We start from the raw sequence: 144179 nt of genomic DNA on the forward strand, positions 1-144179 counted from the left end.
AGGTCCATCATGTTAACTTGAGTGACACCCGAAGCTGGCGAGCCGAATGGAAGTTCATCCTATTTGATGGCGCACTGGGGAGAATTTTCGCAACGAAAGTAGTGTGACACACCGGGCGATGGTGGCGCGTCTGTCGTGCCCGGTGTGAACACAGCATAAGTATCGCCCCTCGTATTTAACAATAAAGTCAATTAAACTTTATATGTGTGTCCGTCATCCATCACTGCTGCACAAAACTCAGGGTAAGGCTACGTGAACATGTCCCATTGACTGCCATTCATTTTGTCTATAGGACAAATGAATGGGGAATCTTGAAAGTTGAATTCTGAGAAATGCCCAAGTTGCCCAAATGTCAAATAAACAACTTTTACTTTGATAACCCTATAGAACATGTTACTGTATAAAGGTTCACTGTACTCAACATTTCTGAGTCAACCTTTTGGCAGTTAGACTAAAAATTGCACATTTTTTGAAATTTCACAAAAGTTCATTTGTTAGGTGGCACCCATAAATCTCAATGGAATTCCTCAAAACTTTGCAAAAGTAATTTTTATGTTAATTAGAACAAAATGCAATGCCAGTCACATTGATATTTTGAAATATTCAAATTTGATGCATGCCTTTTTAAGCATTTTTCTTTATTTGCCTCTCACATGCCTGGAAGCTCCTTACAATCAAACCATGTAATTACAGTAAAATAGTTCTGGGAGCATGAGCATGGCTAAAACCTTTCAGCTCCTGGGCTAAAACCTTTCAGCTAGTTGACAGTAGGGCTGTACAATAAGGCCAAATTATCGTATCTCAGTATTGTCATATCAACATGATATATGACTATGATTTCACACAAAGTGCAGTAACAGTTAAAATTAATCATTCTTAAACAAAACATAACTAATACCACACTCATTTTACACTTATCGTTAAGGTTAGGATACTGTGCCCTCCAAAAGTATTGGACCACTTGGTATTTCACACATTTTAATTTGTTTATGCCATTTCAAATATAAGAAATACAAAAATATAAACAATAAAAATTTCTATAATTATCTTTTTCAAACTCAAACTGAAAGCAAATATTTAAAACTTGATAATACCTGTAAATAATAATCAGTTTTATTGCCAGTTTTCTTCAGACAAGTCAGGGGATGGAAACATGAACATTTCCAAGTCACTGAATAAGTCTTGGACTTTATTTACATCAATTATGAAGAAATACAAAAGTTTCTTTCACCAAAACATCAAATCTAGACTTGCATCTTTTAGATGTACTTTCTCTCAAATTTTAGCTGAAATATCAGGTCTTCTTTTTAAGAAAATACTCCTGTACACCACTCCACCAGAAAGCTGGATTTTATATTTTTATGAATTTATATCAAGTTGTAGAGATTTGCTCTCAGATTGAGTTAAGGAAGATAATTTTAGATTTGTTTACAACCCCAATTCCAATGAAGTTGAGACGTTGTGTGAAATGTAAATAAAAACAGAATACAATGATTTCTAAATCCTCTTCAACCTATATTCAGTTGAATACACCACAAAGGCAAAAAATTTAATGTTCAAACTGATAGACTTTTTTGTTTTTGTGCAAATACAGTATTCGCTCATTTTGAAATGGACGCCTGTAACATGTTTCAAAAAAGTTGGGACAAAAGACTGGGAAAGCTGATGAATGCTCAGTGAACACCTGTTTGGAACATTCCACAGGTGAACAAGTTAATTGGAAACCAGTGAGTGCCATGTTTGGGTATAAAACGAGCATCCCCATAAGGCTCAGCCATTTACGAGCAAAGATGGGGTGAGGATCACCAGTTTGTGAACAACTGCATGAACAAATAGTCCACCAGTTTAAGAACAATGTTTCTCAATGTTCAATTGCAAGGAATTTAGGGATTCCATCATTTACAGTCCATAATATAATCAGAAGATTCAGAGAATCTGGAGAACTTTCTACACGTAAGCAGCAAGGATGAAAACCAACAGTGAATGCTTATGACCTTCGATCGCTCAGGTGGCACTGCATTAAAAACCGACTTCCTTGTGCAATGGTTCTTACCTCGTGGGCTCAGGAACACTTCAGAAAACCATTGTCAGTTAACACAGTTCATCACTACATCTACAAGTGCAAGTTAAAACTCTACCATGTAAAGCAAAAGCCATACATCAGGAACATCCAGAAACGCCACCGTCTTCTCTGAGTCCATATTTAAAATTGTTTTGGAAATCATGGACGTTGTGTCCTCCGGACAAAAGAGGAAAAAGTCCATCCAGATTGTTACCAGCGTAAAGTTCAAAAGTCAGCATCTGTGTTGGTATGGGGGTGTGTTAGTGCCCATGGTATGGGCAACGTACACATCTGTGATGGCACCATCAGTGCTGAAAGGTACATCCAGGGTTTGGAGCAACACATGCTGCCATCCAAGCAATGTCTTTCAGGGACGTCCCTGCTTATTTCAGCAAGACAATGCCACGCCACATTCTACACTTGTTACAACAGCATGGGTTTGTAGTAAACGAGTGCGGGTACTAGACTGGCCTGTCTGCAGTCCAGAACTGCCGCCCATTGAAAATGTGTGGTGCATTATGAAGTGCAAAATCCGACAACGGAGACCCCGGACTGTTGAGCAGCTGAAGTTGTACATCAAGCAAGAATGGGAAAGAATTCCATCTAGAAAGCTTCAACAATTAGTGTCCTCAGTTCTCAAATGCTTATTGAGCATTGTTAGAATGAAAGGTGATGTAACACAGTGGTAAACATACCACTGTCCCAGCTTTTTTGAAACGTGTTACAGGCATCCAAAAATCCATAAATTTTATCAGTTTGAACATTAAATATCTTGTCTTTGTGGTATATTCAGTTGAATATACCCTGTTTTTATTTACATTTTACACAATGTCCCAACTTTATTGGAATTGGGGTTGTATCTAATGTTGTGTCACTGGTGTGACAGACAGCAAAATTAAGAGGTTATTTAAAAATAAGTCCATCAGAGAGCAAAATTAAGAGGTTACACAGGTTTTATACAGAACAGAGGAGGAGTAAATTACCTGTATTTCATTCAGCCTGAGCGTCTTCACGTTATATCTCATGAATCAAAAGCTGCCTGCTCATTTAAAAATCACTGGAGAAACATGTACATATAAGGCAACCCCCCCCCCCCCCAAAAAAAAAAAAGGAGAAATGGCGCTTTTAACAACCTGGACCTCATTTCTGGCATAAAATACAATGACACCAATATAACTTTGGTGTCATTTGGAGTCCATGGTTCCAATGACATGTTCAATTTGAAATCTGAGTCAAACATTCTTCTTCTTCCACTAAGGTGGATTAAAACTTTTGTAGTACACAGCACCAGCTACTGTACAGGAGGGACCCCGCAGTCCGTATGTGTCACTGATTTCAAAATGCAGCTTTTTTCAACAAGATGTGCAGTGCCGTGTCAATCATCTGTGTCAAATCAGATTTCAGGGGAGTCCAGTGCCAGGAAGTGTTCAACATACGACATTTACTGTTTCACTGTGGACTCAAAATTTGGCACATCCTGTTTCAGTCTCAATTTGCCACCGAATTCCCGCAAGATTCCGCGAGATCTTGGCTTGTGCGATCCAGGAAGTGTCTGACATTTGACATTTCCTGTTTCACTATGGACTCAAAATTTGGCACTTCCTGTTTGGGACTCCCTGTACTATGACCGAGCTTTGCTTGTAATATTGCTAGTTTCTCCAAAAATATTAGTCCTATCACCTTTTGTGTCAGATGTCAGCTCTCCTCAGTTTCTCCGTGATCCAAGCCATACACATGCATGCATGCATGCACACACACACTCAGAGGCCACTTGTCTATTACAACATAGATTCCACAATGAAACACATTTTGTGTGTGTGTGTGTGTGTGTGTGTGTGTGTGTGTGTGTGTGTGTGTGTGTGTGTGTGTGTGTGTGTGTGTGTGTGTGTGTGTGTGTGTGTGTATGTGGAACATTGATTTTTATGAAACACTTCATGGGTGCAATTGTATCATTAAAAAAAAAGTGTTACAGGGAGAGAGGCTCGTTCCAGCTTCCTCAGAAAGTGCAGTCTCTGCTGTGCTCGCTTCCTGATCTCTAGAGTGTTCTTGTTCCAGGTCAGGTCCTGAGCGATCTACACTCCAAGAAACTCGATGTTCTCCACTCTCTCTACTATGTGGCCGCTGATGGTGAGGGGAGGGTGCTCACCTCAGGAAGCCGATGATCATCTCCTGACCACCAGGTTGTTCTCTCTGCAGCAGCCCTCCAGGTCTTTGACTTCTTTCCTGGACATTGACTCCTCATTTTCACAGATGAGTCCCACCACCGTAGTTTCATCTGCAAACTTAATTCACTGAATCCCAGATGAGAGTTTCCTCTTAATTTGGGGCCCAAGTGCAAATGTCAAATAAAAAGGCCTCTGAAATGGTCTTGAGACTGGCTTCTTAATTTTTCAAACATAAGTAGAACCTTCAGCACTTTTTAATTTGTGCTTATGTTTGGCCTTTAGCACAGCTCATTGTTTGCCCATCCAGCAGGTTCTTTATAAGTTCCTCTGAAGCTACAATGAGTTTGCATCAGAAATTGATCCTGCTTTGTGCAAACAATAATCTGCCTCAAAGGTTTAACAGTTTGAGCAAACAGAATTAAACAAAAAAATTGACCTTCAAGGCAAGACAGGGTCATTACAATAAATAAAGAGAATGTTGTTATTAAAGTAGTAGAACTGTGCAAGTGTTGATGACATCATATTATAATAATAAAATGATGGGAGCAGCAGTCAGCAGTAGTCATTGACAAAACTGATGAGATGTCATTGATGAGCGTGAATCAGACACTCATGCATCGATTTCATGGGCACATCTAAATTGAGCCACCAGAAATGACAAAAAAAAAAAAAAAAACCTAAATAAACAACACAAAAAACTACACATACGCATCTGGAAAGTATTCACAGTGCTTCACTTTTTCCACATGTTGTGATAGTAGAGAAGCTTGAATCTTCGACTGGACTGGGTTGCTTGACGCGAGGACATTTCCCTTCAAATCGCAGAAGCTTCCTCAGCTAAAATTCTTGCTCTGGTAGTCTGACTTCTGTCTTGACTCTTGTAGAGAAGAAAAGAATAAATTTAAATTTAATAAATTTATTCTTCTAAGACAGAATTATTCTTCTAAGACAGAAGTCAGACTACCAGAGCAAGAATTTTTGCTGAGGAAGCTTCTGCGATTTGAAGCGAAATGTCCTCGCGTTAAGCAACCCAGTCCAGTCGAAGATTCAAGCTTCTCTACTATGGAAACCACCTGGACAACTGAGAGCCTACACAGAAACACGTTGTGATGTTATAGTCTAATTCCAAAATGGATTAAATTTTTTCCTCAAAATTCTACACACAATACCCCATAATGACAAGTATCCATAAAATTATGGTTATTATGGATTTAGACAGCTGTTTGACCAACCAAGCATCCTGTTTACATTTCTACACCTTTCGACATTTGAACCAGCCAGGTCGCACGTGTGCATTCCCAGAGTGTGAAAAATCTTATTGACAAACACTTTAAGCATTTGCAAAGATGGAAAAGCTTGATATTTTTGTGTCAAACAAATATGTGAAGGAAAACTTTGAAAATTGAGATAAGCTGTTGTGAGACGTCCTTTTATGCAAATAGGACTATGTTGAGCTGGTTAATGATTCATTAATCTTTTATTCATTTTTTAATTTATAGACACATTTATTAGGGATCACAGGCCCAATTTGTTGTGTCTGGCAAGTTCCTCTTTTTAATTATCTGCCTGTCCACCCCTGCACCAGAAAAACAAAAAAATAAAAATAAAAACAAACAAAAAAAAAATGGCCTTCCTGACGCAACTCAATACATGGGGAAATGTGGCAGGGGTGGGGTTGAACTGGGAACCTCCTGCACTAACAACTTGGCCTCCACCCCTGACCCTGGTTTCAGACTGGTGATGCATGAATCTGTACCCTTTTATGGGTTTTTGTAGGTTTATGTTCAGGGTTGATGTAAGGGGCATGTGTGGATGCCTAAAAGCCCACCCATATCTGTAAGATTTCAGCCACATATCTCTGCAGTTTCTTTGGTGATGGACTTACATTAAGCATTGGCTACAATCTGCTGCACTCTAGTGGTGATAAAATGCAATGATGATGATTTTTTTTCAGACATTTTTTTGTTTACTTGATTTTTGTTTGTTTTGTTACTTTTATTTTTATTATTTAGTCTGTGTTGGCAGTCTCAATACAACACTGCTATCTATTGGTATTCACTTAGGCTGCATTCTTAATGAAAGTGCAGCTCACTAGAACACACACACAGCCAGCAAATGTCTGTGCCATTGTTATGAAGATTACACATTTGTCATCTATATGTGTAACAGCGTCTATTTTACACTTATATTATATCTATGTTTATTTCATTACTTCATTGTGTAATTAATGTTGGAATAATTACACAAATGTTTGTGAGTAGTTTATTGCCTGACAGTTAAATCATCTTTGTCGTCATATGGAATTTTTATATTTTGTCCTTACGTGCAATTTTGGGAGTGACAACTTCCGCTGTGTATATAGTAAGCCAATTTCTGAGGCCTCTTCCCTTTTTCCATTGTCACGCCAGGGAAGAGGTATGTAATATTGCCTCAGAAATATGTTGAACTAAAGCGTTTGCTATGAAATTGTTAGTAACACCATGTCATAAAGTGTTTATGTAGGACACACTGCGGGCATTGACGATCGGTAACAGAGGGATTTTTTTGTACCGTTATTTCCTTGTCAAGTATGTTTATTTATGATATTTGCTGTACAATATTTTGGGGCCCTTTGGCCATTGTCATGCCAGAGAAGAGGGCACACCGCAGGCATTGATGTATGGTAACCATGTTATTTTATTACTACTTCTATTTTGTCATTTGATTTTTAAATGGACCACAATGGAAACAGGTGTTTTCACTTTTTGTGCCATCCATGTGTTTTTAATATATTTACAATTATATTATGTACTTACATTGAACTTACTAAATGACATCACGCATGCACAGTTTTAATATAAGGATGATTTACGGCCCTCTGCTGTAATGGTGTGTGAGTCCAGAATGTAAGTAGCAATGTCCACTGTCAGTGTTGTTAGGTAATATCTGCAGTTTCCCCAAAAATATTAGTCCTATCAACAGTCTGTTTTAGAGGTATTCATTCTTGAACCAAATACATAAACATACTAAACGGCAAATGTCAGCTCTCCACTGTTTGTCTGTGATCAAAGTTATACGCACACACACGCACAGCTTTTTGCCTTTTCTGCATTCTGCTGCAAGCAGGTGCTTTGAATTTTATACACCCACAAACAGAGGGAAGACATCAAAAGCCATACAGTTATCATTCATGGTAACGGCAACATGATACTTAACTCACTCATGGTAACTGCAACATGACACTTAACTAAAATGACTAAACCAACTGAACTACAGAAACACAATACATCAATAACGCTAACTGTTAAACCACAGCAACAACATTTAAAACCCAAAACTCCCATGGTACATTGCAGCACAATGTTCATTGTTCACTGTTTTTAGGTAATGTCACTAATTTCTCAAGAAATTTTAGTCCTATCAATGTTCCATTTTTGCAGCCTTCATCCTTGACCCAAAATACATAAGCATACCAAACAGCAAATGTCAGCTCTCCCCAGTTTCTTTGTGATCTAAGCCATACATACGCATGCACAGAGAGGCCACTTGGCTATTATAATATAGACAGCAATAACGCGCTACCATAGAAACACATACTTGCTTAGTGCCGATACTATCCACAGTACACTACCACTGCGATGAGCATAGTCCGATAACTTGTGAGGATGTTGGTAATCGCAATGAAATTCTTATCCCACTGGTCCTCAGTGACCATATCGCTCTCCTGTGAGTATAGCCACCTTGACACTTGCACGCATTTAACCCCTGCACTGCCTCACAATTCATCATGCCAATGTGACCTTATCGCTGAGTGCTTCCTTTAGCGTTCGCCTCAAGATCTCTCTCTGAATAGCAGTTATTTTAACTCATATTTTCCGCCTCATATCTGTGGTAGTTCTGCAGCTGTGTCTCACAAACTTCACCACTGGAGATTGGCCTTCCCATAGACCTCCGGCCAATGGAAAGTGCACATCTTCCCACATGACTAATGTCAGCCAGTCTGACCAGAGTGACTTTGATTGACACCTTACTTAATCAATGGGACAAAGTCAGAGCAACTAAGTTAGACAGACAAGTTAAAATGATAACAGACATCAAACAACTTAAATACAACTGAGGAAATAAAATTAATACTACAGAAATAAGTTAATATTTAGGAAACCAGTTTTTTAGTGGGTTATGACTGTAAACTGGTTACGACATAACCTTTGACCTTGTATGACCTTAAAAGAGTCAATCTTGTGAGGCTCATAATGGATATTTGAAGGAGCTGATTAAATGTACACTTTTAATGAGTATGAAACATTAATACAAGTCATATGTGACCTTTGCACTGGTCACGACCTGTGATCTTGGATTACTATGAAAGGTTGACCATATTTGGCTCAAACAATTTGTATTCAATATGGATTAAATATGGTGAAAGAGTTGTGTGTTAGCTGAGGATAAAACTGTTCAATTTTGCACAGAATTGCTCAAATGTCAAGGCCACACAGGTCAATATAATATGGTATAAATGAATCACAAAGGGTGGGTGGCAGTGAAAGTCGAGGTCCTCGACGGACCACACCCAGGCAGCAGAGGCTAGTTCTGGGGGTGTGGAATATCACCTCACTGTGGGGGAAGGAACTGGAGCTTGTGCGGGAGCTGGAGCGCTGCCCGTTAAATCTAGTGGGCCTCGCCTTCAGGCACAGCCTTGCCTCTTGAACCACTCTCCTTAAAAGAGGTTGCACCTTATTCTTCTCTGGGGTTGCCCAGAGTGTGAGGTGCCAGGCGCGTGTGGCGATACTCATGAGTCCACAGCTGAGTGCCACTACTTTGAACCTGGTAGATGGTGGGGGGGTGGGGGGTGACTCTGACTGTTGTTTGTGCATATGCACCCAACGTTAGTTTGGATAATTCAGCCTTCTTGGAGTCCCTGGCTGAAGTCCCGTATGGGGCTCCAGTGGGGGACTTCATTGTTCTACTGGGGAACTTCAATGCACAAGTGGGCAATGACAGAGACACCTGGAGAGGTGGGATTGAAAGGAACGGCCTCCACGATCTAAATACGAGTAGTCATTTGTTATTAGACTTGTGCGGTAGTCATGGGTTGTCCATAACAAACACCATGTTCAAACATAAGGATGCTCATAAGCATACATGGTACCAGAGCACCCTAGGCCGAAGGTCAATGATCGATTTTGTGATAGTATCACCTGATATGAGGCCACATATCCTGGACACTCAGGTGAAAAGAGGGGCAGAGATGTTAACTGATCACCATCTGATGGTGAGTTGGATCAGAGGGAGGAGGAGGACTTTGGGCAGACCTGGTAAGGCCAAAGGAATAGTGCGGGTGAACTGGGAATGTCTAGAGGAGCCCACTGTCCGACACATCTTCAACTCACAGCTCTCATGGAGCTTTTCTGACATCCCTGTGGAGGTTGGGGTCATTGAACCAAAATAGGCAATGTTCAAAGGTTCCATTGCTAAAGCCACAGCGGGGAGCTATGGCCTGAAGGTCTTACATGCCTCAAGGGGCAGAAACCCTCAAACACTGTGGTGGAAGGAGTCCTTCTGGGATATGTTATCTCAGAGGGTGGCAGCCTCTGCTGTGAGGGAGGCAAAGCAGTGGCTGTGGCAGGAGTTTGGAGTAAACCTAGAGAAGGACTTCCAATTGGCAACAAGGTGCTTCTGGTGGACCCTGAGGCACCTCAGGAGGGGAAACAGGGAACTATCCAAGCTGTTTACAGTAAGGATGGGACTCAGTTGACCTCAACTGAGGAGCTAATTGGGTGCTGGAAAGAACACTTTGGGGAACTCCTGCATCAGACTGGAGCACCCTCTTTAGTAGGGGCAGACCTGGAAGCTGATGTTGGATCATCATCAATTCCCCTGGTGAAAGTCACACAATTACTCAAACAACTTTGCAGTGGCAAAGCCCCAGGGGTTTATGAGATCCATCCAGAAATGCTGAAGGCTCTGGGTGTGGAGGTACTGTCTTGGATGAGACGTCTCTTCAACACTGCATTGAGGTCTGGGACAGTGCCAAAGGAGTGGCAAACTGTGGTGGTGGTGGTCCCCATATTTAAAAAGGGGGACCAGAGATTGTGTGGGCATCACACTACAAGGGCATCACACTGCTCAGCCTCCCTGGTAAAGTCTACTCCAGGGTGCTGGAAAGGAGGGTTCAGCTGATAGTCGAACCTCTGATTGAAGAGGAACAATACGAGTTCTGTCCTGGCTGTGGAACAACCGACCAGCTCTTCACTCTCACAAGGATCCTGGAGGGTGCCTGAGAGTATGCCCATAAAGTCTACATGTGTTTTGTGGACTTGGAGAGGGTGTATGATCGGGTATCCTGGGAGAAACTGTGGAATGTGCTGTGGGAGTATGAAGTGAGGACGTCCCTTCTCAGGGCCATCCAGTCTCTGTACTCACAAAGCATGAGCTGTGTTTGAGTGCTCAGCAGTACGTCGGACTCATTTCCAGTGGGTGTTGGCCTCCGCCAGGGCTACACCTTGTCACCAATCCTGTTTGTGATATTCATGGACAGGATACTGAGGTGTAGTTGGAGGGGAGGATGGTCTTCAGTTTGGTGGGCTCAGGGTCTCATCACTGTTTTAGCAGATGATGTGGTCCTGATGGCTTCATCGGCCTGTGACCTCCAACACTCACGTGATTGGTTTGCAGCCGAGTGTGAAGCGGCTGGGATGAGGATCAGCACCCCTAAATATGAGTCCATGATTCTCAGCAGGAAACCGATGGATTGCCTACTGTGAAAGAGTGAAGGAGTTCAAGTACCTTGGGGTCTTGTTCACGAGTGAGGGGATAATGGAGCGTAAGATTGGCCGGAGAATTGGCGCAGCAGGGATGGTAGAACGAATGCAATACCGTCCTGAATGCAATACTGTCTGGTATTGCATTCGCTCTACCGTACTGTTGTGACGAAAAGGGAGCTGAGCCAAAAGTTGAAGCTCTCGATCTACTGGTCAATCTTTGTGTTGGGCTTAAGACCAGAGGATCCTCGGTTCAAATCCCAGCCTGACCGGAAAATCACTAAAGGCCTTGGGCAAGGTCCTTAATCCCCTAGTTGCTCCTGGTGTGTAGTGGGCATCTTGCATGGCAGCAGCCTCACATCGGGGTGAATGTGAGGCATTGATGTGTAAATCGGTTTGAGTGTCTGATTCAGATGGAAAAGCGTTATATAAATGCAGTCCATTTACCATTTGTGGTTATGAGGGTTGGGGTTGGGTCATGACTGAAAGAACTCGATCACGGGTACAAGCATCTGAAATGGGTTTCCTCAGGTGGGTGTCTGGTGTCTCTTTTAGACATGAGGTGAGAAGCACGGCCATCTGTGAGGAGCTCAGTGTTGGTGGATGATCTGCTCCTTCGCGTTGAAAGAAGCCAGCTGAGGTGTTTTGGGCATTTTGTAAGGATGCCCCCTGGGTGCCTCCCTAGGCAGGTGTTCCATGCACAGCCATCTGGGAGGAGACCTCGGTAAAGACCCAAGACTAGATGGAGAGATTACAACCTCAATTCCAATGAATTTGAAACGTGTAAAATGTAAATAAAAACAGAAGGCAATGATTTGCAAATCCTCTTCAACCTATATTCAATTGAATACACCACAAAGACAAAATATTTAATGTTCAAACTGAAAAACTTTGTTTTTGTGCAAATATTTGCTCATTTTGAAATGGATGCCTGCAACACATTTCAAAACAGCTGGGACAGTGGTATGTTTACCACTGTGTTACATCACCTTTCCTTCTAACAACACTCAACAAGCATTTGGGAACTGAGGACACTAAATGTTGAAGCTTTGTAGGTGGAATTCTTTCCCATTCTTGATGTACGACTTCAGTTGTTCAACAGTCCGGGGTCTCCGTTGTCGTATTTTGGACTTCATAATGTACCACACATTTTCAATGGGTGACAGGTCTGGACTGCAGGCAGTCCAGTCTAGTACCCGCACTCTTCCACTACAAAGCCACGCTGTTGTAACACATGCAGAATGTGGCTTGGCATTGTCTTGCTGAAATAAGCAGGGATATCCCTGAAAAAGACGTTGCGTGGATGGCAGCATGTGTTGCTCCAAAACCTGGAAGTACCTTTCAGCTTTGATGGTGCCATCACAGATGTGTAAGTTGCCCATGCCATGGGCACTAACACACCCCCATACCATCACAGATGCTGGCTTTTGAACTTTGCGCTGGTAACAATCTGGATGGTCTTTTTCCTCTTTTGTCCAGAGGACACGACGTCCATGATTTCAAAAAACAATTTGAAACGTGGACTCATCAGACCACAGCACACTTTTCCAGTTTGCGTCTGTCCTTTTCAAATGAACTCAGGCCCAGAGAAGGCGGCGGCGTTTCTGGATGTTGTTGATGTATGGCTTTCGCTTTGCATGGTTGAGTTTTAACTTGCACTTGTAGATGTAGCGACGAACTGTGTTAAATGACAATGGTTTTCTGAAGTATTCCTGAGCCCATGCGGTAAGATCCTTTAGACAATGATGTCGGTTTTTAATACAGTGCTGCCTGAGGGATCGAAGGTCACACGCATTCAATGTTGGTTTTCGGCCTTGCCGCTTATGTGTGGAAAGCTCTCCAGATTCTCTGAATCTTCTGATTATATTATGGACTGTAGATGATGGAATCCCTAAATTCCTTGCAATTGGACATTGAGAACCATTGTTCTTAAATTGTTGGACTGTTTTTTCACGCAGTTGTTTACAAAGTGGTGATCCTCACCCCATCTTTGTTTGTGAACGGCTGAGCCTTTTGGGGATGCTCCTTTTTTACCCAAACATATCACTCACCTGTTTCCAAAAAGGTGTTCTTTGAGCATTCATCAACTTTCCAAGTCTTTTGTTGTCCCAACTTTTTTGAAATATGGTGCAGGCATCCATTTCAAAATAAGCAAATATTTGCTCAAAAACAATAAAGTTTATCAGTTTGAACATTAAATATCTTGTCTTTGTGGTGTATTCAATTGAATATTGGTTGAAGAGGATTTGCAAATCATTGTATTCTGTTTTTATTTACATTTCACACAGTGTCCCAACTTCATTGGAATTGGGGTTGTATATCTCCACACTGGCCTGGGAAGGCCTCAGTATCCCCCAGTCAGAGGTGGTTAATGTGGCCCGAGAAAGGGAAGTCTGGGTTTCTCTGCTGGAGGTGCTGCCCCTGTGACCATGGTGAGTGAATCACAAAGCATTAATTTGCATAAATCTGTCAAATGTAATAAGTGGGTGGTCCTTCTTGTTTCTGTTTATGTATTACTTCTAAATGACTGACAGTGAGAGGACATGATCTTTGGTACTTGATAAACCATTTACTGAAATATAAATCATCTGAATGTACACAAAGCAATATGCAACATAAGCATGAACTCATCGTGTTGGATGTGATTCCTCACACGCAGGCTGCTATAAACATCTAAAGCATCTAAAGTATAATCTTCTTAGCTCAACATGGCTGACTATTCTGCAACATCCAAAACAAAATGGAAAATAGAAAAAAAAAGTGCAACAATTGTAACACGATTGCAGATTACATCACAGTCTAGAGAAAGAGGCAGTGGCACAGCTGGTACAGTAGGTGGATGATCTAGCTGGTGTTTCAGTGGAGCTGGAGCCTAAAGGATTCTCAGACAATTAGATCAAACTGAAACACATAACCATTAGATACTATGAACAGAAACGTTGCTAGGGCTTCTCACCATACTATCATGGTTACAGCATTGTCTTTGATATGTATACAGTGATCATTAAAGAAACGTTGCCGTGTGTTCATGATGAACTCAGGCTCTCTTACTTTTGAGTGGGTAATTTGGGAATGTCCAATCAGGTGTTATACAAGCACAAAACCTTCATAAAATCAATGGCATTCATGTGATATGTAAATTCAATGTCAATATCTACATTGTGTCTCATATGATATTTGGTATTTCCATATTATACCTATTAAGGTCATTCCTCTATATGTTTAGCTTTACTGGCATGATTCCATATTGTGCTTACCATGTATAAAATACTTGAAATTCATCCCAATAGCTGTCTCTTATGAAATGACTCTAGATTTATTTACATTACAGTCACATTTCTTGAAACAAAATAATGGAGGCGTCATCCAAGGTGAGCACGGAGAACATTATGTAATCTTTGACTTAAAGTGAGACACTGCAACAAGGTATATTCTCATAACTGACGTCTCTACATGATATTCACAAATAATACATGTTTACATTGTGATGAAGTACAAAAATATATTTGAACTACTGCACTTATTTAGGCTTTTTTTTAATATGGTCTCATACAAAAAAAAAACAAAAAAAAAAAAAAACTGCACATTCCAAATGTTGTGCTTTTAAAGTATTGCTTCTGATTGTGCCAGCATCAGGGTGTCTCTTGTAGCAGGTGAAGGTGAAATTAGATTATTGGTCACCTGCTGTTGTTGCTATTTGTTTTGGACTTGTGGTTTAAATAGTGCATCTCTAGTGGTTAATATGGCTGAACAACATCCTTTTTTGTCAATTTATAGTTGCTGATGAACATGTTTGATATGTTGCATCTAGGGATTGGGATTGATGTTTTATTTATATCAATACCCTTATCGATTCTGCTTATCGATTCCTGATCTATTTTCTTGCGAGAAAAACCGTCTACAGAGGTTCTCAATGACAGTTTTCCTGGTTGTGAAACATACAGAAGAGTTTGATGTAATTACATTCGATCTTAAATTGTGACAGATGAGCTTGAAAGGTGTGAAAAACACACCAGTATTCAGAACAGGAACAGATATGATGCATGTGATTTGTAGGACTTGAAAAATTTTGAACCAATTCTCAATTGGAACTGGTTCTCAATTCCCATCCCTAGTTGCATCTTGCTTATAATGCTGCTAAAACAATGCCCAATGCAATAAACCTCTGTAAATTCAAGAACACAATCCTTTTGGTGCATTTTTAGTCCCATCTGACACCACATAGGTCCATCTCACAGGCACTAAACCCGGCCATATTTGAGTCTTTGCTCGCTCATTAATCCATCCCACCTCGAGGGCAGTGTCCAAGGACACGTAAGGGGAGTACCATAATATCACCACAGACTTGTCCAGTAAAGTGGAGTGGTTTCGTACTATCTTCTGCCCTAAGGCTGTTGATGAGGCGGAACAAAGGGGCTGAAGGGTAAACAGCGGCGTCTTTGGTTCATTTACAGCTTAGGTTCCCAATATACATGATTTTCTTGTGTTACTTTGTGCCACTCTTGGGGAAACTGTCACAGGAAACTGTCCTCTGCCAGATCACTACAGTCTAGACACATCTCATCCAACAGTGTGATGTCCTCCAGCGTCTCGCCTTCACGCTTGGCCAGGGTGGAGCTGCTGGAGCCTGTCTCAATGGCGCTCTCCTCGGATGTCTGAGAGCTGAAGGGAAGAAGGACAGAGCAGATTAAAGCCACCTGTTGCACAGCGTCAATACCATACCAGAGGTAAATGGTCCAAGTAGGTTACCTGTGTCGGTTCCTCTTTCCGTAGTCATCATCAGACGTGGGGTCGAGGTCAGGAAGGGGGATGATATAGCCGCTATCGGAGCTCAGCCGCTGCTCATCGAAGCCGCTTTCCCTGTCCTTAAGTTTGCCCTGGTTCTTGTAGGTGATGCCGATGTAGGCGTCGTCATTTTCCAAGCGCACCCGAGTTACCACAGGGTGGTCGCTCTTCAGGAACTCATGGTTGACCCTCTCGTAATGCTGCATACAGTAAAGTGGAACATCATTAGACAGTGGGAAGAACAACCTGCACGAAAGCAGTGATGATGCAAGACGGCGCACACGTTTGAGCATAGAGTGAATGTGCAGGGCCCTGCGGAGCTGTTGAACCATGTGAGTGTGTGTTTGCTCACAAGCTGCGTTGCCAGCTGGATGGTGTGTTTCAAACTGAAAACCACACTTTCCATCTAAGCCCAAGGTGCTAAAGGAAGTGTTGGTTTCTCCTCTGCACACAGCCATTAAAACTCTGTGAGCATGGCAGAGGTGAAGCTGCTTTGATGTGCCATGTGCCGTGCAGAGTTAGTGGTAATTAGGGTTGGGTGGTGGAGGCGAGAACTTGGACTGCATCATTATCCAGACTGAGACTGGCCACTCTGACATCCAGCTTGTGCGTTTGCACTCTAATCATTTATAGGTTTGTGCTTTCAACCAAAGTGCTCCAAATGTACAGGAAGTGGCAAAGGTTTTAAATGAACTGCTATTTCAACAGCACGTGTAAGTACTTTTTGCCCTGTACTTTGCAAGGCTGCCTAATTGCTGAGCAAAATTAAACAATAAGGGTATTTCTACAAAGCTCTCGATTTACCGATCGATCTACATTCTGACCCTCACCTATGGTCATGAGATTTGGCTCATGACCGAAAGAACGAGATCGAGAGTAGAAGCGCCCGAGATGAGTTTCCTCCGCAGGGTGGCTGGGCACTCCCTTAGAGATAGGGTGAGGAGCTTGGTCACTCAGGAGGAGCTCGGAGTCAAGCCGCTGCTCCTCCACGTCGAAAGGAGCTAGCTGAGGTGGCTTGGGCATCTTTTCCGGATGCCCCCTGGATGCCTCTCTGGAGAGGTGTTTCGGGCACGTCCCATTGAGAGGAGGCCCCGGGGAAGACCCAGGACACTCTGGAGGGACTATATCTCGCAGCTAGCTTGGGAACGCCTGGGGGTTACCCCGGAGGAGCTGGGGGAGGTGTGTGTGGATCGGGAGGTCTGGGCGGCTTTGCTTGAGCTGCTGGCCCCGTGACCTGACTCCGGATAAAGCAGAAGAAAATGGATGGATGGATGGGTATTTCTAAGAGTGTATTCATCCCCCCAATGTTAAATGTTATCTTCAAGTCAGACACTTTTTTTTCTGACCTTGTATAACTGCCCCAAAAAGAATTTTGTGGGCTGGTTGTATAGTCTTAATTTTAGTATCAAATGATTTTCAGCATCTTAAAATAGTTTTCCTTCTGCATGAATTCACCATTAGCTGAATGATAGTTGTTAAACCATTTTAAAAAAGGTGGTATTGTTTCAATGGAACAGACCATAACCAAAATTTGGAAGGACTGTCATTTATAAATCTGTCTGCATGCAAAAAAGGTAAATGTATGTAGGTAGGTAAACATTGTTCTCCTTTATGAATCTCACTGGTCATGAAATTGTACATGTGCGCTACAGTTGTGCACTCCCATCTGTAGCCATAAATGGATGTAGAAACACCCTATATAGCTGTATGGCTTGTGGGTTTTTACCCGAGGCCAAAATATGGCCATCGGGTACTGCAAAGGCTATTCGTCCGTCCCTCTGTCCGTCTGTCTGTGCTCAGCATAAGTCCAGTCAGCATAAGTCCTTGATCTATTTTAAGAGGTATTTTAAGAGGTTTAAAAAGTTGCATTCTGTTATAATCTGATCTCACCCTGCTCAGACTGCCATTCTCATTGGACTGACATCTCTGCTATTTTGACATTGTGGGATAGCTTGTGCCCACAGATTGAGCTCGCCAGACTACTTTCACCACCCTGCTCAACGTGCCGCTCTCGTTGGGACAACAACATGTAGAATGTGTCTCTTCCCAGATAGATCTTTCAGTGCAGCTTCTTGTTCTGACTTTAACACAAAGTTAACACCCAAGTCTTTCATCTCCAACTGTAAATGGTCATCAAAATATTCCAAACGCATCTTTCTGAACTCTTCCGTATCAAACTCCATCGTGTCAATGTTTACAATGCTCTTAAACTTTAAGTTTCTTAAATATTTGTTACAGCCACTCTTAAAACTTAAGTTATCTTTATAATTTTATTACTGGTAAATTCTAGAATTAATTTAGATGAGATATAATCATTATCTCATGGGAACTACTTTTTGCGCAGGAATTCATCAAGCACGTCGGCTGCGTACTAACGCAGAATACCCAGAAACTGGACAGTGGTTTGGCCATAATGAGAGTGTCCACTTTTAGCTTGTCATAAGCTAAGCTAGTGGCACTCGTGAGAGTGTGATCTGATCAGTTTTGTGTTTGAGTGAAGCAGGTGACAGCCAATCAGAGTCAAGCTGTAGCGTGACGTCAGTCACTTTTCTATTCAAAACTGCTTCCTTTTGTGTGTTTATATACATGTTTCTCATATATTATGTAAAAGGTAGTGAGAAATAAACACTTCTAAAACTGAAAATGCTGTTCTTGTAACCTGATAACACCTCTGGTGTCATTTACAAGGCATTTCATGGATGTTAGCTTGCATGCTAACTTTCGCGAACTCAAAGCTAACTTGCTATGGTGTTACATTTGTCTCATTATTAATACATGCAAATGCACAAATATTCAAATATTTAAATACAAATATTCCTTGATTTGCACAAGATGAACGAATGATGATTTGATTTGAACATGTACAAACTGTATGTAACACAATAGGATCTTAATAATTAATTAAACAACTGCAAATTATAAAGAACACAATGCTCATACAGCTGAGGGTATTTTAGCATTGTGTTATATTTTAAAATTGAAGTAAAAAAAAGTTCTTTGGCAACACTATAATTTTATTTGTTAGCATTTCAATAAAGGGTGCATTATATGATATTGTCAATATGATCAAAATGTGCACTGTCTGTAAACAATTTAGAAATGCTTCCCCTGAAGGGGATAATTTCAAGTGATCAGGCAGCCATGACCTATATTTGGTAGCCAAGGTTAGGTAGGATTACTTTGAAATGTAATCCAAAAGTAATCAGATTACAAGTAATCCAAATGTATGTACATACATACATGTAATCCACATGTATTCTTTCAAAGTAATCCTACCCAACCTTATTGGTAGCGATGTCAGAGTATGTTGGAGCCCCCGGATCTGTGCAAGTGATGCTGGGAAGGGCACTGCAACAGCCAGTTGGAGTAAAGAAATTTGAAGGTAAGACACCAGCTGTAGAATTACAAAAAGGAAATACTGTATGTTTTAGAGACTTTGATGGTTCTGGAGCCATATAGTGACTATAGAGAAAAAGTGCAATAGGTTGAAATTGTAATCTGTACCCCAAAATAGCAATACTAGGACACATTTGTGTGTGTGTGTGTTTATATTTATTTATTTATTTATTTATTTACACATACACACATCTTCAACCACTTATCCAAGATTGGGTAACGGGGCTGAGCCTATCCCAGTAGTTTTATACATACAATAGTGATCAGAATAATAGTAGTGCTATGTGACTAAAAAGATTAATCCAGGTTTTGAGTATATTTCTTATTGTTACATGGGAAACAAGGTACCAGTAGATTCAGTAGATTCTCATAAATCCAACAAGACCAAGCATTCATGATATGCACACTCTTAAGGCTATGTAATTGGGCTATTAGTAAAAAAAAGTAGAAAAGGGGGTGTTCACAATAATAGTAGTGTGGCATACAGTCAGTGAGTTTGTCAATTTTGTGGAACAAACAGGTGTGAATCAGGTGTCCCCTATTTAAGGATGAAGCCAGAACCTGCTGAACATGCTTTTCTCTTTGAAAGCCTGAGGAAAAAGGGATGTTCAAGACATTGTTCAGAAGAACAGCGTAGTTTGATTAAAAAGTTGATTGGAGAGGGGAAAACTTATACGCAGGTGCAAAAAATTATAGGCTGTTCATCTACAATGATCTCCAATGCTTTAAAATGGACAAAAAAAAAAAAAAAAACAGACGCGTGGAAGAAAATGGAAAACAACCATCAAAATGGATAGAAGAATAACCAGAATGCCAAAGGCTCACCCACTGATCAGCTCCAGGATGATCAAAGACAGTCTGGAGTTACCTGTAAGTGATGTGACAGTTAGAAGATGCCTGTGTGAAGCTAATTTATTTGCAAGAATCCCCCACAACATCCCTCTGTTAAATAAAAGATGTGCAGAAGAGGTTACAATTTGCCAAAGAACACATCAACTGGCCTAAAGAGAAATGAAGGAATATTTTGTGGACTGATGAGAGTAAAATTGTTCTTTTTGGGTCCAAGGGCCGCAGACAGTTTGTGAGACGACCCCCAAACTCTGAATTCAAGCCACAGTTCACAGTGAAGACAGTGAAGCATGGTGGTGCAAGCATCATGATATGGGCATGTTTCTCCTACTATGGTGTTGGGCCTATATATCGTATACCAGGTATCATGGATCAGTTTGGATATGTCAAAATACCTGAAGAGGTCATGTTGCCTTATGCTGAAGAGGACACGCCCTTGAAATGGGTGTTTCAACAAGAGAATGACCCCAAGCACACTAGTACACAAGCAAAATCTTGGTTCCAAACCAACAAAATTAATGCCTCGCAGATGTGAAGAAATCATGAAAAACTGTGGTTATACAACTAAATACTAGTTTAGTGATTCACAGGATTGCTAAAAAAGCAGTTTGAACATAATAATAATAATAATACATTTTATTTGTTAGGCGCCTTTCTGGGCACTCAAGGTCGCCTTACAACAAATACAACACAGCAATAAGAATATAAAATAACATTAATACAAAGTTTAGAACAATTAAAGTTCAAATTAAACAGAACAAAGCAGTTATGACTGGAGTGAGTAAGCTTGTCTGAACAGATGAGTTTTGAGTTTAGATTTGAAATCAGTGAGTGAGGTAGTATTACGGAGGTCTGGAGGGAGAGTATTCCAGAGCTGGGGAGCAGAGCAACTGAATGCCCTGCTCCCCACAGTGACAAGACGGGCAGGGGGGACGGAAAGCTGGAGGGAAGAAGCGGAGCGGAGGGAACGGGCAAGTGAGTGGATGTGGATGAGATCAGTCAAGTACAGGGGGGCAAGATTGTAAATGGCTTTGAATGTAAAGAGCAGGAGTTTGTAGTGAATATGGTACGAGATGGGGAGCCAATGGAGCTGCTGGAGAACCGGAGTGATGTGATTTGTGAGATGTGTGTGTGTGATGATACGGGCGGCAGAATTCTGAACCAGTTGAAGTTTATGAATAGTTTTGTGGGGGAGACCAAACAGGAGGGAGTTGCAATAATCCAGACGGGAGGTGACAAGGCTGTGGATGAGGACAGCGGTGGAATGAAAACTGAGGGAGGGACGAAGACGGTGAATGTTTCGGAGGTGGAAGTAAGCGGAGCTGACAATGTTGTTTATATGTGCAGTGAAGGAGAGGGAGCTGTCGAGGATGACACCCAGAATCTTTACCTGAGGGGAGGGGGAAATGGGGACGCCATTAATAAAAATGGAGAATGGTTGGGTTTTGTTAAGGGTGGATTTGGTACCGATGAGTAGGAATTCAGTTTTTTATTGCTGTATAATTTAAGGAGGTTTGAGGTGAACCAGGAGTTAATTTCAGAAAGGCAGTTGGTTAAGGAAGATGGTGGAAGAGTGGTGTTGGGTTTACTGGAAATATAGAGCTGGGTGTCATCCGCGTCGCAATGGAAATTTATTTGATGCTTTCTGAAGATATGGCCAAGGGGGAGTAAGTAGATAATGAACAAGAGAGGGCCTAGGACAGAACCCTGAAGAACACCAAATGCAAGGGGAAAGATTTGTGAGGTAAAAGATTTTAACTGGATGAACTGAGTGTGATCTGAGAGATAAGAATGGAACCAGGTAAGGGGTGTGCCAGTAATGCCAATGGAGGCAAGACGGTCTAGAAGGATGGGATGTGAAATGGTGTCAAAGGCTGAGCTGAGATCTAGCAGAAGGATGGATAGTGAACCAGAATCTGCAGAAAGGAGCAGGTCATTAGTAATTTTAAGAAGAACAGTTTCAGTACTATGGAGGGAACGGAAGCCAGACTGAAATTTTTCATACAGGTTATTGGAGGAGAGGTGGGTTTGTAATTGAGCGGCAACAGATTTTTCAAGAAGTTTTGAAATGAAAGGAAGATTTGAAATGGGACGAAAATTATTGAGGTCAGACAGATCAGAACCAGGTTTTTTGAGAACAGGAATGACAGCGGCAGTCTTAAGTGAAGGTGGTACAGTTCCAGAGGTGAGGGAGGCATGAATTATGGCAATGACGAGAGGGGACAACACAGGAAGAGAAGCTTTAACAAGAACAGTGGGGAGTGGATCAAGTTGACAAGAAGAAGATTTAGATTTTTGAATAAGTGTGGAAATTTGGTTGACTGTGGGGAGGGTAAATGTAGAAAATAAATGGAACAGGGCAGGAGGACATGGTAAGGATGAGTTTGGAGCAGAAAGGGGGGAAAGTTGCTGGTGAATGTGTTGGATTTTCGTGATGAAAAATGAAGCCAGGGTATTGCAAAAGTCAGTACAATAGAGATGAAATGGTAGTAAGTCTGGGGGTTTTGTGATGTGTGAGAGGAGTAAAAAAAGTGCTCTAGGATTTCCTTTATTTGCGCAGATTAAACCGGAGTAATATTTAGATTTCGCTATGGATATAGAATCCTTGTAGTGGATGATATGAGTTGAGTACATTTCCTTATGAATGGTGCATCCAGTTTTGCGATAAAGTCTTTCCAGCTGACGGCCTTTAGTTTTTAACAATCTGAGAGTGGGGGTGAACCAGGGTGCAGTATGAGTGAAAGAGACCGAACAGGTTTTGAGTGGAGCCAAAGTGTTGAGAATGTTATGGAGATGAGTGTTGTAGTGTGTAAGAAACTCATCTGTTGCAGAGAGACTATCAGCACTGGGGATGTTATTAATGTGAGAAATTAAATTGTCCAGGTTAATATCCTTAATGTTACAAAAGTGAATAGTACGTGGAGGTTGGATTTTAAGAAAGACAATGTGATACTAAATGATAAGAGCAGATGGTCAGTAAAAGGGAGTTGAGCAGCTTTACAGTCAATGGGCCTCATGTATCAATGTTGCGCACTTGTGGTGTAAATTTACGGCGTAAACGTGAAATACACCAAAGTCTTCGTGTCATGTATCAAGCAGTGCGTACCTGCCCATTTCTGGCGTATGCCTGACGTGATCTTGATAAATGCGGCGGGTGGAAACGATCGTAATTATAATAAACACGCCCATGAACATTCAGACTCCGCTTCAGACACACCCTCATTTTACGACATGGAAGCCAGGAAGACGGCAATGAAAAAGAACCAATCACGACGCGTGCCAATAGAGCGTCAAAAGCGGCCGTCAATTGTTTTGTAGTATATAATCAATAAAGTGTTACAGTGGTCCCTCATTAATCACTGGAGTTACGTTCTAAAAAAATAGCCTGTAATACGCGAAACCGCGATGTAGTCAGTTATTTTTTACAATTATTATAGACGTTTCAAAGCTGTAAAACCCCTCACTACACAGTTTATACACTTTCTCAATCAGGCATGAACATTTTCTCACTTTTCGCTCATGTGTAAACACTCTCAAAGTTCAAACCTTAGTAGGAAAATAAGACCAAACTGTTTTCAGGCCAAAACATTTGTTTGAGAAATAAAAATAGAACGTTTTCCTATAAATAATTATGATGGCATTTAGAACTAACAAATTCATTTTAACGATCAACGAACGAGGTCGGACACATAAGAAATTATTAATAGTGACTCACCAGTATTTCACAGATCGGGCCTCTGCTTCCTGACGCCGCGCCTTTTCCACTCACACCTCGCTGCAGCAGGTGTTTGTTTCCATGTGACAAACACAGTTATGAGTAGGTGTTGGCGCTCTTTTCTCTTCTGGGCAACAAGATTCTTATAAACAGATACGCAGAACACAGAACACTGTAAAAAAAAAAAAAAGGCATGCAAAATTGGACTAAATACTCCACGAGACTCCGAGGCCACGACAGGTGAACGGCATTATAGCGAGGGACCACTGTATTCTCTTTTCACATGTCAATAATTCTTGACGTGGATATTTGCTCACTCATTTAATAAGACACGCCTAAGCTGTCAGATTTCTTTATTTTTTAAATGTATTTCTGTATTTATTTTATTGTGACAACCGAATGGAGACGACAAAACCTGGTTGCAGCACGGGCAAATTAAGAGAATGACGAAACTACAGTGTTATTATCAATTTCATTGTCTAAAACGATCACACCACATGAAGTTAAGCTCAGCGCTGCTCTGGCTCCAGGCTCGAAGTCTGGAGAAAAAGGGCGTGCAGCGCTGTCTTTGCAGTCAGCGCTGTGGCCACGGATCGTGCTCCATAACAATCCCGCAAAGGCGTGATTTGTATTGATTATTATGTAGTATAATCAGGAAAGTGTTATTTATGTAACATATGCATTGATTTGTATAATGGCACTGTTTATCATATTGATCATCTTCATTTTTATGTGGATTCCAGCGCTGGTTCATTTTGGTGTATAATTTACGCCACCTCTCGACCTGGTGTATATTTTCAGCGCAGCGTACGCCAACGACCACATTGATAAATGCCAAGTAGCGCAGCTGTTTTGGCATACACCCCATATACGCTCAAATATTGCCGTACGCAACGTTGATACATGAGGCCCAATAGGAGCAAGTCCTGAGCAGCAAATTAAATCAAGAATATGACCTTTGTTGTGTGTGGGAAAGTTGACAAACTGTTGAAGTCCAAAACTGTCCAAACAGGATGTAAAGTCTTTTGTGAGAGAGTTATTAACATTATCCATATGAATATTAAAATCACCCAGTAGTATGATATTAGGTGAGAGTGTGGATAAGTGAGTTAGAAAGGCAGAGATGTCAGTGATAAAATCCTTGTTTGGCTTTGGCGGTCGGTACAGAGTTGCGATGATGGTGGGAACAGGTCCAGAGAGCTGGCAGACGGTGGCCTCGAATGAGTGACAGGCAGGCACACTCACAGGCGCCACCCTCCAGGTCTCCCGGTAGATCATCGCAAGACCGCCCCCTCTACTGGTCCCACGAGGTTCAGTGAGGTAAACAAACCCCGCTGGAGTAGCATCATTGAGAGCAGAAAAGTCATCCGGCTGTTGCCAGGTCTCAGTCAGGCACAAGATGTCAAACTTACGGTCCGTTAGAAGATCTTGGACGAGATGGCCCTTACTCATAAGAGAGCGGATGTTTAAGAGGCCAATGTTGACCGTAGTGGCGCTGAGACTGGCTGCCGCATTAGCCGACCGCAGGACGCAGGTCAGCACAGCTGGATTAGTGCGGCGTCCAGTGTTCCTCGGCAGTCGGCGTGCGGTGGACCAAAATGACTTTATTGAACTGGAGTTGTCATATTGGAAGTGTCGCCGTGAGCCCCGGTGTGTGCTTCTCCGCCGGGGCAGGTAAAGGATGTCCGGGTGTTGAAGTAAAGCAGGTGCCGGTGAATCATGTGGATTAAAATGAACTTTAAACTCAGTGGCTGAATATTGGAAGAGTGCTGATGTCTGATGGATAACAGACAGTAAGAACCAGCAAAGTACGAGCCACACACAGCAGAATCACATAACTAGGCTGGGTTGCAGCAGGAGATGGCGTCTTGTAGCAGGTAAGCTAATCACTCAGTTGCACGTTAACTCTAGTGACAGTTTTACAAGCGTGATGAATAAATGAGTTAATAGCCCACGCATAAATCATACATTCAATGTCCAAAAAATGTACACTTAAACATTAAACCCACCGAGCACCGAGCAGCGGCAGCCAAAACGCAACAGCATTCACTCTAGATAACTCTTACTCTCCTGTTTGATATTTTTGAGTTTGTAGTGTGAACAGCAGATGCTACTATTATTGTAAACACCCCCTTTTCTACTTTTTTTTACTAATAGACCAATTTCATAGCCTTAAGAGTGTGCATATCATGAATGCTTGGTCTTGTTGGATTTGTGAGAATCTACTGAATCTACTGGTACCTTGTTTCCCATGTAACAATAAGAAATATACTCAAAACCTGAGCATCCTTTCGGGCTAAAGTTCATTGAGCCTGTATCTGCTCCAGGGGTGCATAGTTGTAAATATGACTTGGTAAATCATCTGTAAGCTAAAGTAAAGCATACTGTACATGATTAAACACTAGGTTGAATGAATGCAGCACGATGACACAGGAGCTATTAGGCATATGTGCAACAGTACTGTGTGCAGTGAGTCTATGCTTTTTTCTTTGTAGGTTCTATTAAAATTTAAATGATTTCTAATCGAATAGCAACCGTTGGGACAGGTTTCAGCCCCCCTGTGACCCTTAAGTGAAATAAACAGGTTCACAAAATGGATGGATAGTGTAGAAGGTTAAATGAATAGCAGACCAATTTTGATCAAATTTTGTAAAAAAAAAAAAGTATTCTGGTAAGACAACAGCTGTTTAATTTTTGATGATTTCCTTCACATTTTTTTCTTCTGTCTGTATTTCCTCATGGTCTACTCTCACAAGCACAAGAGGGAGGAAATATGCAGTGTATTCAGAAAGTATTCACAGAGCTTCACTTTTTCCACAATTTATGTTACAACCTTATTCCAGAATGAAGTAAATTCATTACATTTCCCTCAAAATTCTACTCATGACACCCCACGACAAAATGAAGTCTTTTTTAAATTTATTTTATTTTTGCAAATTCATTAAAAATAAGAAACTAAGAAATTCCATGTACCTAAGTATTCACACCCTTTGCTCAACACTTTGTTGATCCACCTTTGACAGCAATCACAGCCTCTGGTCTTCTTAAATGTGATGCCACAAGCTTGGTGCACCTAACTTTGGGCAGTTTTGTCTATTCCTCTTTCCTGCACCTCTCAAGCGCCATCAGGTTGGAACACAGCCATTTTCAGATCTCTCCAGAGATGTTCAATAGGATTCAGGTCTGGGCTCTGGCTGGACCACTCAAGGACATTCACAGAGTTGTCCTGAAGCCACTCCTTTGATATCTTGACTGTGTGCTTAGGGTCATTATCCTGCTGAAAGATGAACTGTCGCCCCAGTCTGAGGTCAAGAGCACCATGGAGCAGGTTTTCATCCAGGCTGTCTCTGTACATTGCTGCATTCATCTTTCCCTCAATCCTGACTAGTCTCCCAGTTCGTGCTACTGAAAAACATCCCCACCGCATGATGCTGCCACCACCACGCTTCACTGTACGGATGGTGCCTGGATTCCTTCAAACATGACTCCTGGCATCACACGAAAGAGTTCCATCTTTGTTAAAGGCCCAACCAGGGACAAGAGTTGTGAATTAGCTGTGGCTATAAACTCTTTGTGCATCACATCAGTTGCAAACAGTGCTTACTCTATGTCTGATTGCATTGTCCCTGTCAAATCAAAAAATAAATGAAATGTCTCATTACACCAGATAATTTTGTTTCTTATGGTCTCAGAGTCCTTCAGCTGTCTTTTGGCAAACTCCAGGTGGGCTGCCATGGACCTTTTACTAAGGAGTGGCTTCCGTCTGGCCACTCTACCATACAGGCCTGATTGATGGATTGATACAGAGATGTTTGTCCTTCTGGAACGTTCTCCTCTCTGCACAGCTGGAGCTCTGACAGAGTGACCATCAGGTTCTTGATCACCTCCCTGACTAAGGCCCTTCTCCATCGATAGCTCAGTTTAATCTGGTGACCAGCTTTAGGAAGAGTCCTCATGGATCTGAATGTCTTCCATTTACGGATGATGGAGGCCACTGTGCTCATTGAGATCTTCAAAGAAATGTTCCTCGAGACAATTCCTTTGACTTCATGTTTGGTTTGTGCTCTGACATGCATTGTCAACTGTGGGACCTTAGATATAGACAGGTGTGTGTCTTTCCAAATCATGTCAAATCAAATGAATTTACGCCAGTTGGACTCCAATTAAGCTGTAGAAACATCTCAAGGATGATCAGTGAAAACAGGATGTACTTGCACTCAATTCTGAGCTTCAAGGCAAAGGCTGTGAATACTTACGTACACGTGGTTTCTTAGTTTTCTATCTTGAATAAATTTGCTAAAATCTTGAAATCTTTTTTTTCACATTGTCATTATGGGGTACTGTGTGTAGAAGTTTGAAGGAAAAAATGAATTTCATCCATTTTGGAATAAGGCTGTAACAACAAAATGTGGAGAAAGTGAAGCACTTTCTGGATGCACTGTATAGCTAATATCTAAAAAAAAGTCATAAAGCTATTAATCACCTAAACAACTAAAATAGAAAGAATGCCTGTAATGATAAAGCCAGCATTCGGGAAGCACATAGGTTGTGTCAGATGTGAACCCACCCTCTTGTAGCTGGAGGGCAGCAGAGAAGCTACACTTTCACTCAGACCCATGAAGGATGGCCTCTTCTCTGGTTCACTGTTCCAGCACTTCATCATCACCTCATACCTGAAAAACACAAACAAGTAGAGTTAGCACGCCACAGAAGACGTTTCCCATGCTGTGTAATTCTTACATCAGTCACTGTTACAGTTTACAGCCCAAAGGAAGCTTTGTCACACACCGCAGCTCATTCATAATCAGTACGGCCATTATGAAAGACAAACACTACTGGAATGATCACATACACATTATGAGGCGCATGTTCCGGTTTGGCCATCCGGTATCCACTTTTGATCTTGTTGTAAAAGCTGGAGTCAACGACCATGCCTGGATACGGGGTGCCACCTTCAGAAGAAAAACATCATTTCATAAGTGCTCCAAAATTCATGCTCAAGTTCTACTTTTTTGAAACATTAGTGACTCACCTAAGGAGAAGATCTCCCACAGGAGGACGCCGTACGACCAAACGTCACTCAGAGTCGTGTACAGGTTATCAAAAATACTCTCCGGTGCCATCCACTTTACTGGCAGGAAGGTCTGTGTGTTGATTGAACATGGAGAGTTCTTTCAAAGACCGTGCAGAAAGGTGCAAAAATAAAATGATTTGCTTACTTCACATATATGAGCAGACTTACGCTTCCTTTGGACACGTAGTTGTTGTCATGCATGATGTCTCTGGCCAGACCAAAGTCGCAGATCTTGACTATCTTGCCTTGTGAGAGGAGGACATTCCTGGCAGCAAGGTCCCGGTGCACACACTGTAAACAAACCGGGATGGGAAGACGCAAACAGACGTGGGTTCATTCACTGTTTCAATTCATATTTCATGCCTTTTTTAATGTTTCTTTCTAAAGAGCACTGTGTTTGAACAGCACAGCTCAGCCTGCTGGATATTTAGGGATAATAACTATGAAGCGGACTGAATGGCTTCTGGCTGCAGTGTGTCCCAGCCTGGTAATTCCAGCCTGGCTGCTGCTGCTGCTATATTCAGACCCTGGCCTCTCCTCCTTAGCGGGATTGGCCTTTACTGCATTATCACAAAGCCTCCATTTCCGTATTCCGCTTGACCGGCAGAGCTGTCAACACACAGGATGCGGTGTAGCGTCAAAACCCGCCAGCACTCCTGTGGGAACCAGCGGAACACAAGGAAGCAGGACCTCTGAGCTGTCAGAGGTTAGAAAACCCAACAGTGCATGCTGGGCTGCACACACTGAATAGTGTAGCAGATAAGTGAATATTCACTGAGGGATCATTCACATAGTGATGTAAGCACCAAATTTGGCACACATACTCCTTAGACATTACTCTTTGAAAAATGCCAAGTGGCCACATTAACTTTCAATAGGCGGCCAAGAAGGGGTCAATTGAAGAATTATACAGGGGTCAAAATTTAAAAATGGTCCAATCATATTGAAAGGTACAGTAGTCCATATTATTTGTCTGATCATAAAGATTCCCAAAAGGTATAGTTTGGACTATCTGTGAATGAATGTTATGGAGTCAGTTTGTACAGAGGTCAAAAATTAAAGTTGCTCCAATTTTGGTAAAAAGTGGTGCAAATTACTGGTTGAGCTAATAGGATTAATAAATGGAATAGTTTTGACTGTGTTGTGTGCTTGCTTTGCAAAGTAAAGGTTAAACAATGTCGGCATCCATTGGATTCTGTGACATGTGACATGCTACCCTGTAACATGACAACTAAGCATGATACATGATGCAAACTATTCCTTTTTAAAACCATATTCACTCAACTAATTATTTGCATCACTTTTTACCAAAATTGGAGCAACTTTAACTTTTCACCTCTGTACAAATTGAAATTGACCTTTGTCACCATTCCTGCTGTTTGTACGCCATAACTCCAGAACATTCATTCACAGATAGTCCAAACTATACCTTTTAGGAATCTTCAGGTAAAAAAGAGACCACATTATATTCTCCATTTATCTGACCTACTTTAAATTAATATATACATAATGAAAAAACATAATCTTAATTTGATGTGAGTTTCAGATTTCATTCTTAAATTTGGGAACAACTTCTGTTAGCTTCCTGTGAACGTGTTGATTTAAAGGTTCTGTTGTTGTTGTGAATGGTTATGGGGCATCTTATGGAACTTGTCTAGCCTTATATACCATCTCATACCCTGAGGTCTTGGATTGAAGGTTTATTCTATTCTGTTTAACTGCTTAAAGCCAAAGGAAAATGTATTTGTTTTCTCCCTTTTACAATTAGCATATGGTTTGAAATGTAACTACATTTTGCTGATTTGTATTAATTGTATGCAGTTGGCATGTTTATTCTTTGTAATTTTTTTTTTTTTTTGAGCCATTTTAATTTTTGACCTTTCTCTTCTGATGTTTTTCTTACTTTAAGCACTTTGGAATTTTGCAACCTGAAAGTGCTATATAAATGCATTTCTTAATGATTCTTTTGTTTTACTACTGGGTTCCTGACTGCCAAAATTTGGCGATGTCACTGGTGATGTCTTGATCAGCACCTCACTTTGCATAGTTTAATAAACTAGTAACTACTATGTCTGCTTTAATGTCTCCAACACTGAGATAAGCCATTTATCAAGAGTCCACCTTATGACATCACAAAGAGAACTCTCTATAAAAAATAAACTTGTGCACACACACTCACACACATGCACACATTCTATAAAACTGTTTTGCAGAAGTATTCATGCAATTTCACATTACTAATATGTGTAGTATGTTTTGTTCTGAACTTATTTTTCAAAGTTGATTAAACAATAAAAAATATTTGAAATGCTTGTGTACTGTACTGTGTTAATTTTGATTCTGTGTCAGTTTGTCATTGTGAAACACAATTGTTCTACAGCAGTGGTAACCGAAGACATTTCAGAGAGGAGAAAGAGGGTGCAGGATTTCTTTACAGTCACTGACTCCAGCAGGTGATTTCACTGATTAACATCAATTTGAGCAGATGGGATGAGTTCATCAATGAAATCACCTACTGGAGTCAATGGCTGTAAAGAAAACCTGCACCCTCTTGGTCCTTTCTGGAATGTCTTCAGACACTACTGTTCTAAAGAGTTTGACACCAGTTGCCCTTACTGACACAACTTCACATGCACATGTACAATGGAGCACAAGTAGCCTTGAACTAAGAACCTTTGGTTTGGGAAGCAAACTCACTATCTGCTTATAATACTTTGTTGCTCTGTTTCATATCTTTAATGCCTAGTAATACGGATGTTGGAATTCCTATGCAGGGACTGAAGGACATTAATGCCAGTGTTCATCCCCAGATATCGTAGCATGACATGAACAAGAGTCTGTCACAGCTTACTTCCTCAGTTAGGGCTCATACCCATTTAAATATGAGCAGACAGAGACAATGCAGATGAAGTGTCTTGTCCAAGGATACAAACATGACTGGGAAAAGTCACAGAACAATATTTCTCCATGATGAAGCACAAATTCACTATAAATAGCAGTCTAATGGTGATCTACTCTCAGAACTGACCAAACTGTAGCATTTTGAGTAATTTTCTCCCATTCTCTCTACTCCTATTGCATCACTGTAACACTAAAGCAAACTTGACACCAGCATGAATTTGATCCCCACACTGGCACACAATTTGTTGTGCCAATGCCTGCCATTAGATGGTATGCTTGAAAAGCCACCTTGACACTTTCTGCGAAGGTTTCCAGGTGTCCAAGTGGTTTCCATAGTAGAGAAGCTTGAATCTTCGACTGGACTGGGTTGCTTGACGTGAGGATGTTTTGCTTCAAATCGCAGAAGCTTCCTCAGCTAAAATTCTTGCTCTGGTAGTCTGACTTCTGTCTTGACTCTTGTAGAGAAGAATAACATAAGCTACAAGAGCTGGAGTAGGAAACCCAGCGTGTCTCAAACCCAGCCTTAATCGGGGAGGGGGTCTGAGACACGCTTTGTCTCAATACAGTGGGGTACTCAGGTCCAAGTCAGATTTGTTCTTGGTAATGAGTCATTCACGTCATCAGGAGCGTTGTCAGGAGACGCATCAGGAGAGGAGTCAGTCCCATCGTTAGGAGAGGCAGCTGCCCTGTCATTAGGAGGATGCTAACTAGAGCACAATAGGTGCTAATTACAGCAATTGTGTAGTCACTAGCCAATAGCAGTCTGCCTCTCGGTAGGAGGGGTCTGGTTAGGTTTAATACTCCAGCTTTTGTAACTTCTGTTATTCTTCTCTACAAGAGTCAAGACAGAAGTCAGACTACCAAAGCAAGAATTTTAGCTGAGGAAGCCTCTGTGATTTGAAGCAAAACGTCCTCGCGTCAAGCAACCCACTCCAGTTGAAGATTCAAGCTTCTCTACCTTGACACTTGTGTGAATTTGATCCCTGCACTGGCACGTAATCTTGCATGCCAATGAGTAAACTCATTGTAAACTCTGCATAAACCATGCAAGGCCCTGCGCGCACTGACACGCAGCGAGACGTCATGTTTGTGAATAGGTTGCGCAATGTTCACAAGTTCATGCAAGTGGCATAAATTTTTATAAAATTTATCTGTGCGCACTGGTACACAGCCTTGCACAGTTTACACACAGTTTATGATGGGTTTACTCATTGGCACAATGAATTGCGTGCCAGTGTGGGGTTCAAATTTGTGCAAGTGTCAAGGTGGCTTAACACCACTACAGTGTTGGCGTCTCGACAGGCCCGTGACGTATTAGTTTTATTTCTGTCTGCTCTTTCACTTTTTAGCAGCACTGAACAGAGTTGTGATCTCTTTCTTATGTTTGGTGGTAGCATTACTAAGGGCACCATTACTTTGTTGTGCGCTTTCCAAATGCCCCCCGTCGAATCCTAGACTGTCACACTGGGGTGAAAAGAAGAAGCAGTATTGAGGAACTCTGTGGAACTCACATTTTTGGAAGCCAGAAACTCCATGCCTTTGGCCACCTGGTAGGTGAAGCTGAGCAAGTCAATGGTGGTGAGGCCTTCATTCATGTCACCTGACAGCAGCATGTCCATCTCATTTCCTGATTTACACAAACAGAATACATCATGTGCATGGATGTGTGACTGTCACATGTTGGAAATGTAATCCTTCCTGCTCAAACCTGTTTTTATTTTTTCTAATGGCAGGGAGAAACTAGGCAACAGTATATTTGTGCTACAATTATCCTCTCCATGTAATTACAGGGCTGCACCAACCCTAAATACTGACAAGGGTGTACCCCTAACCAACACTGACTCAAACACAACACTAAAACCAAGCAGGCGCTGACCAATAACTCTTAGCAGAGAGTGAATTAGGACAGAAGGACAACAGGACATGAACGGCTGTGTGTGCTCACCACTCGAGTCTTTCTGTGAGGGCGGGTGGTCGTAGATCGACCTCTGAATATCTGAATACTTGGAGGAAGTGCTCATCTCCAGCATTGGCACGTACTGAGTGTTGTCAGCCTGCTTCATATCCATGTAGTCTCCTTTGTTCTCAAAGGATAGGATCACATAGCTGTGCCAAGACAAGAGAGGAACAGTGGTGATAAAGCAAGCACAGCTGGTGCTGTTCCACCCTGTGGGAGCATCTATGCTGATGATGCTTTATTTTATTTTTGTTCTCCCACAGTATTCATGCAGCCTTAAATCATATTTGGCCGGAGACAATTATAGCCAGGATTAAATCATCTTATGATCAGTTTGAGGTGTGGCCACTGTGAGTCATCCACTGGCTCAGGATAATCCTTTCACTGTGCGTGTCTGGGTGAACAGAATTAACAGATACCTCCTTAAGAATGAAATTACTCTGAAAGCTGAGACCACTTGAGATTGTGATTTGATTTGGTAAAGATGCTAGACAATCTGCACCACCAATATCCACACAAGAGATAAAAGTTACCGATTATGGTTTCAGAGTGAGGGTGAATGTGCATGTGTGTCAGTGACTGTATTATTTTGGGACAGCTAAGGGAAATGATTTCAAATGAGCCTTTTTGCATAAATATGTCTTTTGTTTTTGTCATAAATTTCCCCAACCTAAGATTGATCTGATCTGTGAAGAAACACATTTCAACTTCATTTATTTAAAACAGTCATACTGTTCAAACTTGGAGTGAAGCATCTTTTACAGTGTACCTGTCTTTATTCCTAAACTTTTCCAAAGTCTAAAACCTGTAAAATGCAACAACAGAATGAATATCTATCTGTCTATCTATCTATGTAGATACATTTCTGAGTTAATGCAATAACTCAAAAACTACACATGCGATTGCTTGAAAGTCTCCAAATTATGAGGAAAACGGATTAACTGGTTTTAATCATTGCTACCTTTGAGGTACCAGAACAATAAAAAAGCAGGTTTTGCTTAAGTAATATACAGGGCAAGATATGCCATTTGCTGGATGGGTGTGGGCTTGTTGCAAGGAATAATCTTGTCATCATGTGCATGATGGATCAGAAGTAGGTGTGGTTGTAGTTGCATATCACTTGAAATGAGCGTGTTTGCCAGTTTCTTTACAAAGCTTTTGTTGTTGGCCACTAAGGCACTGCTGTTTGCAATAAAATATGGTTGAAATTTCTTTTTGAACATCTTCAAATTCCTACAATTGTCTGGTTGTGCATGTAGAAACTGTGCAATGAACCAACTTTGGCTGCTTTAACCCTGCTTTGATGTATCCCATTGATCCTATCTAATTCCCCCTCCCCAGAGGTAGGAGATGCAGGGCAAACAGGGGCTACTTTCTGTTTAAAACCCCTTTCACACTGGGCCTGCTTCAGGTTGCATATGCTGCATATATAATAATGCAGGAATGTCTGTGTCAGTTGCGCACAGTGTGGTGGAGGGGAGCTTGAAGAGGTGAGAGCGCCTAGGAGCTCAGCTGCGGCCAGACTGTAAAATGAGCAGGTGTGTGCTCTGATTTCTCTTATAATTTCGATTTCCTCATGTGATGCGCTGCAGGTCTGCACTCTGATTTCTCTTAAAAGTTAATCATCCTTCCTGTGACCGCGGAGCTGCAGCCAGACTGCAATGAGCATTTTTTTTCTTTTAATTGTTCACATGTGCTCTTGGAGCGGTGCAGTTTTACTGCATTCTGTACACGGTATAAAAAGTTCGACAACAGTCTTGCGTGATTTATAGCTCGGCAGCAATGGAGCACAGCAGTATAAACTGGCGTTTGGGTAACGTTATATGAGTATTGTATGGGTGTGGCATCTACTGTAGTCATGTTAAGTACCGCTAAGTTGCCTCAACTTGCGAGAAAACTACTTCCTGTCTGCGTTCTGTGCTCGACACAGAAAAAATTAAACATGTTTAATTTTTGGCATCTGTTTCGCGTCGCCATTTGCATCTCTCACGGTATTGTGGCATTGGGCTGCATCAAGTTGGCATCGTCATGACGCCGCATGACACAACTCGAAGCAGGCCCGGTGTGAAATGAGCTTAAAAACCTGAAAATGGGCAGTTTTTGAGATGCATCATTCCAAATAAAATGTGACTGCATGCTCAGAAACATAGAGAGTGTATTGCACCTCCTGCTGCTTTCATCTGCAGGGTTAATTCCAAAGATGTCAATGTCCTTATTTTTTTCTGGCTGCAGGCTGAGGAAGTTCTCCCTGTTCTTGTGCAGGTAGTTGACGAGGTCTCCGTAGAAGCAGTACTCGGTGATAATGTAGATCGGGCCTGGGAACAACACAGCCGATTGGCGTCAGTCTGCAGGCTAAGCTTATCATAGGCTCATAAAATCTAAAAGCATGGTCAAGAGGCCGAGCTGCTACTTTCCATTAAAAAGCCCATTAAAATACCACACCCACCACCAGCTAAGATAGGGATGTCGGTCTTTTTGTTTGTTTGTTTTTGGTTGGTGTGGCTGTATTTCTTTCAAACTTCCAAATGCATCTTCTTTTTTTTTTAGACGTGTCATGATACTGAAAATAATGCAAATGGAGAGGCAACAGCTGCAAAAAAGCAATTAAATAATCATTATGCAGCATGTGTTTGTCCAGGAGGGAGCATGCATACTTGCATATTAATCACCTGATTTCGTGCATGCCCCCAGGAGGTTAACAATGTTGAGATGTGGCCCAAGATGAGTCATGATCTTCAGTTCAGACATCAGGGCTTGTTTCTCGCTGGAGCGTGCTGTGGCTGAAAGCATCGCAAAAATGAGCATCTGTCAATCTATCATCAATAAATCCATAAAACATCTGAGCATCAGCACTATCAATTATATCGACTGTAGTTTCCAGTCACATATTGTATTTTATAAGAATTAAAGAAAAACATTCTGTAACAACTGGAAATGAGTATTCACTAGCCTATACCTCCCAAATCTCCCAAACTAGTAGAAAAATGATGGCGTATAGTCCAGAAAATAAGGTAGTCACTATAAATGTAAAATTCTTTTTTTAAATCTTCTTTTCTGAGTATTAAAAAGTGATGACAGAAGGACTCGTGTTTTACTTAGCAAAAATTTTAAAAAGTGCTGCACTGAAATCTTTATATAAATAAAAGTACAAAAATATTAGCATCAAAAGGTACTTGAAGTAACAAAGTAAAAATCTTCAATGTGCAGAATGGCACATTTCTAACTAGTATATATTACTGCATTATAATAAATGATGCATTAATGTGTTTATCCCTTTAATGTTGCTGTGAATGCAGATCTAATTATTACTTTAATTATTTACTTATTTATTCTTTTTTAATTTAACCTTTATTTAACCAGGTTAGTCCCATTGAAATCAAGATCTCTTTTGCAAGGTAGAGGTGGACGGATCGATCCTAATATCGATAATATCGATACCAGCGCTGGTATTGATACTGAACGATCCCCGTGTAAAAAAATCGATACTCAAGCTTTTTTCTCTCCCACATGCACTGACTGCTGTGCACGCAGATTCATCAGAGTCTACTCTCTGTCTGTAAGAGCAGTGCAGCTCTGTGTCACACAACACAGAGCAGCGCACCCTTGTATTGTGGTTTGTCAGCCCTCTACCTCAGGAAATTTTGTTTTAAGTTGTGTTGAGTGATATTTTTTAAACAAAAATGTTGATTGTGATAATAAAGTATTTTGTTGTCACGTACAATGTTTGGCAAAATTTTATCCTAGGTCTTTTGTATCCTTTGGATCTATGAAGCTTAAATATGAAAAAGTATTGGTATCGGTATCAATATCGGTGATACTGGGCCTGTATTTACTTGGTATCGGATCAATACCAAAATTCCCGGTATCGCCCACCTGTATTGCAAGGGAGACCTGGACAATTCTAAAGTTTCCAATTCACCTAACCTTTAATTTAATTACTTTTTAAATTGCTGTTTAATTACTTTAATTGCCGTTGCTGCTTGTGAATGTCTCCCGGTGGACCTATAAAGCCTTGTTGATTTGATAAAATAATTGAGTATATTTTGCATTAGACTAAAAGTGCAGGTTTTCCCTCTAAGATGAAATGGAGTAGAAGTAAAGTAGCAGAAAAAAGAAAATACTCAAGTAAAGTACAAGGTCGTCAGATTTGTGCTAAAGTAGAGTCCTTCGGTAGATGTACTTAGTCTCCATCACTGGTATGTAAACACATTTCCAGTGACTGGAAACAGTTGATTACACAAATTGTAGTCTGTTAAACTTACGTTTCAGCATTTTCAACTGCGCCTTCATAACCGGCTGAGAGCGACTCAGTCCATAGGTGGTGCCCTCTACTACCTTCCCAAAGGCCCCAGAGCCGAGGATACGACCTGACAGGAAAAACATGAGATCAATCATCACAGAGGCTCTTTGGTTTGGCATCTGTGACTCCCTCAGTGGCTGAACATTCTCTTGATGAGTGAGCTGAACCAAACTGCAGCCAACAAACCCTACAGCTGGAATAAGATTATCTTATCACAGCCTCACTTCAAAGACAGATGGAGACATCAGTGATGGATAAAGCAGAACATCTCAGCAGGAAGCTGCAGAGCCCCCGACACATAACATAACGACTTCAGCTTACCAAGCACAGTCTGTCACGGGGGAACTCCCATCTGGAATCATAGGGCAGCTGCATGGGATCCACATAGATGTACTCATGGCCGTCTGGACTCACAGACTCTATCACCCTCCATCGAATCTCATATCGAGGTTTCTGCAACACAGAGGGCATGACAGCTGATTAAAGCCAACTCTGCAAAATCTTTGGATGCTGTAGATTGTCATATAAGGCTTCTGAGCATGTTCTGTTTTTATACTGAAACAGATAGATCCTTCTGCTGTGCTCTGGCTAGAAACAGAAAGTGATGTATTGTTAGACCGATAAAATCTTAAAGAAATGTATCTTTGCAGTGACCAAAGAGATCCAACTGGTTTGTGTCAAAGATTCATTCATCAGACTCAGGTATTCATGCCGTGTTTCCACCGGTCCACCAAATCAGACAAACCATTCAGACCATATCAAACTGCCAACACACTACATGTGCACTACATTACTCATAATGACCCCTGGACTGAAGTCAGCCAAACTAACCAAAACAAGAGTCATCCTTCAGGCTGTTCTCGTGATGCGGTTGTAGGTTAATGTATGAAAGGTAATGCTCAATCATTGGAATATAACCCACATAATCATCAGGTTGTGATCACATGCACGTCCCCTTCCTGCACCCAACAAAGGTGCTCTTGTAACACCCCCCCCCCCAACACACACACTCTCCCACAACACCACCCCCCCAAATTAGGAATTTTCCTCTTATTCTTAAGGTGCCTTGACACTTGCACACATTTTGTTTCCGCAATCCCACACAATTCGTCGCGACAGTGTTCCCAGCTGGATGCCGCACTTTGTGCCGCTGGATGCTGTTATATATATAACATAATTGTTTTGTAGCGTTTGGCTGATGAAAACCTCTAATTGCTTCTGGAATCACAGAGGACCATTCCAGCTACAGCTTTTCTCTCTCTCTCTCTCTCTCTTTCTCTCTCTCGTGCGCTTCATGAGGTGGAGAACGCATTTGGTCTAAAAGGTAATTATATTTGTAATATTTATATTCTAATGACTTGGGAAAACAGCTGCATGTTCATTCCTTCTTATGAGCATCTGTAAAATTATGTTTATGATTGATTTAACATCTCATCATAATCGTTCAGATGAGCTGCGCTGTGATGCGGTGCGCTGACGCAATGACTTGCACTGGCACTCAGTGTTTTTTAATTGTTTGCACAATGTTCACATGAAGTTCACATAATTAATGCATGACAGAGATTTTGAATATTTTAAAATTTTCTTCGCGCACTTGCATAAAGCCGCGCACAATTTACAATGGTTTACGGGTTTACTCTGTGGCATGGCAGATTGCGTACCAGTGCGTGGATCAAATTCTTGCAAATGTCAAGGCACCTTTACTCAACAAACTTCAGCTTGCCTGTGTGTGAGTACTTTGCTCTACATTTAATGTTAAACACCATTTCATTTCTGCAAATGAGGATGAATGAGTGATTGAATGGAAGATTGTGAAACAGGATAAAGATGGCAGGTGGACTGATTGCAGCAGTACCTGTTTCCAGATGACAACCAACACAATGAGTGAGATGATGACAATAACCAGGAGCACCAGCACTGCAGCAGCTACAGTCAGCTCTGGATGAGGGCCTATTCAGGAGAACACCCATTAGACAGTGAGCACCACCACATGGACTGACAATTAGCGTTAAATGGTACATACGATGCCTGCAAAGTATATGACCCCTTGGTATTTTGCACATTTTAATTTGTTTATGCCATTCCAATACAAAAGGTAAATCAGGCTTTTCAATATAAAATTTCTAAAATTATCTTCCTTGAACTCAATGCAAATGTCTACAACTTGATAGAAATTAATTAAAAATATAAAAGCCAAGATAATGGGTTGCATATGTAATGGGCCCCTTTGGTATAATACCTGTAAATAATCAATTTCATTGTCAGTATTCTTCAGACAAGTCAGGGGATGGATACATGAACATTTCCAAGTCACTGACTATGTCTTATTAGACTTTATTTCCATCTGCATTTGATACAGATGGAAAAGCGCTATATAAATGCAGTCCATTTAAGAGTGAGGAAAGACACCAAGAAACCCAGACAACCCACAAGATGTTATAGGCTTCTGTGGCTGTGATGGAGAAATTGTGCATAGTGCATGTTTTACATTTTGTATCACCAGTTATACAGCTTCATGGGGGAAGTGTTATAGAGGAAGATTTTTTGTAAAAAAGAAGACCTGAAAGTTTAGCTACAATTTGCTGGAAGGTACATCTGAGATCCAAGCCTAGATTTGATGTTTTGGTGAAAGAAAATCCTCCTCTATACTACTTCATCATGAAGCGGTATACACTGTATACACTGTGTTTGTGTTTGAAATGCCATAAACAAATTAAAATGTGTGAAATTCCAGTGGGCTGAATACTTTTGCAAGACACTCTATGAAATGTACTGCACTGTGCAAAGTTTTAGGCTTGTTTGAATTTTATTTGGAAATATAAAACCTGCAATTTTTTTTTCTTCCAATACTATATACAAAATCCCTTTTCTTAAAAATGTATTCAAAGCAACTAACCAGTTACAAACCTCATTCTAAAAAATAAAAAATATAACTCTTTGCTAGATGTACACACACAAAGATGGCTGCCGATGATAATTCACCCTAATTATATTATAAATTTCAGGACACTGCCAAAAACAATTATGTGTTTTTAAAGCTGAAAATAAGTCACACATTCTACTTGTTTATGTTAATATGTATGCCTATTAAAACATTTAACAACTTTTCTTTTTAAAGAAATAATGATTCCATTCTTGTATTGATTGTCAGACTTTTGCACAGTACATTTAGGAGCAATGGTATGTGCTGAAACTTTCAGATGATCAGTGTTTTGTAGGTAATTAATCTCAACATTAGCAGTTTCAGAGTAGTTTGCATTCTAAATAACTAATGCACCAATTAAATTACTTGTCCCAAGTGAAAAGATGACCCTTAAAATGTGAAAACAGAGCCTTAGATGTAGTTTTCAAGAATTCTCTTTTAAGGACATATAAATGGTTTAAGCCCAGTTGACCTACTCCCATTTCACCTACTCAGAAATTGCCATTTTGTAGCACAATTCCCAGTTGGCCTACTCTCCAATTGGTCTATTCCCATTTCGTTTCTACTTGCTATATTTTACTTATTCCCATTGTACTCCCTTATCTGGTTCGCTATGGTTTTATGTAATTTATGTCAGCTTCCTGTGTTTGTGAGAAATTTCTAATACTTGTAATATTATAAATGATTTCTTTTGTTAGATTCCCCTAACCATATTTTGGCAATTATTCCTGACTTGTCTTTTATATTTATATAACATGGGATATTTCTTGAGTTGTATTTTATATTTATATAATATGGGAATGGACATAATACTGTATACGTAGCAGACAAATGGGAATAGTATTCCAGTGTGAAAGTAGATGAAATGGGGGTAGGCCAAATGGGATGTTACCACATAAACAGAGGTTTGTTACAACTTGGAGGTTTGTATCTCTGATTCCCCCTAGTTTTTGTCTGTATTTTTCTTCTTCTTCCTTATCTTCTTCCTCTTCTCTTCTTCTTCTTCTTCTTCTCTTCGTATTATTATTATTATTTATTATTATTATTATTATTATTATAGAATTATTTCATTCCATTAAAAATGTCAAGTTTTACAATCCAACAAACATATGATTTAAAACGGAGGTAGTTATTGAAACTGTCAGAATGGCCAGATTATCCTCTACAAAAAGATAATGTGGAAGAGATATGAGGGTGGACTCCCAAACCAGAGAATGTTCAGAACTAATCTGGAAGGACCAAATGGTCTGAGCCTGTGCTTTCTATACAGTAAATGTTAGAACAAGGCTGGACAATACAGCACACCAACTGACAGCTGCCACGACACCAGCCAACACAGGCTATTTAAAGGACTGTCGTACTGAGAGGGTCATCAAAAAGTAGGCTGACAGGAAATAAAGGGAAAGGAAACCATAAATGTGTGAGATCTTACCACTGGACACCAGTTTGACCTCTCTACTGACAGCAGCCATGTCATTCCTGGCCAAGCACCGCACGGCCAGTGTGCTCTCCAGATGGCCAAACATAACCTGGCTCTCCAGGTTGCCGTCCTCATTGTTATATGACTCCACTGTGATCTCCGTGGAGTTGGCAGGGAGGTGCACCCACTGAGACGAGTCATTTGTACAGCTGCGTGGAAACAACAGTGGAGATGCATTATCACGTGCTGTTTAATTGTGACATGAAACATGAGATTTGTGATTATAGAGTTTGTTTATTTTGGCTGAGGAGAAGAAGACAGCTGAGAACTTACTGTTTGATGTTTTTGCAGATGAACCATTCTACCTCGGGGGTAGGCTGCCCTGAAGCAATGCATACCACAGATTGTCCTGTTGCTGAGCCGTGGTGAAGGTCCATCAGGTCCACAATGACTGCAGGCACTGTGGTGGAGTCAGAGAGACTGGGTAAGCAGGGTCACATTACAACCGTGTACCACAGTGTCGTTGTGTTGCACAGAGTGGCTCAGTGAGCATCTGGCTCAGCAAGCAGAAGTCCAGATATGAACTTCCATGACATATATTACAGCTGTCTAAATGACCCATCTTTTGTTTAGAGCAGGGGAACTTCCACACACACATAGAACTTTAGGAATTTGAAGATGTTTGACATGAAAGACAGATGAGATGTAATTGTAAATGCTTGTTAAAACAGATTTTGAACAATATAAGACCTGTAAACACCGACTTTAATTTCGACATCCATGAATGTCGACATTGTTTCAACTGACATTTGGAACTTTCTTTCTAAAATTTCATATATCTCAGTTTGCATGTGATTGGATTCCTGACACAATTCCAGTAACTGATATGTGAGATCCATGTGGCATTTCTGTTACTGGTTGGTGTAGTTATCTTTAGGACAATCAGCATTAACCCTCTGGGGTCTGGGGGCATTTTTGGGACAGTTCACTCGCCTGGCATAAATGTTTTATTATTGCTGTTAAAAGCTCGCCCTGCATCCCACAATCAAGTGGTATGTCTCTTTTTTTCAGGGAAACCTGTACTTTCAGAATATATATGCTATAGTGGTGTTTTATAAGTGTAATAAAGGTTTACAATCAGAAATAAGAAAGGAAAAAATAAAGCAGTAAATAATTTTCACATACATTTATTCAAAACACACAGAAAACTATAATAAACAACTATTTTGACACTTTATAAAGGTAGTTTGGGCTCTTGTACAAAAGAATGTAGAAAATAAAGGTTCTAACAATAAACACAAATGCACATTTTGAACAATATATACAAAATGGTCTAAGCGTTTTGTCTTTCTTTATGCCACATCTCAAAGCAATTTCTGTCTGCTATTACACAAAGGGCCACATCACAAAATTTTTACTTCCATGGAGTTGACTCCCTCTTGGAATGTTTTCCTGCACTGTAAACAAACTATGTTCAAAGTTTGAGGTCCTGTTAACACCCCTCCCCCCCTTCATTCATATGCGCAACGCTGCGCTTTTATGCATGGAGCCAGCAGCCAGAGTGCTATTCAAACAGCATTCACATGCCAAAGAGTAACACATCGCTGCTCCTAACAATCTTTGGCCTACCGTGTGAGACTGCTCTGCCCTATGATTAGATATTGGAAAACCATGTGATGGTGAACCAATTCCGATTGGACACTCACATTGCGCACATCATCACACAGTTTCTATTAGGACTACAAGCATGAAGGACGCTGAACCGAAAGTCTGAGGAGTGTACTTTTCAGCAAAAAAGTACGTTTCTATCTAATGTCATTAAAATGGTGTCTCATTTAATAAAACTTGCACGGCCCAGCGGGTTAAAGTGAATGAACTGCATAAGTCAGAACTTTTTCATATGAAGCAGACGGTCAAAGCCCTTTTTCATTCATGCCTCACATAAACCCCATTCACACACACACATGCATACAAGTTGGGGTATGGCTGTGCAAGGTGCTCAACTGCACACCAGGAATAACATTGGTATTAAGGACCTCACCAAAGGAACTACACTCTCCCTTTCACAGATATGCATCCAGTCAGCTCATCATCTATAACTATGAAAAACCTGTGTATGACCATCACAGTTGCCCACAAATGTCATCAATCACATCAGCCAAATGCAATGGAAACATGCAGCAGCAAAGAAGTAAAACAACAACGAAGAGGGGGAAAAAAAATGGCAGTTTGCAGCATGCACACATCATATGTAGTAAAGCTTAATAAAAGGTTTGGAGCATTTGTGTCTCTGACCTTTGACCTGCAGGCTAAAGGTGTCACTCTGACTCTGGTTTCCATTTACCACTTGGATGGTATAGTTCCCATTGTCGTCCTCCTTGGCTCGGATCAGGGTAAGAACACTCTGATAACTACACAAAACAACACAAGTGATATTCTCACAGTCAGTCACAGTGACACAGAATTCTTTAATGGGATTGTTACCGTCGGCTTCTCAGTACCTCTGCTGCCATTAATGTAATACAGAGGTGTGATCCAGGTCTCACCTGGTCTCGCTGATCTGCCGGAGGCTGGTGGTGATCTCTGCTGTCACATCACTGAGCGGGAGGCCGTCTTTCAGCCACATCACATGAGCGCTGGGGAAGGAGTCAATGTCAGCTTGAAATTCCCTGACTTCATCCAGCTCCGCTGTTTCATGGGAACGGAATTGTGGCCGGAGGGACACAAATTCCTTCTCTGTTAGAAACAAATCCCATAATCAGTAATCAGGTGATATATGAGATCCTATGACATGTTGTCTATACAGTGAAAGCCTTTGTGTTTTAACATGTTTTATACCGTAAACTGTAATGAAGAGCTCTTTTGTCTGGCTTTCATTGCTCATGATATCGGTAATGGAGCAAGTGTAGACACCACTGTCTTTGGCTGAGGCCTGGGGGATCGTCAAGGTGTACAGAAGCTCCTGATCACGTTTGTTTTCATGCACCGTCTTGACAGCACGATTACTCTGTCAAGCAAAACAAGACATACAGGTTCAACCATGCTGCTAGAAACCCGACTGGAAAGTTCTGTCATGAGTACTTCACCCTCACCAGTTTTCCGGGGTATTTCCAGTGGTCCTCCAGGATCTCAGATCCCCGAGCGACACACCTGACTGTGATGGTATCTCCCACAAGCAGAGCAGTCCGCTGAGCCGTCAGTTCAACCTGCAGCTCAGAGCCACCTGAAAGGGATAATAAAAAAGCTCTGTCAGCAAAAAGACAAGACGGAGTTGGCAGGAAAGATCTGAAGAAAGAAACTCTGAAACTCAATCTGAAACTGAATCTGAAACTCATGCATAGTGACAAGGCTGCTGTGCGCTCACCTGTCCAGCCATGGACAATGTATTCCTCGCTGTAGTGTTCCTCGCCATTAACGAGGGCTTTGCAAATATATGTCCCAGCAGTGAAAACCCCCAAGGCACCCCTCTTGCTGTCGTAGACGCTCGGCACAGGCTGCTGGGTGTCAGCATTAACCAGGGTCACATTGGCACTGGGATCTGACACACGACACTGAATCTCCATCTCCTCGTGATTGGACAGAACATGGTTACCAAATGGCACCAGGGATGGTACAAAGGGAACATCTGGATCTATTTGGAATGAATAAATTTCACACTTCAGATTTTTTTGTCCAAAACATTTAAATATGTGAAGAATTTGTTTGGTAGCATTCGGATTGTGTCCTTTAAGCTGAAGCGTTTGAAGTGGTTGAAAAAGGGAGTGGGAATAGATGGGTTTTTAACCCCCCCCCACACACACACACACACACACACACACACACAAACACTCCTTTTGGACTAGATGATTTTAATTTTGGTTAAAGGAGTAGGCGTTAATACATTTTGCTTCTGCCTATACCCTTTCAGGCACACAGATGCATTGTAATCCATTTTCTTTCTTCGTTTTTGTTCTTGTTTTGGACTGTGTACGCTGAATAAATTCATTCATTCATTCATTCATTCATTCATTTATTAAAATCCTATATATATGAGCATCAATTCTGGAGTCCCAAACAGATCTGCATTTAGAACTATAAAATTTATTATATACATAAAGGTGGCAATTTTGGGTTCTTTTGTATATTTTTGGGTTATCATTTGTTTGTTTACCCATGATGTCTGTCCTGTAGTTTAGATGTTATATTATCCTTTTGTCTTTGCCACCTGTATGTGTGTGGGTGTGTCTCCCTGATGTGTTGTGTGCACCTGTCTCCCACCTGTCTCAAATCCCATGTACATCAAATCAAATCAAATCAATTTTATTTATAAAGCGCCAAATCACAACAAACAGTTGCCCCAAGGCGTTTTATATTGTAAGGCAAAGCCATACAATAATTTCGGAAAAACCCCAACGGTCAAAACGACCCCCTGTGAGCAAGCACTTTGCGACAGTGGGAAGGAAAAACTCCCTTTTAACAGGAAGAAACCTCCAGCAGAACCAGGCTCAGGGAGGGGCAGTCTTCTGCTGGGACTGGTTGGGACTGAGGGAGAGAACCAGGAAAAAGACATGCAGTGGAGGGGAGCAGAGATCAATCACTAATGATTATATATTTATAAGTGGGTTTGGATTGTGTCAGTCCGCAGTACCGGCTTTGTGTGTGCACAGTTTTATTCTTTGTTTCATGTTTTTATTCTATTGCTATTCAGGTTTTGGTTTTCATCATAGTTGTGTTCTGATTGTGATTCATGTTTTATCTCTGTGATGTTTCTTTCTTAGTTTTTTGTATGGGTTTGTGTTTCCGCACTGCCAAGGTTGTCATTTATGTCCATAATTTTTCTTCTCCTATTCTGTGGGTTTGGTCAGTTATTGTTATTGATTTTTTTTACTCACTCCTTGTTTGTATTATTTTTCTGTCACCAGTCTGTTTAGTTATTCTTCTCCTTCCATTCATTCACATGCCTCCTTTAGTTCTTTTGTTTGTTTTTTATGTCTGCCAAGGACGTAATAAAATCATCAACATTTATTTATTTGTCTGTCTGTTAGCAGGATTACATCAAAAATACTGCACAGATTTTGACAAAATTTTTACCACAGATAGATATTAGGCCATGGAAAGCTCCATTAAATTTTGGAGGTGATTTGGATTCTGGATCAAGTTTCACTTTATATAGGCTTTGAAAAGATTATTGTTAGCAGGATTAAGTCAAAACTACTGCACGGATTTTGACTTAATTTTTACCACAGATACATATTAGGGCATGGAAGAATCCATTAAATTTGCGAGGTGATCCGGATCCAGATTCTGGATCAAGGTTTCAGTTTGTATAGGCTTTGAAAGATTACATCAAAACAACTTCACAGCTTCTCACCAAATTTGTACCACAGATAGATATTGGGGCATGGAAGACTCCACTCAGTTTTGGTAGTGATCTGTTTCTGGATCCGGATTCTGGCTCAGGATTTCACTTTATATAGGCTTTGAAGGATTACGTCAAAACTACTTCATGGATTCTCACCAAATTTGCACGACTGATCGATATTAGGGCATGGAAGACTCCACTGAATTTGGGAGGTGATCCAGATCCGGATTGGCAGGCGTCAGAAATCTCTGATTGCTCTTGTTTTTGTTGTTGTTGTTTTTTGTTGATCTGAAAAATGATCCGATCTGTGTCTTAAAATCCATATCCCCTCCCATTATTTGTATTGTTCTAATCTTCATTTACAAATGTTATTCTAATGTTATATATATATATATATATATATATATATATATATATATATATATATATATATATATATATATATATATATATATATATATATATATATATATAATTTTCCTCCCTGTGGTATTGAAAATGGAATTGAAAATTGAAATGCATTGAGTATTTTTCTGGATTTTGGTATTGGGTTTGAAATTCTAGCATTTTTTAGCTAAAGTAAATATAAATAAAACAATGCAATGTCCAACAATAACCAAAGTTAGAAAGGTTCGCAGTCTGTACCTGGCACATAGACATAGATGCTGCTTTCCTCCGTGTCCTCTGTGGAGTTGCTGCTGTAGAAGCATGTGTAGAAGCCAGTGTGCATCACTGTGGCGGTGTCCACGGTGATGGTGGTGACAAACAGCCCGCTGTTGTCCTGCTGGCTCTGCTCAGGGATGTAGTGTGGCGTCTCCCACATTAGCTCCACCTCTCCTCGGCAGGTCAGGGTGAAAGGAGTGTGGAGGTTCACCACCATCTCCTCTCTGTCGGGCAGCAGCACTGGGGCTGATGACGGTGGGAAAAACGGGGTGCTGGGACCTAAACCGAATGCAGAAGTTACAACAGAGGACTCAGTCACATAAGAGAGATGTGTGTTTGATATATTATTAATTATCTTACTTGTAACTTTGAGGATGAAGGAGAAGTGGGCGGAGTGAGAGCCGCTGAGGACTGTGATGGTATAATTTCCATTATCTTTCTCCATGGGCTGCCGTAATGTCAGAATACTTTGATACCTGTAATCAAAAGTTTTAAAGTTTCAGAGCACAATCATCTTGTAGTGTTGGTCACTAACAAATCACAGTCTCACCTGTTCCCTGTGATGTGACTGCTTTTGGTGTGGATGTAGTAACTGTTTGATATGTCTTTGCCATTTTTCTGCCACGTTATTTTCGGGGCTGGGTAGGCGTCTATGAGGATGGTGAACTCTGTCGCCTCCAAAAGGCTGACGAGCTCCAGAGGCAGAATCCCACTGTGGTCCAGAGTCACAAAGGAATTCTCATCTGAAGTGGGATGAAAAAATAAGAATGTGATCACAGGTGAGAAGAGATTCAGGTATTGGGCAGATTAAAAAAAATAGCAAGCGGTTAAGCGTCTCCCGTCGGCTTTGTGAAACACCTGCGAGGATTTTTATAAATTGTCCATCATCCTAAAACCAATTTTGACCTAGACAAAAATGTGTGCTGGCCATCCCAGGGTGGCAGCTGTAGATTAGGATTACATAGGGGTCAACATTTAAAAATGCTCCAATTATATTGAGAAGTATACCACTTTATTTGTCTGATCATAACGATTCCAAAAAGATGTCGTTTGAACTGTCTCTGACTGAATGTTATGGAGTTATGGGGTAAAAACAGTAAAAGTGGTGACAGGTCAATTTCACTTTCTCCCAGAGGAGAATTCTCTAAGACTCCAAAGGTGTTAGTATTTAGTATTTAGTTAACCTCTCATACATTCCCGTATCGTCAATGCCATTGAAGTCAATACGAGGTCTGTCCAAAAAGTATCGGACCTTTTTATTTTTTTCAAAAACTATATGGATTTGAATCACGTGTGATTGCATCAGCCAAGCTTGAACTTTCGTGCGCATGCGTGAGTTTTTTCACGCCTGTCGGTTGCGTCATTCGCCTGTGAGCAGGCTTTGTGTGAGCAGTGGTCCACCCCTCTCGTCGGATTTTTATTGTGAAGAAATGTCTGAACAATTTGGAGCTTTGTTGCATCAATTTTTTTCCAGAAACTGTGAGAGACCTCCAGGTGGACACCTTTTCGGAAAATTCTGTTGGCTTTCAGAGACGATTTTATGGGGATTACACAGATTAAGGAGTGCTCCAGCCGATTTAAAGACCGCCCACAGCTGCTGAGAGCGTGTCATGCTCCAAGCGCCGATCGACAGGCTGAATCAACCAGGTCATTTCCAACGTGAAGGCTTTGTTGATCCGGGACGTCGTCTGACTTCCACAAAAAAAGGAAAAAGGCCAGGACATGTTCTGGCATGTCCAGGCTCATCCACAATTTCTCGGTTAGTCACACGACTGAAAACCCACCGACAGCCGTCTGAAAGCCACCAGAACATGTCCTGTGAGGCTTCATCACGGCATTGCTTTGCGCCATGCGGCTCCACCGCGACGAGCGGAATTCCTCTGCACGTCTGTCTCAACGTGCCGAAAAAGTGCTGATGTCCACGTTTTCCATAATTCCTGTGCTAGTCAGAGGACGTCCCAGATAAAACACAGCGTCCAGTTTGGAAATGAACGGCACTGTTCCACTGTTTTCATGGAAAGAGGAGTGGAGGAATTCCGCGTGTCGCGGCGGTGCTGCATGGCGCAAAGCAACGCCGCAATGAAGCCTCACAGGACATGTTCTGGCATGTCCAGGCTCATCCACAATTTCTCGGTTAGTCACATGACTGAAAACCCACCGACAGCCATCTGAAAGCCATCTCAAAGCCGTCCTGTGAGACCAACACGGAGGTGGTTTTGTCCCGTGCCATGAACGGCATGGTGGCGCATCTGTCCGCTTTTCTTTCCATGAAAAAAAACTCCTTTAACAGTGGAATGTGCCGAAAAAGTGCTGATGTCCACGCCTTTTTCCTTTTTTTGTGGAAGTCAGATGACGTCCCGGATCAACAAAGCCTTCACGTTGGAAATGATCTGGTTGATTCAGCCTGTCGATCGGCGCTTGGAGCGCTGCGTGCTCTCAGCAGCTGTGGGCAGTCTTTAAACTGGCTGGAGCACTCCTTAATCTGTGTAATCCCCATAAAATCGTCCCTGAAAGCCAACAGAATTTTCCGAAAAGGTGTCCACCTGGAGGTCTCTCACAGTTTCTGGAAAAAATTGATGCAGCAAAGCTCCAAATCGTTCAGACAATTATTCGCAATAAAAATCCGATGAGAGAGATGGACCACTGCTCAAACAAAGCCTGCTCACAGGCAAATGATGCAACTGACAGGCGTGAAAAAACTCACGCATGCGCACGAAGGTTCAAGGTTGGCTGATGCAATCACACGTGATTCAAACCCATATGGTTTTTGCAAAAAAGGTCCAATACTTTTTGGACAGACCTCGTAAATCATTTTGCCCTTAGAAGCTGAGCATCCGTTCACTTCAATGGGAGTGCAAGGATTTGCCTTGAAACTTTACGATCATTGGATAAATGCCACGATTTTGTCCTGCCCCTGGACACTCAGCATTTCTGCGGGTGAATGGACTTGTGGGCGGGCTTGGACACTGAGCTTTGGATGATGATTGGCGGATCAGTCAAAAGGCTGAATCCCATTGATTGTCAGCTAATGTGAGATATATACCATCACTTAATCATTGGGAGCTAAGTCCCATCGCGGATTTTGCAAGTGGAAGTCGAAAAACAAACTACAAACCCATTTCTTGGTATTTTGCTTGGTGAAATTACTTGACCCATATGTTGTTCATTTCTTACACAGTAAATAAAACACAGTTATAGTATTTCCTTGTTTCAGTTTATCATAATTGTAGTGTGTTGGAGTAGCGGAAGTTAGCATGTTTGCTGATAAACCTACCAGCTAATGTCGTTCTTTCTCGCATGTTATGTGGTTACATTCATTACTGTTACTGTTCTTTCCTGTCTTTATACAATCTTCTGAGTTACCGTTGTAACCTGACTTATTCGTCTTGCCACACCATGAGTGTGAGTGTTAGCACAGCTAATGACCGTCCATCAGCATGCGTACAATGTAAGTCTGTTTAGCAATAAAGGGTGTTGTCTTAGGGTTGTGTGATGTGTGGGGGCATGGACACAACCATTAAATTGAGATCATCTTCCAGTGGTGGATTACTGCCATAACAACCCACTCACCTGCTACAATAATTTCAACGATTCTTTGTTGGATGTTAATGTTGTTTTGCCCAACATTCAGAAGAGTTGAAGGGCAACACCTTAAATACACCTGTGTATTTAATTAGAGGTGAAAGTCATGCAGACAAAGAAGAAGAGCACACTTACCAACCACTGTGACGGCTACGCTGCTGGCTCGGACGTCTCCGCTGATCATGTGGATGATGGAGCATTCATATGTGCCGCTGTCTAGAGAGGTGGCTTGTGGGATGCTGAGGGTGTAAATAACCCGGTCGGGAAATATCTGCTTCTTCTGAACTGCACCCACAGCCTGTAGGAACACAAGAACAGTCCGGCTTTAACAAACACCACTCAGTTTACTCGCCGGCACACGAGAAAATTTTCTATTTTACAGATACAGGCTAACGAAACTTGCTAAAAGACACTATAAACACTTGCGTTTCCTCTGGAGAATAAAACCAACTACAGATGAATCCTGTTAAGTCGCGTTTCGGCTTAACTCGCAATTGATTTGTGGACCCTGAAAATTTAGGCTATTGTATAAAAATCAACATTTTCCATCAATTTGACAGTTTTTGGGAGGGGCGGACGTGGGACGTGTATAAATTCTCCAATCTGAACTGAATCAGATCATTCTTTCCTTGTCATAGCGTCCACGTTGTCTTCAGCAAGTTCCAGTGGCAGTTTTTGATACGGGCCATGTGGGCCGTCACCCTGGGCGGAATTTATGGAGGGGTGGCACATGGGGATAAGTACTTAAAAAAATAAATAAATAAATATATATATATATATATATATATATATATTGTTTCAAGCTGAAAACATCCTAATTTAAGGCTTAATTCACCCAGGACGTCGTGAGAGAACAGAGAAGCTTCAGAAGAGGCCGGCATGAGGACTTTATGCAGACATTCCACTGTTTAAGGACATTTTGTAATGAAAGACGTGCGCGCAAATTCGCCGAGTCATTTCCGTGACGATTCGGCGAATCTGTGTGCGCTGCGACAGGAAAAACACCTCCGTGTTGAAAACCATTTGTAAAATTCAGGTGGCTTTTTATGGCTTTCAACAAGTGAGTAACTGAGAAATTGTTTAACAGCTCGCGACCCCCCGCGGGTCCGGCCCGACATGCGACTCTGCCCGCACGTTCTTTCATTACAAAAGGTCCGTTAACAATGGACTGTCCGAATAAATTCCTCATGCCGTCTTCTTCTTAAAGTTTTCTGTTCTCTGACGACTTCCTGGGTCAACAGAGCCTGAAATGTGGAAGTTTCAACTTGAAAGACGCTGCCGCCTCAAAGTGCAGATCGCCGTCAGGCGCCGTGGGCCATCCTTAAAGCGACACTTACACACCAAAATCTCTCATCAGCCGTTAAAATTGTTACCGAAAACCAGCTGAATTTATCGAATGGTGTCCACTCAGTTGTGCCTTACAGCTTTTGAAAAAATTTTTATCAAACAAAGCAGCAGTCTCTGAGCCATTCCTAAACAATGAAAAAACGACCAGAGGGTGGGCCACTCCTCACTCAAAGACTGCCCACAGGCGAATGACGTAACCGACAGGCATGAAAAAACTCTTGCATGCCCACGAGGGTTCAAGCATGTCTGATGTAATCACACGTGATTCAAATCCATATGGTTTTTGAGAAAAATAATAAGGTCGGATACTTTTCTAATAGACCGCGTATATATATATATATATATATTCAGCTTTGTCTGAACTCTGGAACAAATACAAACAACATGGGAAGGTTCTTAAAGGCAAACATACTGGTAGACCAAGGAAGACATCAAAGCATCAAGACAGAAAACTTAAAGCAATATGTCTCAAAAATCGAAAATGCACAACAAAACAAATGAGGAACGAATGGGAGGAAACTGGAGTCAATGTCTGTAACCGAACTGTAAGAAACCGTATAAAGGAAATGGGATTTACATACAGAAAAGCTAAACGAAAGTCATCATTAACACCTAAACAGAAAAAAACAAGGTTACAATGGGCTAAGGAAAAGCAGTCGTGGACTGTGGATAACTGGATGAAAGTCATATTCAGTGATGAATCTCGAATCTGCATTGGGCAAGGTGATGATGCTGGAACTTTTGTTTGGTGCTGTTCCAATGAGATTTATAAAAATGACTGCCTGAAGAGAACATGTAAATTTCCACAGTCATTGATGATATGGGGCTGCATGTCAGGTAAAGGCACTGGGGAGATGGCTGTCATTACATCATCAATAAATGCACAAGTTTACATTGATATTTTGGACACTTTTCTTATCCCATCAATTGAAAGGATGTTTGGGGATGATGAAATCATTTTTCAAGATGATAATGCATCTTGCCATAGAGCAAAAACTGTGAAAACATTCCTTGCAAAAAGCAACATAGGTTCAATGTCATGGCCTGCAAATAGTCCTGATCTTAATCCAACTGAAAATCTTTGGTGGAAGTTGAAGAAAATGGTCCATGACAAGGCTCCAACCTGCAAAACTGATCTGGCAACAGCAATCAGAGAAACTTTGAGCCAGATTGATGAAGAGTACTGTTTGTCACTCATTAAGTCCATGCCTCAGAGACTGCAAGCTGTTATAAAAGCCAGAGGTGGTGCAACAAAATACTAGTGATGTGTTGGAGCGTTCTTTTGTTTTTCATGATTCCATCATTTTTTTCTCAGAATTGAGTGATTCCATATTTTTTCCCTCTGCTTGGTCTAAAAAAGTAACCGTTACTGACTGCCACAATTATTTTTCTTGATTTCTTATAGTGTTTCTTAAAGCCAGAAAGTTGCCATTTGAAATAACTTTAGTTTTGTGTCATGTCTGTGATCTGCTTTTTTTCTACAAAATTAAACAACTGAATGAACATCCTCCGAGGCCGGTGATTCCATAATTTTTGCCAGGGGTTGTAGTATAGTTGCCAGGCCTATACAATTAATTCTTTGACAATTGTCCAAGTGCCTAGATTTTTAAAGTGCTTAATAAATTTGAATTTGGTGGCTTCCCTCACTAATCTCCTTCTTCTATCATGTACCAGGGCTGCTTGCAGTTTTTCATGTATATAAATGAAGTCCAAGACATATTCAGTGACTTCCAAAAGTTCATGTATTCATTCACTGACTTGTCTAAAGAAAACATGGCTGCAAAAGCAATGATCTGTATTGAAAGCAGTTCTTGTATTTGGTTTATCCATGTACTTATGAGCTCTGAAAATAGAGGGACTGCGTATAAAAATGTCTGTAATTCCTTAATGGTTAATAGAATATTATTTTAACACCCAGACTTAGACATGAACATCACTGCTTAGATAAGAAAAATGTCTCTACAGCTTCAACACTTTTACTGCATACAGACACTTCTGATAGCTGAGTCCATGAAGTCATTTAAAGTCTGAATCTTAATCTTGGACAATCGCAAACTCAGACACTCCTAATCTTCACTCAGCTTCTCAAATGCTGCAGTCATGTTCTCCATTGATTCTGCAAAGATCAGAGCATCATCTGTGAAGTCAAGGTCAGTGAACATTCCCTCACTGGCTTCCACAACCCAACTCAACACTCTCTACATGCAAGCACTGAACACTGTAGGAGCCGGAACACATCCCTGATGAACACCAGTAGTCTGCCCCCATTCTGCACTACAGTACCCGTGTGTTCCCAGAATGTCTCAAATGCTTCTTTATTTAAACTTTTTGTCTAACTGTATGTTTGTAAGACTTAGATACTAACCAGTGACCGACTCCACTGGGTCTTTGGCGCTAGGTTCTCTGTGTTGTATCCTTGGATACCGCTGAATGGACTTTGTGTCCAACAGAAAGTTTCTTATGAAGATTCAGAGAAGAACAATCTCTTGTATTCTGAGGGAAGGTCAGCTATGGCATTTTGGCGATGTGGTGCATTTCTGTGTGTATGATCCATGTGGGTTTCTCAGTGTCAAGGACCTCAGTGGCTGGAAAATGCCAAGAGGCAAGTTGCTTTTGAGAGGTGGGGATGGACTAGTTATCTGAAGTGGTTGCATGCTCCCAGACCTGACCTGATACCAGGTCTAGGAGCATACATGGTCCAACATGAAAGAAGCACATTCTCACGACACATTCTTACATTCTAAGTTCCAGTACCTGCATGGGAACAGCTATAAGCATGGTTTGTGTGCATGCACACTGTTTAGAAAAGAGGCCCCTGGTGTTAGAAGAAGCTATATATTATTTGACATGCTTCACTGCAGTAAGACGTGGTTGGTTTCTATCCTCAGAATAAAGTAATAACCTTCACTTAGTGCTTTCCACACACATACTTTGTAACCACCACAGGCCGTCTTCAGAGTTATATTCCATTTGCCACCACTAGGTTCGAGTCCAAAACCATTATTGGCTAATTTAAGGCTCAGTGCCTCTGCAAAGGAAATGACATGAAAATCTGACAGGCGGATGGAGAAAATAGTGGAAGAATGAAAACAGCCAAACCTGAAATGATTACAGAGGAGAGGAAATTAAAATTTAGAACACACAAAGTTGTTCATCTTGCCTGTTTTCTCGGATGGAGCCACTGCTGCTGAAACGTGGGGCTGGTCGGAGAGACGCAGGTGATGTTGAAAGGCTGCCCGGCTCTCACTGTCTCATCGCTGGCTCTCACATCCACGTCGAAGTGCTCAAAGTCAGCCGACACTACGGAGATCATCACAGATGAACACAAATCAACGCAATCCCCTCAGAGGTGCCATACAGCGATGGCAAGATTGGCGTGAGCTCATGTACCGTGGGACAGTGGTCGTCATGGCGCTCTGGAGTGAAAATTACATCACGTTCTCCTGCAGTGAGGTCAACAGACACGAGCGGAGTTGCCCGCCATGCAGTACTTCAGATTGTTGCGTTACACCAGCTTGTTATAAAGATAACAAAGTGTAATTTTTTTTTTTTTTTTTTTGACAGATCGTACGCTTCAGTCCATGTTGATGAAAATGTGTCATTTTAACTTTGGATCACAAGGTGAGAGTCAAAAACAAATAGTAAATCTGAGCTCACATTAATTCATTAAATCTTTAGTTTGTGCATAATTACATCCAAATTAAGAGAAAAGTATAAAAAAAAATACATGGTATTTTTATGTTTGGACAATTGACTCCTGAGGTGTTTTACAGATGTGTGTTATTACGTCCACCAAGAATCATCAGCATTTATTTATTTATTTGTCTGTCTAACTGTTAGCAGGATTACATCAAAACTACTTCACGGATTCTCACCAAATTTACTGCACAGATAGATATTAGGACATGGAAGACTCCTGAATTTTGGAGGTGATCCGGATCCAGATTCTGGATCAGGATTTCAATTTTTACGCTGCACTTTGTCAGATTTTGAGGATTATGTCAAATCTACTTAATGAATTTTCACCAAATTTTCACCACTCACTGGTGTTAAGCCTTGGAAGGTTCCACTCAATTTTGGAGGTGATCTGGATCCAGATTCTGGATCAGGATTTCCTCTGTAGATTTTTAAGGATTACGTCAAAACTACTTCACGGATACGACAAAAGTCCGGGTCACGATGTAAATCAGATATGTTTTATTTTGAGTCCTCGTCAACCCTTGGCGGATGTCAGAAATCTCTGATTGCTCTTTTCCTTTTTTTTTAAGTCAGTAGATTAAAAGTTTAAAGTGAATCAATCATCAGTCAGTCATTAACAAATGGAAAGTGAATGACAGAAGAGTTAGTCTGTCTAAAGCAGGTCATCCTCAAAAACTGAGTGAATGTGCACAAAAAAAGACAAGTGAGGGAAGCTGCCAAGACACCGACGAAAACTTTGAAGTAGTTACAAGCATCACTGACTATGACTGGATGGACTGTGCAAAGGTGCGTACAACTGTTCACATTAACTTCCCAGTCAGAGCTTTAAAGTAGAGTGAGACAGACATTATTGTTAGTTAAAAAAAAGAGAGAGAAAACCTAGGCTACCATCTTCCATGTGTTATTTAGTCAAAATTGCACCTTTTTTTAAAATTATGCCTTTCAGTGTTCCACTCTACCATAAAGACTCAGTGGGAGGAGGAGTAACAGGATGACAGGGGACGGGAAGGAAAGGAACTGTAGTAGCCAGTAAACCAGTCGCGAGCAGTATTCCTTTTATTTATATTTGTATTTCCATTTTCCATGTGCTTCATACCCTGTATGCTGCTATCCAATGCTGCTGGAACCTCATTTTCCCTGAGGGAGTCTTCCCAAGGGATTAATAAAGTTCTATCTAATCTAATCTAACCTAATCTAAAGATCTGACTGTTCAAGCAGTGAGCATCCGTTCTTGTGTACACATTCTCTCTAATCACACCAGCCAAAGGCTGTAACTTCTTCAGCTCCACCTTTTCATTTTGGTGGCTTCCCTCGCCTTTCTCCTTCATGCATGGCCACTCGGTTTTAGAAAGTGACCCATGTTGTCTTACTCTTTCCATTTCATTATCATCGATTTAACTGAAGTGTAACGAATATGCAACCATTGTAATGAAATCTTTAAATATTTTATCTGCAGATGTGCTAATACAGTAATGAGGGAACATCACAAACCTGGAGGTCAAACAGCAATCATTTATCTTATTATTTTTTGGAATCTTAACATGCAAAAAGCCTCTGACAGTCTACACACTATGATTCATTCATTCATTATTTTTGATATCCACTTATTCCTGCTCAGGGTCACAAGGGGCTAGAGCCTATCCCTGCAGTCATTGAGTAAGAGGCAGGGTACAACCAGGACTGTCCACCACACATATAGACAGGCAAACATATTCACACTCTCACTCACACCGACAATCAATTTAGAGTCACCAATTCACCAAATTGCATGTTTTTGGTGGTGGGACAAAGACGGAGTACCTGGAGGAACACATGGAGAACATACAAACTCCACACAGAAAGGACCAGGTGGGAAGTCAACCTGAGACCTTCTTTTGACAGTCTCTGGGTATATATGAGCCTAACTGTGGAGGACGTCTTTGTACGTGATGGTTATGACTTACCATCATCCTGCACCGTGTAAATGGCGCTTCTGAAGGTGCGACCGTTCACAGTGGTTTCACACTGGTACTGCCCAGAGGGGAGGCTGCTGAAGAAACCATTCTTGTTATCGTAGAGGGCAAAGATCTCCTCTCCGCTCGGGACCTTCTTCAGAACCACGTGAGAGCGAGGATCTGACACACGGCACGAGATGACAACACCTCCTGTGGTCGTGGTGATGACCAAGTTATCAGCGTCTTCCGGGACGAATGGAACCTCTGGATCTGCGTGTGCAGGCAGAGGAACAAGGTCTCGCTTAGAAAAGGACTCAAACCCATAACTGCGAAGCATTATTAGAACATGTACTCACTCTCACATCTGTGTTCAAAAATACTCATCATAATCACCTGGAACAAAGACGTATATTTCACTCTCCTCCTCGTCTGGTTCACCCTTTTGGTCCTCATATTGGCACATGTAATACCCCGTGTTAGTGACTGTGGCGTTGTAGATGAAGAGAGCCGCTGTGTAGTAGCCGGTATAAACAAAAGAGTTTTCTGGCAGGGGTTCAGCCCAAACTACATTTCTTTTGCCAGTGCAGCTTATGTTGAAGACAGAATCAGGCTGTAGCACAAACTCATTATCGTTGGACACAATGGTTGGTGGTGAGAGACCTGTGGCAACTGCAAGGCAGCATTTATCAATTTAGTAAAACATCTTTGAAAACAATGAGAGAGAGAGAGAGAGAGAGAGAGCCAGGGAGAGGAATACTGACCGGAAAGTAGCTCCAAGAAAATGACAAAGACGATAAACGTCTTCACCCCATCCATGACGATGGATGATCTGACCTATTACAAAAGCAAAAGAAAATAATAATTAGTGAGGCAACATGTTCAGCAACACATTGGTCTGATTTCTCTCAACATGTTTTTAGTATTTCATCAATAAATCCATGACTTATTGACCTTTTACATAAAGCTGGGAACAGACTGTTGTCCCACAAATCACCAGTAATTAGACCGTTCCAACCCTATTAGGGTGTTACAGTCATTATTTATATATAACAGGCAGGTTGGTTTGGCTGCAGCTTTGAAGACACACTGAGTCCTACAGGAAGTTGGACAATGTCTCGCTGCTCCAAGTAGACCATAGGTTTTGCCAACAGAGGGCGCCACAGTCCGTAGTTTAACATTTGAGTTCTTCAAAAGTTTTATCTTTAATTGGCAGCACAAAAAGGGCGCTCAGCTCTTCGATGCGCCAAAAAGAAAGAAAAGATAAATGCTTACGAAAGAACTAAGTCTTTGCAGACAGCCGCCTTTTTAGCAGCGGGGGGTCTAATTAAAACATTGACACGTTTGTAGACTTCAAGAGTCTGGCGTTTTTTTTTCACTCTCTTCTTGGTGTTACATTTAAGCTCTTTTGATTTCCAAAAAGACTCGCAAATACTTCGAAGTTTGAAGCGCAGCTCCATGGAAACGCAGCATCCACGGAGCAGCGCGGGAATCATTTTTATTGCTATTTTCAAGTTCTCACTTCAAGTTTGTGTGTGGCTTTTTTTTTTTTTTTTTATCTTTATTGAACCGCCTGGAGCCAGTGTGGATGCTTTTCATCTTTACTATCACCAAACAGCTTTTCGGCGCTCGGTGTCTCGTGACTGTGCGCCCTGAATTTGGTCAAACCTTGTCATGAACAGACACCTATCCATAAAGCATGGGAATCCTGTGTGACAAAATCATTTTTGGCATGTTTGAGCTCACTCTTCGCCTCCAGTATTTCATTTCAGCTTGCCTCTGCGGTACAAATTCCAGTCGCGGTGCGTAAATTTACGCGCGGATAAATTGGTTGCTCGTCTTGTTCTTCTGTCTCCCGTTGCTCCGTTCGCAAGATAAACAACTTTCTGTCCTTCATAAATGACTAAACACTTTATGTGAATCACACGTCCAAAAACATTCACAGAAAAATTAGTCCTTTTGCACGTCGACGTGTGATTTCAGCGGAAAGTGTTTGGAGAGAAATGCGCAAAGAACATTTGCGCATTGTGGATAAGTTTAAATGTTTTTTTTTTAAAACCACACAGATAAAGGTTAATCAAGCCTGATCAATTGTACTGACAATGTAGCTAATAAAAAGTCATTTGTTGACAGAAGAATGCGCCGTGTCTCCAAAATGATCTCTTCTTTTTTCCAAGTCCATTCATAATGGAGCTCCGAATCGAGCCCCAGCGCTCTTTTTCCGTTTATAATTCCTCACATTCCACGAAGAGGGGAGAAAACAGTGTGGTTTACAGTTTTCCAACGTGTTTCCCATTAAATGCCACGCAGCATCCCCACCATGGTGCTTCAGTGTGCGAGGTGACACCTCCAGCTGTGAGGCCAAAACAGAGCGCTTTTATCCAGCCAGAGGCATCGAAGTCTGCACGGCGTCCGGGCGCAAAACAAATGCTGCTCCCAATTCTTTTTCAGGGGGAGAAAAAAAAAAACGCCTCATGCATAGGCTGCAGAGCAACAAGATATTCCCCTATAACTTGAAAAATCTTTGGCTCCAGGTATCATGTCAAATAAAAGTAAGAAAAACAACACACACAAAATAATCATCAGATCGTGTGATAATTGGATAATCTGCAATTAAACTCCAATTAAGCATCATGAAAATGATTCTTTCTTAGCTCCTCCAAGCTCAAATCAATCAAAAAAAAAAAAAGAAAAAGAAAAAAAAGAAAAAAAAAACCCTCGAAAACTTAAAAAAAATAAATAAATAGCAATTTGTTCAGTCATCACTGAGACTCCAATTACCTTTAATAATCCTCTCTTTTGTATTCGTTTAGTTTAAATATATCCACAGTGATTTGTTTGGCTGTTCCAAAAAGCGCAGAAAGAGTCCTGAACAGCGGGAATAATCCTCCCAGATCCTGCGCTGTTGCGCATGTGTGCGCCCCCTCTGTCTGCGTCCGAGACCGCCCGCACAACTGCGCCAGAGCCAGAGCGACCTGTAACTGATTCAATGTTACAGTCCATCCCCACCCCCACCCCCCGAAAAAAAATATCAGGCTCAAAGTAAACAACTGGATTTCAAAGTAAGAGTTCACATCTTGAAAAGCAAAATCAACTGAAACGGACGGAGCTGAAACATTTCTCCTATTCAATAATCATTATTAACACTCACAATTCTGCATGAGATTTTGGAATAAACGAGGTCTGTTTATTGTTTTAAGGAACACATTCTGCCTGTGGATGTGTTCATTTAAATACAAACTCACAAATCATGTTGTTTGGTGATTAAATTGATCTGATATCTGTGAAATTAAAGTAAAAGTTAGTTCTCTTATTCCTTTTGTATGATGTGTTGCATCTAAGTATAAAATAATAGTTTTGAGCGCAACAGACGCAAACTTGGGACCAGCAGAGAGAGGGCGCTCTAACACTTCTTATCACCACTTGTTTGCATGGTCAGACTGGTGTGTGTATGTGTTGCAGGGCCCCGGGGCCGATGCTTTACCCCCTGCCAGCTCCAGCCGTTTGGTGCAATCACTTCCACATGTTGCAGAAAAGAACAGTGTCCTTGTTCTCCAAACAAAGGAACTTAACTTCAGAGAGCCAAGCTTACCTCTCACTGTTTGAGATTTGGCTGTTTTAATGCATTTCTGTTTTTTTTTTGTTGTTTTTTTTTTACATGAAAAAGTGGTGTCCAGGTAAATTCAGAAGTGATTGTACATATGATCAGAACTGTAACATGCACCGATTTGCACGGTTCTGAATGGAAGCAACATGATGCAACTGATAACACCAGAGTTTAAACTCATACATGATCACTGAAAAGTTTGCTGCAGGCCAAAAAAGTACACACATGTACGCACACACAGAGACACCGATGTTTTAAAATGCTTGAATTTTACAGTTGAATCAATATTTTTGCACGATGCTCCATAAAGACACTGTAACAGCTGAAAAGTTAATTAAACCTTATTTTTTTACATCCACTAAGCACGTTTACTTATTTGTCTGTCTGTCTGTTAGCAGAATTACGTCAAAACTACTGCATGGATTTTGACAAAATTTTCACAACAGATAGATATTAGGCAATGGAAGACTCCATTGAATTTTGGAGGTGATCTGGATCTGGATTCTGGATCAACATTTCATTTTATATAGACTTTGAAGGATTACGTCAAACCTACTTCACAAATTCTCACCAAATTTGCAGCACAGATAGATATTAGGCATTGGAAGACTCCATTGAATTTTGGAGGTGATCTGGATCTGGATTCTGGATCAAGATTTCATTTTACATAGGCTTTGAAGGATTACTTCAAATCTACTTCACAAATTCTCACCAAATTTGTACCACATAGATATTAGGCCATGGAAGACTCCACTGAATTTTGGAGGTGATCTGGATCTGGATTCTGGATCAAGATTTCATTTTACATAGGCTTTGAAGGATTACGTCAAACCTACTTCACAAATTCTCACCAAATTTGCAGCACAGATAGATATTAGGCCATGGAAGACTCCATTGAATTTTGGAGGTGATCTGGATCTGGATTCTTGATCAAGATTTCACTTTATATAGGCTTTGAAGGATTATGTCAAACCTACTTCGCAAATTCTCACCAAAGTTGCACCGCAGATAGATATTAAGCCATGGAAAACTCCACTGAATTTTGAAGGAGAACCGGATCTGGATTCTGAATCAGGATTTCAATTTGTACACAGTAAATTTTGCTGAGTAAAATATACTCTGCCGGTAACATTTGGTCCCAGTCTAAATATAGTAAAATACACTCTGTTATAGAGTGACATCAGCTCTACCATCTTGTCAAATAAAGTGTTTCTACTCCAATAAGAGTTGATTTTACACCATGATAGAGTTGATTTAGCACTGTGATAGAGTGTATTTAACTCTATCTGGACTGGGACCAAATGTCATCCTAGCAGAGTAAATTTTACTCTGCAAAATTGACTGTGTACGCTTCACTTTGTCAGATTTTGAGGATTACATCAAAACTCCTTAAAGGATTTTTACCAGATTTTCACCACACATTGGTGTTTGGCCTTGGAAGACACCATTAAATTTTGGAAGTGATCTGGATCTGGATCCGGATTCTGGATTTCACTTTGTAAACTTTTAAGGAGTACATCAAAACTACTTCACAGATACAACATCATGATGTAAAACCAAGATCAGGAAGACACTATTTTGTTTTAGCTTGTGAATTAAATATCAGATTGCAATATCCTGATCAGTTGGACCATTCTGGATCAGTATGCAATTATTGCATTGTGTTGTGGAATCCGGATCCAGGTAAAGTCCGGGTCACAATGTGAATCACATGTCTTGTATTTTCAGTCCTCGTCAGCCCTTGGCGGATGTCAGAAATCTGGGATTGCTCTTGCTTATTTATTTAATCTTACCTCAAACCAATAAGTCAGGGCTGGATACAAATTCAGGTGGGTGGGGGCCGGGTTTGGGGAGGGATAGATTTGGTTAGTTGTGTTTAGTGTACAACACCCCCCTCCCCAGAAAGTTGATAAATTATTTTGAGTCTTACCTACAATCCAGGGGGATAAATATTGACTCTCTAGTCCTCGTTTTTAATACACAATTTTTATCATCAACACTGAGAATCAACTAATTTGCAGCTGCAGCATTCATCAGTCAGTGTTTATTAATGTAAGCCCTTTCCCAAATGTTATCACACCTTTGGTCAGTGACTTGGTGAGTGGGGAGGTTGCAGCCCATTCAATCCCACCTCTAGATCCACCACTGTAATTCATTCAGCAATGACAAGTTATTTTAAGTAAACACAGATTATTAGATCCTGATAATAATAATAATAATAATAATAATAATAATAATAATAATAATAATAATAATAATAATAATAAAGTTTTTTCAACCTTTTGCACTTTCATGTACAGGAGTATGTCTTCTAAGTAATCCCTTAATTCTTTAATTTGTGGATGTCAGTCTCAACCAAATGAACCATACTCAAACATTCAACAATATTTTTATCATTTTTTGTTTCATGGGGCAGACTGAGAGATCTGTTCTGGAATTAATGTCAATAAAATAAGCATTGAGTCCCAATTTCAGAAAAAAAGTACATAATTTTATACATTAGTTGATGGACTATTACAGATGAGTGCAATAAACGTGAAATTATTAAGCCTCACAAAGTAAATTGAATTATCACTATTTAAGTTGACTCAAAACCAATCAATCAAAAATGATTTTACTTAATTAAAATAAGTTGTTGTTTTTTTTACCAGTCTGGTTATAGTACACTAAGGTACAGGGTTTTTGCTTTTTGTGCATGATGTGGTTGTGTTGGTTTCATCTGACTGTAACCTCTGATGTGCACTGAGCAGGTGTGAGGCTGAGTATGAAGCAAATAGAATGAAGATCAGCACCTCCAAATATGAGGCCATGGTCCTCTGTTGGAAAAGGTTGGATTGTGCACTCTGGATCAGGAGAGAGCTACTGCCCCAAGTGGTGGAGTTTAAGTATCTCTGAATATTGATGGCACGTGGCATGGGAGACACAAGCCTAGATTTGATCTGTTTTCTTGTATGAAAGATCTTTGTCTGTTCGACTCCACCCTGAAGATGTGACAGGTGACACAAAAGACAAAGTTGCATGAGTCATAATTTTTCTTTCACAGCCAAAGATGTGTGTAACTGTTTTAGAGTTGGCATGGGTGTCTTGGTGGCTTTCCCAATTCATCTCCGTCTTTGACAGTCACTTAGTTTTGAGCACTGCCTACTCCTTTTACCATACAGTACCGTACTGTTTGTATTCCTTAATAATGAAGTCCAAGATGTATTCAGTGACTTGAAAATGGTCATGTATCCATCCTATGGCCTGTCTAAAGAAAACTGGATATAAAAGTGATTATTTATATTAATAATAGCTTTTATATTTAGTTTGTGCCATGACTTGTAACGTCTGGAAATGGAGGACCTGTGTATAAAAATTACTATAATTCTTAAATGGTTAATGTGATATTTCTGTAAAACTCCTATGAATTGAAGCTGAAAGTCTACACTACAAGTACATTCTAATGACTTCCTCTCAACGCCACTGTGGTCACTGTCCAAATATCTATGGACCTCACTGGGCCATGAATTACTACCATCATGCTACTTTTTCATAGAACCACCCACTAACCTCTAACATGCTGTCTTATGTACAATTGTACACCATACAATTGTACCGTACACTACTGTACATAAACCTACCATCCCTGGTTCTCAAGACCAGGCACCTAAGTGGCGCTACTCTACTCTTTTCTACTCTCCTATTTTACTCTTCCTTTTTAGATATTTAGATATACCTTTATATACTAGCTTAGTTCCACCTTAGAATTGGAATATAATATATAAGCTATACTTTACTGAATTTTCATGTTCAATCAAGCCCCTGCCACGAGATAATTTCACAAGGACCACAATGGAAATAAGCGTTTATGCTTCATTCTGTTATCCATGTATCATTGATACATTCACCTCAAACGGTGGCCAGAGTGCATTGCGGTCGCTGTCCAGCGCAGTGCGTACATCTGTACGGTTGTCATGTCCCTGATGGAAAAGCTGACAGCTGTGGAACACTGATCATGGCACATCCAGCATGTCCCGCTGGAGGTGGAATCACCAGCCAGCAGCGTGTCTGTCGACACCACCACAACAGAGATAAAAATAAAAACCCAGCTGCTCCAGCTGCGTGTCACAGTGCCAGCGCGCCATCCGACCGGACAGCCACGTCACGTGACACGTGATCGCTGCTGATCACGGCTCAGGTGCAGCCATCAGATAATGCCAGCATACGCAGGTGCACTGAAGCCGTCAGATAAACACACATGCGTTCATCAAGGCAATCATCATGTTGCAGCTGACCACTGTGTCATTGCTACTCAAAGCTGGAGAACACATATTGTGCCATGAGAGCATCACCTCTCAACAAGCCACCGCGCTGCACATGTGTCGCCAGGCTCGCATGTCGTGTGAGTGCAACATTCACTCGGTCCATCCGTCATGTGACAGCCTGACTGGTAGTCAGTGTGGGCAGTTCATTTGCCCCACATCCTGGAGCTGTGAGCCCATTCATGTGAGCGCTTTGCTGCTCCGGACAGGTGGACATGTCACTGGCGAGTTGGTCATCATGTCACAGCTGACTGCTATGTCATCACTACTCACAGCTGGAGAACACATATCGTGCCATGAAGAACATCACCTCCCAACATGCCACTGTGATGCACATGTATCGGCAGGCTCTCATGACATGGTGAAAAATAAAAACAGCTCACTGGCCTGCTGCACCTCACATGACATGCGATTGCAACATCCACACAGTCCATCCATTATGTGACAGCGTGCAGAAAGTGGGGCAGCTCATTTACCCCACTTCCTGGAGCCACGAGCCCATTCATGTGAACACTGTGCTGCCCCAGACAGGTGGGTGTGTCACAGGTGTTTTGTTGTTTATATTTTTGTTCAATATATATACAGTTGTGCTCAAAAGTTTACATACCCTGGCAGATTTTTTTATTTTTATTTTTGGTCATTTTTCAGAGAATGTGAACAATAACACAAAAACTTTTTTTCACTCATGGTTAGCGGTTGGGTGAAGCCATTTATTGGCAAAAAACAGTGTTTACTCTTCAAATCATAATGACAATAGAAACTACCCAAATTAACCTAATCAAACGTTTACATACCCCTGTTCTTAATACTGTGTATTGCCCCCTTTAACATCAATGACAGCTTGGAGTCTTTTGTGATAGTTGTGGATGAGGCTCTCTGATGGTAAAGCTGCCAGTGAATATGTTTTGGACTTTATTTACATCAATTATGAAGAAATACAAACAATATGGCACTCTGTGGTAAATCTGCATGGAGTAGACTGTTCTCAAAAACTGAGTGACTATGCAAGAAGTAGAAGAGTGAGGAGAGGAAAGCCACCAAGACACCCAGACAACCCAGAAGAAGTTATAGGCTTACGTGGCTGTGATTGGAGAAATTATGCACAGTGCAAGCTTTGCATTTTGTATCACCAGTTATTCATCTTCATGATGAAGTGTTCTAGAGGAGGATTTTCTTAAAAAGAAGACCTGAAAGTTTAGCTACAAATTGCCAGAAGGTACATCTGAGGTGCAAGCCTGGATTTCATCTGTTTTGGTGAAAGAAAATCTGCTGTACTCCACGATGAAGCTAAGCGTAGTGATGCAAAATGCAAAGCTTGCACTGTGCACAATTTCTCCAAACACAGCCACGTAAGCCCATAACTTCTCCTGAGTTGTCTGGGTGTCTTGGTGGCTTTCCTCACCCTTCTCCTTCTTCCACAGTCACTCAGTTTTTGAGAACTGTCTACTCCATGCAGATTTACCATAAAGTCCCATACTGTTTGTATTTCTTTGTAATTAATGTAAATAAAGTCCAAGACATATTCAGTGGCAGCATTACCATCAGAGAACCTCATCCACAACTACCACAAAAGACTCCAAGCTGTCACTGATGTTAAAGTAGCAATACATACGGTATTAAGAAAAGGAGTATGTAAACTTTTGATCAGGGTCATTTGGGTAGTCTCAAATAGAGATGATGGTGGAAGACATCGGACGCACTACAGTTTTCACTCATGGTAATGGCAACAATACACATAACTAAACTCACTAAATTGAATTACAAAACACAATGAAACAATAACACTAACACCACTGTTAAACTAACCACAATAACAACATTTAAAACCCTCAAACCCGAACTCCCATGGTGCATTGCAGCACAATTTCTATTGTTCAGTGTTGTTAGCTAATATCACTAATTTCTCCAAAAATATTAGTCCTATCAACTTTCCATTTTTGCACCATACAGTGAGGAAAATAAGTATTTGAACACCCTGTAATTTTGCAAGTTCTCCCACTTAGAAATCATGGAGGGGTCTGAAATTTTTATCTTAGGTGCATGTCCACTGTGAGAGACATAATCTAAAAAAAAAAAAAAAATGTATTTGTATGTTACTGCTGCAAATAAGTATTTGAACACCTGTGAAAATCAATGTTAATATTTGGTACAGTAGTCTTTGTTTGCAATTTTGTTTGAAAGTTTCACGTTTCACCAGAAATCAGTTTTTCACCATGTTTGCACACACTGCAGCAGGGATTTTGGTCCACTCCTCCATACAGATCTTCTCAAAATCTTTCAGGTTTGGAACTTTTGGCTCCCTCCAAAGATTTTCTATTGAGTTCAGGTCTGAAGACTGGCCAGGCCACTCCAGGACCTTGGAATGCTTCTTACGGAGCCCCTCCTTAGTTGCCCTGGCTGTGTGTTTGGGGTCATTGTCATGCTGGAAGACCCAGCCATGACCCATCTTTAATGCTCTTACTGAGGGAAGGAGGTTGTTTGTCAAAATCTCGCAATACATGACCCCATCCATCCTCCCTTCAATACGGTGCAGTCGTCCTGTCCCCTTTGCAGAAGAGCACCCCCAGAGTATGATGTTTCCACCCCCAAGCTTCACAGTTGGGATGGTTTTCTTGGGGTTGTTCTCATCCTCTACACATGGTAAGTGGAGTTGATTCAAAAAAGCTCTATTCTGGTCTCATTTGACCACATGACCTTCTCCCATGCCTCCTCTGGATCATCCAGATGGTCACTGGTGAACTTCAAAAGGGCCTGGACATGTGCTGGCTTGAGCAGGGGGACCTCACTGCCCTGCAGGATTTTAAACCATGACAGCATCATGTGTTACTCATGTAATCTTTGTGACTGTGGTCCCAGCTGTCTTTAGGTCATTGACCATGTCCTCCTGTGTAGTTCTGAGCTTTCTCAGAATCATCCTTACCCCACAAAGTGAGATTTTGCATGGAATCCCAGACTGAGGGAGATTGACAGTCATCTTGTGTTTCTTCCACTGTCTAATAAATAATCATAACAGTTGTTGTCTTCTACCAAGCTGCTTGCCTGTTGTCCTGTAGTCAATCCCAGCCTTGTGCAGGTCTACACTTTTGTCCCTGGTGTCCTTAGGCAGCTATTTGGTCTTGGCTATGGTGGACAGGTTGGAGTGTGATTGATTGAGTGTGTGAACAGGTGTCTTTTATACAGGTAACAAGTTCAAATAGGTGCAATTAATACAGGTAAAGAGTGCAGAATAAGAGGGCTTCTTAAAGAAAAATTAACAGGTCTATGTGAGCCAGAATTCTTGCTGGTTGGTAGGGGTTCAAATACTTATTTGCAGCAGTAACATACAAATAAATTATTAAAAAATCATACATTGTTATTTCAGGATTTTTTTTTTTTTTTTTTTTTTTTTTGGAGGGGGGGAGGATTATGTCTCTCACAGTGGACATGCACCTAAGATGAAAATTTCAGACCCCTCCATGATTTCTAAGTGGGAGAACTTGCAAAATAGCAGGGTGTTCAAATACGTATTTTCCTCACTGTTAATATATATACACTCAACAAAAATATAAAGGCAACACTTTTGGTTTTGCGTTTATATTTTTGTTGAGTATATATATATATATATATATATATATATATATATATATACAAGGTCTATTAGAAAAGAAACCGACCTTTTTATTTTTTAAAAAAACTATATTGTGTAGAAGAATTTTTAGGTCCATATTTGAACTGTGATGAACTATCAAGTGTCCTGATCTGAACTGTATGTCCTCTGGCTGAACTAGCAGGTGTTCAACCCAAAAAAAAGGGCTCTATTAGTCATTCAGTCTGTCAGGGGCTTTCCAAGGCCTTTTAGGTGCTTTCCCGCAGGCCACGTGCGGGGGCCTCAGGCCAGCTGCACCTATGGCTGAGGCCACGTGCGGGGGGGCCTCAGGCCAGCTGCACCTGTGGCTGAAGGTCTTTTAAAAAAATCAGTTGTAAATCCTTCATGTTTTAATGGGAGCGTTTGTCACATTGAAATAATGGCCTAACACCTGCTTAGGGTTCACTAGAGGACGCTTCCAATAGAAAACCATGTCTTGGGAATGAAATAAATAAAAAAGTCGAAGGAGGAGCGATGCCCGCGGGTCTCCAATAAATAGATGAGCGCGGTTGTCACATATTCAGTCTCTCTAGAGGACTCAGTTTGTCTAAGCTCTGTGTCGAAGGCTTAAATAAACTTAAAAACTCTGTGCATTTTATCTTGCTTAAGGCTGAATTATTCTAAAGTGTTGTGTCCTTTTCTAGCATATCACTTGCAATTAGTTTGTGTTATCTAAAAGACGACATCCCGAGAAGACGAAAGACGAACCACGACAGAACTTGGCGAGCCAGCTTCAGGAGGGTCCAGGGGCATTCCGGCAGCCTGGGGCAGTCCAGCTCATCCCTCCAGACCGTAAATAACAGTGATCACGACTAAAAGGTAAGCAGAAACCTTTTGTAACTTCTGCACGATCTGGAGGAGTGAGTCGGGATTTCTGCCCAAGTTGACAGGTGATATTTTTAATTGCCTCTTACCCAAAAGAACCTGGACTAAGAAAATTGATAAGAGACTAAAAAAAGATAAGATTGAAAATTATCAGGCCTTGTAGATAAAATGCTCAGAAGGTGTGTGTTCCCGGGAAAAAGAATGTCTGTGTGAGTGAAAGGTCAGGAATGTTCATGAACTCTGGTGCGGAAAAGAGTGCGTGGAGAACTAACCTGGATGCTTGGGGAATAATTGGTGTTGAAATTCGTTACTAACGTGCCGGCTGATAGCATGCGCTGTAGGGGTTAATTTAGGGGAGTATACTGACAAATAGATACAAGGTAATACAAGGTTATTTAAAGAGTTTAACAGAGACTGAAGTGAAATAAGTGAGAAAAAGAGTTTAACAGAGAATACGTGCAGAGGAAGCACAAGATAAGCGCCTGAGGGGGCGCAGTAGAAATACCGTACGTGATAAAGAGATTTAAAGAGAAAAGTGCAAAGTAGCACAGCTGACAGTAAGTAAAAGAGCTCAATAAAGGACGTCATTTTTTAAGAAAAGAGAAAAACTATAAAAAAAAATAAAAAAAAATGAATGAAGAGTTAGTGCAGAATACATGAGAATTAATGAAGCAGAAAATAGTGCAGTAAGGCACCAAATACACGCTTGTGGGGCGTGGGAGAAGAATAAGTAATTAAGTATACAGTAATATGAGTTTTTTATAAGAAAAGAAAAAGAGAATATTTTCAGTGCAAAGGCACATTAAGCTCACGAGGAGCTCAGTAAGTGAAAAAAAAAAGTAGAAGAAAGTGCAGAAAGGCACAGGATACGCACGCGAGGCGCGGTAAGGCGTAGAAATAAATGAAATATTGTATGCTCAGAGAGGAGCTTGTGAAAAAAAAAAATATATTAAGCACAGGATACGCACGCGAGGCGCGGTAAGGCGTAGAAGTAAATGAAATATTGTACGCTCAAAGAGTAGCTTGTTAAGAAAAAAATAAATAAATAAATAATATATGAGTTGCTGGCAGCGCCGGAGAAGCTGTCTAACGTGAAGAAGAGATACATATTTAAACAGAACACATTGGTGTTAAGTGATTAAAAAGGTTGTTTAAAGCCGCGGAGTGAAAAGTGGCAGAAGTCTAGATAGAGATATATAGAAAGTTGTTTTTAATAATTTTTGTGTATAAAGCTTTTGAAGATTGGTGTGTGGGAGAGCGGAAAGTAAGCGGGGAGTTGCAGGCAAAGCTGTGAGGGCTTGCAGGCTGGCTGACATACAAGATTAATGTGAAGAGTAGGTACGAGGAGGAGGTGTTTAGACCCAACAGAAGGACTTGGGAGGTGCATGACAGGCAGAGAGGAAAGTGTGAAACAGAGACAGTGAAGAAAAAGACAGGAGAAGAGACTGCTATGTAAATACAGAGAAGGTAGATATTATTTCAAAGAAAGAAAACTAATAAACAAACATAGCAGAAAAAGACGAGAAGCAGAAAGTTAAAAAATTAGAAGGAAAATAGAAAGTCGGGAGCAAAGACATTAGGAAGTGTTAGGGTTGTAAGAGGAGTAAAGAAATAAAGTTGGTTATAAATCAAAAGAGTTAAAGCTTAGATTATAGTGAAAAAGCTGACAGACTGATCAATGCTTGGGACAGTCTTTGATGGGAGACTTAAGTGATGATGAAATAATACTCCCAGAACATTACTTGACTGACAGAGACATCGAAACCCAGGGAATCAGGACACATTTTTGGCTGGAAAGGACCTATTTTGACAGTGTAGGAGCAGAACATTGGCAGGACGAACAAGAGATCAATCAGAAATTATGGCAGATTACTAAGGTAATCAATCTGAAGCAAAAGAAAGAACAATTCCCTCTAATTAATTGGGAGCTGCTGATAAGACGTCTGTAGCATCAGGGTTTAACCCCGTGGCTGGAGCTGCTTTGTGCTGATCCTAATAAAGAACTTAGCATACCATTAAATCATTTAATAACACTGCCAACCGATCCAGGTGAAGAACTGTTTCCTAGGTTGACTCTGACTGTGGTCCCAAGGAAGGTTCGGTGGGAAACAGGTAAATTTTCATATTTAGTTAAAGAAAAAGAAGACGGGCAAAACAGTTGGAAATTTAATCCTTTAAGGGTTTAAAATACAAAACAGGTGTTACAGCCGGCAAGCTATTGGTCTGGATCAGGACAGCCCCTGAGGGACTACCAGAACACCATAGAAACACCTCACATAGCGTTTGTCAGGGTTACATGGGTAACTCTCAAGGTCAAGGTCGGGAAAGTACCCCGCTAGACATAGGGAAAATGGGCGCTCATCTCCCCCTCTCTGGGTCTGTAATTAAGACCATCGGCTTCTCTGGGAAAACTCAAATAATACCGTTTACACGCCCACTTCCTGTAACGATTGCAGGAAAAACAATTGAAGCACCCCTGTTATACTCACAAAATACACCTGTGAATTTGCTGGGAAGAGACATTTTATGTAAGCTACAAACCCAGATAGTGTGTACCCATCAAGGACTGCAAATACACTTTCCTGACGAAGCACTCACCAACATTATGGTGCTTATGGACATGGAAAACAAGGTCCGACCTGTGCAACCCATGGTATACTGGCTGAAGTTACAACCAGAAAATTCAAATCTTCAACTGGAATGGGAAAAATGGAAGCCCTGGGCAGAACAACACTATGAAGCAGTATATACACCTAGTTTACCTTTACATGTCACCCTGATGTTCGATGCCAAACAAGAACAAACTGACTATGCATGCTGATGGGATGCATTGATGAATCAACGGCTGTTTCACATAACCACCACAGAAATTTATTTAGGCCCCCAAGGGGCCGCAGCTTCTGTCAAGCTAACTTCAGCTGAACAACAATGGTATCAAGTGCCGAATGCCACGCCTCATGTGACCCTTTTAGTCTCAGAAAAGTACGAATCCCATGACCTAGGTCCAATGGTAAAGACAGCCTCAGAAGTTGAAGAATGGCAAAACATGGAAAGTCCACAAGTACATCTGTCAAAAGACCAGCAGTTTATACGAATTAATTTAAAAGTAAATGATGAGGCTATAGCTCAAAAAGTGGAGCTCAATCCTAGATCAGAGGGACAGATGGTGTTATCGGCCCAACAAGAGAAATTGTTAGAGCAAATACCACCAGTGGTGTGGTCCAAAAGCAAAACGGATTATAGGACTAGTAAAAACAGCCTTACCAGTAAAAATAAAAGTAAAACCGGGAGCAAAACTGCCTCACCAAAGGCAGTATCCATTAAAACCTCAGGCTATTGAAGGCATAAAACCAGTAATTAAGGGACTAATGGCAGCTGGAGTTTTAATAAAAACTGCAAGCCCATGCAATACTCCTATCTACCCTATCCCTAAAAACAATACCAAAGAGTATCGGCTGGTACATGATCTGCGTCCTATCAATGCAATAATAGAAATGGATGCACCTATAGTACCTGATCCGCATACTATACTATCAAGCATCCCTGCTGGAGCAAAATGGTACACAGTAATCGATCTGTGTTCAGCCTATTTCAGTGTGCCTGTGCACCCAGACTCACAACATTTGTTTGCATTCACATTTCTGGGACAACAGCTAACGTATACACGGCTACCTCAGGGACTGAACCTGTCCCCAGCCATCTTTAACAAAGTCCTGGCTGAAGATTTACAACACCTTGACATACCCAGTACATTGGTGCAATATATGGATGATCTCGTTATTGCATCAGAGACTCAAGAACAGTGTGAAAAAGATTCATTAATTGTATTGCATGCATTGGCAGATGGAGGTCATAAAGTAAGTAAGGACAAATTGCAGTTCTGCAAACAACAAGTAGAATACTTGGGAAGACAGTTGTGTGGGACCACGCGATGTATAGCCCCAAGCCAAGTGGAGGCTATAATCAAGGCTCCCAAACCCCAAACAGTGGGACAGATGCTTTCATTCCTTGGGATGGCAGGGTACAGTCGGCCGTGGATTTGTGATTATGCTATAAAAACTGCACCTTTGCGTGCCATGATTAGAGCAGTGGGGCAAACAAGCAATGCAGCTCTCCTCGTCTGGACAGATGAGGCAACGGGAGCTTTTGAGGCCCTAAAAACAGACATGCAATCTGCTCCCGCGTTAGGTAACCCAGATTATGGGAAACCTTTCCATTTGTATGTTACTGAAAAAGCTGGATATGCTTGTGCTGTACTAATGCAGGAAACAAATGAAGGAAAACAACCATTGGCCTATTATAGTACAAAGCTTGACAACATTGAAACAGGATTGCCACCATGCTATCAGGGTCTAGCAGCAGCTGCCTTTGCATTTCAAAAAGCATCATCCATAATCATGGGACATGCAGTAACGTTGTACACGTCGCATCAGTTACATGCCCTGCTAACCAGTCAACGTTTTGTCTTAACACAAGCTAGACGCACTGGATATGAAGTTGTGTTGTCCGCTCCAGAAATAACAATACAACGTTGTCACACGGTGAATCCCGCCACCAAATTGACCGCACCGTTAGATGGTACTCCACATAACTGTGTGGCAGAGACAGAGAAATTTTTGAGAGCCAGAGAACATTTGTATAATCACGCCATAGATGCAGATCTAACCCTGTTCGTGGACGGCTCATGCTTTCGGAATGCTGCGGGATTGCATGCGGGTATGGGGATAGTTAAACTAAACACGGATGGCGAGACCTTTGAATTACTGGAGTCCCAAGGAATTGATCAGCCTTGTTCAGCCCAACTGGCAGAAATCAAAGCCTTAACTATGGCTTGCCAGATAGCTAAACATCAACGTGTTAATATCTACACAGACTCAGCCTACGCTTATGGCGTATGTCATGTACATGCAAACATTTGGAAACAAAGGGGATTCCTGAGAGCAGATGGCACCCCTGTCACTCATGGAGAAGCGATTTCCCAACTGTTACATGCTCTCCAATTACCGTCTGAGGTAGCCATCATTAAATGTGCAGGTCATCAAAAGAATAATAACATCATAGCTCAAGGTAACAACTTAGCAGATGATGCAGCTCGCAAAGGAGCACAAGGAGAAAATATGTTTCCCCTGTTAACCATCCAAGATTGTGCCCCACTGGTTTCACTTGACGCACTGATAGTGGCTCAAAGTAGGGCCAGTGGAGAAGAAAAACGAATGTGGGTTAAACGAGGCCCTATTGAGACACGCAGTCAGGGGCCAGCGGACAAGCTGTGGCGCAGTAGTCATGGACATTTTGTGTTACCCACCAATTTATTACGACATGCAATCATTTGGGCCCACGGACCCGATCATTGTTCGCGAGTCCAAATTATGAACAAACTATAAGCTGTCTGGTGGTCACCATATATGGCAGCTACAGTGGACCGTTTGTTGAATGAGTGTGAGGTATGTGCACAGTACAATGTCCGGAAATCATTCACAGCCCCTTTAGCCCACATTCCGGTCCCTGATGGGCCATTCAGACATCTTATGATGGATTTCATAGACATGGGAGCTGAAAATCGAGTTAAACGAATGAGATATGTTTTGGTAGTGATATGCAGATTCAGCCGATGGATTGAGGCAGTAGCCTCTGCAAATCAAGACCATAAAACGGTAGCCAAATTCTTGTGCCGAGATGTCTTTCCAAGATTTGGCATTCCAGATACTATCTCATCTGACAACGGTAGGGCTTTTGTAGCCAAGGTTACACAAGAAACATTCAAACAATTGGGTATCAAACAGACGTTTGGGTGTGTTTATCACCCTCAATCACATGGGGCGGTGGAACGGGCTAATGGCATTTTAAAGAACAAACTAGCAAAAATCATAGCAGACAGCAATGGCAAACTAACCTGGCTGGATGCGTTGCCGCTTGCTTTATTGTCAATGCGCTCACAAACTAACCGACTAACCCATTTGACACCATTTGAAGCTCTTACAGGTCGGCCGATGCCTATTCCATACCTGAGAGGACCCTACGAAGGACCATCGCTGGAGCAGCTACAAGACGAATGGCATAATTATCTGAGACAGTTAACCCAAATACACAAAACTATCTTTTTGCAGGTCAAAGGTGCTACAGAAGACAGAGAAGCAGAGATTCCACTCGAAAATCAGAGCATCCAGCCTGGTGATCTGGTTTACGTCAAAGTGTTCAAAAAGAAGTGGGACAGGCCCCGCCGAGAAGGTCCTTTTAAAGTTATTCTTGCCTCACGTACAGCAGTCAAAGTAGATGGTAAGGACACTTGGTTTCATTTAAACCACTGCTGTAGGGTTGGTGGCCCAGCGCCCCTGCGGCCTCGGCAAGCTCATCTTGGCAGAGCCGCCGGGCCAAGGGGGGAAGCAAGAGAAGCCAGAGACCCTACAGCAGCACCGAGGGACGGCCACGCCTCCCTGCAGCCAGAAGAAGCACCGAGGGAAGGCCACGCCTCCCTGCAGCCAGGCGAACACCGGCCAAGGCGCTCACAGAGACTGATTGAACAAAGACGACGCACAGCTTCAGAGAGTAGTGGATCCCTGCCAGATAGAGCAGCGACAGACTCAGATGCAGACTCAGAAACAACTGGAGACGCAGGCCAACAGACAGACAGAAATACAGACCGACAGATAGACAGGCCACAGGAGACATCAGACTCAGACAGCAACTTAGTAGATTTACCGACAGAAGAACCACAGGAAGTACAACCCAGACAAAGCACAGATACACCACACATCCCTAGTGACAGCTCATCTAGTGACGGCTCACTCAGTAGCACATCTAGTAGCACATCTCAACAGTCATCACAACAATGATTAAGGAATTATTCAAGGGATTGTCCATACTACTGGTGGTCAGTATGGGAGAAAATAGACATCCAAAACATACAACGGACTGTGCCGTAGCCATGGCCGCAATAGCAGCTAAACAAGGCATTCTAAACACAGGAAAAACATATAATTTGGTATACATTAAATCAAAAGCCTACAAGAACATAGGAATACAGGGAAAGCTGGGGAATTACATATTAGGCGAAGCCATTAGCATCAAATGTGAAGAGGAGGGAACACTCAACATAGAGGTAATTTGTGATAAAGGAGGATGCAGGGAAACCAAGCAAGACGTAACTGTTACAGTACATGAAGCCACAAAATAGGTAAAAATCAAACCAAGGAAAAGAGGACAATTAGAAGCCTAGAAACAAGCAGTCACTTAGGGAGATGGGATCCCAGTACAGACCTAGCCCGTACACAAGGGTTGAAGACCAATCTATTTTACCAATGGTTGAAATTTTCGGCTAGGCAGATCAGTGAAAAGCCTTGCATAGCCTGTCACCGGAAAGGTGTGATACCTCAGGCTAAACCCCTACCTGATATCAACAACTGTTATAGGAGCCCCCAACATAACTCAGACCAAGCAGAATGCTATACACAATGTGTTATGAAAATGGCAGTAGGTGATGAAAAATATGCTGCCGACAGTAAACTTTGTCCAGTGCCCCTAAGTACAGAAGGAACCGTTCCACCTATGATTAAAATAGAGAAAGGGATGATACACCCATTCTGTATAGCTAAAGGATTAGTAGCACAATACATAAGCGATTGGCAGGTAGGGACGACCCAGCCAAAACACCACATACAGTGTATGCAAAAGCAGCAAGAATACAAACCGGCCAAAACAGCATGGAACATTACCGTCTGTCACACCCTGCCAGCAGCAGGCATACAGTGTGAACAAATAGTACCGGCCACAGGGGGGTCTGTAATTGGACTGAATCTCACCCATGCTTCATGGGTATCTACTCCAAATTTAGCTAAGGGAACGGTACCCTTAGCTGACATCTTTTGGATATGCGGACAAAAAAGGAAACTCCTGTCATCGCTGTCCCCGAATTGGAAAGGCCTTTGTGCTCCTGTGATGCTCACAGGAGCAATAACAGTAATTGAAATGCCAAATGCAATACAGCCCATGCCACAGAAACTTCGTAAGAAAAGAGGAATAATGACGTTTAAAACAGACTACAACATCACAGTAAGAAACGGGATACCAGAAGGGATACCCCGACAATTAGAAGCCATAGACAGTAGCAGAGTTAAAGCAGATGAAGACGCGGATAAATGGGGATGGGCATTGGCTCTGTTCGGGGTTACTCCAAAAATCCGTTCTAGGTTCCAGGAGGTGCAGTGGATTAATTACTCGTGGTATAATCAACAAAGATATTTGAATTGGACATTGGCAGCTGTAGGAGCCTTAACCGAACAACTGCACGCCACCTCGCTAATGACAATGCAAAATAGATTAGCTATCGAGATGATGATGGCTGATGAACAAGGAGTTTGTATTATGATCAAAGCCACCGAATGTTGCACAGCTATTCCCATGCATACAGGGGAAGACGGAAAATTGACAGAGCTCTTAATCACACTTGAAGAGATGCAACAGGAACTGTTAAGTAACTCCATAGGAGGGAGAAATGAAACTGACGATTCTGGATACATTGTAGGGAATGGAATGAATATTGGCCCACTGTTTTCACTGTTTGGGGCTCTAAGGAGAGGGTGGATATCATGGAAAGACTGGTTATACCAGATAGGTGTAGTCTTGGCACTAACAGGGGTGGCGGTCTTGCTGGTAATATGTTGTGGTATTCCCTTGATAAAATTTCTGGTCAATAAATTGATTTCATCCACAGTAGGACAGCTCCCACTGTTAGCCATCCGAGCCCTGGAAGAAAGCACAAACGAAATAGACAGAGAACCAGAATATATGGAAATGGATGAAATACCAATTATCCTCCCCGACAGCCCCCAGCTACCTAATATTGTGGCGTATACCCCAGATAGGGAGGACTGGGATGGACCGTGCTTGGTGATATTGTAGACGAGGAAGAAGACATGCACACACATTTACATTCACACACATGCACCCACAAAAATGAGGGATAGGATAGACAATATCTGAAAGAATGACATGGAGCTGTAATAATGAACGTATATGTATATTACTAGGACACAGGAGTATGGCTGAGAGACCAGACTCCCCTGATCAGGGACCTATGCCTGATCTGCCTCTATCAAGTCTGATTGGACTCTCAGAACTGTTTGGAGAAGAGGATATACAGGAGGGATGGTCGAGCCATGATTGGTCGCCACAGCCGCCATCCATCCAGCAGCTAAACCAGTTGGCAACAGAAGGATCTTCATCGTTCCAGCACCTGGCGATGACGGCTTCACAGAATCTGCCTGCAGCAAGAGTCGGCCCAAGGACTCCACCATCACCTGAAGGACCCTTTGGACTCAGGAACACACCCCTTCCGCAGATGCCATGGAGACAGTCACATGTGCCAGTGGCAACGATACCCTCCAGGGGAGGCAGCCAAGGTCGGCCATATGCAGCAACCGCCCGAGTGCATCCTAGACCCAATTCACTGCTAGGACCTGTCCCCAGCTTTCCACCCCCAAGGCAGGAGAGATATTCTGACCAGCCCAGTGCCTCTGGAGGAGGATCAGCAGGGGTGGACCTTAGCCGAACTCACCCACCAGGACAGAGGGGAGCTTTGTACAGGCTGCTAAATGCCCAGAGTGTCCCAACCACTTGCCTGTGCGACATCAACAATACTCCCCCCACACACGAAATGCCTTCCCCCTTGTACTTCCTGTCCCCTGGACTGCACAACCTTAATCTGGTCATGGTCACCCCACTGGACATGGCAATCTTGGTTCGAGAGCTTTGTCTTCCACAAGAGTCTGTTCCAAAAACCTTGGAGCAGCTCCTGCCCCTCACAAATCACATTCCCCATGGACTATTTGAGGAACGCATGCCACAACTGAGTCAGACAGCTGCATACCTGTTAAGGATACACCGTGACAATGCCAACATCACTTGTGCTCAGGAGGGCCTCCATACTCAACTGTGTGGTCTTCAGTCTAGTATGGACATGCTAGCCAGCATGATGGAGCATATGGAGAGGGAACAGCCAGGGCTGGCCACCACCACCCTGAATGTGGGCAAGAATTCTCTGGGGGCCCTGTACAACCTGGCCAAGCAGCACAAGGAGCTGGAAAGATCCATCAGAGAACTGCACGACTGTCTGAAAGCCAGAATTCCTGATCCTTCCCCCACTACCCCTGAAAGGCCAACCTCCCCATATTCCCCAACTTCTCCCAAAACTTCAGACGCTGAGTAAATGCTGAGGAGCGCGGACTGACGTAATGGCACTGAAAACGGACTATGATCTTGGTTCTTGAGTTTGAATTGCGGACTGGTTTCAGAAATCTGAGTGTAAATAAAAACAAAGAAGGATATATGTTAGTAACGAAGGTCGGGTAAATGTCTGTCCTTACCATCATCTGCGTAACACAGATAAAGCTAAATGCATACACATAGATATCACATTGCAAAGTTATAAAAAGGGGACCCTTACACGGCGTGTTTGTAGATTTAGTAGTAAAGATGCACCATAGGGACCCCTTTTTCTTAAATTATAGCATGCCTCAAGAGACATGCATCGCCTAAATTTGCCGTCTGGCCAAAAAGGGCATTAGAAAACAAGCTGAAAAAGAAGAAAAACAAAGTGGAAAATGTTGAGAAATGGCCTATAATGAAAACCATTATATGATTGACTAAGGCAAATGACTTAAGGACGGACATGAAGGGAAACCATTTATTGTGTTTATCATTTAACTAGACATAGCTGCGCTAACCTTAGAATAGTTTCTTGATTGGTTGACTAAATAGTGGTAACGTAGGGGTTATTTGATGCATTTAAGTAATAAATGTGTGACTCTTTAACAAAATAATATGTAGAACCAAGTATAATGGGTTGGAGCCTCTGGTTGAGTGAGACAATAGATGCCGGAAGATGATTGGTTGCACTGATGTCAATGTAAAGCCTTTACTTTGCCATGATTAAGAGGTTGCTGTAACTTGTTTTATGTGGCCATTTTAAGTGCCTTGAATTACACCAAAACTCAATGTTTGAATGTCACCTTGCGTTGATATAATCCAGCTAATTGATCACCTTGTGCCTTAGTATGTAGGTTCACCTGCACTTCAATATATTTACCGTGTGAAGTATCACTGATATTCATATCCGCACCAGAGTTATCAGTAAGTCGAGTGATGTGTTTTTCTTTTTTTATTATTGCAATGCACAAATGAAGATGTCTTGTCAGTAAACAACCCAAGAGTGTAGTTGATGTAATGGGACTCTTTCGAGTCCCAGAGGAGGGACTGTAGAAGATTTTAGGTCCATATTTGAACAGTGATGAACTATCAAGTGTCCTGATCTGAACTGTATGTCCTCTGGCTGAACTAGCAGGTGTTCAACCCAAAAAAAGGGCTCTATTAGTCATTCAGTCTGTCAGGGGCTTTCCAAGGCCTTTTAGGTGCTTTCCCGCAGGCCACGTGCGGGGGGCCTCAGGCCAGCTGCACCTGTGGCTGAGGCCACGTGCAGGGGGGCCTCAGGCCAGCTGCACCTGTGGCTGAAGGTCTTTTAAAAAAATCAGTTGTAAATCCTTCACGTTTTAATGGGAGCGTTTGTCACATTGAAATAATGGCCTAACACCTGCTTAGGGTTCACTAGAGGACGCTTCCAATAGAAAACCATGTCTTGGGAATGAAATAAATAAAAAAGTCGAAGGAGGAGCGATGCCCGCGGGTCTCCAATAAATAGATGAGCGCGGTTGTCACATATTCAGTCTCTCTAGAGGACTCAGTTTGTCTAAGCTCTGTGTCGAAGGCTTAAATAAACTTAAAAACTCTGTGCATTTTATCTTGCTTAAGGCTGAATTATTCTAAAGTGTTGTGTCCTTTTCTAGCATATCACTTGCAATTAGTTTGTGTTATCTAAAAGACGACATCCCGAGAAGACGAAAGACGAACCACGACAATTGATTTGAATCACGTGCGATTACGTCAGACAAGCTTGAATCCTCGTGCGCATGCGTGAGTTTTTTCACGCCTGTCAGTTGCGTCATTCACCTGTGGGCAGACTTTGAGTGAGCACTGGTCCACCCCCCTCATCGGAGTTCCTTTGTCTGACGTCTTCCTGAGAGACTGGTGCTTTGCTTGATCAAAATTTTTTCAGAAACTGTGAGACACATCCAAGTGGACACCATTTGAGAAATTCAGATGGTTTTCGGTGAAAATTTTAACGACTGATGAGAGATTATGGAGTGTTACTGTCGCTTTAAGGACTGCCCACGGAGCCGGACAGCGTGCCGCGCCCTGAGCCACCATCGTCAGCCTGTTTCAAGCTGAAAACTTCCAAATTTAAGCCTCTGTTGACCCAGGACATCGTGAGAGAACAGAGAAGTTTCAGAAGAGCTCGGGATCAGCAGTTTATCCAGACATTCCACTGTTAAAGGAGATTTTGTAATGAAAGACGTGCAGACGGATTCGCGTGTTGGCACCCAGCCGCTCTTGGCGCGGCGCCACAGCAAAACACCTCCGTGTTGATAACCATTCGTAAGATTCAGGTGGTTTTCGATGGCTTTCAGTCGAGTGAGTATCTGAGAAATTGTTTAACAGCTGGGCATGTTCAAACTTGTCCTGTAATGCTTCCAATGGATGAGCGGCTGGGTGCCAATGCGCGAATCCGTTCGCACATCTTTCATTACAAAATCTCCTTTAACAGTGGAATGTCTGGATAAACTGCTGATCCCGAGCTCTTCTGAAACTTCTCTGTTCTCTCTGGGTCAACAGAGGCTTAAATTTTTCAGTTCGAAACAGGCTGACGACGGCGGCTCAGGGGCGCGCCGTGCCATCCGGCTCCGTGGGCCATCCTTAAAGCGACAGTAACACTCCATAATCTCTCATCAGCCATTAAAATTTTCACCGAAAACTGTCTGAATTTCTCGAATGGTGTCCACTTGGATGTGCCTTACAGTTTCAGAAAAAATTTTGATCAAGCAAAGCACCAGTCTCTCAGGAAGAAGTCAGACAAAGGAATTCCGGCGAGGGGGTGGACCAGTGCTCACTCAAAGCCTGCCCACAGGCGAAAGATGCAACCGACAGGCGTGAAAAAACTCACGCATGCGCACGAGGGTTCAAGCTTGTCTGACGCAATCACACGTGATTCAAATCCATATAGTTTTTGAAAAAATAAAAAGGCCGGTTTCTTTTCTAATAGACCTCGTATATATATATATATATAAAACATTTTTGTTTCCATATTTGTATGCATGTGAACGCAGCTTAATGAAAAGAACTTATGGCGTTGTTATAGTCTCAGTATATCGATATTAAATTGCGACATAATGACTTTAAAATAGACATTTGTTTTACATAATTACATTAAGGCTATTGTACACTTCATTTTAGTGTTTGAGAATTTGTTTTTGTAGTTGGTGCAGTTGATGATGAAGCACTGGCTGCTTTTTTCCGCTCATTTGGCTTCTGTTTCAACTGGCTCAAGGTGCTCTGTCCACCCTTAGCAATGGCCGCCATGCGGCATGCCGCTAGTCACGTGATGTCCATTTCAGGTCTCTATTTCCATGGCTGGAAGACACTCAGGCTCTTAATGTTTTGGTGGTGGAGCTGTCCAGTGCTGATCAGTGTCAATGCCTTTCAACAGTCTGAATGATCATGGATCTGTCTGTCAGTCTGTCCATCTAATTATGTTTGTCTGTCTGTCCCCTCCAGGCAATGAATTCTGAAAAAAAGGAACAATTAATCAAGAACCTTAAAAAAAATCTTATTAGTTCAAACAAACAAACACACAACACAAAGACAATCAATGTACACTGTTTTGAGCTGATTTTTTAGTCTCTTCCATTCTCTGCATGCTTCTCTAATACAATGCTACTTCCTTCTCTCCTCAGCCTCATGCATGCCTTTGCACAGACCCATTCCACTGTGTTATATTTATTTGACAGTGAACATAGTTTTGCCTATTTGTCTGTTTAAATCCTTTACTTCTTATAGATGTATTTTTCCTTTTCTTTTTATTGTTGTTTATGCACCAATGCCACCAGATCAAATTCCTTGTATGTGAGAACTTACTTGGCAATAAATTTGATTCTGTTTCTGATTGTATAAACCAGATATTCACACTCACCTGACAAAAGCAGAAGCCCCAATGCTTTTGTATGGTTTTCCACGTAATAAACACCATAAATACCAGATTTTGTATAATGGATTTTCACTCACATTGGACAAAATGTCCTGCACCATTGCAATTATGTCTGTTAAAAAAAAACCTCGCATGTACTGGACAGAGCTGTCTTGGCGTGCCCAGTCTCAATAGAGGTAAATTGAAGTTCAGCACTGACACTCGCTGATATGAGGAAAGTGGGTACAGTATTTCCTTGATTAAGAGCCTGGGCGTTTATTTTATTCAAACCGTGCTCAGACCTGGTGCCTAAATGAGGCAGATCTTTATTCAAGGCCACCGAGTATTAACAAAATGCTGCTTGCTGCCTGCACAGCAATATGGTATGAAGATTCACACATATCCCTGGGTGTGCACGTCAGGCTATGGAGAGGTTTTGCAGCCCTCTGTGTGGCTGCGAACCCTCCCCATAGCCTGACGTGCACCTGCTTTAACAACGAAGACCACAAGGGCTGTGATTGGGCACTTTTACATTTTCACTCCTTCCTCTCCTGTCATATTTTAATATTTTTTACAGTGCGCACTATTATTACATTTTCATCATAGATCAAATACATTTGGCAGAAAAGTCCACAAATATGACAAACTTTACAACATGGAATCGGAAAAGATGCTCAAATGATCTGCAATTTATGGAGGGATAATACTGTACCATTGGTGTGGAGGTTCATGGACATATAAAGAAGTGGAGCTCCTCAAGGGACAAATTGATCCAGAACAAAGCCACTGTTCCTGATGAAAATTGCATAAAAACACAATTGAGAACTTGGGTCATGCACATGTTGAAGTCATTGCATGGCCAAATCGTTACAGAGTTGTAGAAGCATAAATCATTCTTGAGGACTTTAAGGTACCACTCTGCAGTGAACTTAGAAAAAACAGTGACTCGACTAAATGTAATCCTTTTTAATGCACATAATGACTGGTAATTAGTTAAGGCAGGCATTTACTTTTTCAGATGAAGTTTTGACCCGGCCATTAAATGAGGCCCCTATTCAAGGTCAGGCATTTAATCAAGGAAATATGTAAACCCAATTGGTGCTGGATATTCTCCGCAGATCCTTCGGCTCCTCCTGATTGAAACAAATCCGTCACATACATATAACGGATTTTGTCCGTTTATACATGTAAAGGATTTTGTCCATTTTACACATATAATGGATTTCAATTATAACAGACAAAACTCACTGGTCCACCTGAATCCATTATATGTGAGTTTTACTCTACATCTATAGCCAAGTTTCCTCTGTGTGCATGTGTGTTTATCGTGTCTGAGGGAAACTGCTGCTCTGACATTTGCCGTTTGCTATGTGTATGTACTGCATTATGGGTCAAGGATGAACGCTGCAAAAATGGAAAGTTGATAGGACAAATATTTTTTGAGAAATTAGCGATTTTAGCTAACCAGTAAACAATAGACATTGTACTGTAATACACCATTGGAGTTTGGGGTTTTGGGGTTTTAAGTGATGTTATTGTGGTTCTTGGTAGTTTAACATGGGTGTTAGTGTTGTTGATTCATTGTGTTTTTATAGTTCAGTTGCTATATTCACTTTAGTTAAGTGTTATGTCAGTCCAGTCTCAAATTGTTTTTTTTTTTTGTGCTCCTGTGACGAAATGAGTCAAATTTTTGTGACAGGGTTTTTTTTTTTAACTCACTATTACTAACCCTACTCCTACCTCCAACTCTATCCTTAACCATAACCTAATCCTACACCTTCCCCCCACCCTAACCATAACCACACTGACCCCCCCTCTTCACTTTTAATTTCAACGAAAACAAGGTGCTTTTCATCACAGTATTACGAAACAAGAGATTAATGTATATTTCATGCTGCTGAATCACAACTTGCAGTGAGACTGGGTTGGTTATGTTGCTGTTATCATGAGTGACTTAAGGGCCATGTTGGTACCATGAGTGAAATATGTGTTGCTTTTAATGTCATCCGCCACCATCTCTGTTTGTCAAATTAAAAGCACCTGCTTACAGCAGATTGCAGAACGACAAAAAGCTGTGTGTGTGCATGCGTGTGTGCATGTGTGCATGTGTGCGTGCAATTTTAATCACACACAGACTGTGGAGAGATGACACTTTCCATTTGGTATGCTTAAGTGTTTTGGGTCAAGGATGAACTGAGCAATGAACATTGATATTTACATTCTGAACTCACACGCCATTCCAGCAGGGGGCAGTAAATCATCTATATATTAAAAGTGTGAGAGCATGAGTGCTTGTGTGCATGCTTTTATTTAGTAAGTTCATGTAAGTACATAATATAACTGTAAATACATTTAAAATACATGGATGACACAAGTGAAAACAGTTATTTCTATTGTGGTCTATTTAAAAATCTAATGACAAAATAGAAGTAAAAATAAAATAATAATAATAATAATAATGCTCATGTGTATATGATAGCAAGAACATTAAGACAGTAAATTTCCATTAAAATTGAATAACTAACAGGAAATAAAAGGGTTGAGTTCTTCAAAAAAACTGTTGAGGTCTAAGGTCTAAGGTTCTAAAACACATTCTGGTTTCACATGCCATTCCAACTCATTACTCATTATATATATATATATATATATATATATATATATATATATATATATATATATATATATATATATATATATATATATATATATATATATATATATATATATATACACACACACTTTAGGGTGTTTCAAAAAAATAAAAGTTGGAAATTCATTACTCTCACCCCTTTATTTTATGATGCTTTGGGAAAAAAGAAAGCCTGTCAAATATTTTTGTCATACATTAATATTTAGAGGTAGCACATCATAGCTGAAGGTTGTAAATATATCAATTATCGCTGCCCGAGTGCCCGTGCAATAGGTTATCCATTATCCAGTATCTAATCACATCACTTATAAAGAGGATAGAAGTTAACCACCTGAGTGTAACTAAAGTATAATTTTATATTCAATTTAAAACTATACCTGGGTTTAAATATTTCTCACAAACAACATACTTTCAAAAATGTTATTTTAGGCTACAAGCTAAAAATTTTGCTTCAATTCACAGCTTCTTTTCTTTCAGATCTTTGGTGATGGTGAATCTAACATGAGATAAATGTAAAAAGAGACACTTGCTGACTTAACATGCTTAACCATTAACTGGAAACTTCAGTAAAACATGTCAGCTACTAGAAGTAGAACATTTGTATACCTTATTGGTTCCACCGACTGAAATAAAGGGAAACAAATTGCCCTCAAATGGGCAAATATTCAAGGTATTTTTCTTCAAACACACTGATTTGAAGAAAACTGTCCATGATGTTGCTGTGACCTCTATAGACATGGCAATTCCTTTTTGGGAGAGAGCTAGAATCCCACTGAGGGCAAAGCAGCATCTGATCACAAAGTTAGAAAAGGTGTTTGGAAAATGGAAAACATTGAAAAAGACCAAGAATTGCAATACAGACAAGCAGAAGAAAGATGAAACAGTGTTTTGTGAATCTTTGGAGGACTTGTTTGACATGGCACATCAGGATGTCCTAACAATGATAAAAGTTTGAAGATGACAGACAGTTCCTACTTGCTCAGCGAGAGAAAGGTAGAGGATGCATGACAGGCATAGATAAAATACAAACTGCCAAAGAACAAAGAGCAGAAAAAAGGAAAGCTGCAGAAGCAAAATACAAAGAGAAACTGGAGGAGCCTGGACCATCTAATGTCTGACTACCTGACACTGTCTCCAGCCAGAGTGAAGAGAACACAGAAAGTCCAGATGAAGAATTTGTTATGCCAGTGCCACAAAAAGCCAGTAAAATTAAAGCTGTTGTAACACCAGGACTTGCAGCAGCATTGGATAGGACCAAAACAACAGACAGAAGTGCCACCTATATTCTGACTGAAACGGCAGCAAGTCTTGGTCATGATGCAAGCAACTTAAATATCATTATCATGTAAAGGATGTGCTCTTATGTTACACAGCTGTATAATTGGTTCTTGTGCTGATTCATACATTTTTGAATATTAAGTACTGCAAGGCATAAAGAATATTATTGTTTGGAGCTAGATCAAAATATATGTGGAAATATATAAAGCATAGACTTATTTAAATTTATCAATAATGAAACAGTATTTCATCAATAAAATGAAAATGCAATGTTTGATTGTTACAAAATCTTCGCTACCCCAGTATGTAGGTATTGTAGGAGCATGATGCATGTACGAGAAGAACTGCATCTCACAATTCATGTTTTAGTGTTAACTATTTTATGGGATATGAAAAGATTTGATTTTCCAATGTATTGCCATAATTTCTGTCCTGACATATCAATATTAAACTGACAGAAATAATTTGGAAATATCTGGAAATGACCATACTATATGACAAAGTTATTGCCAGCAAAATCTTTAAGGGTTGTGTGCTACCAGTAAAAATTAGTTTTTGAAATTGCACATGATGTGTTTTTATGTTAGGTACAACAAATTTAGAGGGTGAGACTTGAAGTTTTTTGAAAAAAAATTTTTGACCATTTTTATGGACCACCATATACACTCAACAAAAATAGAAACGCAACACTTTTGGTTTTGCTCCCATTTTGTATGAGATGAACTCAAAGATCTAAAACTTTTTCCACATACACAATATCACCATTTCCCTCAAATATTGTTCACAAACCAGTCTAAATCTGTGATAGTGAGCACTTCTCTTTTGCTGAGATAATCCATCCCACCTCACAGGTGTGCCATATCAAGATGCTGATTAGACACCATGATTAGTGCACAGGTGTGCCTTAGACTGCCCACAATAAAAGGCCACTCTGAAAGGTGCAGTTTTGTTTTTTTGGGGGGGGATACCAGTCAGTATCTGGTGTGACCACCATTTGCCTCATGCAGTGCAACACATCTCATAGAGTTGATCAGGTTGTCAATTCTGGCCTGTGGAATGTTGGTCCACTCCTCTTCAATGGCTGTGCGAAGTTGGTGGATATTGGCAGGAACTGGTACACGCTGTCGTATACGCCGGTCCAGAGCATCCCAAACATGCTCAATGGGTGACATGTCCGGTGAGTATGCCGGCCATGCAAGAACTGGGACATTTTCAGCTTCCAAGAATTGTGTACAGATCCTTGCAACATGGGGCCGTGCATTATCCTGCTGCAACATGAGGTGATGTTCTTGGATGTATGGCACAACAATGGGCCTCAGGATCTCGTCACGGTATCTCTGTGCATTCAAAATGCCATCAATAAAATGCACCTGTGTTCTTCGTCCATAACAGATGCCTGCCCATACCATAACCCCACCACCACCATGGGCCACTCGATCCACAACATTGACATCAGAAAACCACTCACCCACACAACGCCACACACGCTGTCTGCCATCTGCCTTGAACAGTGTGAACCGGGATTCATCCGTGAAGACAACACATCTCCAACGTGCCAAACACCAGCGAATGTGAGCATTTGCCCACTCAAGTCGGTTACGACGATGAACTGGAGTCAGGTCGAGACCCCGATGAGGACGACGAGCATGCAGATGAGCTTCCCTGAGATGGTTTCTGACAGTTTGTGCAGAAATTCTTTGGTTAAGCAAACCGATTGTTTCAGCAGTTGTCCGAGTGGCTGGTCTCAGACGATCTTGGAGGTGAACATGCTGGATGTGGAGGTCCTGGGCTGGTGTGGTTACACGTGGTCTGCGGTTGTGAGGCTGGTTGGATGTACTGCCAAATTCTCTGAAACGCCTTTGGAGACGGCTTATGGTAGAGAAATGAATATTCAATACACGAACAACAGCTCTGGTTGACATTCCTGCTGTCAGCATGCCAATTGCACGCTCCCTCAAATCTTGCGACATCTGTGGCATTGTGCTGTGTGATAAAACTGCACCTTTCAGAGTGACCTTTTATTGTGGGCAGTCTAAGGTACACCTGTGCACTAATCATGGTGTCTAATCAGCATCTTGATATGGCACACCTGTGAGGTGGGATGGATTATCTCAGCAAAGGAGAAGTGCTCACTATCACAGATTTAGACTGGTTTGTGAACAATATTTGAGGGAAATGGTGATATTGTGTATGTGGAAAAAGTTTTAGATCTTTGAGTCAATCTCATACAAAATGGGAGCAAAACCAAAAGTGTTGCGTTTATATTTTTGTTGAGTGTATATATATATATATCCCGGGGGGTGGTGGCCAAGTGGTTAATGCACTTGGTTTCAGTGCAGAAGGTTCCGGGTTCAAATCCCACCCCTGCCACACTTCTCCATATAATGTCAAGTTGCGTCAAGAAGGGCATCCGGCATAAAACCTGTGCCAATTCAACATGCAGATCCACCTTGGATTTGCTGTGGCAACTCCGAGTGCAAAACAAGGGAGCAGCCGAAGGGACTTACATATATGTCCCGAGGATCCACTGGCTCTTGATTGGGTCGTGTATATAAAACAGGCAGATAGCTGACATTTTTCAAGGGTGGTAATAAAATGTGCAAAGTTTCTACAACCCCAAATCCAGCGAAGTTGGGACATTGTGTGAAATGTAAATAAAAACAGAATACAATGATTTGCAAATCCTCTTCAACCTATATTCAACTGAATACACCTCAAAGACAAGATATTTAATATTCAAACTGATAGACTTTATTGTTTTTGTGCAAATATTTGCTCATTTTGAGATGGATGCCTGCAGCACATTTCAAAAAAGCTGGGACAGGGAAAACAAAAGACTGGAAAATTTGATGAATGCTCAAAGAACTGTTATATGGCTGGGGGGGCCTGGCTGCCGGTTTGTTTGTCTTTTTGTTTTCCTCCCAGGTGGCGTGCATTTGGGACTGAGTGGCTGTGTTGCTGAGGCTGTCAGGACCTCACCCTGATCACCTGCGACTCGTCAGGACTCACAGCTGAGGTGCATCTGGATGGATTGGAGCATGTTGGCATTTAAGACTGGAGTGCACAGTGTGTATTTGCCAGAGACTCGACCTTGTGACCAGACGGGTGAGATCGTCGTCTCGGGAGCCATCTCATCAGCAGCGGATGCTGAGAAACGTCCAGGTTTGATGCACAGTCTGTGAAAGAGGAGGGGGTGAGGTCTCACGCTCGTCAGCACACTTCCTGAGGTACGTTAGATTTTGTGACTAACAGTTATACAGTCAGTAAATGTGGTGTCCCTCACACCTTATTGTATTGAGCTGTTTGTTAGTCATGTATCAGCTTCCACTGCGGTGGAGTTTTGTGAACTGGATGTTCCATGCCTGCAGGTTGGAAGCTGATCAGCAATCAAGCCAGGAAGTGTTTGCTGTTTGTACACCTTTAAGTGTTCTGTGTGTAGAGTGTGGACTCACATAATGGTTCCTTCTTTCACAGACTCGGTTGTTGCGGCCACCTGGGGGGTGTCGGCGGGGTCCTTGGGTCCGAAACAGCTTCTGGCTCCGGACCGTTAGCACTGCTGGGAGCGCACCACGCCAGACCGCACCTTTCTGTATTATCACTGTTATGTATTAAATTCAGTTAGCCTTTGTACCGTGCTCTGCTTATTTCATACTGGGTCCTTCAAACGCTGGTCGGTTCTCCGAGCTGCGTCCGACACATAACAAGAACACATGTTTGGAACATTCCACATGTGAACAGGTTAATTGGAAACACGTGAGTGTCATGATTGGGTATAAAAGGATCATCCCCAAAAGGCTCAGCCATTCACAAGCAAAGATGGGGCGAGGATCACCACTTTGTGAACAACTACATGGAGAAATAGTCCAACAGTTTAAGAACAATGTTTGTCAATGTTCAATTGCAAGGAATTTAGGGATTCCATCATCTACAGTCCATAATATTATCGGAAGATTCAGAGAATCTGGAGAACTTTCTACACGAAAACAAACATTGAATGCCCGTGACCTTCAATCCCTCAGGCAGCACTGCATTAAAAAAACGACATCACTGTGTAAAGGATCTTTCCGCATGGGCTCAGGAACACTTCAGAAAACCATTGTCAGTTAACACAGTTCGTCGCTACGTCTACAAGTGCAAGTTAAAACTCTACCATGCAAAGTGAAAGCCATACATCAACAACATCCAGAAACACCGCTGCCTTCTCTGGGCCCGAGCTCATTTGAAATTGACAGACGCAAAGTGGAAAAGTGTGCTGTGGTCTGATGAGTCCACTTTTCAAATTGTTTTTGGAAATCATGGACATTGTGTCCTCCGGACAAAAGAGGAAAAAGACCATCCAGATTGTTACCAGCGCAAAGTTCAAAAGCCAGCATCTGTGATGATATGGGGGTGTGTTAGTGCCCAACTTACACATCTGTGATGGCACCATCAATGCTGAAAGGTACATCCAGGTTTTGGAGCAACACATGCTGCCATCCAAGCAACGTCTTTTTCAGGGACGTCCCTGCTTATTTCATCAAGACAATGCCAAGCCACATTCTGCACGTGTTATAACAGCGTGGCTCCATAGTAAAAAGTGAGGGTACTAGACTGGCCTGTCTGCAGTCCAGAACTGTTGCCCATTGAAAATGTGTGGCACATTATGAAGCGCAAAAGTGACAACGGAGACCCCGGACTGTTGAACAACTGAAGTTGTACATCAAGCAAGAATGGGAAAGAATTCCACCTACAACGCTTCAACAGTTAGTGTCCTCAGTTCCCACACCCTTATTGAGTGTTGTTAGAAGGAAAAGTGATGTAACACAGTGGTGAACATACCCCTGTCCCAGCTTTTTGGAAATGTGTTGCAGGCATCCATTTCAAAATGAGCAAATATTTGCACAAAAAACTATAAAGTTTATCAGTTTGAACATTAAATGTCCTGTATTTGTGGCGTATTCTTAAATGTCTTGTCTTTGTGGAGTATTCAACAATTCTCATTTTCAAATAAATTGTATATATATATATATATATATATATACAAATTTTCAGAATACATCAGATTTCATTTGTTGATGTATGTGGTCATCCAGGATGAGAGCTGAGGGTCAAACGTACAGATGAGAGATGCTGCACTACTGATCTGTAAATAGAGTGGACATGTCCTCAGCAAAAGACAACTGTTTTGCCCTTTTTTTCACACTGGCACTCCACTTTCTTTTAGTCTGTATCTCTGCATGAGACAGCAGCTGCAACCGGATGAAAAGCGCTCTTATTAATTGCCTTTTGTCATGCGTAATTGCCATTTTCAATGGTAGCCGAGGCCCAAAGTCTTTGGAGTGTCCGTGATTCTGTGTGCATTAAAGATGTACTGCCTTTCACTGGATATTTGCATTTCACAGCCTCTACCATGAATCCATTCCACCATGTTTTCACATTATTAACTGCAGACATGCAAGCCAACATCCATTTGAAAATGTGTCAGTTTGGGCAAATTTGCCATTTGAACCAAAAATGCAGTGATTTTACCATCTCATTACAAATTCAGGATCTCTTCCTCAAACGTGCGTTTCAATGTGACACTTTCACACCTGCTAGGAAACTCTAATTTGATTAATAAGAACTTCAATATATATTCATTAGGTTGTTTTCCACAGTAATATATGATCAGCAGCAGGGTGTGAAAAGGGGCCATTTATTCATGGTCTGAATGGGCCTGCATGGGACCAAAACCTCACCTGCTTTCCCCTCTCAATTAGGAATGTATCCCAAACTCTGACAGAAGTGAGTTAAATTAGGCATCGGCTAATTTCCAGTGGCCCCTCCTCTGTAATCCCTCCTTGCACTCTTCCCATTGGAGCCCCTTTTAATTTGCCATAAATTGAAAGGTTCAAATGGTCCCTAATGAAACAGTGACTAAATCGTTGTGTGCTGCACGGAGGAACCCTGTAGCTGTCCCTCAAAGCTCTCTGAGCGCACAGCCGTCGGGGGTCTTCAGATAAATGCGAGTCCCAAGGCGGGACAATCTAACCTGTCAAAGCCTTTGCCCACTTCTATATATCCTTGTTCTGCACTTGGAAGCAGCAGCAGCAGCAGCATAATCAACCAACGTGGGACCGAGAACGCAATTAAACTCGCTTTGGACAACCAAAATCTTTTGAAAAGCCAACATTTAATGGACCATTGGCTGCTCCCCGGGGGCGTTACCGGCTACCTTTTGTGGTCACATCTAAGGACTGCTACACTTTCATAAAGTTCTCTCCATCCAGTCTGAATTAAATGGCCTATATCATGTAAATGGCGCCCTGTTTAAAGCAAAAAGTGAGCCTGTATGCTCGTAAAGTTAATAATAATATGATAATAATTGATAACGACAGCTTCATAAAAAATATTAGTTGATGTTGGAGAGGTTTAAAACTGAATCACACTTTAGACAGAGCAATTTCTGAGTCCTTTTGGTGAAATGTCTTTAGAAGTTGTGTTAAATTATATTGTACATTCTATTTATTATATTTACGTGACTGACACAGCAGACACCAATAAAAGGTAACATGACTTTAAATATGAGCATTGTTTCACATGAGCGTGAGAATGTATCCAAATAACATAATTTGGATGCATTCTGACAATCATCTGGAAAGATGAACATATTTCAATGATATCAACTAAACTGATTTTTTTCCAGTGTGCCTGACAATCAGTTTTCCAAAATAACGGACAATCTTACACCATTTATGCGGATTTTATTATAGTTTAATTGAAAAAAGTGTTTCCCGTTCCCCCAAAAGTGCATTGGGTAAAAAACATACACATTTACGTTTACATTGCATTATATACAAATCAATGCAAAATGTGATCAGAAGTTCAGAAATTATCAGGATACATACTGTCACATTGTTGGGTCAAATCATAGTTTTTATTACAATAAATACAGATTTACATAATTTACACATTATAGCGTTTAGCACAGGTTGGCCTTTGCTGTTTTTACGGTTTTGACGCACAACATCACTGTCTCACTAAAAAATAAAACGTATAACATCAGTGCATCAGTCTGTTAAGGGATGTGGGTCATATTTCTAAACGGAACAGCCTGTACATTTTTCCATTTAACAGCAGAATAAACATAGAAACAGTTGACAGATTTTTTTTTTTTTTTTTTTTTTTTTTTTTTTTTTTTTTTTTTTTTTTTTTTTTTTAAGAGCGGAGCAAGTGCAGAGAGACCGAGTCTTTGTTCTCAGACAGGTGACACCTCCTTTTCTTCCGACGTAGAGGCCGGAGACAAAGATTCATCATCCTCTGACCTTGAATAATCTGTGTGACTATTTGCGCACTTGCAGCCGCCGTGCGCGCTCTTTTGCGTGGCTTTCCCCTCCTTCTTGTGCTTGACCCTGCGGTTCTGGAACCAGATTTTCACCTGTTTCTCCGACAGGTTCAAATACGTGGCGATTTCGATTCTTCTGAGTCTCGAAAGGTACATGTTGGTGGAAAACTCCCTCTCCAGCTCCAACAGTTGAGTGCTCGTGAAAGCCGTGCGCATCCTCTTGCCGTTCTGTATGTGGTTGCTCTCAGAAGCACCTGCTGAGAAACGAAAAATGTGACATATTTCTTATCAAAAGCATCAGCGAAACAAATGACGCAAACTTTAAACAACGCAGCCGTGCGTAAAACTCAAATTAACTTTATCCATCGTCGCCGTGCGTAAAGCTGAATTCAGTTTTAGCCAGGACCGCCGTGCGTAAAAGTCAAACTAGCCAGTACCGCCGTGCGTAAAAGTCTATTTAATTTTATCCAGCACCCCCGTACGTAAAAGTCAATTTAACTTTTGCCCGCGCCACTGTGCGTAAAAGTCAAATGGACGTCAGCCAGCACCGCCGGGCAAAAACGTGAATTTAACTTTAGCCAGCATCGCAGTGCGTAAAAGTCAAATTACGTCCGTGCAATTACCCGAAAGTGCAAAGTGCAGAAGTGGTATCGAACAATGTTCTTAGCTGCGCTCTAAGTGACAAACAGGTGTCTTACCGATAGACAGACAGTGGTACCTCCTGGCATCTGTGACGCTGAAGGTGGGCGTACAGACAGATGTATGTCCAGCATGCGCCAGAGTTGGAGACGGGTGATGCGCAATTCTGTGACAGTACTGCGCATCCGTGCCCGAAAACTGACTCTTCAGCATGGGAATGCCGCTGCGGGAGGAGTGGATGTGGGACGTGACGCACAGCGGGCAAACACAGAAAGTCCCGCTTTTTCTTGATGGGCACACAGGCGCAGTCATTACATTTGGAGAGTGCATGCTGATGGGAATCAGAAAGTCTTGCCCTTGAGGTTCCGCGGGTCCTGGTCGCACCGTGTCCTTGATTATTAAAGAATCGACGTAAAAGGACCTCGACATCGTTGCGCTCACTGTTAATAAGTTGTCGCTCCTTGCGCCAAAATGATGGCTGTATCTTATCTGAGCCCCTCGGGATCTCCAAAGGTGCTTATGTTTGATGGTTCAACAAAAGAGACCCCGAAGAGGGTTGGCCCTGCAGCGTCACCCACGTGCGGCTACACTTATTTATATTGTCAACGACCCAAACCCCGTGACGTCTCCCTGGAGCTCCAATCACAAATTTTAGATTTACTCTTTGTATCCTCAAATCTGTGGAACTCTCGGATTTCAGCAAAGTATAACACACCACAGTAATTTTATTCATTTATTTTGTGTATTTTTTTAATTTCCACAACAAAAGCTGTTTTGAAAGTTTAGTGTATTTTATGCTACAATGAATGAATGAATGAATGAATGATTAAAGGAATAAATTAAGAAACAAATTATTATTATTATTATTATTATTATTACTTTTTTTATTATTATACAAATAAATGTGACTGGGTATCCATAGCGTGGAAGCAAAATTCATAAAAGTTATGACACTTCTTCAAGTATAAATTAGAATTCTCAAATTTATAAAGAGGAACTTGTTATTAATCAGAATTTATCAGTCAGGACGGTGACATATACAAATATTGCCAACGCAGAACAATATAAAACAGGTGCAAATTATTTACACATTGATACAAAAGCAGAAAAGATTTTTTTTTCAAATGAAACACATCAGAATTAATATGACAACAACAACAAAAAAATACTATAATCACATTTTCTGTGTCTTAAATAAGGATCATCAGCATATAGAAGGATACTCTGTGGGGAGATAGTTTTGCCATGGCAGAGAACTCCTGGAATTTTATGAATATCATTATTGTATGTTTGTTTCCTGACTGGTTGCAAATCATAATGTTTATTAACCTCACCACTCTGCTCATATCTGTTTCTCTGTAACAGAATCAAATCTGCATGAAATCTGATTTGTTTGTTGGTTGACAGACATGTGACAGATTTCACCAAGATCAGAGTTTACTTTTTGAGAAGACAATTTCATGTGTAATTTTTAATTATAATTCTAAAATAGCCTGTTGATAGATTTCTAAATTTGACCTTATTTGTTAATTATATGTTACATACTGCGTGTGGTGTAATTGTGATGTATTTTATTTGTAGTAAAAATGTGATTATGTTCATTTGTTGTCAAAAAGACCTACACAAAATTTGGATTAGTTTGATTATATCAGGAAAAGATGGCTGATTGCGCCACATCCCTCTGATTACATAAAACTAAAAAATTATGGGGAAAAAACATTAAATCAGACAATGTAAACATAGATTTCTTTTTTCATCATATTTAGATTGATTATTCCACCAGGTTTCATAGAAACTAGATGAAAACATTTAGAGTAATTAACTAACAAACAAACAGACACAAACAACCTCAGGGACAGAAGTAATAAATTACACTGGTATACAAATATTTAGAAGTTGTCTGCTTCAGAAATAAAATGTGCTATTTATTGGGGATTTTGGTGTGTTGAATTCAAATATGACAATAACAATGGCTAATTAGCTACAGTTTCCAAGATATACAAGGTTTTACATTTTGCATCTACATAATTATATTGTGTTAACAGTAGAATTTTCATGAAAAATCATAAACACAGGTCTTTTTTATGTTTCTCTGTTTGTATAATATTTCACCTGTTCTGTTTTGTAACACTTTAAACATCAGCAAAAGGGTTATATATTAATCCTTAGTAGCACAGTAGTAGCATTTCTTAAAACGACAGCCAATCAACAATTTCAAACAACATTTTCATTCTACGTGGCCCAAAATTAGTAAAGTTGGACTATCTTTATTTCAGAAGCATTTTGGCTGTAGACCAGTGTTACAGGTTGGATAAAACAGAACCGGTCAAGATATATGATTTCTAGAAGCCAATTTCCTCCCTGCAAATTGTGTTTTTAAAGAATTGAATCCTAATCAAACTTTGGTCAAGTTTCACTTCCAGTAGTTACAATTTAAGAAGTGTTACCATATCAGTGCTGTGGTTATTTGATGGCGATTAGGATTCAATTAGAGAACGTTTTCACGGGGGGTAAACAGGCAGCTATTCGAGAAATGCCTTAATCCCTCATCTTGTGACGATAATTAGCGAGTTTGATCCTCTGGGAGGTCACCGGAGGGTTTAGCTTCGGCTTTCATCTGCCAAGTAACACCTCGGACCTTCAGACAGAGGAGCCGGCAGCAGCTTTATGTGGCAGCAGTTCGGGCCAACACAACAAATGTTGTTTTCTCCACTGGACTCACAGGAAAACACACAAGCACAACATTCTGTGGAATTACTCAGTATTTTATTGACCAATTTGTCTTTAAAGCATCATATTGCATACTTTAAGAAGCTAATGCAGATCATCCCATGTCCAAAGTCTGCAGAGAAAAACTTCATAGACACTGACATGATGTGTCCTTAAAACAAATGTCAGGACTCTAAAGCTGCATTTATTTGCATACTAGTGGTCAGAAAGCACAGGCAGTCAATACCTTTCTGATTGGTCTCTACAAAGTGAATGATATATTTCATGTTGTTTAAATGAGAAACATAAGTTAAAACTTATTTGGCTTTCAGCTGCTCCCATTTGCTCAGGGTTGCCACAGCAGATCAACATGGGGATTTGGCACAAGTTTCACACTGGATTCTGGTCCATCTACTAGTGTTTCCAAGTTGTTTTCCAACCAACTACTAACAGGGACCTACTCTGCTTCACTTCTGAGATTTGACGGTAATTAGAATCAGAATCAGAATCAGAACCGAATTTATTGCAAAGTAAGTTGTCACATACAACAAATTTGATCCGGTGTCATTGGTGCATAAACAACAGGTAATTACAACAATTAATAACAAGTAAACAAGTAGATGAAGTAAATATAGCATTTCATTTCTTAGAGTGATGCTATGGCTTATCTGCCCTGTGATGGAGTGGCATCCTGTCCAGGGTGTACCCCATGACCCATAACTGGAAAACACAGGTTCAGAAAATGGATAGCTGGATCGAAGTTACAGCTCAGCATGCTACGTGCCATCAGCAGTGATAATTTTGACAGCATGTTTTGGTTACCTTTTTGTTATAGATGACTAAAATGTCATTTAGATTTAGTTATAATTCAGTCATCTGAATTGTGTAATCTAGTATAAAATGTTCTAGAATTGTATGGAGACTAAATTTAATTCTTTATTATCTATTCATTGAATTCTAGTCTAGAATTGTGTAGTCAACTAAATATCATATATTATTTAAATCTCATTTGACTATAATCTTACAATACCTAGTCCACTGAAACTAGACCAAACATAAGTGTGTGTTCTTAAGTGTGTTCTCTCTCTCACACACACTCTCTAGCATGGCAAGAAACCTGTGAGCCATGCCTGGCAGGGAAGCTACAAATTTTGGGCCCAATGACAATGTATAATTTTGGGTCCCACAAACCTGGACACACATTGTTGTACGTGTAAAACCACAGAACCAAAAGTTTTTGAAAGCCCTTGCCAGATAGGGGCCTTTAGAAGATTTGAAAATGCCCCCCACCCAAACTATGACATCATCAGTCACACCCCATCTTATACTGGAGAAGTGTAGTTATATTGTGACCTATGTCACAGAAGACTAACGCAAGCTTTTTCAGGCTGAATTTTTTTGTTCACTGCAGATTTTTTTTTTTTTTTTTTTTTACACACAAAGAGAATTGTGGGATGTGTTGAGTATAATTAACAAAAACCCACCAATTATATTTTACTGTCAAAGAAAGGTAAAAACAACTTTTGCATAACGACCCCTTTAAAAACTCTTCCCAGATCATCTTGAGGGAATATGTATAGGGAAATCATTAGAATTCATTTAAAATTCTATCATAATAATGATAAATGAAAACATGCCTATCTCACAGAAAGTGATTGCTGCAATAAGTGGAGAGAGAGAGAGAGAGAGAGAGAGAGAGCAAACCAAGTGGAATGATGTGTGGCGCACGCCCTAATTACACCATGCTAACTCTAATATTATTTTTCCATAATTCCACACGATATAATTTCATTGTCTATTAAGTAATCCGACAAATGAGATCCTTTATGAGTCTGTAATGAGGCCTAATTGACAGGACTAGTGGAGCCACGTGGAAGGATTTAGGAAGCATTAAGCTGTTGGGTACCGAGCGTAGGCTGTTACCTCGCCATTACTTTCATAATTCAAGGAGAAAATTAGTCCATTTAAGGGAGAAATCCTTTGATTCCCTTTATTCTGCTCTGGAGGACAGGGCGGCATTTTAGTCCGCTTGGATTAAGAAGCCGGTGCAACAAATGGGGTCCTTTGCAGGATTACTCCTGTTTAAAAGGAGCAACATAAAAAAAACAAAAACATCAGAACTGTATAAAGCTATCAGGGCCCTGTTTCTTTTATTTTTTTGTTTGTTTCTTTTGCTCCAGAGTTGTTTGCACTTTATTGGCATGTGCTATTCACCTCCTTTCAAATCATGCTGATGTGCAATTAATCACAGGCCTATTCAACAAATTCAATTTAAATAGGAGATAAAGTGGGTTTTGTTGTTGCTACTGCTCTCGTTATGTTGTTATTGTTGTTCACAGGCTCTTCACCTTACATTTATACATATACAATTTTTGGAGACATTTGTGCTCATATATATATATATATATATATATATATTGTATTGATATATATTATACATATATGTATAACAAATGCATGTAGTCCCAACTAAATTAAACTGAATTATCCTGCATGAACATGCTTTATTGAGTTCATTCAATGAATTGAGTTCATTCAATGACTCATTTTTTTGAACACACACACACACACATATATATATATATATATATATATATATATATATATATATCTATATATATATATATATATATATATATATATATATATATATATATATATATATATATATATACAAGGTTGGGTAAGATGACTTTGAAATGTAATCAGATTACAAGTAATCCAAATGTATGTAAATGTTTGTACTTTGAAAGAATATAAACATATATATATATATATATATATATATATACATACCAAAAAAATCGGCGCGAGCACATGCAGCTCCTCCCAGCAGTAAAAACACACAAACTTGTTGAAGTGCAGTGCAAAAGTTCCCCCCTCTCATTCACACTGCATCCCATGCCGTATTATACCGTGAAGAAGTCCATTAATGTTTTGTTGAACAAGCGTCATTAACTTGTATCGACGCCTTTTTACAAACCTGGCATTGTTGTGTCTGTGGCCCATCTTGGCCAAGACAGTGGATGATTTGCCCCTTTATTAGTTACCAGGCAACAGATCCTGAATACCAAAAGTGAAAGGAAACACTCTGCTCCTTCATATAGATTTAAATGGCGAAGGGAAAATGAACAATGATCCTGTGGACAACATAAAGCCATGCAATGACTTTTCATCAACAATTATCTGGTTGGTGTGAATAGCAGCTGCTGCGACCGCTCTCCATCTCCTGCTTTCCACAGAAAAGAGAATAGTGAATGGCATCCTCAGGAGTTAATCGTTTGTGAATGCAAAATCTAATTTATATCACGGTGAATAATTAGGTTTCTATGCAAAAATGAGTTGGAAAAAATTACATCTTGAAATACCATGACGGTTTAGCCGGATGAAGAAAGCAAAGCATTCCTTGGAAGTGTTGCTCACGGGGAGTTTATGAGCTCTCCCAATTCTGTGCTTAAGATCAATAACCTTTCAATCTCCCTCTCGCATGATTGGCTGGATCTTGAAAATAGCTAAACTGTGTGTGTGTCGTTGGGAGCATGTCTGTCAGGCCTTTAGAAAAGCAAAGTGACAGGCACAGAAGACGCTGCTGAACAAAGCCAACGAGGGCCCGGTTGATGGCGCACACAGGCGCGTCCTGCACCGGCCTCCCTCTAATTAGGAAGATGCTGCTCTGTCACAGAGCTGCTCAAACCAGACACTCCACACTGGAGTGCGTCTCTCTCTACCAAACAGCATCTGGGTGTGCACACAGCAGCATGTGTAGATGTCCTGCATACAATTAACAAGCTTGGAAAAGGAAATAAACACCGCCTGAAAGTAATGACGGTTAAGTTCCCGGACAAATGTCTTTATTGTTAGAGCCATGATTTCTCCCTTGGCCTCCTCTGTTGTTTCCAATAGACTAAACAAATGCCATTAGAGGGCCAGAAGAAGCAGAAGTCCTTATTTCAATTTCTTCTTGCTTCAGTTGTCAAATAGTTCAGAATTTCCATCCTTAATATAAGACAAAGCCACACCGTCATTTTATCCTCAGTAGTTTTAGGGCTTGTTATGGTATTCCATCACTGCTTTCCATTAGGCCGTCTTAGTTTGATAAATGACTGGTCTTTTGCCACAGTTGTTTGGGGTTATAGTAAACTGTACTGAGGAGGAAATGTTTTTAGCCCTGTTTGTTTGTCTGCCTGTTTCTTTTTAAGAAGGAGATATTATCCTGAAAAAAGACATTAAAAGATTTTACTGAAATTTGGTGGACAAGTAGGCCTTCTAACAGGGTTTGTCTAGGTATACCATACCATACCATACCATACCATACTATCTTTATTTATAATGCACCTTAAAACAGCCAGCGTTGACACAAGGTGCTATACACTACAAGCATAATACAAATTAACACACAATATCATAAAAAAGAACCAAAAAATAAAACTAAAATGCAATTAAAAAGTTATCAAACTAAGCTTTGTTGGTGTCCAAAGCCAAGTAAAGAAGTTGAGTTTTTAAACGAATTAAAAAAAAAAAAAATAACCAAAGAAGGTGCCTCCCTAACACCTAGAGGCAAGCTGTTCCACAGTTTGGGAGCAATAACAGAAAAAGCCATGTCCCTCCTAAGCTTTCTTTTCAACCTTGGCACTTGCAGGAGCAGCTGATCAGCTGACCTCAGAGACCGACTATGTACTGAAGAAGCCCATAGAGGTACAATGGTGCTAAAACATAGAGGGACTTAAAAACAAACATAAGAATTTTAAAATGAACCCTAAAATATACCGGCAACCAGTGAAGTACGGTGAGGATGGGAGTAATATGCTCCCGCCCCTGAAAATCCTACATATAGGTGACCTACATAAAGTCAGCTGGGCCTCCACATGCATGAAGAGCATAGACTTGGCACCTCCCCCCTTCCGTTCCTCCCTTAACCCCTTAACACCTGAATTTATATAGCTGTATATAAAAAAATGTTTTGTGTGTGTTTTTGCCTTTAAGTACATGGTAAATAATGCTGAGATTATTGATTACACTTTTGCACAAAAAATAAATAGTAATTTTGGTATTTTGGTAATAATTTATGTTATAATGTTATAATAATAATAATAATAATGGTATGTTGCAAATTTGCAACAACAGGCATACTGGTCAATTTGGTATTTTGCATATTTGAGTCAAATATTGTAGCATATATGCGACAATAGGTGTTAAGGGGTTAAATTACGTTTATAAAAAAAATACAATATGTAACAAAATAAGTATATTTTGTATTTGTTCCATTTTTGAAAATTTGACTAGTTGTTGCAATTAACAATTTCTTTAATTTCTGCTGACACACACACACTACTCTCAACCTTTGTATTTATTCACCTTTCTTTTTGCTGTTGTTTTGTGTTTTACAGGAGATAATGTTAAAACAACTTATGTTATTTCCTCATTAAAGACTATGTCACACCATGGCTGATAGAGCAAAAAAGATTAGTTATGAATTTAAATATTTTGTCCATTGACAAATTTGTCAGTCTCCCGTGGATTTGGGGATCTGATAGACAGATAGCGTCACACGTCCATTTGCATCATAGAGATCTACATTTAGCAGAGTGATTTTCCCAGTTTAAAGACATACGAGGACTGTTAGAAAACTATCCGACCTTTTTATTTTTTGCAAAAACTATATGGATTTGAATCATGTGCGCTTGCATCAGCCAAGCTTGAACCTTCGTGCGCATGCGTGAGTTTTTTCACGCCTGTCGGTTGCGTCATTTGCCTGTGAGCACGCTTTGAGTGAGCAGTGGTCCACACCCTTTGTCAGATTTTCATTGCGAGGAAAATGTCTGAATGATTTGGAGCTTTGCTGCATCAAATTTTTCCAGAAACTGTGAGAGACAGCCAGGTGGAAACCATTCGGAACGATTCTATGGGGATCACACAGATTAAGGAGTGTTACAACCGGTTTAAAGACGGCGCACAATGGCTGAGGGCGCGCCGCGCTCCGAGCGGTGATCGACAGGCTGAAATGACCAGATCATTTCCAAAGTGAATGCTGTGTTGACCCGGGACATCGTCTGACTACCAGAGAAATGGCAGAAGATGTGGACATAGCACTTTTTCAGCACATTCCATTGTTACAGGAGTTTTTGTCATGAAAAGACGTGCGGAGGAATTCGCGCGTTAGGACGGAGCCGCATGGCGCAGAACACAAAGCAACGCTGTGATGAAGCCTCACAGGACATGTTGTGGCATGTCCAGCTCGTCCACAATTTCTCGGCTAGTCACACGACTCAAAAGCCACCGAAAACCGTCTGAATCTTCCGAATGGTGCAAGAGCTGGGTATGTTACAACATGTCCTGTGAGACCAACACGGAGGTGCTTTTGTCCCGCGCCATTAGCGGCTCCGTGGCGAATTCCTCCGCTCCTCTTGGCACATGATTCAAATCCATATAGTTTTTGCAAAAAATAAAAAGGTCGGATAGTTTTCTAACAGACCTTGTATATGCACACTGGAGTCCGGATTTGAGCAGGTTTGGGGTGGTCTAAAAGCATGATGTTGTATTTCCTCACTGTTCATGCACTGTCCTCACAGCAGGGACATCAAACAACTCAGTGGTGCTTCCTGGCCAAGAGAATCACCTGAGTGCACTGAGCTTGAGATAAAGATTAAAAATCACATATCGCTGACTTTTTTCTGGTCTCACCTGGATCAGCTGCATCGGGTCCTCCACTCATGCAGAATTCACAACCCGTCACAGAGCTTTAACCAATAAGAAGCCCTGAATGAAACATCAGACAGCTGCAGGATATAAACTCATGAGTTTGGGAACAATAAATGATAAATAGAGGACAACAGTAAACAAATGTCCAGGCAGTGGGAAAGCTCTCTGCCTGATCTCCACTCAATGTTTTGAACATGCTTAAAACGTTTTTACAGACTCGATGGACATCAGCTGATGAGGAACTAATTTTGTAAATGGGAAAAAGAATTTGTCAGACAAAAGATGTACATAAAATGATAGCATCTTCTCCTCATATGTTTCCTTGATTTGTCATGGTGTTACATGGGCTTTAGGATCCTCTTTTGTGGTGGAGGATGGTGGCTAGGTGAAGATCCAAGGGGTTTTGTGGTTCACACCACAAAACTAGGAGAAAACTGCACAACAGACCTCCATACACCAGCAACATGGGGGCAAAAGATAGTATTTTCATGATAAATGTAAGAATTTTAAAAAAAGGAGAAGCCAAAATGACCTACTTCACATATATTGCAATAGAGAGGTTTGCAATCAAGAAGCCGTCAGGCAGGTTAAAAATTAATTAAACAGAGCTGCTTTAAGAGTTTGCATTTTTTCTTTTAACTTATTAAATTAATTCCAAAAAACTTAATTCATTAAGGTGTTACCAATTGACATAATTCAAGTAAGTTGGTTCAAGTATTTTCTTTTTTCAGTGTAGCTATCTGTTACTGCCCGGCTCAAAAGCTGCAACAAAAAGTGAGGCACACAAGCACGGATCTTTTTAACCCTTTGTAGGGCATTTATTATAAAAAGTAAAAGAAAAGAAAAAGAAAGGGAGGCATAGCGGAATAAGGCACAGGACCAAGCCAGGACTTAGTGCACACGGCCGCTCCCCATGCTGCGATCTGGAGGAGGAAGAGCGCAAGGGAGCGAACAGAACTCCCCCCTTTTATAGCACCCAGGACAGGAAACAGGACCAGCGCCTCCCGGTGGCCAAGACCTCAGGACACACAACACACAAATTAAGACAGCAGCACAACAAACACATTAGGATGGCCGCAAAGGGCCGTCACACTATTATTAGCATTATATGCTTGCTGTGACGTCAGTGCAGACAGAACACTTGAGAAGTTCATTCATTTAATGGGCCACTCCTGTGCCTAAATCTAGAGACAAGGTCGAGTTCCTGTAGTGGAAACAGGCCTTATGTTCTAGTCTTCCATGTGCATTTTGTTAAACTCTAGCTGAAATTTCAAGTCTTCCTGCACTTTGCCACCCTGTAATGACACTGTGCAACTGAGAATACAACAGAAAAAAGATGTACTATGCTCAGATTCTACAAATCACAGTTTCTACAAATACCTGTCACACCAAGGCCCTTAACCCTCAAGTTGCTCCCATTGTGCAGTTGAGTGCCTTGCATGGCAGCACAGTGACATCAGTTTGTGTGTGAATGTGTGGCATCATTGTAAAGCACTGTCTGCTCCATAAGAAAATGTTCTATGGAAATGGAGCCCCTTTGTCCATCTGTTGCAGCCAGTTGAAACGTGGGCTTCCCATTGATTTACCCGTTCGTGTTCCAGTTGCTTTAAAGAAAAGAAAAGGGCCTTGTTTCCACACCCTCACTCCCTGTTCTATTTTAAGTGACTGTATTTATTGCTAGTTTAAGCTGTTTTGGATGCTAATCATTTCGTTAGATGTACATTTGATTGCTCTGTAAGTACATGCACACGTGCATGCACAGACTACTCTTAGATTCTCATAAATCACATGTGTTTTCTCAGGAATGAAATGTGTTGTGTAAATAAAAGATTTGCTTGATTGATTGATTAGAATTTACCTGTGGCAGGAAATGATAATAATGGATGCGAGAGTGTGTGTGTGTGTGGGGGGGGGGGTTCACACATTTAAAACAGCTATATCCCAGCAACAAATGTAATTTTCCATATCTCTAAAACCAGAATATATTTTGCAGAATGACTGAAATAGTGCCTCCACTTAGTTTCCAAATCAGTCTCATTTGAAAGGTTTTTCAAGCAGATTTTTTTTTGTTTTTAATCAGAGAGAACTCTTTGGTCAACACTGCTTTCAAAACTTTAAATAAGTTTGACTTTTCTTTGTACATAACAACAAATATCTTTGTTTTATTAATTTTCTTTGCAGATTTCTCTCTTCAGATTACATACTGATTTGGCAAAATGTCATGGGAATGGAATGTGTCATTAAGTTGATTTTCACTGTTTCAGTTTGTCTGCCTCCATCTGTCCAGATATGTTTCTGTGCTTGTATCAGTCAGAGACTCTTCTCTCCTCCAAACAGGCAGACGTTCGCATTTCCTAAGTGAGATTATATCCACATCTGCACAGCTCTGCATGCAGTGCCGTGGCTCATTTAGAAGATATGCTGAAGTGTGAAGAAAGTGAAGGGTCAGCTGTAGGAATTCCACTCTGCTCATTTGGACAATGAAGACAACATCAGACTGATTTTTCTCCTGATTTTGGCAGTTCAGTGTTGTGTGACTAAAATAACACAATTTTGCCTAAATCCTTTTTGAATTTTAAATAGTAATGACCGTGTTCCTTCCGCTCTGTGCATGAACAGCGCAGAGTGGATTAATTTGGATTTGAATGTTAGATTCTAAGTGGCAGTATGTCGATTCACACGGTGATGTGTAGAAAGCCCACACTGCTCTCAGTCTTGTGTGCCCCATATATGAAACTAAAACATGCATTTAAACCTGTTGGAAAATGTTATATCTCAGTCCATTTGGAACATCAGATAATATGACCAGAAAAGAAATTGTCATTAGCAGAGACATGATCTGTGTGAGATCTCAGACTCAAACTGAACGAGGGTAACCTCATTTATTTATCCACCGCATATGCTCAAAATGGGACCTAAACAATGCACATGACAATTTTACAATTTGACATTGTGATTTATAAAAACACACCACAGAGTTCTCACAAGCATAGCTGAGCATAGGGGGCCCTATGTTGTGATTTGGGCCCCTATGCACAAACCAGCATAGGGTGGCTTTTCTGTGTATTTTTTTAAGCAACACTAAGTGGCCCTAAAAATGCAGGAAATAGTGTTTCAAAGGGTTCTAAATTTTAAAAATTTCTGGGGGGGGGCGGGGGCTCCTGGCCCCTGCTACAATACTTGTGCCTGCAACCATTGTTGCATGGCTATGCCCCGCTATGAATCCCCCTATGCCAATCCATGAATAATTTGACAAGTTAGTAACAGAACCTTATTATCAGATCTCACAGTAACAGAAAGCAATGAAGGGAGACCAAAATTGGTATAATGTGGTCAAACTTTCTGCTTCTTGTCAAAATTCTGGAAGAAGCATCTTGAACCAATTGGAGACCCCTAATCCTGGACTGTGGTAAGGCAGAGAATAGGATGTTGCAATAGTCCAGTCAAGAGGACACAAATGCATGGATCAGAGCCTCTGCATCAGCCATAGACAGGATGGGATGAACAACAGTTCCTGAGGTTATTGACAGGTTAATAATTTCCATTACAATAGTAGTGTATTCCACAAATCCTTAAACAGTTTCATTAGTACAGGGTCGAAAAAACGTGCATTTAGTGGAAGATACAAGTTTTGTCAGCGCACTCAGTGAAATAATATCAATTTCAGGAAATCTAGGTAAGGTATCAGTGATGGCCTCATCAGTGTTAACTGAAAGAAAATCAATATACTATTCAACAATAACATAAACACCTAGAAAATGAGTGGGACAGCCAACAAGGCCAAAGTTAGATAAGGATCAATTCAGAATAGGAACTCCTGTATCCAAATGTTTGTGTGGTTCTATACATGCATTATTCTTTTAGCACATTGACCTCTATCATTCTCATCTTAATATTCTTTTCATCACGCTGAGAGACATTTCGGGGTTTACTATGTGTTTGCATTGCAGCGCCACATTCAGCACGGCAGCTCCTGGCTCAGGGTGCGGAGATGTTTCTCACTGAATGCAGACAGCTGAGGTCAGGGTGTGCATCATCCCGGCACAAATAAATGAAGAGTGCGTCAAAGCCATCCGAGCTCTGTGTTTGCACAGTCACAACTTGGGATGAGGCTAAGGGGGAGTTTGCGCCTTCCACTGACATTTGTATGCAGACTACATCCCTCCACCACCCCCTCAGTCCACTCTGCATCCTGTCACCTGCCTGTTGCAGTAAATCATTGAGCAATTAACTGGAGTGTATTGATGCGTCTGTAAGTGCAAGTGCTTTGCTGCACCTGTCGCATCTGCGCAATAAAAAGAGGACAGCCAAATGACGTTTCTGTGGATGTTTACATCCTAGGCACAGGGGTCACGAGAAGAGAGTTTTGGAGATCGGCCTAATTGTTTGGTCAAAGTGAGTCTGTGGGTGTGCACGCCTCTCTGTGATAGTGGCACAGCTAGAACTAGAGGTAGCTCGGTGTCAAACATGGGGTCTGCAGATGCTCGTCCGGCTTAAAGCTGCGACATCCCTCCCTTTGACAGAGTATCCATTCAGAGTCAATGAACTGGGTCAAAGCGTGCACGTCAGGCTGCAGCTTGGCCTAGCACCAGGGCGGACCAAGAGGTCAGTCGTATTCACATGGTGCTGTCATGCAAATGAACCCACCCACGCTTAAACAACTCTTGGAATTTTTATGTCTGCTCCCTGGCCTCATTTTCCTCTGTTTCCCCTCTTTTCCACAGTCCCTTTCTCCTTCATTCCCTCTCCAAATCACTCTCCCCTGTATTGACAAAGTCATTGACAGGACATTCAGCACTTTTTAAATTGGCCAAGTTCATTGTGCCTGCATGAAAATGGGGGATTCGGAGAGTGTGCAAAAAAAAAAAGAAAAAGAAAAAAGGAGTGGGCCTAAATATACTCCTGTCTGAAAGTCGTTAGATCATGTTCTTTTCATACTTCCAATTAGAATCAAATCGATCCCCCCGCCCCTCCTGACACTCCAAGGTTTGAAGAGGGGTGGCCGCACAAAGATTTCTGTGCTGAGAAAGGCGCAATGAATGACCAAACCTGAGTGCTAAACACACTCTTAAAAGTCTCATTCTCAGGCGTGACAATGGCCAAGAGAGTGCGTTTGTTTGAAGTGTGAGCGAGAGATGTTCTGTGCGTGAAGAAAACATATCTACACAGTAATGACAGTGTAGGAGCATTTTAGGATGAGACCTGATCTGCATACAAATCAGACAAATATATGTACCACAGTAGACGTTTGTCTGAAAAGGCATTAAGCCTCACAAAAGGGACGATTTTGATCATCCTCTAACAAAGTCTGAGGTGCTTCATCTAAAAGATGTATTTTATATTTAAAAAGGCTAGTTTGGTGCCATCCCTAATTGTTCAGGATGGAGGTTACATACACAAAGCATGAAGTGGAGGGCTGCGGTGAGACATTTAGCACAGTGGAGGTTTGATCCTCCTGGTTGATGCCAGACAGCTTCGTCATTTCCAAAGAGGAGGCCAAGGCCAAGCATGGGAGGAGGGATGTGAACTTAGTGACACCCCTTCTACACCTGCAGCCGTGGAAACCATCCGGCACAAGGCCATGAATATTATTTTAATGCTGTTTTTATCCATTTTGTACTCTGAAAACCAACAACACACAGACACGCACACACATATACAACCCCTGGCAAAAATTATGGAATCACCGGCATCGGAGGATGTTCATTCAGTTATTTAATTTTGTAGAAAAAAAGCAGATCACAGAAATGACACAAAACTAAAGTCATTTCAAATGGCAACTTTCTGGCTTTAAGAAACACTATAAGAAATCAGGAAAAAAAAATTGTGGCAGTCAGTAATGGTTACTTTTTTAGACCAAGCAGAGGGAAAAAAATATGGAATCACTCAATTCTGAGGAAAAAATTATGGAATCATGAAAAACAAAAGAACGCTCCAACACATCACTAGTATTTTGTTGCACCACCTCTGGCTTTTATAACAGTTTGCAGTCTCTGAGGCATGGACTTAATGAGTGACAAACAGTACTCTTCATCAATCTGGCTCCAACTTTCTCTGATTGCTGTTGCCAGATCAGCTTTGCAGGTTGGAGCCTTGTCATGGACCATTTTCTTCAACTTCCACCAAAGATTTTCAATTGGATTAAGATCCGGACTATTTGCAGGCCATGACATTGACCCTATGTGTCTTTTTGCAAGGAATGTTTTCACAGTTTTTGTTCTATGGCAAGATGCATTATCATCTTGAAAAATGATTTCATCATCCCCAAACATCCTTTCAATTAATGGGATAAGAAAAGTGTCCAAAATATCAACGTAAACTTGTGCATTTATTGATGATGTAATGACAGCCATCTCCCCAGTGCCTTTACCTGACATGCAGCCCCATATCATCAATGACTGTGGAAATTTACATGTTCTCTTCAGGCAGTCATCTTTATAAATCTCATTGGAACGGCACCAAACAAAAGTTCCAGCATCATCACCTTGCCCAATGCAGATTCGAGATTCATCACTGAATATGACTTTCATCCAGTCATCCACAGTCCACGATTGCTTTTCCTTAGCCCATTGTAACCTTGTTTTTTTCTGTTTAGGTGTTAATGATGGCTTTCGTTTAGCTTTTCTGTATGTAAATCCCATTTCCTTTAGGCGGTTTCTTACAGTTCGGTCATAGACGTTGACTCCAGTTTTCTCCCATTCGTTCCTCATTTGTTTTGTTTTTGCATTTTCAATTTTTGAAACATATTGCTTTAAGTTTTCTGTCTTGATGCTTTGATGTCTTCCTTGGTCTACCAGTATGTTTGCCTTTAACAACCTTCCCATGTTGTTTGTATTTGGTCCAGAGTTTAGACACAGCTGACTGTGAACAACCAACATCTTTTGCAACATTGCGTGATGATTTACCCTCTTTTAAGAGTTTGATAATCCTCTCCTTTGTTTCAATTGACATCTCTCGTGTTGGAGCCATGATTCATGTCAGTCCACTCAGTGCAACAGCTCTCCAAGGTGTGATCACTCCTTTTTAGATGCAGACTAACGAGCAGATCTGATTTGATGCAGGTGTTAGTTTTGGGGATGAAAATTTACAGGGTGATTCCATAACTTATTCCTCAGAATTGAGTGAGTCCATATTTTTTTCCCTCTGCTTGGTCTAAAAAGTAACCGTTACTGACTGCCACAATTATTTTTCCTGATTTCTTATAGTGTTTCTTAAAGCCAGAAAGTTGCCATTTGAAAATGACTTTAGTTTTGTGTCATGTCTGTGATCTGCTTTATTTCTACAAAATTAAACAACTGAATGAACATCCTCCGAGGCTGGTGATTCCATAATTGTGCAGCCTTTGAGGTGGCAGGGAGGAAGCCAGGGTGAGGGGAGTGGAGAGACACGGGGGGGGGTGTGATAGGGATAGAGGGAGGGAAACATGCATTGTGTGCAGATGAGTTAAATTTCTGTCAATTTCTGTCCGTGTGTGTGTAAAGTCTGACGTTGCTATGCAACAGCAGGCCGGGGGGGGGGGGGGGGGTTGATGAGAAGGGGGAGCCGAATTCCTTCACCAAGAATGTAGATCCTTCTGGGGGAACAGCAGGGAATTTGGCCTTCAGGAGCCGATAAGGCTGCCATGTTGATGTTAGGTGGAGAGATACAGAATTCCATTTACTGCACCTCTGACCATCTAGAGTCCAAATTTATAAAGAGTATTCTCCGGTCCTCAGCAACACATTCCTTTGCAATGCAGCGATTTGCTCCAAGATTGTATCCATTTTGTGTTCACACAGTCTGAGATTACACAGCATTGCCCAACTCATTAATCATGACGGACAGATGATGGGATGAAATTCTGTAAACAGCCATCTTGCTAATATTCCTGTGGGTCAGGGCAGCGCACAAACCAATCAGCGCCAAACCTCCCACCATCAAAGTGAATAGGAATGAATCCTCAACATCTTCCACAGAGAGTGGAGCAAAGCATGTCACACCCCGTCTCTCTCAGGCATCAAGAGCATAGCCCGCTGGGTGGATTCCATCAGGGCATACAGGGTCCCCCAGCCCTGATTTCTTGTCGAAAAAAATGGCATCAATAGCGTTGAGAGACCAGCTGATCAATTCCATGGTTAACAGGTCTGACTATGAGCCCAAAACCATCAGCAGCTTTCATAATCAGGTGATACTGTAAGTTTGCGTGTTTATGTACATAACAGCCATATATAAACAAATTATTAACCTTGCACTCATTTAATAATCCTGTAATATTCAGTTAAAAAAAATAGCAGTGTCTGCATTTTTGCTTCTGTAACCCTTATTGGACCCTTACAGGTGGCCCTTATTTAAGAACGAAGACAACAAATGCTATACATGCTGGTTGTCATACATTTTTCTCTAAAAATCTGAGTAAAATGCATAGTTCCAGACATTGTTTAGAAGAACAGTGTACTTTGATTGAAAAGTTGATTTGAGAAGAGAAAACATATAAATGGTGTGTGCTGAAGTGGTTACAATTTATCATTAACTGGCCAAAAGTGAGATGGTGCAACATTTTGTGGACTGATGAAAACAAGATTGTTGTTTTTGGGTCTAGGGGCCACAAACAGTTTGTCAAAGCCCCCCCCCAAACAAAAAAACAACAACAAAAAAACAAAAAAAACAAAACTGAATTCGAGCCACAGCACACTGTGAAGACAATGAAGCATAGTGGAGCAAGCCTCATGACATGGAGATGTTAATCACTCTGTGGTGTTGGGCCTGTTTATCACATACCAGGGACCATGAATCAGTTTGAATACATCAAAAAACTTGAAGAGATCATGTTGCCTTATGTCAAAGGAGAAATGCCCTTTAAATTGGTGTTTCAACAAGACAACGACCCCAAACACACCAGCAAGTGAACAGCATCTTGGTTCCAGACCAATAAGATTAAAGTTATGGAGTGGCCAGCCCAATCCCATGATCTTAATCAAATAAAAACCTTTGGGGTGAAATCAAAACCACTGTTTTTGAGGAAAAACCAAGAAATGCAGAGGAATTGTGGAATGTAGACCAATCAACATAGGCTGAAATACTTGTTCATGCGTGTCAGAAGTTGGTAGACTCCATGCAACTGAGATTTGAAGCAGTTATCCTAAACAGTGGTTATGCAACTAAATATTAGTTCAGTGATTCACAGGAAAGATAAATCTTCAAGCATTTTTCAAGATATTTTAAGGATTTTAAAGATCTGTGTTTATACATATATATATATATACGAGGTCTGTTAGAAAAGTATCCGACCTTTTTATTTTTTCAAAAACCTGATGGATTTGAATCACGTGTGCTTGCATGAGCCAACCTTGAACCTTTGTGTGCATGCGTGATTTTTTTCACACCTGTCAGTTGCATCATTTGCTTGTAAGCAGCCTTTGTGCGAGGATGGATGGAGTTTCTTGTCATTTTTTCTTTGCAAGGAAATGGCGGAACGACTGGAGCAGGGCAACTGCATCAAATTTTGCCAGAAACTGGGCGACAGCCAGGTGGAAACCATTCAGATTATTCAGATGGCTTTCGGTGACGATGCTATGGTCATCATACAGATTAAGGAGCGGTACAACCGGTTAAAAGACGTCCGCACAACGGTGGAGAGCAAGCCACGCTCAGGGCGGCCATCAACATGCTGATGACAAATGGTTTCCACCTGGCTGTCGCCCAGTTTCTGGCAAAATTTGATGCGGCGCTGCTCTAGTTGTTCTGACATTTTCCTTACAATGAAAATCCACCGAGAGCACAACACATGTCCTCACACAAAGGCTGCTTACCAGCAAATGACACAATCGACAGGCGTGAAAAAATTCACGCATGCACACTAAGGCTCAAGGTTGGCTCATGCAAGCACACGTGATTCAAATCCATCAGGTTTTTGCAAAAAATAAAAAGGTCCGATACTTTTGTAACAGAGCTCATATACATATATATATATATATATATATATATATATATATATATAAAGTGAGGAAAATAAATATTTGAACACCCTGCGATTTTGCAGGTTCTCCCACTTAGAAATCATGGAGGGGTCTGAAATTTTCATCTTAGGTGCATGTCCACTGTGAGAGACATAATCCAAAAGAAAAAAAATCTGGAAATCACAATGTATGTCTTTGTAATAATTTATTTGTATGTTACTGCTGCAAATAAGTATTTGAACACCTGTGAAAATCAATGTTAATATTTGGTACAGTAGCCTTTGTTGGCAATTACAGAGGTCAAATGTTTCCTGTAGTTTTCACCAGGTTTGGACACACTGCAGCAGGGATTTTGGTCCACTCCTCCATACAGATCTTCTCTAGATCTTTCAGGTTTGGAGTTTCAGCTCCCTTCAAAGATTTTCTATTGAGTTCAGGTCTGGAGACTGGCCAGGCCACTCCAGGACCTTGAAATGCTTCTTACGGAGCCCCTCCTTAGTTGCCCTGGCTGTGTGTTTGGGGTCACTGTCATGCTGGAAGACCCAGCCATGACCCATCTTCAATGCTCTTACTGAGGGAAGGAGGTTGTTTGACAAAATCTCGTAATACATGATCCCATCCATCCTCCCTTCAATATGGTGCAGTCGTCATGTCCCCTTTGCAGAAGAGCACCCCCAGAGTATGATGTTTCCACCCCCATGCTTCACAGTTGGGATGGTTTTCTTGGGGTTGTTCTCATCCTCTAAACATGGTAAGTGGAGTTGATTCCAAAAAGCTCTATTCTGGTCTCATCTGACCACATGCCCTTCTCCCATGCCTCCTCTGGATCACCCAGATGGTCACTGGTGAACTTCAAACGGGCCTGGACATGTGCTGGCTTGAGCAGAGGGACCTTGCTGCCCTGCAGGATTTTAAACCATGACAGCATCATGTGTTACTAATGTAATCTTTGTGACTGTGGTCCCAGCTCTCTTCAGGTCATTGACCAGGTCCTCCTGTGTAGTTCTGAGCTTTCTCAGAATCATCCTTACCCCACAAAGTGAGATCTTGCATAGAATCCCAGACCGAGGGAGATTGACAGTCATCTTGTGTTTCTTCCACTTTCTAATAAATAATCATAACAGTTGTTGTCTTCTACCAAGCTGCTTGCCTGTTGTCCTGTAGCTCTTTGGTCTTGGCTATGGTGGACAGGTTGGAGTGTGATTGATTAAGTGTGTGAACACTGAACAGGTGTCTTTTATACAGGTAACAAGTTCAAACAGGTGCAATTAATACAGGTAAAGTGTGCAGAATAAGAGGACTTCTTAAAGAAAAATAAACAGGTCTGTGAGAGCCAGAATTCTTGCTGGTTGGTGTTCAAATATTTATTGGCAGCAGTAACATACAAATAAATTATTAAAAAATCATCCATTGTGATTTCCGTTTTTGTTTTTTTTAGATTATATCTCTCACAGTGGACATGCACCTATGATAAAAATTTCAGACCCCTCCATGATTTCTAAGTGGGAGAACTTGCAAAATTGCAGGGTGTTCAAATACTTATTTTCCTCACTGTGTATATATATATATATATATATATATATATATATATATATATATATATATATATATATATATATATATATATATATATATATATATACGAGGTCTGTTAGAAAAGTATCGGACCTTTTTATTTTTTTCAAAAACCATATGGATTTGAATCACGTGTGATTGCATCAGCCAAGCTTGAACCTTCGTGCGCATGCGTGAGTTTTTTCACGCCTGTCGTTTGCGTGATTCGCCTGTGAGCAGGCTTTGTGTGAGCAGTGGTCCACCCCTCTCGTCGGATTTTTATTGTGAATAAATGTCTGAACGATTTGGAGCTTTGCTGCATCAATTTTTTTCCAGAAACTGTGAGAGACCTCCAGGTGGACACCATTCGGAAAATTCAGATGGCTTTCAGGGCTGATTTTATGGGGATTACACAGATTAAGGAGTGCTCCAGCCGGTTTAAAGACCGCCCACAGCTGCTGAGAGCGCGCCGCGCTCCGAGCGCCGATCGACAGGCTCAAACCCCACTGAATCAACCAGATAATTTCCAACGTGAAGGCTTTGTTGATCCGGGACGTCATCTGACTTACACAAAAATGGCAGAAGGCGTGGACATCAGCACTTTTTCAGCACATTCCACTGTTACAGGAGTTTTTTCATGGAAAGAGAAGCGGAGCGATGCGCCACCGTGCCGCTCATGGCGCGGCACAAAACCACCTCCGTGTTGTCTCACAAGATGGTTTTCAGATGGCTTACAGACGGCTTCTGGTGGCTTTTCAGTCATGTGACTATCCGAGAAATTGTGCATGAGCTGGACATGCCACAACATGTCCTGTGAGGCTTCATCACGGCGTTACTTTGCTCCATGCGGCTCCACCGCGACACGCGGAAATCCTCTGCTCCTCTTTCCATGAAAAAACTCCTGTAACAGTGGAATGTGCCATTCATTTCTTAACTGGACGCTGTGTTGATCCGGGACGTCGTCTGACTAGCACAGGAATTGCGGAAGACGTGGACATCAGCACTTTTTCGGCACATTGAGACAGACGTGCGGAGGAATTCCACGTGTCGCGACGGAGCTGCATGGCGCAAAGCAACGCCGTGATGAAGCCTCACAGGACATGTTCTGGCATGTCCAGCTCATGCACAATTTCTCGGATAGTCACATGACTGAAAAGCCACCGGAAGCCGTCTGAAAGCCGTCCTGTGAGACCAACACGGAGGTGGTTTTGTGCCGCGCCATGAGCGGCACGGTGGCGCATCCCTCCGCTTCTCTTTCTATGAAAAAAACTCCTGAAACAGTGGAATGTGCCGAAAAAGTGCTGATGTCCATGGCTTCTGCGTTTTTGGTGGAAGTCAGACGACGTCCCGGATCAACAAAGCCTTCACGTTGGAAATGATCTGGTTGATTCAGCCTGTCGATCAGCGCTCGGAGTGCGGCGCACTCCCAGCAGCTGTGGGCGGTCTTTAAACTGGCTGGAGCACTCCTTAATCTGTGTAATCCCCATAAAATCGGCCCTGAAAGCCATCTGAATTTTCCGAATGGTGTCCACCTGGAGGTCTCTCACAGTTTCTGGAAAAAATTGATGCAGCAAAGCTCCAAATCGTTCAGACATTTATTCGCAATAAAAATCCAACGAGAGGGGTGGACCAGTGCTCACACAAAGCCTGCTCACAGGCGAATGACACAACCAACAGGTGTGAAAAAACTCACCCATGTGCAGGAAGGTTCAAGCTTGGCTGATGCAATCACACGTGATTCAAATCCATATGGTTTTTGAAAAAAATGAAAAGGTCTGATACTTTTCTAACAGAGCTCGTATATATATATATATATATATATATATATATATATATATATATATATATATATATATATATATATATATATATATATATATATATATACACAACCCCTGGCAAATATTATGGAATCACCGGCCTCGGAGGATGTTCATTCAGTTGTTTAATTTTGTAGAAAAAAAGCAGATCACAGACATGACACAAAACTAAAATCATTTCAAATGGCAACTTTCTGGCTTTAAGAAACACTATAAGAAATCAGGAAAAAAAATTGTGGCAGTCAGTAACGGTTATTTTTTGAGACCAAGCAGAGGGAAAAAAATATGGAATCACTCAATTCTGAGGAAAAAATTATGGAATCATGAAAAACAAAAGAACCCTCCAACACATCACTAGTATTTTGTTGCACCACCTCTGGCTTTTATAACAGCTTGCAGTCTCTGAGGCATGGACTTAATGAGTGACAAACAGTACTCTTCATCAATCTGGCTCCAACTTTCTCTGATTGCTGTTACCAGATCAGCTTTGCAGGTTGGAGCCTTGTCATGGACCATTTTCTTCAACTTCCACCAAAGATTTTCAATTGGATTAAGATCCGGACTATTTGCAGGCCATGACATTGACCCTATGTGTCTTTTTGCAAGGAATGTTTTCACAGTTTTTGCTCTATGGCAAGATGCATTATCATCTTGAAAAATGATTTCATCATCCCCAAACATCCTTTCAATTGATGGGATAAGAAAAGTGTCCAAAATATCAACGTAAACTTGTGCATTTATCGATGATGTAATGACAGCCATCTCCCCAGTGCCTTTACCTGACATGCAGCCCCATATCATCAATGACTGTGGAAATTTACATGTTCTCTTCAGGCAGTCATCTTTATAAATCTCATTGGAACGGCACCAAACAAAAGTTCCAGCATCATTACCTTGCCCAATGCAGATTCGAGATTCATCACTGAATATGACTTTCATCCAGTCATCCACAGTCCACGATTGCTTTTCCTTAGCCCATTGTAACCTTGTTTTTTTTCTGTTTAGGTGTTAATGATGGCTTTCGTTTAGCTTTTCTGTATGTTAATCCCATTTCCTTTAGGCGGTCTCTTACAGTTCGGTCACAGACGTTGACTGCAGTTTCCTCCAATTAGTTCCTCATTTGTTTTGTTGTACATTTTTGATTTTTGAGACATATTGCTTTAAGTTTTCTGTCTTGATGCTTTGATGTCTTCCTTGGTCTACCAGTATGTTTGCCTTTAACAACCTTCCCATGTTGTTTGTATTTGGTCCAGAGTTTAGACACAGCTGACTGTGAACAACCAACATCTTTTGCAACATTGCGTGATGATTTACCCTCTTTTAAGAGTTTGATAATCCTCTCCTTTGTTTCAATTGACATCTGATTCATGTCAGTGCACTTGGTGCAACAGCTCTCCAAGGTGTGATCACTCCTTTTTAGATGCAGAATAACGAGCAGATCTGATTTGATGCAGGTGTTAGTTTTGGGGATGAAAATTTACAGGGTGATTCCATAATTTATTCCTCAGAATTGAGTGAGTCCATATTTTTTTTCCCTCTGCTTTGTCTAAAAAAGTAACCCTTACTGACTGCCACAATGTTTTTTCTTGATTGCTGTGCTGTGCATGAGTCTTAGCACTGAGTTTTGATTAAATATCATGCTTGATGTTATTACTTCATCAGTCAACAGATATTAAATTGGAAGTGAAAAAATATTCTGTTAAAAGGTGGTCTGTTTTATGAAAGAAACTATCCAAATAGAAAGAAATAAAAAGAATTTCTATAATAATTGTCTGTTGAACAATTAATTCTCCATAGCTGAACAGCTCCTAAATATAACTCAAAAATGAAATGAGTGCAAATAAATATTTAAATAAATAAATAAATAAATCCTGAAGAAATTAATCCTGAATTTCTAACAATTTGGAAGAGGCCACCTATAATAAATTATATTATATACATGTAATATATTTGTAATTATATAATTTTAAATGCAACTTTTTATACCCAGGTCCATTGATAGACATTGACAGCTTTTGTAATTTTGTCTCTGCGTACCATCACAATGGACTTAAAAAAAAAAATCTATTGACTTTCAGCTTTAATTTAAGGCATAAAAGTAAGTGTTATACAGCTGGGTGCACTGACCCAATGTGCCTCTCAGCCATGAAAAATATTTTCTCTTAAAGCATTGTATTTCAAATCGATGGAAATCTTACATACAATTAAAATACATATACGAGGTCTATTAGAAAAGTATCCGACCTTATTATTTTTTTCAAAAACTATATGGATTTGAATCACGTGTGATTGCGTCAGCCAAGCTTGAACCCTCGTGCGCATGCGTGAGTTTTTCCACGCCTGACGGTTGCGTCATTTGCCTGTGAGCAGGCTTTGAGTGAGGAGTGGTCCACCCCCTCAGCGGATTTCCATTTTCAGGAAATGGTGGAATGATTTGGGCTTTTTTCCCATCAGAATTTTTTCAGAAACTGTTAGAGAGTGGCACCTGGAAACCATTAAGAAAATTTAACTGGCTTTCGGTGAAAATTTTACGGGCTTCACAGAGAATAAGGACTGTTACTACAGCTTTAAGGCCGGCTTTAAGGACATCTTTAAGGACGCTCGGCGCGCCACGCTCCGTGCCACCATCGAGAGCCACAAACCACCAGATCATTTCTAAAGGGATGGCTCTGTGGAGCCGGACTGTCGTGTGCACTTTCTCTGGTTATCACAAGAGCAGGACATCAACCATTTTCCGGCAGATTTCACTTTTAACAAGAGATTTAGTCATGGAAAGCCGAGCGGAGGCTTCGCACGTCATGACCGATTTGCTGATGGAGCGAGACAAAGGAACACCTCCGTTTTGGTCTCACAGGATGGCTTTGAGATGGCGTTCAGACAGCTGTCGGTGGTTTTTCCATCGAGTGATTATCCGAGAAATTGTGGATGTGCCTGGACATGCCAGAACATGTCCCGTGAGGCTTCATCACGGCGTTGCTGTGCGCCATGCAGCACCGCCGCGACGCGCGAAGCCTCCGCTCCTCTTTCCCTGACAAAAACTCCTGTAACAGTGGAATGTGCCGTTCATTTCCAAACTGGACGCTGTGTTTTATCTGGGATGTCCTCTGACTAGCACAGGAATTGTGAAAAGACGTGGACATCAGCACTTTTTCGGCACATTGAAACAGACGTGCGGAGGAATTCTGCGCGTAAGGGTTAGGGTTAGGGTTAGGGTTAGTCCAAAAGTGGACTGCAAAAATTCAAATGCCTGTATAGTTGAGTTTGAACAACAATAAATTACAGTGTCATCTGCATAAAGATGATAGAAGGGATTTGATAGGTTAAATATGCACTAATTTCACAGTTCTCTAATTCCCCGGGGCAACATTGTTATTCATAACTGAAAATGCTTCTGTCTCCTTCACTTTGTCTGTTCTTCTGTAGGTGTTCTAGGGAAAGGGCAACAAGGAGGACTGCAGGCCTGCCTGTATGACAGCATGACTTTTGGCTGATGAGGAAAATACAATTATGCGTACTGTATTGTCTGGAGCACAAGTTATGTTTTTTGGGACTGTCCTGCACCTATACTCCAGAGCAACTTGTATAATGAAAAATCACGCATTAATTAATGCTAATAATAACAATAACAACAACAATTAAAAATTATTATTATTATTACAATTATTATTACAATTATTATTATTATTATTATTATTATTATTATTATTATTATTATTATTATTATTATTACTGTCTATATAGGACTTTCCCAGGAAACAAAGCCCTAAACAGAATAAACTATGACAATAAAAGGATAAATGCAAAAAACAAAAAGTACACAACAACAATGCATGAAAATCCAAAATTAAAGAACTGATAATGCATTACAAAAGTTCAACTTATACTCTGGTGCGACATATATTATGGTTTTTCCTCTTTAAGAGGTGATTTTTAATAGGTGGGACTTAAACTCTGGAAAATACAGTAATTACCAGGTGTTTAAAAAAAATAAAGCTGATGAAATAAAACCTGATTATCTTATAGATTGCAAGAGGGGTATGTATCCCTTCCTTGGGAAACAATATGATACATATTGAGATAAAATATGATTCAGGAATTGTACTTCTTTATTGTGGAACAACTTGATTTGCTGTGATATGATGCAGCCTGATATAATTCTTTGTTTAATATAAACTAATGCAGACATACTTTTCTTATAATAATAATAATAATAATAATAATAATAAGTGCATTGCCTGTAGGGATCCACAGGCCGTAGATTGGATAATGTTTCTAAAATAGGTAGCTTACATTTTTCAATGGTGGTAATAAATTATGCAGTTTCTATAATGAGTTGTAATGCCCTGTGAATACAGAATGTTTTTAAAACCTTAGACCTCAACAGTTTTTAGAAGAACTCAGCCCTTTTATTTCATGTAAATTATATAATTTTTAATGCTAATTTACTGTATTAATGTATTTAGACGTTGTTTAGGTTGTTGTTATCATATACACACTATTATTACTATCATCATCGTTATTATCCTCAGTATTACTACTATTATTATTACATTTTATTATTACTTTTATTTGTCATTTCATTTTTAAACTGACCATAATAGAAATAAGAGGCCACTTGACTGTAATAATAATAATAATAATAATAATAATAATAATAATAAGGGCCTTTATTGTCATTGTACATGCACAAAAGTGTGTTTTTGATTGTAGGAGGAAACCAGAGTGACCAGAGGAAACCCACGCAGACACAGGAAGAACATGCAAACTCCACACAGAAAGGACCAGGTAGGAAGGGAAGACAGGACCTTGTTGCTGTGAGGCAATAGTATTAACTACTGAGCCACCTTGCCAATTACAATAAGTCAATGTGGTATTGTTTACCTACAAAATGTTATTTCATGAAAAATCAGGGATCTATTTCAGGATTTTGCTGCTGTGCTGCAGGACGTTGCCACTATTTCTGCTTGCCTTTTGTTCACCACTGGGGGTAGCACCACATGCATCAGCAGAGGGCAAAGAATGGACGAAGCCCAGAAGAAGAAGCCAGCTGTTGTTAGATGAGCATAACTTTCCTAATTTGATTCGTAGTATCAACAAATTATGAAGTGAATGGGTACTTTTATGTTATACCACCTACCGTGATCAAAAATGTTAATTTCATTTTCACACAATTAAATCTTCTTGTGACCACTCACATGATAGCATTGTGCTGATTGGTTAACATTTATGAGAGTTTGTAGATGTGGAATTAGTAGCAAAACAAACATATTCATTGTGTATTTAGACTGATTCAAGGATCTGTGTATCAATATACGTAGTTGTAGCTCTTACTTTAAAATTACATTTCAACAGTGGTGGGCACAGCTAACCAAAAAATTAGCTTTGATAACAGATAATCAGCTAATTGAAAAGTTATCTTTTTTAGCTAAACCGATAAACCACCCAAAAATTTATCTGAGTCTACAGATAACCGATAAGTTTCAGTATTGTCTTCGGTACCCTTGTAACTACTAACAAGCTGATTTTGAGTTTTAACACCACGATCGCTTCTGGGGTGCATCAAAGGCAACAACAGACCCCAACAATGAGTCAGCACTTCTGCCTTTGTGCGCCCTGCCCCCTGCTGGAAGCTCCTGTTTACTACATAGCTTCCAGCACAGAAGCACCTGAGAGAAGCAGCAAAGCTCAATTCTCTACTCAGTAACAGCGCTGCCCTCAGGCGGAGGTCTTGGAAAATAAAGCAGTGCTGACTTATGGTTTGGTGTCTAAATAAAATTAATACTGATAGAATAACTCCATTAATGTCAGTTCTGTCATTTGTACAAAGTTAAAATATAACATATATCTTTTAATGTTGAATAATGCACTAATTCTGAAGTTTTGTAACAAACACAGACAGATGGAAAAGTGCCTCTGCTAACACTGATTGGTTGACTCATTCATTCTATGTAAACACCAACATGTTAATGTGAGGTGTGTCGTGTGTTGGTGTTTACAGATACATGTGTTTTTGTAAAATATGCCATTTTTTATTTGTAAAAAAAAAAAAAAGGAATTTCCAAAAAAAAAAAAGCCAAGTTATAATTAGATAACCATCTGATATAACCGGTGTCAAAATAAATAGAACACTGCCATGATCTACTGGTGCCAGAGGTTCAGTACTTAAGATGGGCTTACACTGTGTGAGTTTTGGCCCTTTTTCAGCCGATTTTTCACTCATGCGAGAATTTTTCAGATCGCACCGAGTTTCAGGTTAATCCCGCATCCTGTATCATGTAGTATACATGGAGTAACAAGCTGCATTTAACCTCTCACGACCACCTCCTGATCAGCAATCGTATGGTCGGGTGAAAATCAAACCTGTTTGATATTCTGGTCGGCCTTCATGAGGGTATCTCGCTGCTGAAGCACTACACGTGTCCAACCTCTTGCACTGTGCATGTGCAAACACCAGAGAGAGCATAAACAGTGATCATCTCTCTGTCCCCCCCCCCCCCTTCAACTCATGTAAAGTCTTGTAATTTTTTTTTTTAAACTTTGATATCTCCCATTGAGAGTTTTTGTAAAAAAAGTTTGAAAAAAAAAGCTTCTGTTTACGTTTTGCTTCTGGAAACTTGAGTCCGACGTGTGGTTTTTGAATGTACAATGTGTGTGAGAACATAAATCGTGCGCTCTGAACTTTTACACCGTGCGGTTTTGTCGTAAAGTTTGAGCTGGAGCCTGTAGCCGAGTACAGTGATTGAAAATATTGTACAGTGTCTGCCCAGCTTTAGGGCGAATACTGCCATGAACACTACTGGCCAGTAGATGGCAGTAGAGACCATGAAAACTTGCCAAAACAAAATTCCAGATAATCCATGTCTGCTACGTTTAAGATGCGTGGAATTTAATAAATGCAAATACAAACCCAATAACAATGTCTATAAACTCAGAGAATATATTCACGAGAATTTTAGGTATAATATAGAAAGAGTTTAATGCTGTTGTCCGTGTGGCGCCTGATCAGAGCGTCTCAAATGCATTTCTTCTGTCGTGAATGTACCCATACCCATAATGCACCTGGGCACAGCATCTCCACACTAAACCTTCAAAATTAGCGCATTACTTTAAAACTAAAACATATATCTGATGTTGTCACTTTATAAACCTCAGACATGACATTAATTTAAATAACTTGTCTGAAATTAGTTTGGTTAAAACCATAAGTTAAACATGTATGCCTCTGGATGACTTTGGTGCTATTGCCTCCGTATTAGTATGGGGTCAAAAGAAATTAGTTTTTTTTTCTTTTTTGTGATCAGTTTTTCTTTGTCTGTAGAGGATATAGCCTTTTCTTCTGCAACCAGCTCTCCTCTGTTTACGGAGAATAGAATTACACATCTGCTACAGAACACTTAACAGGTAGGTGCGCAACTGATTTTAAACGTTATAAGTGTTTGTAGCTATTCACCTTTGTTTATCACATACGTTAGCAGTCTAAAAATTATCAAAACCTATCGGAAGATAATTAGTCTGATAATGTATTCAAAGGTATCTGAAAAGCTAATCCGATAATGAAAACATTATCTTTGATAATTAGTGGTTAGTGGATTAGCGGAACTGTGCCCACCACTGCATTTCAATTTGTACTGGTTAACTGTTATACCTTTAGCTATGTGGCACATTTGTCTTTGCATGATCTTACACACAGTCACCCTCTGCACACCGTCATCAGCACAGAGGAGCCTCTTCAGCCACAGACTGCTTCTTCCCAAGTGCAGGACCTTCAGACTGTACAACTCCTCACTCGGAGAGAGGAGGAGTAACAGGAAGACAGAGGACAGGAAGGAGAGGGCCAGTAGTAGTGAATAAACCACTAAATGGCAGTATTTCTGCTGTTTACATTTGTATTTACATTTTGCAATTTTTTTTTAACTTTGATACTCTGTGTGCTTCTTACCCTGTGTGCTGCTATCCAATGCTGCTGGAATGTCAATTTCCCTGAGGGAGTCTTCTCAAGGAATTCATAAAATTCAATCTAAGCTAATGAGTACAGGCCCCCTGGCCTGAATGGGTGGTGAGGCTTTTTAAAGGAATGTCAGTGATTTACATTGAAATAACTTGAATGATTGAATTTAGTGCTGCCATCAGGTGAGAGAGACAAAATAAGAGAAAATTCAGGAGCTTAATGTTCTCACCACACACCAAAAAAAAAAAAAAACACACACACATACAAAAACGGGCACTTCTTCTTTATCAGCATATTATCTTCGAGAATGTGTTTGGCAGGGGTGGTGGTCAAGTGGTTAGTGCACTTGGTTTCGGTGCGGCAGGTTCCCGGTTCAAATCCCACCCTTGCCACATTTCTCCATGTAATGTGGAGTTGCATCAGGAAGGGCATCCGGCGTAAAACCTGTGCCAATTCAAGATGCAGAGCCACCTCGGATTTGCTGTGCGACCTCGAGTGCAAACAAGGGAGCAGCCGAAGGGTCTTACTATCTCTGAGAACCTGTTTGCTTTCTGGATTTCTTCTGTGATTTCTTTCTGGTACTGTGTGTCGATGCCCACACTGGCGAAGTTCATACACACACGCTGCCAATCAAGATCGCGTCGGTGTTTTGGCGTTGCTGTCCTCCATCCAGGCCTTAAGTTGTTTGTGTTCTGACTCCTTGGAGAAGGCAAACTGTCGATGTGGAGGGACGGAGGGTGGGACCACCCTGCAGCTGCCCCCTTCTCTCTCCCACCTCATCCCTTCATTCCCTCTTCTATTCATTCTGCAGCTGCAGTCTTGTGCCCCTCTCTCTCACTCTGTCACACAAAGTTTCTTCCTCTCTCTCTCTCCCTCTATCTCTCGCTCTCTATTTTCCCGGAGACACAAAGATGGATGGAGAAGCTCCTGAAATGGGAGCACAAAAGGTGGTGCCACAAGGTGAGCAGCCTCAGCTGCGTACGGTCTTTTTTATTTTAGCTCCTGCGAGGCTCCGTACCCGACCGGAGTGTGCGTTTGTTAAGGGGGGCCTGAGCAGCACAGTATGGCAACAGATGCTTTTGTTCGGCCAAAAGTCTGAAAAGGCCGTAGGGTGGGGGTGGGGGGGCTTCGCAGTGTCAGAGCACAGTCATTTTTCTCTCCTTTTCTCTCACTCGCACTCTCCCTCTCCCCAGCTGTGCCCGCCGAGGCGGCTGAGCAACAGGAAATGTGAGGGCAACCGCGTGATGGAATACGTAAGTGGGGCGCGTGGTTTTGGCCTGTTTTGTGGGTGACTTTATTAAAGGGTCGTTTATCTGGCCTGTGATCCCTTTGTGCGGGGCCTTCTTTATCAGGCCCGGTGTGTCGGGGGGGTGTAATTGGCTGATTGGCCACGGTCTGCACATGCTGAGGTGATTTATAAAGCTGTGAATGGAGCTGAGTCCTCTCTGGGCAGCGCTCCCTCTCCCATGTAGGAGATGCTGCACCGCAGAATAACACTGAATAAATGCAAAAGAAATGTGAAAAGGATGAAACGTTCCCCAAAGCTCTTTGTGCCAGTGTGAAATCAGAGGCGTGAATAAAAGCGCACTGGAATCACTCACTCTCTCGTCATCTATTTTCTCTACCTTTATAGTCCATGTGACTTAGTTGTGTAACTGCCTCTCTGCCCTCTTACGCTCACCCGTTTTAGCCGCTTTCATATGTTTGTTTCCTCAACAGCCACATCATAAGACCCAACGAGTACCCTATAAAGGTTGCTTCTTTTGGGAAAAATTATAAAAAATGTTTTCCTTATTTATTTATTTAGAAAAGATTTTTAGATTTATGAAAGCTGCTACTTCACAATCAGATTTTTAATTTTTGCTGGTCATATATATTACTGGGGAACATTAACATAGGTGACACGCTGACACTTTCATCTAGTGGCTGCTTTAAAATGGAAGCAGAGGAGATTGGATCTAGACCCATGCTGGGTTGTTGGGTTTGAACGCGTTGATGGTTCCAGGTGGGAGCGAGACAGCGCTTTACGTGATCCCATAGTCTGCTGTGGTTGGCTCTTAATGACCTCCTAATTAAAGTTGGACCTCCTCTCAATGGGCTCATCTTGTGGTGGAGGTCAAAGGTCATTCACAGGGCCACTGGTGGCCAGAGTTCTCGCTCCATGCTAATTGCCTACTAATGTACAACAATTAACACAATACTAATTCTGACAGGGAAAAGCAGCTTTGAGAACAGTGTTTCCCCTCTTAGCATGTTCTTTTTTTAATTAATTTGTTTATTAGTGTTGTTGTTTCCCCCTGCAGACGCACAGTCTGTCTCTGATTGGTTTTGTCCTGCAGCAGTTCATTAAGCTGCACTGTTTGTCTGCAGGCCAGACGAGACAACTTAAATCCCAAATGTGTTTGCCGACGTAAAGTCAGGTCTGCAAACAGAGAGAGGCTTAAAGGAGATGCTTACACAAGCGCGTGCACGCACGCACACATACACACACACACACACACACATTCTAAAAATTTTTTTGAACAATGACGCCACTTCAGCATGTTATAAGTAATCTCAAATGAATTAAATTAAAGCTGCACTGTGTAAGATTTAGTGTTGTTTATTCTCCATCTAGAGTGGAGTTGCATCAGGAAGGGCATCCGGTGTAAAACTTGTGCCAATTCAGTATGCATATCCACCCGAATGAAAACAAGAGAGCAGCCGAAGGGTCTTACTATTAGCATGTGTTAAATATCAAGGTGTTTTCATGAGCCCAGAATGAGACCTTTATATCTACATGGGGAAGGGCCCCCTCAGGAGGAGTGCCATCTTGCACCACCCTGGTGATACGGCAGCCTAAATGGGACATACTTAAGGAGCCTTGACACTTGCACGACTTTGATCTGTGCACTTGCACGCACTCTGCCGTGCAAGAGCGCAAACCGTTGTAAACCATTGTAAACTGTGCGCGGCTTCGTGCAAGTGTGCAAAGAAAATTTTGAAATGTTCAAAATCTCTGTCACACATTAATTATGTGAACTTCACATGAATGTTGCACAAACAATTAAAAACCACTGCGTGTGATTGTGAGTGACTGCGTCAGAGCACGACATCACAGCACATCTCGTCTGAATGATTATAACGAGATGTTAAATCTATCAGAAATATATTTTTACAGATGCTCATGAGAAGGAATGAACATGCAACTGTTTTACCAAGCCATTACAATATAAATATTACAAATAATTACCTTTTAGATGGTTCCAAATGCTTTCTCCACCTCATGAAGTGCAGGAAAGAGAGGAACAAAAAGCTGAAATGGTCCTCTGTGATTCTGGATGCGATTAGAGGTGTTTTCATCAGCCAAACTTTGCAAATCCTCTTCAACATATATTCAACTGAATACACCACAAAGACAAAATATTTAATGTTCAAACTGATAAACTTTGTTGTTTTTGTGCAAATATTTGGTAATTTTGAAATGGATGCCTGCAACATATTTCAAAAAAGTTGGGACGGGGCAACAAAAGACTGGGAAAGTTGATGAATGCTCAAAGAACACCTAATTGGAAACACGTGAGTGTCATGAGTGGGCATAAAAGGAGCAGCCACAAAAGTCTCAGCCATTCACAAGCAAAGATGGGGTGAGGATCACCACTTTGTGAACAACTGCATGAAAAAAATAGTCCAACAGTTTAAGAACAATGTTTCTCAACACTCAATTGCAAGAAATGTAGGGATTCCATCATCTACAGTCCATAATATAATCAGAAAATTCAGAGAATCTGGAAAACTTTCTACACGTAGGCGGCAAGGCTGTAAGCCAACATTGAATGCCTGTGACTTTCGATCCATCAGGTGACACTGCATTAAATACCAACATCATTGTGTAAAGGATCTTACCGCGTGTGCTCAGGAACACTTCAGAAAACCATTGTCAGTTAACACAGTTTGTCGCTACATCTTCAAGTGCAAGTTAAAACTCTACCATGCAAAGCAAAAGCCATACATCAACAACATCCAGAAACGCCGCCGACTTCTCTGGGCCCGAGCTCATTTGAAATGGACAGACACAAAGTGGAAAAATGTGCTGTGGTCTGATGAGTCCACATTTCAAATTGTTTTTGGAAATCATGGACGTCGTGTCCTCCGGACAAAAGAGGAAAAAGACCACGCAGACTGTTACCAGCACAAAATTCAAAGCCAACATCTATGATGGTATGGGGTGTGTTAGTGCCCATGGCATCAGCAAGTTACACATCTGTGACGGCACCATCAATGCTGAAAGGTCCAGGTTTATATCCAGGTTTTGGAGCAACACATGATGCCATCCAAGCAACGTCTTTTTCATGGACGTCCCTGCTTATTTCAGCAAGACAATGCCAAGCCACATTCTGCATGTGTTACAACAGCATGGGTCCATAGTAAAAGAGTGTGGGTACTAGACTGGCCTGCCTGCAGTCCAGACCTGTCGCCCATTGAAAATGTGTGGCGCATTATGAAGCACAAAATACGACAACGGAGACCCCGGACTGTTGAACAACTGAAGTCGTACATCAAGCAAGAATGGGAAAGAATTCCACCTACAAAGCTTCAACAATTAGTGTCGTCAGTTCCCAAAGGCTTATTGAGTGTTGTTAGAAGGAAAGGTGATGTAACGCAGTGGTAAACATACCACTCTCCCAGCTTTTTTGAAACATGTTGCAGGCATCCATTTCAAAATGAGTTAATATTTGCACAAAAACAACAAAGTTTATCAGTTTCAACATTAAATATTTTTCTGTTCTATTCTTTCTCTATTCTATTATTTTTCTATTTTTTTCATGTGGTTCTTCACAAAGTGGCGATCCTCGCCCCCATCTTTGCTTGTGAATGGCTGGGAGCTTTTGGGGATGCTCCTTTTATACCCAAATCATGACACACACCTGTTTCCAAACAGGTGTTCTTCAGCATTCATGCGACGTTCCCAGTCTTTTGTTGCCCGTCCCAACTTTTTTGAAATGTGTTGCACCTATATTCCGTTTTATGTACATTTTCACAATGTCCCAACTTCATTGGATTTGGAGTTGTACATATTTTATATACGCAGCGTCCAGTGCACAAAGCTCAGCATCCAGGTGCGAACACAACGGGTGGGATTGTCATGATGAAGACCGCGGAGATTGCAGAGCCATAAATGCGTGCAAGTGTCAAGGCACCTATACTGTGGTCTTTAACATAATACAGGACATATGGAAGACTCAAGAAAAAGAAGAGAATCAGTGGTGCTCCACTATACACTGTCTACTGGTTGCTAGGGCATGCTAACAAGTTTGTCTCCATGACCCTTAACTGGAATTATTATTATTATTTTATATTGGTTGAATTAGTTTGCAATACAGAAGCACGGTGGCCTCGTGATTAACACTGTTGCCTCACAGCAAAAGGTCATGACTTCGATTCCCACCTGTGGTTTTTTCTGTGTGGAGTTTGCATGGGTTCCCGCCGGTGGTCCAACTTCCTCCCACATCCAAAGACATGCAGGTTAGGTGATTGTAAGCTTTTAAATTGTCCGTAGGTGTGGAATGAGGTATTTGTCTATATATGACCCTATGACAGACTGGCGTCCCTGTCCAGGGTGTCCCCGCCTCCGGCCCTGAGATAAATTTCAAGTCTTTTCAAAGTGACTTTTATTCATCTTGCGAACAAATCAGGAAAACAAAAATTGATCCCCCCCCCCCCCCATCCCAAGTGCTCCCATAGCTCACTGTTACTACTTCAGTCCTTTCTTCTTCTGTTGAATGGGTGTGACGTCAATCCATGTCAAATTGATGTAGTTGGTCTGAAAGTCAGAATCTATCCAAAGAGTGTTTCCACACTGCAAAGAACCGGCCCTCAGTTCAGTTTGAATTCTGGCCCAACACCACCACTTTTGGTCAGACCAAATTTTGGCCCTTTGACTCGGATCGTTGTCTGAGGCAACTTTCACACCTGCTATTTTGGTTCAAATGGACTAAAGAAGGTAGGTGGGAAAAACTGAAAAATATTTGGAGTAATCTTGCTTCAAAAATACAGAACAAATGATGCAGGTGAAAATCTAACCTCTCTGAAGAGCATAACTTTTATTAATGAAATGTAATGAAACACATTTGATGATGAAGCTTAAACTTTGTGGAAAACAAACTTTTCTGACATGCTTTTATAAAAAGGAGTATTGAGGTGTCCTCTCTGAAAGATGTGGCTCCATCCAAGGTTGGGGTGGGGGGGGGGGGGGCTTAGACGAGGCGGGCAGGAGGGGCATGGCTCAGGGTTTAATGTAGCCAATTGTACTGCCAGGAAAAAAGGGGAACAGTTTCTTCTGTGTTAATTTTCAATTTTGTTGCTGTCCGCCTGCCTACCTTTTGTATCCAGTTGGTCTTCCCTCCCTAAACAGCAATGCCACCCCTCTCCTTTCTTTTCTTTTTACTTATCCTCTCGTCAGGCTGTCTAGATTATGTTGCTAAGGAGATTTTTTTCTTTCTGTCTTTCTCCTTTTTGCTTTTTTTCCACTGTTTCCCATTGATTTGTTGTTAATGCGTTTTGAATACCCCTCCGTGTGTGCCGAGCGCTGGGGGAGAGGAGAGCACGGGGTCTTGCAGAGTGGAGGAATTTCAATCTGAAGCAGTTAGGTGGGGGTCCAAGTGGGTTAAGGCCCAAATAGAGGCAATCAAGTGAGAGCTGAAGTGGTTTGCAGCACCAGGAACCTCTCGGACACCCACTCCCCCTCGTCATCCCCACTCTATTTTTCAAGGCTCTGTCTTTCAGGGGTAGCCCACAGGTGCACTGTCAATCTTTCCCTTTCAGACAAAAAAACTAACGCAGGAGCAAAACAAACTCTACTTATTTATTTTTGTCATTAGTGAGAAAGACTATAAGCCACATCATTAATTTATCACACTTTTTTGTCCATAATGTGGTTTTGGAATCATGATGAAGTAAAAACTAAATATTTTTATAAGAACATCCTCCTGAGACAAAACACTTATATGGTGTATTTGTAATCTAGACAAAATTCATGAAAAGTAGTTTCATAAAAGGTCAACCTGCATTCTTGAGTAGAAGTATATCAGTATTTTTTTAACTTCTTCAAATGGTCCAGTTCATGGAAAAATATGATACCAATCTAACATTTTTATTTTTACCTTCTAAATGGACAAGAAACATATACGGTAGATAAACAACAAATTTTAAGTAAAGCACTCAACATTTCTATGTATTTTCCTGAATAACATCATGACAAAAAACATATTACTATTAAAATGTTGAGTAAACACAACCAACATCTTAATTAGTCACTTCTACATGTTCTATGCCATTTCATTTAAGAACTTATAATTGATGTTTGTAATTTATTGATTTAACAGTGGTCGCAGAATGCCGCTACTAACAAACAGTACATGTATTCTGATGTCCGGGTTGTGTTTTTTAAATCATGACCAACACATAAATGACCATGAGACCAAAAGACAAATTAGACCAAAAAAGAATTAAAGATAAATATTCAACATCCATTCTAACATCGATCATGTCCTGCTGCTTTTGCTTTTCTTAAACATGATGAACTTGATATGTGGAAACATTATTCAACAATATTCAGAACTGACACAGAAATATAAGATCACATTGCACATGCTGGAGAACATCATTAGTAAAGAGCATTTGATGAAACACTGAAATACTATGAAACTTTTCCTATTTCTAAGTATTTCTAAGTACATTTTTCCAATTATTATTATTATTTTTTTTTTTTTTTATTTGAGCTTGGTATCCATTTTTCCAAGATTCAGGAGAGTTTATTCCATGAAATTTATCAGCACAGAAACAAAATGTTTGCAACAGTCAGATACACTCATATCAATTATTGTTCCCCTTCATTTATCTTTTCCAAATAAATCAGTCTGAAATGGGATGGTTTCGCTACTTGTTTCTTAACAAATAAAGTGAATAAAATTAGTGTACTTTTTAGGAGTGATTCATTTAATTTGGTTTTGGAAGAGATTGAATTTGAACAACAGTTTTGTAACAAACACAGACAGATGGCATTCTGGGTAAAATGTGCCTCTGCTGTTGACTCATTCATTCTATGTAAACCAACACGTTAATGTGAGGTGTGTCACGTGTTGGTGTTTACAGATAAATGTGCTTTTGTAAAATATGCCATTTTTTATTTGAAAAAAAGGCATTTTCAAAAATAAAAAGCCAAGTTGTAATTAGATAACTGTCTGATATAACCGGTGTCAAAATAAATAGAACACTGCCATGATTTACTGGTGCCAGTGCGAGTTTTGGTTCTGTGGTACAGTTTGAGCTGTAACCGAGTACAGTGATTAAAAATATCAGCCCAGCTTCAGGGCAAATACTGTCATGAACAGTACTGGCCAGTAGATGGCAGTAGAGTCCTTGAAAACCTGCCAAAACAAAATTCCCGATAATCTGTGTCTGCTACTCTGCTACATTTAAGATGCGTGGAATTTAATAAATGCAAACACAATAACAATGTCTATAAACCTAGAGAATATATTCACAAGGGTTTTAGGCACTAGAGTTTAATGCTGTTGTCTGTGGAGCCTGATCAGAGTGTCTCAAATGCATTTCTCATGTCGTGAACGTACTGAGATTACCCTATCATACCCATAATGCACCTGGACACAGCATGTCCACACTAAAACCTTAAAAATTACCGCATTACTTTAAAACTAAAACATATATCTGATATTTTCACTTTATAAAACTGTAGACGTGACATTAATTTAAATAACTTGTTTGAAATTAGTTTGGTTAAAATTTGAACCATAAGTTAAAAATGTATGCCTCTGGATGACTTGGGTGATATTGCCCACATATCACTATGGGGTTAAAAGAAACAAGTTTTTTTTTTTTGTTTTTTTTTATTTATATTGTGTGACCAATTCTCTTTTGCCTGCAGATGATAGAGCGGTTTCTTCTAGAAGCAGCTCTTCTCTGTTTGCAGAGGATAGAACTACACATCTGCTACAAAACATTTAACAGGTAGGTGCTCTACTGATTTTAAATTTTATAAGCATTTGTAGCTGTTCAGCTTTTTTTTTACCATGTTAACGATCTAAAAATTATCAGACAAAAATTTATCGGAAGATAATTAGTACAATAATGGTTTTCAAAGTTATCTGAAAAGACAATCCGATAATGAAAACATTATCTTTGATAATTATCGGTGATCGGATTATCGGAACTGTGCCCACCACTGGTACTATGTATGAAGGGGCCCTTAGTGAGGTTTTATGCAGCATGCAGCTTTTTGGATTGCAAACATGGAGATACCAGAGGAAACTACAGCTTTTAACCTTGATTATATCTGTCCCCATGGTAGGATTGGTTTTAGTTGTAATTACAGAATGGTTGTTTTCTGTCTATTGTCTTTTGATTCCACTGTCTATTTAACGATGTTTCACAGTTCATTGACCTAACTGCAGCTGTGGTTTTGCACGCTGTAATTTCACCACATTCAGAGACAGTTTCACATTCCTCCTCAGCGAGCCTGGTCAGTGATTCCTACTTTAATTTCAGACATGTATTCCTGTCACATCTGTTTGGATAGAAGAAATACAGGTGACTGCCTGAGGTGGCTGGCTCTGTAACAATTAAACCTATTCCGCACCAGGCCTGTGGTTGACCTCTGACCTGTGCCCTAAATTTAACTAAAGCTTTCCAGCGAGATACAAATAGTCAAACACTCCCAGCTGTTGAGCCTCTCAAATGAGCTTTAACGGAATGGGAGGAGAATTCACTTTGGAAGAAGTTGTTGAAACAGGATGAAGACTGGGAGCACACTTACGAGAAGGCTTTGGAAACTGTTGAAACAGCATTCAGAAAAATTCAAATACCTACAGACATTTGTAATAACACAAAACTGGAAAACTGTGTTTTGACCTAAAGCTCACTGGAAGAATATTTTTATTTCAGGATAAAACTCAGTTATACTCAGCAAAAGCACCTGTGTTAAATTAACACTACAAAGTGTCTTTATGTGTCCACTATTTTCGGTGTACCAGGGCTTCAAACCAAAATTTTTACAAGCAGACTCTGTGCAGCCACTGTGCTCTGTGTGAGTCTGATCCCACCAGTGCTCAGAAACTAAGCAGAAAGGGTTCTGGTTAGTACTTGGATAAGACACCTCTTTGGAAAACCAGGGGCTGTGTGTGTTTCTCCAGCATCAGAAAGGGCATCCAGTGTACAACTTGTACAAAATCCCAATGTGGATCTGCGGTGGATCTGCTATGCCGAACCTAAACAAATGGGAACAGCAGGAAGGACACCAACAACATTCCCAAAGAGAATCTGTATTTTCAGGTTTAAGTATTAATTGTTTTGTTGTTATGACATGGCAACTTTGGACTTAAAAAAAAATCATTATGCAAAATTGGTTTGATTTTGCATTTATTATTATGTTTTTTTTTTTATTATTTAAACATACCATGCATCCGGAAAATATTCACAGCACTTCACTTTTTCCACATTTTGTTATGTTACAGCCTTATTCCAAAATGGAGTAAATTAAATTTTTCCCCCAAAAAAATTCTATTCACAACACCCCATAATGACAACATGATTTTTTTGAAAATCTTGCAAATTTAGGAAAAAAAAAAATTAGCAAACAATAAAAAATAAGGACGAACCGCAGGATTTTGACGGGCTTGTCAATCTGGTTATACGCTTAGACAACCGCTTAAATGAACACCGTCATCTACAGTTCATAATATAATCAGAAGATTCAGAGAATCTGGAGAACTTTCCATTAGTAAGCGGCAAGGCCAAAAACCAACACTGAATGCGCGTGACCTTCGATCCCTCAGGTGACACTGTATTAAAAACCAACAACATTGTGTAAAGGATCTTACCGCATGGGATCATTAACACTTCAGAAAACCATTGTCAGTTAATAAAGTTCGTCGTTACATCTACAAGTTAAAACTCTACCATGCAAAGCAAAAGCCATATATCAACAACATCCAGAAATGCCGCAGCCTTCTCTGGGCCTGAGCTCATTTGAAATGGACAGACGCAAAGTGGAAAAGTGTGCTGTGGTCTGATGAGTCCACATTTCAAATTGTTTTTTGAAATTATGGACATTGTGTCCATGGGACAAAAGAGGAAAAAGACCATCCAGATTGTTACCAGCACAAAGTTCAAAAGCCAGCATCTCTGATGGTATGGGGGTGTGTTAGTGCCCATGGCATGGGCAACTTACACATCTGTGATGGTACCTTCAATGCTGAAAGGTACATCCAGGTTTTGGAGCAAACATGCTGCCATCCAAGCAACGTCTTTTTCAGAGATGTCCCTGCTTATTTCAGCAAGACAATGCCAAGCCACATTCTGCACGTGTTACAACAGCGTGGCTTCGTAGTAAAAGAGTGCAGGTACTAGACTGTCCAGTCTGCAGTCCAGACCTGTTGGAGGTGGAGGTGCTCCCCCCCATCAGTGTTGGACTGTGTATACTGAGTGTGAGGACTCACACTCACCGTCATCTGTTTCTTGTCTGCCAGCAGTACCAGGGCCGACAACGAGGGACAGAGACCACCTGGGACTCAGGACTTGGCGGCTCCGGTGTTCTTCAGGCCGTTGGTGGTGGAAGCGGTGTGGGCCCCGGCTCTTCGATCACCAGAGGCCTCCTATCTTCGAGCCTGCCCACAGTCCTCTTGTGTACAATTGGCATCCATTATTTTTCTGTCTGTATTCCGTTGTGTGCCTTCACAACATTAAATTGTTACTCCTTTCTTAGCCATTGTCCGTTCATTTGCGCCCCCTGTTGTGGGTCCGTGTTACGGACACCTTCACAACAGGATTTCTCGGCCATTCGTGCTGGATCCCGAGGGGCGTCAGCCACAGCTTGAACAGCCAATGGGAGAACAAGGAGCGCAGGCGTCAGCAGGAGGCGTGGTAAGTGATCTGCAGCAAATCCTTACCGCTTTCACTGCTCAGTTACATCTGGTAACCGAGCAAAAGTAATCCTCAATCGGAGGATGAGGCTCTCACCGCCAGAGTGGAAGCACGCGAGTCGAGCGTCGCTTGCATGTAAGGGTCTCCTCCTGCTGGCCCGTGGGGGCCTAATACAGACGTCCACTGGCCGTTCAACAACCCCCCCACCGTCCCCTGAAGCTTACATAAGCCTCCCGACCCGTACGGAGGCTGTGTCGAAACGTGCGCAGACTTCCTAATGCAGTGTTCGCTCGTTTTTGCACAGCGTCCGGTTATGTACGCAATCAGACGCCACCCGGGGTGGCTTATGTAATTAATCTGCTTCGAGGTGAGGCACGCGCTTGGGCTACAAGCGCTCTGGGAACAGGATTCATGGCTTTCTGACATCATACGCTGGGTTTATACGGGAATTCAGACAAGTGTTTGATCATCCCAACAGAGGCGAGACCGCCTCGACCGTGCTGCTGTCAATGAGACAGGGGCGTCGGAGCGCAGCTGATTACGCTGTCGACTTCCGCATCGTGGCTGCGAGGTCTGGCTGGAATGACGTTGCGCTCTGCGCTGCCTTCATAAGCGGACTGTCTCCAGTACTGAAGGAGTATTTACTGGCTAAGGACGAACCGCAGGATTTCGACGGGCTTGTCAATCTGGTTATACGCTTAGACAACCGCTTAAATGAACACCGTCGGGAGCAGGCCGGGGGGTGTGGCTGGGCACAAGCCGTCCCTCTCTCTTCCGGGTCCGAAGGGGTGACGTCGTCCCCACGTTCCATTGCCAGAGGGCTCCGTGTGGCAACAGCTCCCCCTGCTGACGAAGCTATGGACACGAGCAGGGCCAAAGTGAGATCTGATGTCAGACAAAGGAGGCTGGGCCCGCGGGAAAGTGTTTTTACTGTGGCTCATGTGAGCACATGTTAAAAGACTGCCCCAAACGGTCAACACCAACGCCCGTCCTTAGAAACTGGGCTAAGGGTGGGCCATAACATGTACACGGGGAGACCCCGCAGATCAGCACGAATCCCAGTAATAATCCTTAGCGGGGATTTAACCCTTCACGCCCCAGCACTGGTAGACACGGGGTCAGAAGGGAATCTGTTGGATAGCTGATGGGCAAAGGAAGTAGGGCTCCCTCTAGTGGCTCTGCCTTCGCCTTTGAAGGTACGGGCACTAGATGGCACTCTACTCCCGTTAATCACACACCAGACACAGCCCGTGACTCTGGTTGTGTCTGGGAATCACAGGGAGGAGATCGTGTTTACGTGACACCTTCTACCTCCCGAGTGATTTTGGGTTTTCCTTGCATGGTGAAACACAATCCCCGGATCAATTGGCCGTCTGGGGTAGTGGCGCAGTGGAGCGAAGCCTGCCACCGGGAGTGTTTAGGATCCTCGGTTCCACCCGGGATCACGGCTAAGGAGGAGGTTAAAGTCCCTCCCAATCTGGTGCCCGAGGAGTACCATGATCTGGCTGATGTTTTCAGCAAAGATCTGGCACTCACTCTTCCCCCGCACCGACCGTACGATTGTGCCATTGATTTGATTCCGGACGTTGAGTACCCGTCCAGTAGACTGTACAACCTCTCACGTCCGGAACGCGAATCAATGGAGACCTACATCCGGGACTCCTTAGCCGCCGGATTGATCCGGAACTCCACCTCCCCGATGGGTGCGGGCTTCTTTTTTTGTGGTTAAAAAGACGGCGGACTCCGTCCATGCATCGATTACAGGGGGTTGAACGAGATCACGGTTCGCAATCGATACCCATTGCCCCTCTTGGATTCGGTGTTCATGCCCCTGCATGGAGCTCAAATATTCACCAAACTTGATCTTAGGAATGCGTACCACCTGGTTCGGATCCGGAAGGGAGACGAATGGAAGACGGCATTTAACACCCCGTTAGGTCATTTTGAGTACCTGGTCATGCCGTTTGGTCTCACCAATGCGCCCGCGACGTTCCAAGCATTGGTTAACGACGTCTTGCGGGACTTCCTGCACCGGTTTGTCTTCGTATATCTGGATGATATACTCATCTTTCTCCGGACCCTGAGACTCATGTCCAGCATGTACGTCAGGTCCTACAGCGGTTGTTAGAAAACCGGTTGTTTGTGAAGGGCGAGAAGTGTGAGTTTCACCGCACTTCTTTGTCCTTCCTGGGGTTTATCATCTCCTCCAACTCCGTCGCCCCGGATCCGGCCAAGGTTGCGGCGGTGAGGGATTGGCCCCAACTAAAAAGCCGTAGGAAGCTGCAACAGTTCCTCGGCTTTGCAAACTTCTACAGGAGGTTCATTAAGGGTTACAGTCAGGTTGTTAGCCCCTGACTGCCCTGACCTCCACTAAGGTCCCCTTCACCTGGTCGGACCGGTGCGAGGCCGCGTTTAGGGAGTTGAAACGCCGGTTTTCGTCTGCGCCAGTTCTGGTGCAGCCTGATCCTACTCGCCAGTTTGTAGTGGAGGTGGACGCCTCAGACTCAGGGATAGGAGCCGTGCTGTCCCAGAGCGGGGAGTCCGATAAAGTTCTCCATCCTTGTGCCTACTTTTCCCGCAGGTTGACCCCCGCTGAGCGGAATTATGACGTGGGCAATCGGGAACTCCTCGCGGTGAAGGAGTGGAGACACCTGTTGGAGGGAGCTACGGAGCCTTTCACGGTTTTCACGGTTTTCATGGACCACCGGAACCTGGAGTACATCCGGACCACCAAGCGGCTGAACCCCAGGCAAGCCCGCTGGTCCCTGTTCTTCGGACGCTTTGACTTCCGGATCACCTACCGCCCCGGGACTAGGAATCAACGGTCCGACGCACTGTCCCGGGTGCACGAAGAGGAGGCCAAGGCTGAGTTGTCGGACCCCATCGAAACCATCCTTCCCGAGTCCACTGTCGTGGCCACCCTCACCTGGGACGTGGAGGAAACCATCCGGGAGGCCCTGGCAAGGAACCCGGACCCGGGAGAAGGTCCGAAGAACAAACTTTACGTCCCACCAGAGGCTAGGGCTGCCGTCTTGGACTTCTGCCACGGATCCAAGTTCTCCTGTCATCCCGGAGTGCGTAGGACCGTGGCAGTAGTCCAGCAGCGCTTCTGGTGGGCGTCACTGGAAGCCGACGTCCGGGACTACGTCCAGGCCTGTACCCCCTGTGCCAGGGGCAAGGCGGACCATCACAAGACCAGGGGTCTCCTCCAACCCCTGCCTGTGCCTCATCGCCCCTGGTCCCACATCGGCCTGGACTTTGTCACGGGTCTCCCGCCGTCCCAGGGCAACACCGCCATACTGACGATAGTGGACCGGTTCTCCAAGGTGGCCCACTTCGTGGCCCTCCCGAAGCTCCCAACGGCCCAGGAGACAGCAGACCTCCTGGTCCACCACGTCGTGCGTCTGCATGGGATACCGTCGGACATCGTCTCGGATCGTGGTCCCCAGTTCTCCTCGCAGGTCTGGAGGAGTTTTTGTAAGGAGCTGGGGGCCACCGTACGTCTCTCGTCCGGGTATCACCCACAGACGAACGGCCAGGCAGAGCGGGCGAACCAGGACTTAGAACAGGCCCTTCGCTGTGTAACCTCCGCGCATCCGGCGGCCTGGAGTAACCATCTGGCCTGGATCGAGTACGCTCACAACAGCCAAGTGTCATCTGCCACCGGCCTCTCCCCTTTTGGAGCATGTCTGGGCTACCAGCCCCCATTGTTCCCACTTGTGGAGGGAGAGGTCGGGGTACCCTCGGTCCAGGCCCACCTGCGGAGGTGCCGCCGGGTGTGGCGGACCGCCCGTTCTGCCCTGTTGTGGGCCCGGATGAGAGCTAAGGCCCATGCAGATCGCCGGCGATCCCCGGCCCCTGCATACCAACCGGGGCAGGAGGTGTGGTTATCCACTAAGGACATCCCGCTCCAAGTGGCATCCCAAAAACTGAAGGACCGTTTCATTGGACCATTCCCCATCACCAAGATCCTCAGTCCGGCCGCAGTGAAGCTGACACTCCCGGCTTCACTGCGGATCCACCCGGTTTTTCATGTCTCTAGACTCAAGCCATACCACGCCTCACCACTCTGCACCCCTGGACCTGAGCCACCTCCTGCCCGAATCATCGACGGGGAGCCGGCATGGACTGTTTGTCGGCTCCTGGACGTCCGTCGGATGGGCCGGGGTTTTCAGTACTTGGTGGACTGGGAGGGGTACGGACCCGAAGAACGCTCCTGGGTGAAGAGGAGCTTCATCCTGGACCCGGCCCTCCTGGCCGATTTCTACCGCCGACACCCGGACAAGCCTGGTCGGGCGCCAGGAGGCGCCCGTTGAGGGGGGGGTCCTGTTGTGTGGGCCGCTGAAGAGGAGGTACTGCTGGCCTACCACCACCAGTCGGCACCCTGCTTGGAGTGCGGGCTTCAAGCATGAGAGGGCGCCGGAGCCATTGGAAGTGACAGCTGTC

The 144179-nt window shown here is 41.5% G+C and overlaps 2 protein-coding genes across 3 annotated transcripts; both read right to left on the reverse strand.

Annotated features, from left to right (window-relative positions):
- Positions 1-13513: 13513 nt before the first annotated feature.
- On the reverse strand, positions 13514-61814 carry pdgfra (platelet-derived growth factor receptor, alpha polypeptide). Its single transcript, XM_034180505.1, has 30 exons — positions 61632-61814; positions 59615-59687; positions 59247-59522; positions 58863-59123; positions 56381-56520; positions 52009-52171; positions 48842-49034; positions 48652-48767; positions 48274-48570; positions 45652-45918; positions 45380-45510; positions 45126-45294; positions 44834-45023; positions 44583-44698; positions 42621-42747; positions 42300-42496; positions 39800-39894; positions 38266-38397; position 38131; positions 37907-38011; positions 36314-36424; positions 35809-35959; positions 33633-33793; positions 33199-33314; positions 28955-29077; positions 28745-28856; positions 28565-28664; positions 28280-28385; positions 15717-15952; positions 13514-15629 (listed from the first exon to the last, which is right to left on the reverse strand). The coding sequence occupies exons 2-30, from the start codon at positions 59667-59669 to the stop codon at positions 15482-15484; spliced, it is 4395 nt and encodes a 1464-aa protein (XP_034036396.1). The 5' UTR covers positions 59670-59687; positions 61632-61814; the 3' UTR covers positions 13514-15481.
- Positions 61815-96075: 34261 nt separating this feature from the next.
- gsx2 (GS homeobox 2) lies at positions 96076-97652 on the reverse strand. 2 transcript variants are annotated; one of them, XM_034180858.1, is made up of 3 exons: positions 97209-97652; positions 96386-96764; positions 96076-96343 (listed from the first exon to the last, which is right to left on the reverse strand). In XM_034180858.1, the coding sequence occupies exons 1-2, from the start codon at positions 97576-97578 to the stop codon at positions 96424-96426; spliced, it is 711 nt and encodes a 236-aa protein (XP_034036749.1). In that variant the 5' UTR covers positions 97579-97652; the 3' UTR covers positions 96076-96343; positions 96386-96423. The 2 variants fall into 2 exon arrangements, with proteins under 2 accessions (XP_034036749.1, XP_034036748.1); XM_034180857.1 differs by having other exon boundaries at positions 96386-96767; positions 97209-97651.
- Between the last annotated feature and the right edge of the window lie 46527 nt (positions 97653-144179).

The sequence above is a fragment of the Thalassophryne amazonica genome, chromosome 10, assembly GCF_902500255.1.
Source record: "Thalassophryne amazonica chromosome 10, fThaAma1.1, whole genome shotgun sequence".
In the NCBI taxonomy this organism is placed as follows: domain Eukaryota; kingdom Metazoa; phylum Chordata; class Actinopteri; order Batrachoidiformes; family Batrachoididae; genus Thalassophryne; species Thalassophryne amazonica.

Excerpts from the sequence above, each read along its gene's own strand:
- pdgfra (XM_034180505.1), bottom strand. The coding sequence starts at position 59,669 with ATGGATGGGGTGAAGACGTTTATCGTCTTTGTCATTTTCTTGGAGCTA. Across the intron at positions 42,497-42,620 it reads ATCTGCAAAAACATCAAACA|CTGTACAAATGACTCGTCTC; the intron begins GTAAGTTCTCAG and ends GTTTCCACGCAG. Across the intron at positions 29,078-33,198 it reads AGTTTCTGGCTTCCAAAAAT|TGTGTGCACCGGGACCTTGC; the intron begins GTGAGTTCCACA and ends GTTTGTTTACAG.
- gsx2 (XM_034180857.1), bottom strand. The coding sequence starts at position 97,578 with ATGTCGAGGTCCTTTTACGTCGATTCTTTAATAATCAAGGACACGGTG. Across the intron at positions 96,768-97,208 it reads GTACCACTGTCTGTCTATCG|CAGGTGCTTCTGAGAGCAAC; the intron begins GTAAGACACCTG and ends TTCGTTTCTCAG.